We start from the raw sequence: 144,179 nt of genomic DNA on the forward strand, positions 1-144,179 counted from the left end.
ACTAACTAAATACAAAACACAGGAAATAAAGGTCAGAACGTGACACTATGCAAGACCTACAGAACATGGAAGAGTTTAATCTTCCCTCCAACATAAAGTTGATCATGTCAAAACTTCCCTACAAACTAAGGGAAAAATGGAGGTCTACGGCATGTGATATTTTAGAGAGAAGCCACCTGAGGGCCCAGTTCAGTGAGCTTGTGACGTTCATGGAAAAACAGGCCAAAATACAGCAGGATCCGTTGTACGGAGATATCCAAGATCCCCTGACCAACAAAACGTTTTTTTTTTTTAAACAAAAACAGAAGCGGACTTTAAACAGCAGTTCAAATCCAAGAATAGGGGAAGCAGCTTTGCCACTGCAATAGATGTAGTGGCAGATTGTGACTCGGAAAAACCTCTAAAAGAACAAACATTCAAAGTCAAGAAACCAGGCACCTACCCTTCTGATGCTCCCAGTATCTCATGTGTATTTTGCGCTGGGGAGCATTTCCTGGTCGACTGCCAACAGGTGAAGGCACAGCCACACGAAGCCAAGGTTGAGTTTCTGAGATCAAAAGGCCTTTGTTTTGGCTGTTTAATGAGAGGACACTTAAGCAAAGAATGTAAAAGAAGGATGACCTGTCAGAAATGTCAAAGAAAGCACCCCACTATCCTGCACATTGAAGGAAGAGGGAGATTTAGATCTCTGAAGGCAGATATGAGGGGTGTAGCAGTAAAGCGGGAGGAGACTGTCAGCAGTGCTCTTGTTTCACTGGAAGCTGGTGAAGATACCAGGGCCGGTACAGATTGTGAACTTGCGATTGTGCCAGTTCAAGTAAAGATGACAAATGGAAGCAAGTCTACGTTAACTATGCATTTCTCGATTCTGGTAGCTCAGCAACATTTTGTACAGAGAGATTCATGAGGCAGTTGCAAGCTAAAGGCAGTGAGACTGAAATTGTGCTACGCACAATGGGGCAGGAGAGTCCTACCAAGAGATTTGAGATATCTGGATTAGAGATTGGCAATGTGGAAGGTGACACATTTCTTGCATTACCAAAGGTCTACACCCAAAATAAGATCCCAGTGACAAGAGAGAATATTCCCACTCAGAAAGATCTCAAAAGGTGGCCATACCTGAAAGAGGTTCAGTTGAAGGAAATTGACGCCGACATTGAACTCCTGATTGGCGTAAATGCTCCAAAGGCAATGGAACCCTGGCAAATCATAAATGGTCAAGAACGGTCCTCTTAACAATTGTACCATGGCAGAAGAATCTGGGCATCCTACGGTGATGGCCAATCATATCTCAATGGCCGACCTGGGGATTCTGCTTGTAAATCAGTACAACCATGACTTCCCTGAAAGAGGGTATGAAGAGAAAAGTGAGATGTCAGCTGAGGATCGTAGGTTTATGTAGATCGTATCAAGCTCCATAACCCTCAAAGACCATCACTACTACTTACCGTTGCCCTTTCCCAAAAACGATGTAGTCCTGCCAAACAATCGTGACATGGCAAAGCAGCGGGCTCTAAATGTTATCAGGAAGTTCAAGAAGGACAAAGGTTACGCTGCAGAGTACAAAAGCTTCATGGAAGAGATGAAAAGGTTACGCCGAGAAGGTACCACAAGAACAGCTCCTCAGAGAGAAAGGCAAGGTATGGTACCTACCACTTGAAAATAATGGTACCTACCACACTATGGCGTTCACCATAAGCGCAAAGGAACGATACGAGTAGTGTTTGACTGTTCATCATCCTATAAAGGGACATCTCTTAACAGTGAACTCCTTCAAGGCCCTGACCTGGCAAACACGCTTATAGGAGTCTTGCTAAAATTTCGGCAAGAGCACATTGCCATGATGGCAGACATCGAAGGAATGTTTCATCAAGTACGTGTCCATGAAGATTACTTAGACTTCCTGGGATTCCTATGGTGGCCGGACGGTGATACTAACAAAAGATTGGAGGAGTACAACAGAATGACGGTTCATCTTCTCGGTGCTATATCCTCTCCAAGTTGTGCAAACTTTGCACTGCGAAAGACTGCAGAAGACAACTGTGAGAGGTACAATGAAGAGGTGATTCAAACAGTCAAGTCCAACTTCTATGTTGATGACTGCCTCAAGTCAGTGGCCACAGAAGAACAAGCCATACCTCTCACAAAAAACCTCAGGGATGTGTGCGCTCAGGGTAGGTTCAAATTGACCAAGTGGGTCAGCAACAGCCGCACTGTGCTGGTTTCTATCCCTGATGAACACAAAGCCAAGCAGATAAAAGAACTGGACCTGGACAGAGAAAAGCTGCCTGTTGAAAGAGCACTTGGAATCCGATGGAACATTAAAAGTGATGCATTTACCTTCACTGTCAAGAACAGACCCCTTACCAGAAGAGGTATTCTCTCAACTGTCAGCTCTATTTATGATCCATTAGGTTTCCTCGCCCCATTTGTATTACATTTTATTTTCATTTTACCTTTATTTTACTAGGCAAGTCAGTTAAGAACAAATTCTTATTTTCAAAGCAAATTTAAAAGCAAATTCTTCAAGTGCTCTGCAAGCTAAAGTGTGGATGGGATGAAGTCATCCCTGAAGAACACTCTATTTCATGGCAGAGATGGCTCTCAGAGCTGGACCAGCTCTCCATATTCCAGATAGACAGGTGTATGATGCCTGAGAACTTTGGTCAAGTCAAGACGGCACAGCTGCATCACTTCGGTGATGCAAGTGAACAAGGTTATGGCACGGCAAGCTAACTTAGGTTAACAAATGGTATGGAAAAGGTTCACATTGCATTCATACTGGGGAAATCAAGGGTGACTCCACTCAAGCAGATGACAATCCCCAGACTGGAATTTGCTGCAGCAACATTGGCAGTGCGAGTGGACAGGATGTTAAGGTTGAAGCTCCAGATTGAACTTGAGGAGTCAACTTTTTGGACGGACAGCCAGTCTGTGCTAAAGTATATTCGCAATGATACCAAGAAATTCCATACCTTTGTGGCTAATAGGGTTGCTATGATCCGTGACCTATCGAAAGCAAAACAGTGGAGGTATTTGAACTCCAAACACAACCCAGCCAATGATGCCTCAAGAGGATTACATTTTGAAATGTTCCTGAACTCAAAGAGATGGCGCAAAGGACCAGAATTCCTGGAGAAACCAGAAACTCAATGGCCGAAAGTCCCCGAGGAGCTTAGCTCCATCCCTCCGGATGATCCAGAGGTGAGAAAAGACGTAATCGTCACTTGTACACAGTACAAGTGTAGAAGACAAGAGTCCAACCAGCAAACTGATTGAGTACTATTCAACATGGAACAGCTTGAAGAAAGTAGTTGCCTGGATGCTGAAACTGAAGAAACGTCTTCTACAGTTAAGCCAGAAAAGGAAAATTCTCTCTCAAACTGATCGAAGATCAGATCAGAGTCTGACAAACTCACTGAAGGAACAAATTGACAAGTTTGTCTGTGGATGACCTAGATGAAGCAGAAAAGGTCATCATCCGATTTGAACAACGACAGTAATTTAAACAAGAAATAGTTGTGAAAGGAAAACAATGTGCCAAGAGAAGCGGCTCAATCTGTAAGCTTGAACCAATTGTTGACAATGGCATTCTGAGAGTAGGAGGAAGGTTAAACAATGCTACTTAATATGTTTACATACCCTACATTATTTATCTCATATATATACGTATATACTGTACTCTATATCATCTACTGCATCTTTATGTAATACATGTATAACTAGCCACTTTAACTTCTTCGATATAGGGGGCGCTCTTTTAATTTTTGGATAAAAAAACGTTCCCGTTTTAAACAAGATATTTTGTCACAAAAAGATGCTCGAATATGCATATAAGCTTTGGAAAGAAAACACTCTGACGTTTCCAAAACTGCAAAGATATTATCTGTGAGTGCCACAGAACTGATGCTACAGGCGAAACCAAGATGAAATTTCAAACAGGAAATGCCCCAAATGCGCTGTGTTCCAATGTCTCCTCATATGGCTGTGAATGCGCAAGGAATGAGCCTACACTTTCTGTCGTTTTCCCAAGGTGTCAAATCAAATCAAATTTTATTTGTCACATACACATGTTAATGTTAGCAGATGTTAATGCGAGTGTAGCGAAATGCTTGTGCTTCTAGTTCCGACAATGCAGTGATAACCAACAAGTAATCTAACTAACAATTCCAAAACTACTGTCTTATACACAGTGTAAGGGGATAAAGAATATGTACATAAGGATATATGAATGAGTGATGGTACAGAGCAGCATACAGTAGATGGTATCGAGTACAGTATATACATATGAGATGAGTATGTAGACAAAGTAAACAAAGTGGCATAGTTAAAGTGGCTAGTGATACATGTATTACATAAGGATGCAGTCGATGATGTAGAGTACAGTATATACGTATGCATATGAGATGAATAATGTACGGTAAGTAACATTATATAAGGTAGCATTGTTTAAAGTGGCTAGTGATATATTTACATCATTTCCCATCAATCCCATTATTAAAGTGGCTGGAGTTGGGTCAGTGTCAATGACAGTGTGTTGGCAGCAGCCACTCAATGTTAGTGGTGGCTGTTTAACAGTCTGATGGCCTTGAGATAGAAGCTGTTTTTCAGTCTCTCAGTCCCAGCTTTAATGCACCTGTACTGACCTCGCCTTCTGGATGATAGCGGGGTGAACAGGCAGTGGTTCGGGTGGTTGATGTCCTTGATGATCTTTATGGCCTTCCTGTAACATCGGGTGGTGTAGGTGTCCTGGAGGGCAGGTAGTTTGCCCCCGGTGATGCGTTGTGCAGACCTCACTACCCTCTGGAGAGCCTTACGGTTGAGGGCAGAGCAGTTGCCGTACCAGGCGGTGATACAGCCCGCCAGGATGCTCTCGATTGTGCATCTGTAGAAGTTTGTTAGTGCTTTTGGTGACAAGCCAAATTTCTTAAGCCTCCTGAGGTTGAAGAGGCGCTGCTGCGCCTTCTTCACGACGCTGTCAGTGTAAGTGGACCAATTCAGTTTGTCTGAATTGTTTGATCTCACCTCTGGATCATCCGGAGGGATGGAGTGTGTCTATGCCGAGGAACTTAAAACTTGCTACCCTCTCCACTACTGTTCCATCGATGTGGATAGGGGGGTGTTCCCTCTGCTGTTTCCTGAAGTCCACAATCATCTCCTTAGTTTTGTTGACGTTGAGTGTGAGGTTATTTTCCTGACACCACACTCCGAGGGCCCTCACCTCCTCCCTGTAGGCCGTCTCGTCGTTGTTGGTAATCAAGCCTACCACTGTTGTGTCGTCCGCAAACTTGATGATTGAGTTGGAGGCGTGCGTGGCCACGCAGTCATGGGTGAACAAGGGAGTACAGGAGAGGGCTCAGAACGCACCCTTGTGGGACCCCCGTGTTGAGAATCAGCGGGGAGGAGATGTTGTTGCCTACCCTCACCACCTGGGGGCGGCCCGTCAGGAAGTCCAGTACCCAGTTGCACAGGGCGGGGTCGAGACCCAGGGTCTCGAGCTTGATGACGAGCTTGGAGGGTACTATGGTGTTGAATGCCGAGCTGTAGTCGATGAACAGCATTCTCACATAGGTATTCCTCTTGTCCAGGTGGGTTAGGGCAGTGTGCAGTGTGGTTGAGATTGCATCGTCTGTGGACCTATTTGGGCGGTAAGCAAATTGGAGTGGGTCTAGGGTGTCAGGTAGGGTGAAGGTGATATGGTCCTTGACTAGTCTCTCAAAGCACTTCATGATGACGGAAGTGAGTGCTACGGGGCGGTAGTCGTTTAGCTCAGTTACCTTAGCTTTCTTGGGAACAGGAACAATGGTGGCCCTCTTGAAGCATGTGGGAACAGCAGACTGGAATAGGGATTGATTGAATATGTCCGTAAACACACCGGCCAGCTGGTCTGCGCATGCTCTGAGCTCTGGGCCTGCAGCCTTGCGAGGGTTAACACGTTTAAATGTCTTACTCACCTCGGCTGCAGTGAAGGAGAGACCGTATGTTTTCGTTGCAGGCCGTGTCAGTGGCACTGTATTGTCCTCAAAGCGGGCAAAAAAGTTATTTAGTCTGCCTGTGAGCAAGACATCCTGGTCCATGACTGGGCTGGGTTTCTTCTTGTAGTCCGTGATTGACTGTAGACCCTGCCACATGCCTCTTGTGTCTGAGCCATTGAATTGAGATTCCACTTTGTCTCTGTACTGACGCTTAGCTTGTTTAATAGCCTTGCGGAGGGAATAGCTGCATTGTTTATATTCGGACATGTTACCAGACACCTTGCCCTGATTAAAAGCAGTGGTTCGCGCTTTCAGTTTCACGCGAATGCTGCCATCAATCCACGGTTTCTGGTTAGGGAATGTTTTTATCGTTGCTATGGGAACGACATCTTCGACGCACGTTCTAATGAACTCGCACACCGAATCAGCGTATTCGTCAATATTTTTATCTGACGCAATACGAAACATGTCCCAGTCCACGTGATGGAAGCAGTCTTGGAGTGTGGAGTCAGCTTGGTCGGACCAGCGTTGGACAGACCTCAGCGTGGGAGCCTCTTGTTTTAGCTTCTGCCTGTAGGCAGGGATCAGCAAAATGGAGTCGTGGTCAGCTTTTCCGAAAGGGGGGCGGGGCAGGGCCTTATATGCGTCGCGGAAGTTAGAGTAACAATGATCCAAGGTTTTACCACCCCTGGTTGCGCAATCGATATGCTGATAAAATTTAGGGAGTCTTGTTTTCAGATTAGCTTTGTTAAAATCCCCAGCTACAATGAATGCAGCCTCCGGATAAATGGTTTCCAGTTTGCAAAGAGTTAAATAAAGTTTGTTCAGAGCCATCGATGTGTCTGCTTGGGGGGGGGGATATATACGGCTGTGATTATAATCGAAGAGAATTCTCTTGGAAGATAATGCGGTCTACATTTGATTGTGAGGAATTCTAAATCAGGTGAACAGAAGGATTTGAGTTCCTGTATGTTTCCTTCATCACACCATGTCTCGTTAGTCATGAAGCATACGCCCCCGCCACTCCTCTTACCAGAAAGATGTTTGTTTCTGTTGGCGCGATGCGTGGAGAAACCCGTTGGCTGCACCGCATCGGTGTCTGCAGCATTGTGACGTATTTGTAGGCATATCATTGGAAGATTGACCATAAGAGACTACATTTACCAGGTGCTCGCTTCGTGTCCTCCGTTGCAATTATTGCGTAATCTCCAGCTGCGTGCATTTTTCCATTTGCTTCAGAGGAGAAACCCAACTGCCACGAATGACTTATCATCGAATAGATATGTGAAAAACACCTTGAGGATTGATTCTAAACAACGTTTCTGTCGATATTATGGAGTTAATTTGGAAAAAAGTTTGGCGTTATAATGACTGAATTTTCGGGGTGTTTTCTTAGCCAAACGTGATGAACAAAACGGAGCAATTTCTCCTACACAAATAATATTTTTGGAAAAACTGAACATTTGCTATCTAACTGAGAGTCTCCTCATTGAAAACATCTGAAGTTCTTCAAAGGTAAATGATTTTATTTGAATGCTTTTCTTGTTTTTGTGAAAATGTTGCCTGCTGAATGCTAGGCTTAATGCTATGCTAGCTATCAATACTCTTACACAAATGCTTGTGTAGCTATGGATGAAAAGCATATTTTGAAAATCTGAGATGACAGTGTTGTTAACAAAAGGCTAAGCTTGTGAGCCAATATATTTCTTTCATTTCATTTGCGATTTTCATGAATAGTTAACGTTGCGTTATGCTAATGAGATTGAGGCTATGATTACGCTCCCGGATACGGGATTGCTCGACGCAAGAAGTTAAACTTTGCCACTTTGTTTACATACTCATCTCATATGTATATACTGTACTCGATACCATCTACTGCATCTTGCCTATGCCGCTCTGTACCATCACTCATTCAAATCAAATAAAATAAAATGTATTTATATAGCCCTTCGTACATCAGGTGATATCTGAAAGTGCTGTACAGAAACCCAGCCTAAAACCCCAAACAGCAAGCAATGCAGGTGTAGAAGCACGGTGGCTAGGAAAAACTCCCTAGAAAGGCCAAAACCTAGGAAGAAACCTAGAGAGGAACCAGGCTATGTGGGGTGGCCAGTCCTCTTCTGGCTGTGCCGGGTGGAGATTATAACAGAACATGGCCAAGATGTTCAAATGTTCATAAATGACCAGCATGGTCCAATAATAATAAGGCAGAACAGTTGAAACTGGAGCAGCAGCACGGCCAGGTGGACTGGGACAGCAAGGAGTCATCATGTCAGGTAGTCCTGGGGCATGGTCCTAGGGCTCAGGTCCTCCGAGAGAGAGAAAGAAAGAGAGAAGGAGAGAATTAGAGAACGCACACTTAGATTCACACAGGACACCGAATAGGACAGGAGAAGTACTCCAGATATAACAAACTGACCCTAGTCCCCTGACACATAAACTACTGCAGCATAAATACTGGAGGCTGAGACAGGAGGGGTCAGGAGACACTGTGGCCCCATCCGAGGTCACTCCCGGAGAGGGCCAAACAGGAAGGACATAACCCCACCCACTTTGCCAAAGCACAGCACGAGCCTTTCCGTTCACCTTCCCACTCCTGGCCCAGACTACACTCAATCATATGACCCACTGAAGAGATAGGGGTAGGCAGACCGTTCCATAAAAATGGAGCTCTATAGGAGAAAGCCCTGCCTCCAGCTGTTTGCTTAGAAATTCTAGGGACAATTAGGAGGCCTGCGTCTTGTGACCATAGCGTACGTGTAGGTATGTACGGCAGGACCAAATCAGAGAGATAGGTAGGAGCAAGCCCATGTAATGCTTTGTAGGTTAGCAGTAAAACCTTGAAATCAGCCATTGCTTTGACAGGAAGCCAGTGTAGAGAGGCTAGCACTCGAGTAATATGATCAAATTTTTTGGTTCTCGTCAGGATTCTAGCAGCCGTATTTAGCACTAACTGAAGTTTATTTAGTGCTTTATCCGGGTAGCCGGAAAGTAGAGCATTGCAGTAGTCTAACCTAGAAGTGACAAAAGCATGGATTAATTTTTCTGCATCATTTTTGGACAGAAAGTTTCTGATTTTTGCAATATTACGTAGATGGAAAAAAGCTGTCCTCGAAATGGACTTGATATGTTCTTCAAAAGAGAGATCAGGGTCCAGAGTAACGCCGAGGTCCTTCACAGTTTTATTTGAGACGACTGTACAACCATTAAGATGAATTGTCAGATTCAACAGAAGATCTCTTTGTTTCTTGGGACCTAACATAACATTATGTTTTCGAATAACATCCCCAAGAGGTAAAATGTATAGTGAAAACAATAGTCGTCCTAAAACAGAACCTTGAGGAACACCGAAATTTACAGTTGATTTGTCAGAGGACAAACCATTCACAGAGACAAACTGATATCTTTCCGACAGATAAGATCTAAACCAGGCCAGAACATGTCCGTGTAGACCAAATTGGGTTTCCAATCTCTCCAAAAGAATGTGGTGATCGATGGTATCAAAAGCAGCACTAAGGTCTAGGAGCACGAGGACAGATGCAGAGCCCCGGTCCGATGCCATTAAAATGTCATTTACCACCTTCACAAGTGCCGTCTCAGTGCTATGATGGGGTCTAAAACCAGACTGAAGCATTTCGTATACATTGTTTGTCTTCAGGAAGGCAGTGAGTTGCTGCACAACAGCCTTTTCTAAAATGTTTGAGAGGAATGGAAGATTCGATATAGGCCGATAGTTTTTTATATTTTCTGGGTCAAGGTTTGGCTTTTTCAAGAGAGGCTTTATTACTGCCACTTTTAGTGAGTTTGGTACACATCCAGTGAATAGAGAGCCGTTTATTATGTTCAACATAGGAGGGCCAAGCACAGGAAGCAGCTCTTTCAGTAGTTTAGTTGGAATAGGGTCCAGTATGCAGCTTGAAGGTTTAGAGGCCATGATTATTTTCATCATTGTGTCAAGAGATATAGTACTAAAACACTTGAGCGTCTCTCTTGATCCTAGGTCCTGGCAGAGTTGTGCAGACTCAGGACAACTGAGGTTTGGAGGAATACGCAGGTTTAAAGAGGAGTCCGTAATTTGTTTCTAATAATCATAATCTTTTCCTCAAAGAAGTTCATGAATTTATCACTGCTAAAGTGAAAGACATCCTCTCTTGGGTAATGCTGCTTTTTAGTTAGCTTTGCGACAGTATCAAAAAGGAATTTCGGATTGTTCTTATTTTCCTCAATTAAGTTAGAAAAATAGGATGATCGAGCAGCAGTAAGGGCTCTTCTGTACTGCACGGTACCGTCTTTCCAAGCTAGTCGGAAGACTTCTAGTTTGGTGTGGCGCCATTTCCGTTCCAATTTTCTGGAAGCTTGCTTCAGAGCTCGGGTATTTTCTGTGTACCAGGGAGCTAGTTTCTTATGAGAAATGTTTTTAGTTTTTAGGGGTGGAACTGCATCTAGGGTATTGCGCAAGGTTAAATCGAGATCCTCAGTTAGGTGGTTAACTGATTTTTGTCCTCTGGCGTCCTTGGGTAGGCAGAGGGAGTCTGGAAGGGCATCAAGGAAACTTTGAGTTGTCTGTGAATTTATAGCACGACTTTTGATGGTCCTTGGTTGGGGTCTGAGCAGATTATTTGTTGCAATTGCAAACGTAATAAAATGGTGGTCCGATAGTCCAGGATTATGAGGAAAAACATTAAGATCCACAACATTTATTCCATGGGACAAAACTAGGTCCAGGGTTTGACTGTGACAGTGAGTGGGTCCAGAGACATGTTGGACAAAACCCACTGAGTCGATGATGGCTCCGAAAGCCTTTTGGAGTGGGTCTGTGGACTTTTCCATGTGAATATCAAAGTCACCAAAGATTAGAATATTATCTGCTATGACTACAAGGTCCGATAGGAATTCAGGGAACTCAGTGAGAAACGCTGTATATGGCCCAGGAGGCCTGTAAAACAGTAGCTATAAAAAGTGATTGAGTAGGCTGCATAGATTTCATGACTAGAAGCTCAAAAGACGAAAACGTCTTTTTTTTTTTGTAAATTGAAATTTGCTATCGTAAATGTTAGCAACACCTCTGCCTTTGTGGGATGCGGTCACTAGTGTAGCCAGGAGGTGAGGCCTCATTTAACACAGTAAATTCATCAGGCTTAAGCCATGTTTCAGTCAGGCCAATCACATCAAGATTATGATCAGTGATTAGTTCATTGACTATAATTGCCTTTGAAGTAAGGGATCTAACATTAAGTAGCCCTATTTTGAGATGTGAGGTATCATGATCTCTTTCAGTAATGACAGGAATGGAGGTGGTCTTTATCCTAGTGAGATTGCTAAGGCGAACACCGCCATGTTTAGTTTTGCCCAACCTAGGTCGAGGCACAGACACGGTCTCAATGGTGATAGCTGAGCTGACTACACTGACTGTGCTAGTGGCAGACTCCACTATGCTGGCAGGCTGGCTAACAGCCTGCTGCCTGGCCTGCACCCTATTTCATTGTGGAGCTAGAGGAGTTAGAGCCCTGTCTATGTTGGTAGATAAGATGATGCCTGTAGCATTAGTTCTGGGGCACTCACAGATAATATCTTTGCAGTTTTGGAAACGTCAGAGTTTTTTCTTTCCAAAGCTGTCAATTACATGCATAGTCGAGCATCTTTTCGTGACAAAATATCTTGTTTAAAACAGGAACGTTTTTTATCCAAAACTGAAATACCGCCCCCAGAGTTCCAAGAGGTTTAAGCACAAAAAAACAGGAAGGTACTACTTGAACTTGTCCAAGAAAAAAACCTTGTTTTGCAACGGTGGGCCTGAATAAACATGATCCTGGCAAATCAGGAACAGGACAACTGGGTCCAAATACTCTAAAGCTTAACATTTTCTTTGTAGAGAGACCGCATAGGAAAAACCTACAGTATGGCTAGTTGGGCTTTCACTGCCAATTTCCTTTCAGAGCAATCATTAACAAGAGGAAACCATTCAACAGTAGTTTGGCGTAGTCCAGAGACATACCAATGTCAGGCAGTACAGCGTCCACAACGGCAGAGTAAGAGAAAAGAGGGTACTCTGGAAAGATGACCAGGCCATAGATCAGTTGAAGAGTGAAGGTTGTGACACCTTGTTCCGCCCTTCTTTCTAGTGAAGTTAAAAGCATTGGTCAATTGATAGCATTGTTGTAACAGAACCTTATTCAACATCAACTGACAACTAAGTACATATGGGGACTATTTACATTTACATTTACATTTACATTTAAGTCATTTAGCAGACGCTCTTATCCAGAGCGACTTACAAATTGGTGCATTCACCTTATGACATCCAGTGGAACAGCCACTTTACAATAGTGCATCTAAATCTTTTAAGGGGGGTGAGAAGGATTACTTTATCCTATCCTAGGTATTCCTTAAAGAGGTGGGGTTTCAGGTGTCTCCGGAAGATGGTGATTGACTCCGCTGTCCTGGCGTCGTGAGGGAGTGTGTTCCACCATTGGGGAGCCAGAGCAGCGAACAGTTTTGACTGGGCTGAGCGGGAACTGTACTTCCTCAGTGGTAGGGAGGCGAGCAGGCCAGAGGTGGATGAACGCAGTGCCCTTGTTTGGGTGTAGGGCCTGATCAGAGCCTGGAGGTACTGAGGTGCCGTTCCCCTCACAGCTCCGTAGGCAAGCACCATGGTCTTGTAGCGGATGCGAGCTTCAACTGGAAGCCAGTGGAGAGAGCGGAGGAGCGGGGTGACGTGAGAGAACTTGGGAAGGTTGAACACCAGACGGGCTGCGGCGTTCTGGATGAGTTGTAGGGGTTTAATGGCACAGGCAGGGAGCCCAGCCAACAGCGAGTTGCAGTAATCCAGACGGGAGATGACAAGTGCCTGGATTAGGACCTGCGCCGCCTCCTGTGTGAGGCAGGGTCGTACTCTGCGGATGTTGTAGAGCATGAACCTACAGGAACGGGCCACCGCCTTGATGTTAGTTGAGAACGACAGGGTGTTGTCCAGGATCACGCCAAGGTTCTTAGCGCTCTGGGAGGAGGACACAATGGAGTTGTCAACCGTGATGGCGAGATCATGGAACGGGCAGTCCTTCCCGGGAGGAAGAGCAGCTCCGTCTTGCCGAGGTTCAGCTTGAGGTGGTGATCCGTCATCCACACTGATATGTCTGCCAGACATGCAGAGATGCGATTCGCCACCTGGTCATCAGAAGGGGGAAAGGAGAAGATTAATTGTGTGTCGTCTGCATAGCAATGATAGGAGAGACCATGTGAGGTTATGACAGAGCCAAGTGACTTGGTGTATAGCGAGAATAGGAGAGGGCCTAGAACAGAGCCCTGGGGGACACCAGTGGTGAGAGCGCGTGGTGAGGAGACAGATTCTCGCCACGCCACCTGGTAGGAGCGACCTGTCAGGTAGGACGCAATCCAAGCGTGGGCCGCGCCGGAGATGCCCAACTCGGAGAGGGTGGAGAGGAGGATCTGATGGTTCACAGTATCGAAGGCAGCCGATAGGTCTAGAAGGATGAGAGCAGAGGAGAGAGAGTTAGCTTTAGCAGTGCGGAGCGCCTCCGTGATACAGAGAAGAGCAGTCTCAGTTGAATGACTAGTCTTGAAACCTGACTGATTTGGATCAAGAAGGTCATTCTGAGAGAGATAGCGGGAGAGCTGGCCAAGGACGGCACGTTCAAGAGTTTTGGAGAGAAAAGAAAGAAGGGATACTGGTCTGTAGTTGTTGACATCGGAGGGATCGAGTGTAGGTTTTTTCAGAAGGGGTGCAACTCTCGCTCTCTTGAAGACGGAAGGGACGTAGCCAGCGGTCAGGGATGAGTTGATGAGCGAGGTGAGGTAAGGGAGAAGGTCTCCGGAAATGGTCTGGAGAAGAGAGGAGGGGATAGGGTCGAGCGGGCAGGTTGTTGGGCGATGATGAGGATCCCGGTGCCACCACCCCGCTGACCAGAAGCTCTCGGGGTGTGCGAGAACACGTGGGCGGACGAAGAGAGAGCAGTAGGAGTAGCAGTGTTATCTGTGGTGATACATGTTTCCGTCAGTGCCAAGAAGTCGAGGGACTGGAGGGAGGCATAGGCTGAGATGAACTCTGCCTTGTTGGCCACAGATCGGCAGTTCCAGAGGCTACCGGAGACCTGGAACTCCACATGGGTCGTGCGCGCTGGGACCACCAGATTAGGGTGGCCGCGGCCACGCGGTGTGGAGCGTTTGTATGGTCTGTGCAGAGAGGAGATAACAGGGATAGACAGACACATAGTTGACAGGCTACAGAAGAGGCTACGCTAATGCAAGGAGATTGGAATGACAAGTGGACTACACGTCTCGAATGTTCAGAAAGTTAAGCTTACGTAGCAAGAATCTTATTGACTAAAATTATTAAAATGATACAGTACTGCTGAAGTAGGCTAGCTGGCAGTGGCTGCGTTGTTGACTTTGTAGGCTAGCTGGCAGTGGCTGCGTTGTTGACTCTACACTAATCAAGTCGTTCCGTTGAGTGTAATAGTTTCTACAGTGCTGCTATTCGGGGCTAGCTGGCTAGCTAGCAGTGTTGATTACGTTACGTTACGTTAAAAGAACGACAATAGCTGGCTAGCTAACCTAGAAAATCGCTCTAGACTACACAATTATCTTTGATACACAGACGGCTATGTAGCTAGCTATGTAGCTAGCCACGATCAAACAAATCAAACCGTTGTGCTGTAATGAAATGAAATGAAAATGTGATACTACCTGTGGAGCGAAGCGGAATGCGACCGGGTTGTTGAGTGCGGAAGTTCTATTCAGTAGACGTTGGCTAGCTGTTGGCTAGCTAGCAGTGTCTCCTAAGTTAAGGACGACAAATAGCTGGCTATCTAACCTCGGTAAACTATGACTATTAAAACAAACTATATACACTGCTCAAAAAAATAAAGGGAACACTAAAATAACACATCCTCGATATGAATGAATGAAATATTCTTATTAAATACTTTTCTTTACATAGTTGAATGTGCTGACAAAAACATCACACAAAAATTATCAATAGAAATCAAATGTATCAACCCATGGAGGTCTGGATTTGAAGTCACTCAAAATTAAAGTGGAAAACCACACTACAGGCTGATCCAACGTTGATGTAATGTCCTTAAAACAAGTCAAAATGAGGCTCAGTAGTGTGTGTGGCCTCCAGGTGCCTGTATGACCTCACTACAATGCCTGGGCATGCTCCTGATGAGGTGGCGGATGGTCTCCTGAGGGATCTCCTCCCAGGCTAAAGCATCCGCCAACTCCTGGACAGTCTGTTGTGCAACGTGGCGTTGGTGGATGGAGCGAGACATGATGTCCCAGATGTGCTCAGATCTGGGGAACGGGCGGGCCAGTCCATAGCATCAATGCCTTCCTCTTCCAGCCACATGAGGTCTATCATTGCATATGGTCTCACAAGGGGTCTGAGGATCTCATCTCGGTACCTAATGGCAGTCAGGCTACCTCTGGCGAGCACATGGAGGGCTGTGCGGCCCCCCCAAAGAAATGCCACCCCACACCATGACTGACCCACCGCCAAACCGGTCATGCTGGAGGATGTTGCAGGCAGCAGAACGTTCTCCACGGCGTCTCCAGACTGTCACGTCTGTCACATATCTGCTCAGTGTGAACCTGCTTTCATCTGTGAAGAGCACAGGGTGCCAGTGTCGAATTTGCCAATCTTGGTGTTCTCTGGCAAATTCCAAACAAGCACAACCCCCACCTGTGGACATCAGGCCCTCATACCACCTTCATGGAGTCTGTTTCTGACCGTTTGAGCAGACACATGCACATTTGTGGCCTGCTGTAGGTCATTTTGCAGGGCTCTGGCAGTGCTCCTCCTGCTGCTCCTTGCACAAAGGCAGAGGTAGCGGTCCTGCTGCTGGGTTTTTGCCCTCCTATGGCCTGCTCCACGTTTCCTGATGTACTGGCCTGTCTCCTGGTAGCGCCTCCATGCTCTGGACACTGCGCTGACACAGCAAACCTTCTTGCCACAGCTTGCATTGATGTGCCATCCTGGATGAGCTGCACTACCTGAGCCACTTGTGTGGGTTGTAGACTCCGTCTCATGCTACCAATATAGTGAAAGCACCGCCAGCATTCAAAAGTGACCAAAACATCAGCCAGGAAGCATAGGAACTGAGAAGTGGTCTGTAGTCACCACCTGCAGAACCACTCCTTTATTGGGGGTGTCTTGCTAATTGCCTATAATTTCCACCTGTTGTCTATCCCATTTGCACAACAGCATGTGGAATTTATTTTTCAATCAGTGTTGCTTCCTAAGTGGACAGTTTGATTTCACAGAAGTGTGATTGACTTGGAGTTACATTGTGTTGTTTAAGTGTTCCCTTTATTTTTTTGAGCAGTGTACTTAAAGTAATGTTGCCCTCATTCCTCTAAATCAAGCACTATTGGCAAGTGAATGCATACAACTGCCAAAATAATGGAAACACTTGAGTAAATGAGGGATACAAACTACATTTGTGCCATTATTTATATTTTGTTGGTGGCCCACTTATTAGGGCATGTACAAATCACTGCGTGTGGCTTTGCATTTAACAGAAACACACCTCTTTAAAGACCACCGAGTCTGAGAAGGGCACCTCCATCCTGAAGGTCTTCAAGGTGTTGTCCAGGGATCTCTGCTCCTGAACATTGAAGCCTCTGGCGTTGCACTCTGCAACAGTTAGCACCATGGTGGGAAAGGTGATGTTCAGCAGCTCCACATCAAGGTTGAAGGTCCCCAACTCAAGCACAAACACTGCCTGCTCAGGAACTGTGTCTAAGGGTGTGTCTGTTCAATGGCAAACAAAGGAAAACATTGTGCAATGCGATACAATGGAAGTTGAAAATTGACATTTGTTATTGGATATGTCCGGGTATTGCCTCCCCGTTTCAGTACATTTTCTTCTGTTTTGTGCCTAATGAACAACCCAGGCATCCCGAATTACCATAGGCACTATTTAACTAAACCAGACTCACAGTTGCGAACTTGTGGAGGCCTGGCCATCGGAGGTGTTGTGATAGGGAAGAGGACTTTGTAGCTGGTGTCCTCGTGTGCGACCTCCTCGATCCACAGAAACTCAAGCATGGACTCAATGGTGTAAGTGACAAAGTACTGGTCATCCTGAATATGGCTCTGTAAGGGAGACGAATGATGCAGTCAGGCTGTAATACACAATTGGAGTGCAAAAACAGGTCAATGTTCCGTATAAGCCAGAAAGTTAAATACAATTATTCTACCGCTTGTCCTTTAGCCGCTCGTAATTTAAGACAAAATATCCAAAGGAAAGTATTGTTTACCAGACTTTAGACTGCTGGTAGGTATATGGTTGTCAACTTGCATTTCTGGCGGTGTGCATTTTCAAAACAACTGACACGCAAAAGTAACCACTTGCACAATATGTAAACAGCAGCCGAGTGTTGCTTGCATTCAGTTGACAGTGGAAAAGCTACCGGCTCCCTAAAATGTCAGGTAAACAATACTTTAGTGTGGATATTTGGTCTCAAATTTCAAGCGGCTAAAGGACAAACTGCAAAGACAAGCTGTAGAGTATGTTTAAGTGTCATTTTATGCAACATTCACACAATCCATTGTATATTAGCCTGATTAAGCAGATAATTGATCAATAAGAAACATTTTACACAAGACAACGTTCTAGGAGTTTACCCATGAGAGATGGCAAAGGGTTACTGCAAAGCACTGACAACTGCTGCAGTAAAAAAAGGCTCTACAAATAAGACATAGAAATTAAACAGGAACATTTTACTCATCCAACGCTGACCTTGAAATAGCCGCCAACCGCCCCCCGGAATTTCAACAATAATATGAGCCTCTATGAATAAAACCGAGTAGTTTCTGGCAGCCATTTCCTCAGTGTCCAGCCTCTTCGCGTCAATTCCCTTCAAATGGTGAAAGCATCAGAGGAGAAAAGTGGGTCTATGTGCTTGGGCATGTACCAGGTGATCACTTCTGGAGTAAAGGCCACTGCCTCTGCAGAGAAACAAGAAGCCAAGTGCACATCATAACAGAACATTTTGCAACTGAAAACAAATGTACCATTATTTGGAAAAAGTTCACCCCAAAACATTTCCCAACTGAACACTACATAACACAAATGAAAGTCTTGTCTAGAGCCAATTAAGAACTGGGTTTAAAGGATCTTAAATTATTTCACACTCAACCTGGTGTTGGACAAACAGCCGTGGCATCTATTCGAGTAACCAGCCACTTCTGCTCAAAGAAGGTTGAGGTTGAGAGCACCCGCATCAGAACCCCAGCTACCTGTTCAGGGGGCAACCACACCAGGGCTGTGTTCAGTAGGGCAAACCGTATTAACAATATGTTGCAGAGTTCAGGTAGGGCCACCATTTCCAAATGTTTGCTCTACTGAACATGACCCAGTTCATGGAGGAAGTGGAGAAAGTCAGCTTACATTCTGGAGGTATGTCTCCTCTGCATTATGAGGGCTTCTTAACACCAGCCGTGTGGGAGTGTTGGCTATTGCATAGCCCTTTCTTTGGACCTCATCCAAATTCATGACCTTGCTAGGACTAAAGACGATTGCTGTCATTTTGTATCCTGAAGCAACAGCCTGTCTCAGGAAATCGAAATATGAATTAAACAAAACTGTCAACAAACGCACATTTTGTTTAGCGCCATCCTGTCATGTTGTAGTGAAATTACAGAAACTGAAATATGGCTACCTCAGCTCCTCTCCGGAAGTTGGCGCTCCTTGCTTTCGGGCCCCCAGTGGGCTGTTCGGGGATGGTTTGGATGTCTGGAAGTCAATTTTATAGATAACTTTGACACCTTCTGGAAACAGAAGATACTCTACAGGAATTACAGAGTCCATCCAAATCATCTTGGCTCCTGGAGCTCCTGGAGCTACAATAATCTTTTAGCCAGTACACTGGGTAGCGTTGGAGTCAACATGGGCCAGCATCCCTGTGGAATGCTTTCTACTCCTTGTTGAGTCCATGCTCTGACAAATTGAGGCTGTTCTGAGGGCAAAAGGGTGTGCAACATAATATTAGGAAGGTGTTTTGTACACTCAAGAGTACATTCTATAGGCCCTATTGAGTATTCCCTACAATGCTTTTACTGCGGCACCTAGAATAGTTTAAGCTCTACAAGCCTATATGTATTTCATATACAGTTATTTGCATTGGGGGCATGTATTTGACCTTGGAACATGTTTTAAAACCCACATTTAATGCAAATGTTACGTAAATACGAACAAATATGAATTATTGTTAATGTTTCATATATCATGAAGTTATTGACACTTTGTACTATTACGTGGGGGACTTTTATTGTGAAATTCTTTCTAACGTCCGTGACCCGGAAATATATTTATTTGACTGTTGCTCATCCAAAAAAACGTAGGTTGCTAGCTTAACCGCCTTGTTTACAATTAATCAATCGCTGTAACGAGTTTGCGGTGTGTCTTTGGAAACGTACAGAGTTCTCCTTCTTCATCCCATTTCAGGGAAAAGAACATGAGCAAAGATTCACAAATGAGGGCAGCAATAAATCAGAAATTAATTGAAATGGGGGAACGGGATCGGTAAGCAAAACACATTCACATGCGTGTATAGTGTAACGCTACTGATGGAATGTGAAACAAAACCAGCTGGTTGAAAGCTAACAGGCAGATAAAAACAGCACATACGGACATGTTATTCTTGTACATTTGATTTGACCGTGATTGATTGCTTGACCACAGGTTGAAAGAACTGCTCAGGGCGAAGCTGGTAGAATGTGGGTGGAAGGATCAGTTGAAAGCACACTGCAAAGGTATTTCTGTCTTCCTGCCTGTCAATCTGTGTATGTGGCTTGAGGCGAAGGGGGGTTAGTTGTTGTGACCTATATATAAAAATATACCTGTAGTATTTTTGTATTTTATTCCGGATCCCCATAACATACACATAACTCAGTCGGTGCAAGCATCTGAACCATTTGGCCCTTGAGACATTTCCCTGCTCTTCTTCTATGCAGATGTTATCAGAGAAAAGGGCTTGGAACACATAACAGTGGAGGACCTGGTAGCAGAAATCACACCAAATTGAAGAGGTATGCAGAACATAAATACTCACCACACCATTTCAGCTAATATGTTATTGTAGATACCTTTTTGTTCCTCCTGAGTCTCCAACTACTATGGAACTGTGACTTTGCTAACAACTATGTTATGTTATTTTTCTTGCAGCACTTGTACCAGATAGTGTGAAGAAGGAACTATTACAGAGAATCAAAACTTATTTAGCTCAACACTCTACCTTGTGAATTTTTTGTTTCCGCTGATGTTATGTTATTTTTACTTTTTTTTTTTATATTGATTTAGTTTGTTCTTATGCTATAATTTTAACAATAAAGCCATTGTTATGTTTTGTCATTAAGAGTCCAGTAACATCCTTATTGTAAATTCCATCTTGGACACTTTCAATACTAAAAGGTGAATTTTTTTGACAGAAGTAGATTTTCTTATGTCCCCTTTATTCAATGATAATTGATGCCACTTTACATAGCTTCTGTCTCTGACGTTTCAACCAAAAATACACTATAACAATAAGTCTTACTTAACTACCATCATCGCATGACTTAGTCAAACCTACCTGTGGAGATGTTTCCATAGAGGCCTCATATTACACAATACGTTTTGTTTCCTAGTGAATGAATGCATCCTCAGATGTTATGTCAAAGTACTTTGTGGTTAGGCCATTGTATCACTTGGCAGTTAGGTCATTGTAACACTGCTCATGTGAAAGAAGCCGGGTTGTTCTTTTCTATTGTGCAATGTGGGTAGATTTATTGTTTTGTCTTGACAACATCTCACGAAATACAGTAGAGTAACATAATTGCTTCCAGTCCTGTCCTGCTCTTTATGAAATACAATTCTGACTGCAGGAATGTCCACCAGAGCTGTTGCCAGATAATTGAATGTTAATTTCTCTACCATAAGCCACCAACTACGTTTTAGAGAATTTGGCAGTACGTCCAACCGGCCTCACAACCAAAGACCAGTTGTATGACTTCATGTGGACGAGAGGTTTGCTGATGTCAGAGTGCCCCATGGTAGCTTTGGGTTATATTGTATGGGCAGGGCAGGCATAAGCTACAGACAGCAAACACAATTGCATTTTATCGATGGCAATTTGAATGCACAGAGATACCATGAAGAGATTCTGAGGCGCATTGTCGTGCCATTCATCTGCTTCCATCATGTTTCAGCATGATAATGCACAGCCCCATGTCGTAAGGATCTGTACATTATTCCTGGAAGCTTAAAATGTCCCAGTTCCAGGTGACAGTCCCAGGTGACAGACATGTCACCTATTGAGCATGTTTAGGATGCTCTGGATCTACATGTAAGTTATCGTGTTCCAGTTCCCACCACAGCCATTGAAAGGCTGTGTCGCGCTACAAGATGCAAATGGTGGTCACACCAGATACTGACTGGTTTTCCTGTCTACGTCCCAACTTTTTTAAAGGTATCTGACCAATAGATGCATATCTGTATTCCCAGTCATGTGAAATCTATATATTAGGGCCTAATGCATTTATTGCAATTGACTGATTTCCTTATATGATCTGTAACTCAGTAAACAGTCAAATCTATGAAATTGTTGTATGTTGCGTTTATGTTTTTTTCAGTATAGATCAAGCAATATCTGAATTAGATAATGACGTAAACGTCCAGTCTCGAGTTTTAAAATGTACCTTACAATATTTTACCGCAAACTCATCCATTTTACTATGGTTTTATTCCTTTTCCTAATTTTCTCATTTAACTGTAAGATGTAAATATTGTGTTTTTTATTGTTCCTGGAGGCTGTTGCTGTCGTGATAACCAAAAGATACCTGTGTTGTTAGTAACTAAGTAATCTCAGCACTCAAGAACGAAAATCTCACTCCAGTAAATGTTACATAATGGAAAAAGGCCCGACTGCCTCCCAAGATCCTGGTGAACTTTTACCGCTGCACGGTCCAGAGCATTCTGACTAACTGCGCCACAGTCTGGTTTGGCTGATGGTCCATGGCCGACCGGAAGGCCCTGCAACGGGTGGTGAAAACAATCCAGCACATCACTGGTGCCCAGTTCCCTGCCATCGTAGACCTCTAGCGCAAGCGGTGTCTGTGTAGGGCGTGCGGCATCATCAGGGACGCTCAACGTTCCCACACTAGCAGGCTCAAGAACAGTTTCTTTCCAGCTAACCCTGCTGAACTCTGTGACATGGCACAAGCCATATCCACCCGCCCACCACTTAGTACTACCTCTCAGGGACCTTGCTGCATTACTCTCTTTACGGTACTACTGGACTCTGATATTGCTTTGCAAAATACATTATTCAGTTGTACATGTACATGTCTACCTCTGTAACCTCATTGCTGCTATCCCTGTATTTCAGGGATAGCATGTCTCCTTACACTTTCAATTTGCCTTCATTGCACATTTATGCATCCCACTTAATACATTTTACTTAATTGTTTCACTTGTACATTTTTTGTACCCTTTATTTGCACTTCTGGTCAGATGCTAACTGCATTTCGTTGTACCGTACATGTACTTGTTCAATGAAAATAAAGTTTCATCTAATCTAATAATGTCTGTCCGTGACAGATTACTGTGTGAGTGACCATCATGCATTGAAGGTCACACAGCTATGGCTGAACCTGTCCCACCCCACATATTCTCCTTTTGTCCCTTAACAGTTTTTAAATTATTATTTTTTCATTTCTAATTTAACCTTTATTGTAACAGGGAAGACATATTGAGAACTAGGTCTGTTTTACAAATGCGTTAGAGTACCTGCTGTCCCTTCTTTCAAGTTTGACTATTGTCCAGATATGTGGAGGTGATTAACCTCTTGTTCAAGTTGGACTATTGTCCAGATATATGGAGGTGATTAACCTCTTGGTGACCTGTCAACATGATGTGAAAGAATCCCACATACTTTTCTTCTACACATGACTGCTCACATATGAGCAGTTAAAGTTACAATCTGTAATTCCAACAGCCTGACCCTGGCACCTGGGATGGGACTGGTTGAAATGTAACCAATCAATTTTGTGGATGGAGCTATGGATGCAAGGACTAACAGTCCATGAGATTGGCATGTTTTATTTAAGTTGCGGCTTTATATAGTTAATTTTCAAACAAAAACATAAACAAAAGAGTAATACCGCTTTAAATGTAGGTTCATGATATAAGGCAGTTCTACAGCAGAAAAATAGACCTTTAAGTGCCTTGAAGATGTTTTTAGCAAACAATGCCAGTACATTTTAAAGCCATTTTAAGAAGGTTCCTTGTTTGACATGTAAGCTCTCATATTTGAATTTGAATCGATTTGTAACTATAATTCATAAAAGTTTTACTTTATGTTTATGGTATATAGAATATCAATATCTCCCTTTAATTAAATCCTTATGTGAAGAGATCATTGGAATATCTTGATAAAATATCCTGTGGCCCTCAATCCTCAAGAATACATTCATTTTTAGGGTAAAGAATGTTGTTTAAATGTTGTTTTACATTTAAACATAGCATGTGGCTATTTTTGGCAAGGCAAGTGTTTCATATTTTACAGGAACATTTGTGACTGGAAAATGGAATAAAAAGCATAATTTATAAACCACTTACAAACTATTGTCATAATCTAATATAACGTTAATACATTTTTCTGCAAACCTATATGTTTGACATGCAGAAACAAGTTAAACTTCTTTAGATTAATCAAAGAAATCATTAATGAATTAAAGGTCATAGCAATACGTTTGATTAATAAGTCATCAGAATGCTCCCTTAAGTGTAGTTATTTCCTTGAAATGATACTATTGAACTGTGCATGCAGGCAAGTAGGCATCGTGTAATTTCTAAGATATGCCTTCATATGATTTTCATATTTTAAATGATATGATGTTAAGAGGAAGATAAGACCTCTTTCCCTTCTGATAATTTTATTGTCTGACAGTTTAATGTGTGTGTGTTTGTGTCACTTGAAGTGTGTGCGTGTGTTTGTGTCACATTATTGACAGAGCACAAGCGTCCTGTTGGGGCAGGCGCTGTGAGCTCAAGAGGCTCTCTCTCTCTCTCTGTACAGAGACATATAGTGTAGCCTATCTGAACATTTTGCCCGACAGGTAATTTCTTATCTCAACCAATTTAATTTTGACTTATATTAATAAGGGTATTTGTGTGTATGCATGTGTCTGTGCAACACAAACATAGGCACAGACACATGCATACACACACACAATATGCACACGTACTGTACATGGATTTTGTATTGTATATATGTGGTAGTGGTGGAGTAGGGGCCTGAGGGCACACAGTCTGTGAATGTATTGTGATGTTTTTAAAATTTTATAAACTGGGGATCCATATTAAATACAAATGTTTTGGCACATTTTTCATTTAAAGACTAATTGCAGATTTAGCCAATTTCAATAATAGCCTATTAACTGTCTGAAATAAATTGGCTTTGAGGAGTATAACTGAATTGTCATCATACAATATAAATGCTTATGGTGTGTATGCATGCTAATTTATTATGTAAAATGTTGCAGTGGCGTCGAACAGACCAGTTGTTGCGACTTTGAACGGGCCAGTTGTAGCTTCTGAAGTTGCATTATCGGACGGACCCATTGTGGCGACGTCGGACCCATTGTGACAACGGGCCATTCCCACTGTCTCCCTTAATGGGTGATTATTCTGTCATAAATGATCGGGAGACTGGTGCAGGAATGCGTAATAGGGTTTTTCATGAAGCCCAAACTATGGTGTGCCGTGTGACAGACATATAAAAACATAGGGTAGAAACCCAAAACAAAAGTGCGTGGAGTACCTTGAATAAATAACACATGCGCACAATGATTAACACGAGACGAGGCCCGTAATCATCTGCACGAAAGCCAAAACACATAGCACAGGTACTCACACGCACCAACGGACATTGTAACAATAATTGACAGCCCAATGGAAACCAAAGGGCACATATATACAAATACTAATCAGTGGGAATAGGGGACAGGTGTGCGTAATGAAAGTTCCGGAGGAATCCGTGAAACTATAGAATATTCAATAGTCCTACAAAAGCACGCAGGCATTGCAAGGATGGAGTGTGCTAGACAGCATTGACACTTGCCGCTTGCCTTTTTTCTGTGGTGTTGCTCAAGTAAGATAACCTTCAATATTTTTTGCTATTTATATTTTCTGTTATTAAAAGATTGTTTATTATATTAAGTCCCTGACTATTCACATCTTTTCACTCACCAGACGCTCAAAACATTTACCAGTGACCCCAAGAGTTGGGAGAATAAATGGAGCTGCACAACTTACAATTGAGGGAGAAGGTAGGATGACTATTGGGGCCATGTCTCCAGCAGCTCTTTGTTTTTTCAATGGATGTAACCTTAATATGAAGACGCTCTTAGCTGGGAGGTGACATTCATAATTAGGCTAAACGTGACAATTTCTTATTTCTACAGGGTTCACCCAGGGGAACCAGTTCTGGCTCAACGCAGAGAGCCAGGACTGTCGGACACCCTAACAATTTCCTGTGATGTGGAGAGAGACTCAACTCATGGCAACCAGATCATATGCTACACCGGGCAGGCTTTTGACAGGTGTTATCAGGATTTAGATCTTAAAATGACATACTGTAGGTCTATTGGTTTCCTTACCATGGAAGCAGTCTATGAACAAGGTAAGGCAAGCAATATTGGGTGAACAATAAAGAAGTTTCTAACGAATGAAAACAAACCCTGCACTTTCGGATTCAGATAAAAAAAAATTATTTAAACCCATTCTTATGTCCTCTTACAGCAATGCCTCAAGATGTATGTGATTTATGTCAGTGTGGATGGGATGCCTATTCCCAACGACAATATCCATCGTGGCTCTAACAAGCCTTTAGCCTCCAGCCTCTATGTAAGTGACGTGGGATAACACTTAGTACAGAAGGTCATAAGCTTATGTTCTTGAAAGAGGGTTAATGGCATGTGAACCTTATAAATGAGATCTCTGGAGACGGGGATGGGGTCGAGTGGGTAGGTTGGGTAGTCACAGGACTCATCTGGAGAGAGAGGGGAGACAGAGGTCAAGGCGTAGGGTAGTTCTGTGTGAGTGAGACCAGTGGACTTAATAGGCTGAGTGAATGTGGAGCGGATGTTGTCATCCTTCTTTTTAAAATGGTTGACAAAGTCATCCTTAGAGAGGGAGTGGGAGCACTAACAGTGTGCAATAACAGTGTTTAACATGACTTTTGAATGAATACCTCATCTCTGTACATCACACAAATAATTATCTGTAAGGGAATGAACCTGGGTCTGTAGTAACGCCTCTGGCACTGTGATGCAGTGCCTTAGATCGCTACACTACTCGGGAGCCCCCCCCCCCCTAACTTTTCTGATTAAAGAAAACAATAATACGTTTTATTTCTTTTTAGACAAGACTGTAAATACTGTGATCATAATTTAGGACATTTATTCCAAAGTACTCCCACACATAATAGAGAGTTATATGTGATTGTGTAGAAATGTAAGCAAGGTTTCTTGTTGATGATTCCTGCTGTGAGGGTTTCCTCTGTAGGCTCCATCGGTAATCATTGTATGTTACCAACTGCACAAATATCATAACTGCATATTAAACAAATATTACATTTTTATTATCACACCTAAAAACACAAAATACAAAACATACATAATATACCTACATACTGTATGTATACTATACATTAATACATAATTTCAAACATTGCAAACAATTAGCTAGCCACTCTTTTATATTAACAGAAACATTGACATATACAGTAAAACGTAGGTCCTTCCAGCTCATTCAGTAGCCTTGCTCTAGGTTTGAGTCCAGGTAGTTAGCGATGTCATCATAGTCACCCTCTGAGGAGGACTGGTTGGGGTCAGGAGAGTTCAGGTGGCCCTCCTCCTCATAATCACCACTGTTCCCATCAGCCACTCCTGGGTGACAAAACATGAAAAACAGAATACAGTGTCAGAAAATAGAGTAACATCCCAAATCCCTTATTGTCAAAATAGAGAAGAGGAGAAAAGAGATAAGAGAAGAGATGAGAAGAGAGAACCGCTTGTTACCCCGGTCATGTGAATGGGTAGGATCAAGGTTCCTTGAAGGTATTGTGGGAGAAAGATGTACATACAGTGCCTTGCGAAAGTATTCGGCCCCCTTGAACTTTGCGACCTTTTGCCACATTTCAGGCTTCAAACATAAAGATATAAAACTGTATTTTTTTGTGAAGAATCAACAACAAGTGGGACACAATCATGAAGTGGAACGACATTTATTGGATATTTCAAACTTTTTTAACAAATCAAAAACTGAAAAATTGGGCGTGCAAAATTATTCAGCCCCTTTACTTTCAGTGCAGCAAACTCTCTCCAGAAGTTCAGTGAGGATCTCTGAATGATCCAATGTTGACCTAAATGACTAATGATGATAAATACAATCCACCTGTGTAATCAAGTCTCCGTATAAATGCACCTGCACTGTGATAGTCTCAGAGGTCCGTTAAAAGCGCAGAGAGCATCATGAAGAACAAGGAACACACCGGGCAGGTCCGAGATACTGTTGTGAAGAAGTTTAAAGCCGGATTTGGATACAAAAAAGATTTCCCAAGCTTTAACCAGAAGGGGACTAGGGTTCCAATTTTGGAACACCCCCCCCCCACGTTCAGCTGGAAGGTGGCGCATGGAACGCAAAAATATTCCTAAAAATATTTAACCTCCAAACATTAACCTGTTCAGGATACCACGGTTTACTGCCCCTTCTGGAGGATTTGGGTACCCATATAAAACATGATACATTTTTGTCAAAAGTTGTTAATATATGCAAATAAAAAATATTATCGAATAGAAAACACTCTAAAGCTTTTAAAACCGTTTAAATTATGTCTCTATGTATAGCAGAACTCTCAAAATCTGCATTTTCCCAAAATATCTCTTCTCATCTGAAAAGTTGGGTCACCTTTGACCTCATCGCAAACACCCTTTCCAAACAGTCACAGCACCCGGAAGAGTCTCCACGTGTTCAGCATGATCTCAGCTTTCAATGGGACTTCTCATTGTGAGAATCGCCCGCTCGCGAGAGTTTGAGCACGCGGTAAGCTCTCAGTCACTCAAAAAAACGTGTGCGCAATGGTCAAGTCCTCTTTTCCAAGATCGATTGAACAGTGCTTGTGTTTCTGTTTGTTCTCAAAATTGCTGTACACCTTTATAACATGTTAAAGCTTGATTATGAAGTTAGTTTGACAAGTTTACTCGACATATTATATATTCTTTCGAAGTTTTGGTGCGCAACCACTTCAATTTTGACTACATTTTTACCAAAATCAGGCTATTTTGAGAACCGAAAGACGCAGACTTGAAAACTGAACGCTAATTTGGTGAGTATAATCCCTTACAGGTCGTTTGATGGAAGAATAACAAAGGTAAGGGAATATTTAATGTATTCATTTTGGGTTTCTGTCGACTCCAAGATAGAGGAGTCATTATGCTACTGTGGGAGCGCCGACTCCATATTATAGTCTAGTGAACGCAAAATGTAACGTTAAAATTAAATGTAACAATGCAATTGCATTTAGAAGAAGTGTATCTTGCTATACATATGTAAAACATGCATATTTAGTCAAAGTTTATGATGTGTATTCCTTGTTAGCTGGCGTTATCTGCCGGGCTATCGTCATTTCTCAGGACATTTGGGTAGCATTTTTGAACGATGCATCATTGTAAACAGAGATTTATGGATATATATAGCATATTATTGAAAAAAATGAATGTACTGTGTAACATGTTATATTACTGTCATCTGATGAAGATTTCAAAAGGTTAGTGAAATGATATTTCTTTTAATCCTGCGTTTGTTGATTGCATATTTTTTCCTACTTGGCTATGCTAATGAGCTATGTCTGCGGTGGTGGTTTGACATAAATATGTGCTATGTTTTCGCCGTAAAACATTTTAGAAATCTGACTTGCTGGCTAGATAAACAACTTGTTTATCTTTCATTTGAGCTATTTTACTTGTTAATGTGTGGAGGTTAAATATTTTTAGGAATATTTTTGCGCATTGTGCGTTATGGTAATGAGCTTGAGCTGTAGTCACGCTACCAGCAGAGGAATAAAACTCCCGAGCTGGTTAACAATTCCAATGGCTCAAATGAAAGATAAACACCTTGTTTATCTACCCAGCAAGTCAGATTTCTAAAATGTTTTACGGCGAAAACATAGCACATATTTATGTCAAACCACCACCGAAGACACGGCTAATTTGCATAGCCAAGTTGAAAAAAATATGCAATCAACAAACGCAGGATTAAAAGAAAAATAATGCACTAACCTTTTGAAATCTTCATCAGATGACAGTAATATAACATGTTACACAGTACATTTTTTTTTTCAATAATATGCTATATATATCCATAAATCTCTGTTTACAATGATGCATCGTTCAAAAAATGCTACTCAAATGTCCTGAGAAATGACGATAGCTCCGGCAGATAACGTCAGCTAACAAGGAATACACATCATAAACTTTGACTAAATATGCATGTTCTACATATATATAGTTAGATACACTTCTTCTGAATGCAATCGCTGTGTTACATTTATTTTTAAAGTTACAGGTTTCGTTCACTAGGCTATACTATGAGTCGGCGCTCAAAAAGTAGCTTTATGGCTCCTCTATCTTGGAGTCCACATAAACCCAAATTTACCACATAAATATTCCCTTACCTTTGCTGTTCTTCCATCAGAAGACCTGGAAGGAATTATACTTACCAAAAACAGCGTTTAGTTTTGCAGTCTGTGTCTTTCGGTTCTCAAACACGACACATTTCGGTTGAAATGTAGCCAAAAGTCAAGTGGATGCGCACCAAAACGTTGAACTTACATATTATATGTCGATTAAACTTGTCAAACTAACTTCATAATCAAGCTTTAACATGTTATAAAGGTGTACAGCAATCGTGAGGATGAACAGAAATGCATGCATTGTATAATCGATCTTGGAAATAAGACAGGACCTGAGCAGAGCGCGCATAAAAGTGACCTGTTTTTTCGCGTGACCGAAAGGTTTCGGCCCACCAAAACTCTCGTGAGCGTGCGATTCTCACAATGAGAAGCCCCATTGAAAGCTGAGATCGCGCTGAAGACAGAGAGACTGTTCCCAGACCTGTAACTGCTTGGGAGGGGTGGGGGCGATGACGTCAAAGTTGGGCCAACTTTTATGATGACAAGAGAGAGTTTGGGAGAATGACTGCCCTGAGAGTTCTGCTTTACATACAGACATAATTTAAACGGTTTTAGAAGCTTTAGAGTGTTTTCTATTCAATAATATTTTTTATTTGCATATATTAGCAACTTTTGACAAAAAAAAATTATGTTTACTATGGGCACGCAATTACTCCAGCGGGGGCAGTAGACAGCCCTATCCCGAAGATCCCAAGGAGCACTGTGCAAGCGATAATATTGATAATATTGAAATGGAAGGAGTATCAGACCACTGCAAATCTACCAAGACCTGGCCGTCCCTCTAAACTTTCAGCTCATACAAGGAGAAGACTGATCAGAGATGCAGCCAAGAGGCCCATGATCACTCTGGATGAACTGCAGAGATCTACAGCTGAGGTGGGAGACTCTGTCCATAGGACAACAATCAGTCGTATATTGCACAAATCTGGCCTTTATGGAAGAGTGGCAAGAAGAAAGCCATTTCTTAAAGATATCCATAAAAAGTGTCATTTAAAGTTTGCCACAAGCCACCTGGGAGACACACCAAACATGTGGAAGAAGGTGCTCTGGTCAGATGAAACCAAAATTGAACTTTTTGGCAACAATGCAAAACGTTATGTTTGGCGTAAAAGCAACACAGCTCGTGGTCCTTCTGTAGCTCAGTTGGTAGAGCATGGCGCTTGTAACGCCAGGGTAGTGGGTTCGATCCCCGGGACCACCCATATGTAGAATGTATGCACACATGACTGTAAGTTGCTTTGGATAAAAGCGTCTGCTAAATGGCATATATTATTATTATATTATATATATATCATCACCCTGAACACACTATCCCCACTGTCAAACATGGTGGTGGCAGCATCATGGTTTGGGCCTGCTTTTCTTCAGCAGGGACAGGGAAGATGGTTAAAATTGATGGGAAGATGGATGGAGCCAAATACAGGACCATTCTGGAAGAAAACCTGATGGAGTCTGCAAAAGACCTGAGACTGGGACGGAGATTTGTCTTCCAACAAGACAATGATCCAAAACATAAAGCAAAATACAATGGAATGGTTAAAAAATAAACATATCCAGGTGTTAGAATGGCCAAGTCAAAGTCCAGACCTGAATCCAATCGAGAATCTGTGGAAAGAACTGAAAACTGCTATTCACAAATGCTCTCCATCCAACCTCACTGAGCTCGAGCTGTTTTGCAAGGAGGAATGGGAAAACATTTCAGTCTCTCGATGTGCAAAACTGATAGAGTCATACCCCAAGCGACTTACAGCTGTAATCGCAGCAAAAGGTGGCGCTACAAAGTATTAACTTAAGGGGGCTGAATAATTTTGCACGCCCAATTTTTCAGTTTTTGATTTGTTAAAAAAGTTTGAAATATCCAATAAATGTCGTTCCACTTCATGATTGTGTCCCACTTGTTGTTGATTCTTCAAAAAAAAATACAGTTTTATATCTTTATGTTTGAAGCCTGAAATGTGGCAAAAGGTCGCAAAGTTCAAGGGGGGCGAATACTTTCGCAAGGCACTGTATAGGGAGGAACATAATACTGTAACACAAGAGAAAGATACACTTAGAGTGCATTTGCCATTCTGGTAAAATGCATTGGCTATTGTATAGGACAGGAGGCCAGAGTAAGGCCATGAGAGCATAGGACAGCTGGACATACCAAGGTCAGAGGGACATACAAAGGAGGGTGTCAGCCAAATGACCAACTGATGGACTATAGACATAGGCCATATATTTGTAGGACATGAAGATGCTGAAGGAATGTCAGAAGAGACACATAGTCTACGAGTCCTAATAAGGACAGACATACCAAAGAACACACCAGGCTGAACGTAGGGGGGCCCATAGCATAAGATAGGCATGTATTATTTTTGGGACATGAAGAGGTCCTGTCACCATTATGACTTAACTGAAAGCGGATATGGGCATTAGCGAGCTGAACAAGCAGGATGCACAGATTGGGATATAATGGTGGCAGATGGACTGAGGGAAGTAACTTCATTTGCATGTGGGATGGACTCATATGTTGTATGTGTATAAATCAGAGCCAGTGCTCTGGACAAGGGTGTGTTCCGCGGACCATCTAAGCTTCTGACATGTTTGTATTAAAAGCCTATATTGAATTCACAAGTTCTTGTAAGTGTTACATTTTGTTAAGATTCTCCACGACAGTATCAGGTGGTTATTTGCATTGTGGGTAACTGGAGGTTGCCATGGATCCATTCCTTCTGGGAGAGAAAAATAAAGGTACAGCTTGAATAGAAAATTAACTAAGCAATTGAAACATTAGCACAGTGACTTGTTTCCAGTGCTGTCTGCTCCTATTGCATCCATAGGGACTGGCATTTTTCCAGGTCGGGTCCCATAAAGTTAGGAAAAAGTCAGGGACATACCTGATGTCACTAGATTCTCTACATCTTTGCCTGTGTTTTCATAGCATTCCTCGGAGGAGGTGCTGGAAGAATCAAAGGAGTCCACTGCAGCAGAAGTAAACACAAATCATCATTAGATTGTCTCATGCTTTTCACTGAATTGTTCATTCTTGAGTTCAAAAGGTGACCCTCTGGGAAGGTGACTGACGAGCAACCCTAGTTGCTAGGGGAGAAGGAAGGGGTGGGAAACATGGTTTCCAGGAGTAGGGGGGATTGTTGTTGGCTGGGAGGGTTTGGGGGAATGGGATGGGAGGTTGGGGGTATAAGCCCATTATTCATTTTTATACTGAATTTATTATTCTTTAAACTCTATGTATTTCTTACTGTTATTTTGATTTTGGTTAGCAGCCTACTTGTACATGTTTTATAAACTTAAACATTGAATGGTATAATGTACCTTTAAACCCCCTATCAAAAAATTGACATAACAAATAAAACAAATAAAAAGTGACCCTCACCACTTGGGGGCCCTAAATTGCATCCTGGATCTTGGTCAACAATGCCTCCTATGAAAACGGTATGGTTGTCTCCTGCATGTGCTACAGACGTCACATTGCTGGTGAATAACTCACATTTAAAACTTATTTGCTATCAAATGTTGTGCATTTGTGTCTGTCATGTAGGACAGGCATTGAGACCGTTATTGGAGTGCACCACTAAATATGGACTCACCTTCCTCAGATAGACTGTCCAGAGCTGTAGCCCTCATAAAAGGGTTCCTGGTATCTTGTTTGTATCGTATAGAATCTGAATTACAAGTGAGAGTTAAGATTTATTAGCTAAACAACAGTGGAGACTGCTGAGAGGATAACGGCATAAATTAATGGCTGGACCAGCGCAAATGGAATGGCATCAAACACATAGCAGACATGTATTTGATACCATTCCACTCTTTCCGCTCCAGCCATTACCACAAGCCCATCATCCCCAATGAAGGTGCCACCAACCTCCTGTGCTACACAAATATGAGTAGTGTAGTCCAAAATGATTGTGTATTTTGGAGTCTTGATTAGCCCTTCTGAAGTGCAATGCTTAGTTAAAATATGTAAGAATTAAATGTGATTTGGGAGAAAAAAATACACTGTTTACTCTGAAAGGTGGTCATATGCACAGCTGCCTCGGTGCTTAGATCACACTGCTCATAGTCTGTATCCACTGAGGTGCTGTCCACACTACTCTGGGTCCACTGATATCTGGGATTTGATGGGACTGCAAAGCAAAACAAAAGAGAAATGAAACAATGTTCACTATCTTTACAGAGAGTTACCAAAAATGTTATACAAATCAAAACAGATTTGATAATGTGTGGTAATGTGGGTCTAGATGAAGTAGTAGCTCTGTACAGAGGAAAACAGGGTCAAAGAGGCGTGTTCTAATTCACTAACCATCATTTTCTGTTGGGCTACTGGTTGTGACCTTGATGAGATTCACAGAGTCCCGGTAGTCGTTGTCATGCTCAGTTGGCGTTTGCAGGTTAGCATGTCGGTGCTGGACTAAGAGAGCTATGGACAGTAAAAACACATGCTGTAATATTAGAGTATCAGCTTCTATCCAATCCAAAATTATATATATTGGATTATATAGTTGATTCTACAGAAATTATGCAAATTGCAGTCCCACCCCTAAATAACAATTTAAAAAATGACATTTATTTACGTGTTGATATGGTCTTAATTAATTGAATACAAGGCAATAACAAACCTATTGTTAAATTAATATAGTACAAAGTCATTGTTTATAAATATATTTCTATAGAGGTCGCTGTCCTAAACCCGGACTCCTAAATGTAATGTTTAAAAATAAAAGCAATTAAGGATTTCTGTAATTTTTTAACACCATTTCAGAGCATCTTGAGTTGTTCTATTATTACATTGAAATATGCTAATCTAATTTGTAGTTGTGTGTATATATATATATATATATATATATATATATATATATATATATATATATATATATATATATAAAAACGTTTTGGGGCAGAAATGCCTTCTCGAAAATGTGAACTTTCATGTGCCTCTGTAAATACGGATAAAATTGTGAAATTATGAGCCTAGTTGGTTTAGCCCCAGAAAAAGTCAGCAGCCTTCCCGCTAGCCATGATTGGCTGAGATAATTAGTGGGCTGGACATGCCAAGAGAGGAGTTCGGACTGGTCTGCCATGTAGCGTGCTTCTGTCTATAAAATGAGCTGGTCAGTATGTGTAGGTAATCCTTTCTACCATGGCTTTTTTGAAAGATATCACATAGTAGAACTGCACAAGTGTTGCTTTCCACTTTCTGGAGGACAGAGTTTTGAAATCAGTGGACTTAGAGTTTGGATAGCTAAGAAGATGGAGAAAATTCTGGCGTTTGATCGCTTAATAAGAAAATGGAGAAAATTCTGGCGTTTGATCGCAGATATGCAGACGGAGTTGAAAACAGAACACACAAAATATCTGTCAAACTAAGGGCAAACATGTAATCAGTGACAAAGAGGGAGAAGCGCCCATCCGTGCATACAGGTAAGACAGTCTAGCTCGCTACATTTTTAGATATTACACATTTCTAATTTTGTCAGAAAGTTGTTTTCATTTCAAGTTAAAGTGTACTGTTAGGTAGCTAGCTAACGTTAGCTGGCTGGCTAGCTAGCAAACGTTACTTGTATGATCTCTGTAGTAATATTATTTGTATCTCAGAGCCATTTGCATTGCTAGTTATAGCCAATGTTAGTTAGTTAACATTGAACCTGGTTGGTTAGCTACGTGCAGATTCATGCAGGGTAGTAACGTTATGAGTTGGGATTATGATTCATTATTTAGCTAGCTAGCTACATGTCTAAGCAAAATACTCCACTATGCAAGTAACTATTTCAATAGAACATTTATGATGTCACTGCAACAACTGTTGATAGATGTAGCTGGTAAATTCGCTCTGGCTATCTACTCCGTTTTCAGAGCACTTTTGTCTGAGTGTGCCAGAGCGCAGAATAACTGATGTATTTAAGAACGCTCAACACACATTGAATATGGCCGGTGTCAGTAAAGGTTGGCAAAAGAGCGTAATTAAATTGTTCCCAGCAGCACAGTTGCAGTCACCAACGGATAACATAAAAACATCCTAACAACTCTGCTAGGGCAAGTAAAATAGTCAGAGTAAGTTGTTCTCTCATTTGTGTATGGAAGTAGATAGCAAGCTCGCCAACATTATCCAGTTAGATTGGGTGCTTGACTGCTGCTGTTAGGTCAGAACGCTCGGATCAACCCTACTCCTCAGCGAAAGAGTCCAGTGTGCACTCTGAACGCTCTGAAAGCGAAGCGCTCTGACAATGCTCTAAGTTTACGAACGCCCAGAGCACACTCCCTCACTCAATATTAAATTTACGAACACACCCGTAGTATAAACCAGCTTTTAGTCTTGAAATATTTGGTTGTTTAGTACATAGCCTCACATGTGAATCCTTAAAAAGATGGGTGGGGTTAAAGTTTAAGAGGGTGTGAACAACGCTGAATGGGTGTAGACAAAGAAGAGCTCTCCAGTAGGTACCAAAACATTCAAACGCCATTTTCTCAAAAGTGAAGTAACAAGTTAATCAACTTTCAAAGCAGAATTACTTTCCAATTGTTCCTCAACTGTAGTGTAGGATATATAATTTTCCAGCTCTGAGTCTCTACTTTTATCCAATGTAAAAACTGTTGCTACATAAGACCGAATCGAGCCAGTTGGTCACATACAGTGCCTTGCGAAAGTATTCGCCACCCGAACTTTGCGACCTTTTGCCACATTTCAGGCTTCAAACATAAAGATATAAAACTGTATTTTTTGTGAAGAATCAACAACAAGTGGGACACAATCATGAAGTGGAACGACATTTATTGGATATTTCAAACTTTTTTAACAAATCAAAAACTGAAAAATTTGGCGTGCGGACTATCTAAGATTCTGACATGTTTGTATTAAAAGCCTATATTGAATTCACAAGTATTAGTAGTATAAGTTAATACTACAAAGTATTAACTTAAGGGGGCTGAATAATTTTGCACGCCCAATTTTTCAGTTTTTGATTTGTTAGAAAAGTTTGAAATATCCAATAAATGTCGTTCCACTTCATGATTGTGTCCCACTTGTTGTTGATTCTTCACAAAAAAATACAGTTTTATATCTTTATGTTTGAAGCCTGAAATGTGGCAAAGGTTCAAGGGGGCCGAATAATTTCGCAAGGCACTGTATATCAAATATGCAATACAAACAAAGTGTGTGAGTAGTACTGTATATATGTCTATCATACATATGTTGTAAGAAATGTGCGCTAGTTTGGGAAAAATAGGATACAAATTAGATATTTTTTCCAATCCCCAATTTGCACCACTTCTGTAGAATAACCCATTTACAAAGCTATATTACAGTATGAACTGCCAGATACATGGACATATGATGCATGGAGATCACTGAATGTATGTGGCAGTTTGGGACCAACCATCTCTCCTCCTGTAGTGGCAGCAAAGCAGAACGTTTGTGACCAGAGCCATGAGCAAAAGGAAGGATAGGGAGATGCACCCCAGCAGCTCTAGGGACATGGAGAATGGGAAGCCATCATTTGAAACACTGGCTGTAGTCACTAGGCCTAGGAAGTAAACAAAATACAGGAACAAAATACAATTTTACACACATTTGATCTTGAATATATTACATTCTCAAAAGCCTGAATAGTTTTGTCAATCTTAAAATTCAGACTCAGGTTTAACTTTTTCACCTGGCCTCCTGCTTAATACTGTTGTAGTTGCTTCTGTTGTAACTGGAAGATATCGTCCATGTGATCCTGTGAGAAAAGGTACAGTAGAAAATATTTGTTTCTGCTTCAAGTATCACATGTCCTTCAGTGGTTTGTCAGAGTCAGTAAATTGTAATCACTGTATACATTAATTAAATATTTATTTAGTTCACAAATAATCTCACTTACCACTACAAATAAGTCCAGCCGCTTTAGAGTCAGCGCACAATGTTGTCTTGTTGGCATACTCCTTACACTGCCAAAGGTCTGTGTGATTTGGAAAGCATTGGTAGTACCACAGGGTACTATCATTGTGAGTGAAAGGGGGTATGAAAGCTAGAAAATGAACTGGCTCCCCACAGCCCAACATGGAACACACCATTGAGGCTTCCTCCTTCCCCCAGCAGGTATCACACACTGTCCCCCATGATCCATTACGGTGGATCTCCACTTTACCAGAACAGCGGTCCACACCTCCGGTCAGCCTCACTGCCTTCAGCTCTGTAAAGGAGGTAGAGAAAAGAGTGACCATGAAGATCTTTAGATGAATAAAGAGAAGTTGGTGCAATCTGGGTGTTAGTAGGTTTAATAATGTTTGTAGTGTGTATGAAACATCAGGGTGACAGTTACCTGAGCATACCACCCCAGCATCCTCCTTGTGCCCACAGTCATGGCTTTCATCTGACGCTGGGCACTGCCACAGGTTTTCCTCTTTGCCAGTACATTTCAGCTCATCCAGGTAGATGGGATCCTTGCCCTGAGGGAAGGCACCACCCTGCCCTGTCACACTCAAAGCATACCCACAGCCAAGCTGGGCACATACCACATCAGCGTCCCTCAAGTCCCACTCATCGTCACACACCGTGCCCCACTGCTGCCCCTCTCTCCACAGCTCTACACGTCCAGCACAGCGGTGCTCGCCTCCAGCCAGCCTCACAGCCTGATGCTCTACAACCACAGACACAAGTACTGTATATGAGTTTCAATAAACATGATTTGCTCTACTCAACCCCTAGAGTTAGGGTTAGTGTGCAACTCATGTGATTCAGCTTGAAAAACTATGTGATGTAATGCATATGGTACATTTGTAGAAAATAACAGACTGTATGATCAACAATATAAAGTATCCTATTATAATTTTAAATGTATTTTGTGAAATGAGAGCATATGATGAAATGCCTGTCTATTCAAACCGTGTCTTACCACAAACGACATCGGACACCATTGTGCAATTCATCCTCACAACATGGGAACAGTTCTGAAGATGATATTCATGGTAGGTGCAGTTTGTGAGGCAGGTACTGTTGGGTGGTGCGCTGGTCTCATTAAGACTGTAGACTCCACCACAGCCAAGTTCCATACAGATCTGATGGGCTACTTGGTCTCTGGACTCTGCAGTGAATGTGACTGAAGTCCATATCTCATCTCTAAGGATCCTGGGACTCCAGGAGCATGCATTGGATTGTTGAGTTATATAGGGCTCAGCTGTAAATGAGACATTTTAAGTGAATGAAGTCTAACTATTAAACGATATCACTAAATTAAATCGTAATGGTATAAGAGTGGGAGGGATTGAATGATTCCATATGTAGGCTGTATTTGTAACATAATGGATGGTCATACTTTATAGAGAGAAAACGTTATGGGTATTAATGTGCAGAATGCAGGAACATTTAAGATCTTGATGAGTGGGTGAAATAGTTTTACAACATAGCACTGTAATTTAGTGCCTATCAAACTCTTGGTTGGAATGCACCTGCAAAGTTCAAACACAGCAGCAAAGCCTTAACCACCTCCACATCCTGTTTGACATTCTTTTGACACTGAACAAAAACATTCATATGGAGAGCACACAATGGGGTTTAACCAAGCACAAGTGGTTTCAAACTCTGCACCAAATGCTTTATTAATGCTCTGAGAACTGGATCATTTGGGGTGGTCTGGTCATGATGCATGAGAGTGTCTGTGAATGATGGAGTAAAATGACAAAGCCAGCAGTAATGAATGGAGATATTTTTGTTATCCATTGTGAATGGAGATAAGTGTGTGTGGCTTTGTCAGAAAGTAAAAATAAATATAGCAACTCACTTTGAGTCTTATTAAGCTCTGATTGTGATGCATTTTTTCCAGTTTGAGAGGAGTCATCTGTATATGCTGAAAGAAAGTTGAAAAATGGCACATCCCTTTAGATCACAGATATAGCAATGACATGTACCATTATTTTATTGGTTAGAGTGTCAATGCTATTGTGACCTCCTTTGACCACTAGGACTTCCCACATGGAAGACTTTCAAACTAACCACTTGACCAAGCACTATCCTTTGTTGTTAATCCAGCATGTGAGATGCATGTGAAATGTGGTAAGATGACTTGAGCCATAAAGCCCTGTGGCCTAACCACCTGCTTACTGTACAAAGTAGTTAGTGGTAGTAGTTTATTATATTTTCCATGTAGGCCGTACAGTGTTTATTATTACATTAAAAGTAAAACAAAAATAAGGGTTATCCAGCTAGCAGATTTGGTTCCTTGGAAGTTGTGGGAACATGGTTTTGAGAACAAAGACATGAGTTTCATGACCGGGAAAACATTTTTTTAAACGTTCTGAGAATGGAAGTGAACATTTTGCCTGTTCTGGGAACGTTGGATTTGAGGTTTTATTCAAGTTCTGAGAACAAAAATTATAGGTCATTTGAAGGTAATTAAATAAAGTTCTAAGAACATATTTCGATAAGACTTTTAATAACACTGCTAGCTTAGTTTGGGTTAACTCCCAGCATAGATCGAAATTATTTTGCTTTGGCATTAATCATGCAAAAATTTTTTTTAATTATTGTGGCACAGCATCAATATGATTCAAACCAATTACCTATTGTTCTCTAGTCATGTAATTTAGTCCACTGTGCCACCAGGATGGAGCGAGCATGCCATGTTGTTTTTAACTCATAACAAAGCGGTTAATTTTAGTCTAAGTACTGAAATTCCCACAGAATAAACATATGGTTCTCAGAACATTATGTGTGAGCTGAGATAATTCCTTCACTGCTATTGTTATTCAAATACATAATATGTGTGCCTTTTTTGCCTTATGTAAAATGTGTAATACATAAAATCCAAAAGGTGTTTCAAATCCTTAGCTGTGGACTGGTTAGCATCTGTCTAGTACTCTTCACATGAATAAACAAATGTTATCTTCACTTATCGGGTGTGACAGAATCAAGGTTACTTTTACTGTAAATATTAAACAAGTAAATCAAAGAGAATAGATCATAAAGAAATTATTGTGTAGAGTGGCATCTATTACCTTGACAAGATTGAAGCGTTTGGAGGATTAAAATGAGTATCACCAAATGCATAGTGTATTTGTCTATTCAGACACACTATTGGAAAATAAAACAATGAAAACAGGAAAATGTAAGTTTCCCTTGATATCTAGCTCTGATCACTGCATAACCCCAAACTGTGTGAAAATGTCATCCGGAGCGCTCTTTTCTGTGCCTGTACAATGCGTGGTTTCCTCTCTTGTTCCTCTGGCATAGGCCATCAATTCACATTTCCTCTATAACACCAAATAGCTAGTGTGTGCTCACATAAGCCTACTCACAACATATGAAATATGTCAAGAAACTAAGAACACCTGATTGGGTCTGTCACTAAAAGACCAGTCCAGTCTAAGTTCATTATTAGAACATAGTCAAATATTTTAAATTCATTTTTTTTTTATTAACCTGAATTTTATTGACCCTGCCAACAGTCATAGTTGTTTGTCATCAGAAATGTAATGTGGGCGGGAAATTAATGTAGAGAATTCATGATTCAAAAACTAAATATCATGTTAGTCAACGATAGTACAGTAAGTAGCCTGTACTGTCTAAAAAGGGCTTCAGTTTCTTTTATACCCTTACCCGAGGTAGAACGAAATACAACCATCTCTAATGCCTCTAATTTATTACATTGATTGTTGAGAGGGGAAAAAAACTGAAAAAGTTGTTTTATTGATAGATACTGTGACACCCCCTAAACTCAAAACTTCCAGAATAATGTCGGGCTGAAGGCGAGGGGGGCCACATTATCACGTTTCAGGGAAGACCCAGATGCAGACAATGTCGAAGTAACAAAAGTTTATTACTAGAACAGGGGAAGGCAAAATGACAGGACAAGGGCATGCAGAGGTCAATATTCCAGATCAGCAACAGACAAACGGAGAACACAGGTATACAGTGCCTTGCAAAAGTACTCATCTCTCTTGGCATTTTTCCTATGATGTTGCATTACAACCTGTAATTGAAGTTGATTTTTATTTGGATTTCATATAATGGACAAAATAGTCCAAATTGTTGAGTTGAAGTGAAATATGTTGCTATGTTGCTGTGTCTATGGTGCTATTGTCTATATTGTAATTGTTTTTAATAACCTGCCCAGGGACTGCGGTTGAAAATTAGCTGGCTGGCTAAAACCGGCACTTTTACTGAAACGTTGATTAATGTGCACTGTCCCTGTAAAAATAAAATAAACTAAACTAAACTAAATAAAAAAGAAACTTGTTTAAAAATTTAAAAAAATAAAAAGATCTGGTGCAACCAATTACCTTTAGATGTCACATAATTAGTTAAATAAAGTCCACCTGTGTGCAATCTAAGTGTCACATGATCAGTCATATGACCTCAGTATATATACACCTGTTCTGAAAGGCCCCAAAGTCTGCAACACCACGAAGCAAGTGGCACCACCAAGCAAGTGGCAATATGAAGACCGAGGAGCTCTCCAAACAGGGACAAAGTGATGCGGAAGTACAGATCAGGGTTGGGTTATAAAAAAATAGCAGAAACTTTGAACATCCCACGGAGCACCATTAAATCCATTATTAAAAAATGTAAAGAATATGGCACCACAACAAACCTGCCAAGAGAAGGCAGCCCACCAAAACTCACAGACCAGGCAAGGAGGGCATTAATCAGAGAGGCAACAAAGAGACCAAAGATAACCCTGAAAGAGCTGCAAAGATACACAATGGAGATTGGAGTATCTGTCCATAAGCCCACTTTAAGCTGTACACTCCACACAGCTGGGATTTACGGAAGAGTGGCCAGAAAAAAAACATTGTTTTCACCAAAATGCATGTGGGAGACTCCCCAAACATTTTTTATTTTATTTCACCTTTATTTAACCAGGTAGGCTAGTTGAGAACAAGTTCCCATTTGCAACTGCGACCTGGCCAAGATAAAGCATAGCAGTAGGAACAGACAACACAGAGTTACACATGGAGTAAACAATTAACAAGTCAATAAACACAGTAGAAAAAAAAGAGAGTCTATATACATTGTGTGCAAAAGGCATGAGGAGGTAGGCGAATAATTACAATTTTGCAGATTAACACTGGAGTGATAAATGATCAGAGGGTCATGTACAGGTTGTCACGTTCTGACCTTTATTTCCTGTGTTTTGTATTTAGTTAGTATGGTCAGGGCGTGAGTTGGGTGGGCAGTCTATGTTTGTTTTTCTATGTTTTGGGTATTTCTATGTTTCGGCCTAGTATGGTTCTCAATCAGAGGCAGGTGTCATTAGTTGTCTTTGATTGAGAATCATACTTAGGTAGCCTGGGTTTCACTGTGTGTTTGTGGGTGATTGTTCCTGTCTCTGTCTTTGCACCAGATAGGACTGTTTTGAGTTTTCACATTTCACAAAACATGCAGAATAATGTCGTGGGCCACATTTTCATGTTTCAGGGAAGAGCCAGATGCAGACTATGTCAAAGTAACAAAAGTGTATTACTAGAACAGGGGGAAGGCAAAATGACAGGACAAGAGCAGACAGAGGTGAGTAATCCAGATCAGCAACAGACAAACAGAGAACACAGGTATAAATACACTTGGGTCAATGGGGAAGATGGGCAACACCTGGAAGGGGGGGGGGGCAAGCACAAAGACAGGTGAAACAGATCAGGGTGTGACAGTACCTCCCCCTCTAGGGGCGCCACTTGGTGTCCTACCTGGGCGCATACCCGGTTGGAAACAGGAGACAAAGGGCTGTGAGACATGGGTTTGTTTCTAGACACATGAAAAGTGGGATTTATACAGAGGGTACGAGGCAACAGAAGACAAACAGCAGAGGGGCTAATGATCATGGAGATAGGGAAAGTTTGCAGGACTCGGGTGGACAGTCATACCCTCTGCCCGGGATGATGCCGGGGTCCGGTGGCGGTCCACTTGTTGTTGATACCTGGGGATGGTCTTGAGAAGAGCAGACTGGGTTCTCTTCCAGGTACGACGTCAGAAGCCGACAAACATCTGGGCCAAGGGTATGCCAACCTCTTCGTCTTGCTATAGGAAGAGCGGGGGCTGATAACCCAGGGAAACCTCAACGGGCGAGAGACTCGTGGCAGAGAAAGGAAGGGAGTTGCGGGCATATTCAACCCACACTAGTTGCTGTCTCCAGGTGGTTGGGTTGGCGGAGTCCAGGCAGCGAAAAGTAATCTACAGGTCTTGGTTGGCTCGCTCAGACTGGCCGTTGGACTGGGGGTGGTACATTGAGGACAGGCTGGCTGAGAACCCAATGAGTGTGCAGAAAGCTTTTCAGAAACGGGACCAGAACTGAGGACCCCGGTCGGAGACCATGTCCACTGGGAGTCCATGGATCCGGAAGATGTGCTGGGCCGTCCCTTTGGCAGAGGGTAGCTTGGGGAGAGGAATGTAGTGGGGGGCAATGGAAAACCAGTCCACTACTGTCAGGATGGCGGTGTTGCCGTCAGACTGGGGAAGACCAGGGATGGTGAGGAACAGGCAGTGGTTGAAGGAAACCAGCCGGAGCTTGCCGGGAAGTCTTGTTCTGCACACAGATCGTGCATGCGGCAACGAATGCGGAGAAGCCAGGAACAATGGTAGGCCACCAAAAGTGTTGTCTCACAAAGGTATGCACAGTCCAGAACCGAGGAGCGGACAGCATCAGGAACAAAACATCCAGTTATTTGGGCCCTCCCTGGGGTTCAGCTGGAAATGCTGTGCCTCACAAACCTGCTTCCCTATTCCCCAGCTGATTGCTCTTACCAGGCTCGAGATGGGAAGGATGGTCTCGGGTTCTAGGGGTGTGGCCGCGTGGCTATAGCGGTGTGACAGCACATCCGGCTCAACATTGTTGGATCCTGGTCGGTATGAGAGGGAGAAGTTGAACCGGGTGAAATGCAGGGCCCCCCTAGCTTGCCTGGAGTGACGCTTGGCGGTGCTGAGGTTTTCCAGGTTCTTGTGGTCTGTCCATAAAATGAATGTATGTCCCGCCCCCTCTAGCCAGTGCCTCCCCTCCTCCAACGGCATTCTTCACCGCGAGAAGCTCATGATTCCCCACATCGTAGTTCCTCTCCATGGCGTTGACGCAGGAGAAGATGAGGCAGGGATGGAACTTGAGGTCCAGGGCAGAACACTAGGACAGGACAGCACCCACTCTGGCATCCAGGGCATCGGCCTCCACAATAAACTGGTGGGACGGGTCTGGATGAACCAAGATAGGAGCTGGGGTGAAACGGTGTTTGAGATCCAGGAACGCCCGGTCAGCAGCTGGGGACCATGTGAACGTAACCTTGGGAGAGGTGAGTGCAGACAGGGGGGAAGCCAGGGTGCTGTAACCCCGGAAAAAACGGCAATAGAAGTTGATGAATCCCAAGAAACGTTGCAGATGCACTCTGGATGTAGCCTGGGGCCAATACACCAATGCTCTCACCTTCATGGGATCCATCTGTACACTCCCTGTACACTCTCTCTCACCAACCCAGGACAGGGATGGTGGAGCAATGGAATTCGCACTTCGCACTTGTCCAGGAGGCTTTGGAGAACCTGTCGGATCTGGAGCATGTGTTCTTGGGCAGAGCGGGGGAAAACGAGGATGCCGTCGAGGTAGACGAAGACAAACCGGTTCAACATGTCGCAGAGAACATCATTCACTCGAGCCTGGAACACAGCCAAATGGCATGACCAGATAGTCGTGGTGACCACTGGTCGTGTTGAAGGCTGTCTTCCCCTCGTCCCCTTCCCATATCCACGCGGTGCCCAGCGTCATCTGGGTTATAGTTCATGATCAGCTCCTTTGTCTTGATCACATTGAGGGAGAGGTTGTTGTCCTGGAACCACGCTGCCAGGTCTCTGACCTCCTCCCTACAGGCTGTCTCATCATTGTCGGTGATCAGGCCTACACTGTTGTGTCGTCAGCACACTTAATGATGGTGCTGGAGTCATGCTTGGCCACGCAGTCATGGGTGAACTGGGACTACAGGAGGGGACTAAGCATGCACCCCTGAGGGGCCCCAGTGTTGAGAATCAACGTGGCGGATGTGTTGTTGCCTACCCTTACCACCTGGGGGCGGCCTATCAGGAAGTCTCGGATCCAGTTGCAGAGGGAGGTGTTTAGTCCCAGGGTCCTTAGCTTACTGATGAGCTTTGGGGCACTATGGTGTTGAACGCTGATCTGTAGTCAATGAACGGCAATCTCACATACGTGTTCCTTTTGTCCAGGTGGGAAAGGGCAGCTTTGAGTGCGATTGCGCTTGCGTCACCTGTGGATCTGCTGTGGCGGTATGCGAATTGGAGTGGCATTACAGTGTTGATGTGAGCCATGACCAGCCTTTCAAAGCACTTCATGTCTACCGACGAGTGGCAGTAATGTGGCAGTAATTATTTAGGCAAGTTACCTTCACATTCTTGGGCACAGGGACTATGGTAGTCTGTTTGAAACATGTAGGTGTTACAGACTCGGTCAGGGAAGTTAAAAATGTCAGTGAAGACACTTGCCAGTTGGTCCTCGCATGCTTTGAGTACATGTTCTGGTAATCTGTCTGGCCCCGCGGCTTTGTGACTGTTGACCTGTTTAAAGGTCTTTCTCACATTGGCTTCATGATCATACAGTCGTACGGAACAACTGGTGCTTTTGTAAGCTTCAGTGTTGCTTGCCTAGAAGCGAGCATATTTAGCTCGTATTTAGCTCGCTCGGTTGGCTCGCATCACTGGGCTGCTCGCAGCTGGGTTTCCCTTTGTAGTGCATAATATTTTTTAAGCCCTGCCACATTCGACGAGCGTCAGAGCAGGTGCAGCAGGATTCAATCTTAATCCTGTATTGACGCTTCGCCTGTTTGATGATTTGTCTGAGGGCATAGCGGAATTTCTTATAAGTGTCCAGCTCCTTGAAACTTGCAGCTCTAGCCTTTAGCTCGGTGCGGATGTTGCCTGTAGCTTTTGGTTGGGAAATGTACGTACTGTCACTGTGGAGACGACATCATCGATGCACTTATTGATGAAGCCGGTGACTGAGGTGGTATACTCCTCAATTCATTCCAATTTTGGTAGTATTTACTTTTTTACAGTATAATACAATCATTTTTAAAGTATTGTACTGTGTGTCATTACACAGTACCTTTTTTAATACCGTATTTATATTACAGGAAGGGTAGCTGCTGCCTTGGCAGCAGCTAATGGGATCCATAATACATACCAATACAAACACAGAAGTTGTTCTGTAAAATGTAATACAGACTTTTACTTCCCAACAAGCTGTGTGTCAAATTCATGGCAACCCCTTTACATTGTACTTCATAACTCAATTGATTCTCATGATAATGGCATATTTTCAATTAGTTAACATTTTTCTTTTGTATGTGGGCTTATTGAATTCTCAAGTTTATAAACAATAAACTATTCTACTTTAGGTGTTCACTGCTAGAGAATAAATGAAAACAAGGATGGACTATTAGCTATCAAGTCTTATAATTTGAAATGCATGTACTACTGTATTACTACTGATTTTTACAGTAACTTACAGCCAGTCAGTTGCCTGTAAGTTACTGTAAAAAAGGTAGAGTATGTTACAGTACCATATTTTACGATATCCAATACTGTTACTATCATTTTAGAACTGTGTTTTTTATGGTAACTTACAGGCTGCCTGAAAGTTACCGTAAAACAAAAATACAGTGCTTTATGGTAATTTTAACATATTAATAAATGTTTAATTTATTGAGGTGAGATGGGATTTGTACTTTACAGTAGTTTACCTTAATTGCATGGGTTTTGTGCAAGCAGGTTTTCTACTAGGTAATGTGTTCACATATTACAGCATATCAATGCTCCAGCGATTAAAAGAAAACATTTTAACAAGCAAATTTTGCAGTATTAAAACCAAAAAAACATACATAATTTGCTCATAAAGGTTCTTCTATCATTAACTACAGCCGGAAATACCTTTTGGATATTAGATCAGCAGTCACTCACCAGAAATTTTAGCAGAAATTCTACTTTCCTGACCTGGATCCTTTATTTGAACTTCCCTTGGCAGCCCTATTAATCTCGGGGGCTGGACCAAAACGCTGAAGCTGGAGAATAGATAGAAGGAGTGGGGCCCTAGTCAGACTCAGGTGGTGTGCATATACCATCCACCTCTTCCGAGTGTTTTACTCGTTATTGTTCAGTCTCTGGACAATAAAGTATACGAACTCAGGGCGTGGATTTCCTTCCAGAGACACATCAGGGACTGTTACATGCTGTTTAAAGACCGAGTCACTGGTGCTTCCTGCTTTAATTTTTGCTTGTAAGCAGGAATCAGGAGGATAGAATTGTGGTCTGATTTACCAAATGGAGGGCGAGGGAGAGCTTTGTACGCATCTCTGTGTGTGGAGCACAGGCGATCTAGAATTGTTTTCCTCTGGTTGCACATTTAACATGTTGATAGAAATTTGGTAGAACTGATTTAAGATTCTATTCATTAAAGTATCCGGCCACTAGGAGTACCGCCTCTGGGTGAGTGGTTTTCTGTTTGCTTATTTCCTTATACAGCTGACTGAGTGCGGTCTTATTGTGGTGGTAAATAAATAGCCACGAAAAGTATAGCTGAAACTCTCTAGGCAAGTAGTGTGGTCTGCAATTTATCACAATATACTCTACTTCAGGCGAGCAAAATCTAGAGACTTCCTTAGATTTTGTGCACCAGCTGTTGTTTACAAATATGCACAGACCGCCCCTCCCTCGTCTTACCGGAGTGTGCTGTCCTATCTTGTCGGTGCAGCATATATCCCGCCAGCTGAATATCCATGTCGTCATTCAGCCACGATTCCAAGAAACATAGGATATTACAGTTTTTGATGTCCCGTTGGTAGAATATTCATGATCGTACCTCGTCTAATTTATTATCCATTGATTGCACGTTGGCGAGTAGTATTGACGGTAAACGGCAGCTTTCCCACTCGCCTTTTCCGGGTCCTGACCAGGCATCCAATTCTTTGTCCTCTGTACCAGCGTTGCTTCTTCTTGCAAATAACTGGGATGTTGGCCCTGTGGGGTGTTTGGAGACTGTCCTCCTTCCTATAGAAAAAAATCTTTGTCTAATCCGAGGTGAGGGACCACTGTCCTCATACCCAGAAGCTCTTTTTTAGCATATGACATGGTTGTAGAAACATTATGTACAAAATAAGTTACAAATAACACGAAAACCCCCCACATAATAGCACAATTGGTTGTGTGCCCGCTTTGCTAAGACAACTGAACCCAAATAAATTCAGTTAGCATTTACAAGCCACCTGTTGTATGCTTTGTCATTGTCAACACACACACACACACACACACACACACACACACACACACACACACACACACACACACACACACACACACACACACACACACACACACACACACACACACACACACACACACAGCAAATGCAGGGACAGTTATTTTTCAGCAGACATTAGCTATGTCATCTTCAGTCCAGCTTAATGAGGTGGAGCTAACAAAACATTACAAAAACAAATCTGTCAACAAAATGTATTTGACTATCTGAGGTGGAATCTAGCTACAGTAACTAACGTTACCTTTTAACGGGTACCCTGATAAACTGTGTTGCAATGTTAGTTGCTGTCTGCAGATCCTGCTAGCTGGAGCTGGCACGTCCTTCGTCTTCAGGACATGGAGCCACTTCTTCAAAAGTTGTAGGTCCTGGTAGTCGACGGTAGTTTACCGAGGGATTTTTTTGGAGACGATTCATACAGCCTGGCGCTATACAGTTCATGTTTTTGAATTACTATTTGCTGTTGCCATCTTCGTTGTCCGCCCTAAACTCTCTTCGATTCACTCTCCAGGCGAAATCTCAATACCAAAGAGAATTTTCTGATTCCTGCCAGTGACACACTATGACAATTTAAAATGGCGCTGACCATAGCTCAAATAAACCTTGTCGACGATCAAAATACTAAATATAGAGATGTTTTTGTGTTAAATGCACATTTAGTATTAGTGGATTGAAATCATTTATTTGCTTCGATTTACTTCCCTAAGTGTTTCCATTCCCCTTTAAAGTAATGATGAACTGTCATTTCTCTTTGCTTATTTGAGCTGTTCTTGCCATATTATGGACTTGGTCTTTTACCAAATAAGGCTATCTTCTGTATACCACCCCTATCTTGTCACAACCCAACTGATTGGCTTAAACACATTAAGGAAAGAAATTCCACAAATTAACTTTTAACAAGGCACACCTGTTAAATGCATTCCAGGTGACTACCTCATCTACTTTTCTTGATCTACACTTGAACAGAAAATATTTAAAAGTTCAAATTAGTGCCGGTGGATGCCTTCCTCATAAACAGACTAAAGCACCTTATAGACTTTACGAACCTTGTCCTTTTAAGTGTAAATGATTTCATGAGTCAAGTCAAAACAGAGGATTCTAATCTTTTAATATGTGTTTCCTTCATGTTAGCGCTCTGACCACATATAAACTGTTTTTGATACGTTTATACTAACTGTTTGGTAATTAAGTGGATTCAGTCAGTGTGGATTCATGATGAAATTCCAATGCTTCTGTGGAATGTCAGGTAGTCTATAATTTTTTTGTTGACAGGTGTAGACAATACATTTTTTATTTTCAGATTTATTAACAGTGAAGACATATTGAAACCTAGGTTCATTTTTCAAAAATGCCCTGTATAATACAACATATTATAAAAAATATGGGACACGCAAATAAAATATCACAAATCACCCAGAAAACAGTTACATTCCTCCACAAATAAGTCCCCAGTCAATACTTTAATTGCTCGAACGACACCAGGACATCAAGATGAAATGTATTTGGAATTTTGTTTAAGTAATACGGTGCATTAAAACTAAAAACAGATTTATCTAGCTCAGTGGAGACCCTAGGAACCTCAAGAGATAACCAATCCTGTGGAACGGGTTAGGCAACTCAGGTGCCTATACTTCAACAGCAAAGTTAAATAAGAGTGAAGTTTTTGAAGTAGGGCCTTAATAAAAGAGAGTAATATAGAGATCTGTGGGTCTTTAGCGAAGTTCAGCCAACCTTTTGATACAGGATGCAGTGATGAATATCAAAACTGTCACCTCTAACTAAACTAAGGGCACTATGGTAGATAGCATCCAAAGGTTTAAGAAGCTAACTGCTTCAAAGACACAATGAAAACGTTGATGGACTGTCATACCTGTAAATGACCTAGATTATCCTAATAGTGATTAGCTTACTGTGCCCCTTTCAGTGGCTACGAGTCATTCAGGGTAGGCGGGGGCAGAGCCCCACCTGTTTTGAGCCCCACCTGTTTAACAAAATAATTCAATAAAATAAAAACATTTTGGTGCCTGTTTTGCATGTTATTTTGGCATTAATACATGTCACATATCAGTTTGCAGACAATGTAAATATATATATATATTGAGTTAATAGAGCCTCATACAAACATGGTCTTGTTTTTGCTTTCTTTGGTAAGGCAGCTCCAAAATGCAGGTGTTTCAGCCTTGATCAGTACTTTATATGGTGGTGGGGCAGCCAGTGGAAATACAGAGCATGTTGGTAATGTTCTCTAGTTGTGACGTGATTGGCTCAGTGTTCATGGAGACACAACGTCACCGCATAAACTACAGGGAGAGCTCGAAAATTTCTACTTGCACATCAGCTTCTGCACATCTATCACTCCAGTGCAAATTTGCTAAATTGTAAATGAGAACTTGTTCTCAAATAGCCTCTCTGGTTAAATAAATGTGAAATATAGATATATATTTTTAAACAATAGCATGGTATTCTTACACTGTAATAGCTACTGTAAATTGGACAGTGCAGTTAGAATCTAAGCTTTCTGCCAATATCAGATATGTGTATGTCCTGGGAAATGTTCTTGTTACTTGCAACCTCATGCAAATCGCATTAGCCTACATTAGCTCAACCGTCCCTAAGGGGAACCACCAATCCTGAGGAAGTTTTCATTATAGATTAGCAATTACACTTACTTTTGCTACATACGAATAATTAAAACCAAATACTTTTAGATTTTTACTCAAGTAGTATTTTACTGAGTGAGTTTTATGTGAGTCATTTCCTATTACGGTATGTTTACTTTTACTCAAGTATTACAATTGGGTACTTTTTACACTGCCTACGTCCTACCACACCATCTTCAGAGATAGCTGCGCACATGGAGATGTTTCCCCATATTGTCTAGGCACTTGGACGGTCAGCCATTGGCCAATGAGGTTCTGCCACAGCAATGAGTTTTGGCCAGGTTGAAGCCTGCTTCAAAGATACGCCTGTGATGGTTCACAGCTGCATCAAGCACCATCAATCTCTAAAAATATATTTAGGTTAGTTCATGGTAAGGCCTCGGTTTGCTACGTGGTCAACAACGATGGCCCAGACTTCATTAGACACAACAGTTCCCTGCCGCCTGCCTCGCTCTTTCTGATCGCCACCTCTTTGATATGGCCCATGTCCAACTATATGATGGGGCCCATGCTCACCTTATAAACAGGCCCCTTGTCCATGAGCTCTATGATTTCTTCCTCTCCCTTGCCATCTATCCTGTTCCATATTGAAAGAAATTGCAAGTGTTCACACACCCTTTTATATAGGTAACCAGTTGTGGTTACCACTATGTGAAATCAAATATCAATAACTATTAGTCATTATGTATGGTTATCATGTTAATACAGTGCATTCGGAAAGTATTCAAACCCCTTTTCCACATTTTGTTACAGCGTTATTCTGAAATCGATTAAATTGTTTTTTTCCCCCTTCGTCAGTCTACACACAATATCCCATAACGACAAAGAAAAAATAGAGTTATAGCTTACTTTCTCGTGTTTTTCTTCTTTCTCGTGTGCTTAACAAAACTTCTTCCACACCGATCTAGACAAACCATGTCTGTATGGATGGGAGCATTGTTATACTTAAACATAAAATAAAATAAAATGTATTTACATAGCCCTTCTTACTTTAGCTGATATATCAAAGTGCTGTACAGAAACCCAGCCTAAAACCCAAACAGCAAGCAATGCAGGTGTAGAAGCACAGAAAAACTCCATAGAAAGGCCAAAACCTAGGAAGAAACCTAGAGAGGAACCAGGCTATGAGGGGTGGCCAGTCCTCTTCTGGCTGTGCCGTGTGGAGATTATAATAGAACATGGCCAAGATGTTCAAATGTTTACAAATGACCAGTTCCATAGCTGCAGGCAGAACAGTTGAAACTGGAGCAGCAGCACGGCCAGGTGGACTGGGGACAGCAAGGAGTCATCATGCAAGGTAGTCCTGAGGCATGGTCCTAGGGCTCAGGTCCTCTGAGAGAGAGAAAGAAAGAGAGAAAGATCAAATTAGAGAGAGCATACTTAAATTCACACAGGACACCGGATAAGACAGGAGAAATACTCCAGATATAACAGACTGACCCTAGCCCCCACGACTCAAACTACTGCAGCATAAATAATGGAGGATCAGGAGACAGGAGGGGTCAGAAGACACTGTGGCCCCATCCGACAGGACAGGGCCAAAAAGGCAGGATATAACCCCACCCACTTTGCCAAAGCACAGCCCCCACACCACTAAAGGGATAACTTCAACCACCAACTTACCATCCTGAGACAAGGCTGTGTATAGCCCACAAAGATCTCCGCCACGGTACAACCCAAGGGGGGCACCAACCCAAACAGGAAGACCACGTCAGTGACTCAACTCACTCAAGTGACGCACCCCTCCTAGGGACGGCATGGAAGAGCACCAGTAAGCCAGTGACTCAGTAATAGGGTTAGAGGCAGAGAATCCCAGTGGAGAGAGGGCAACCAGCCAGGCAGAGACAGCAGGGGCGACTCGTTGCTCCAGTGCCTTTCCGTTCACCTTCACACTCCTTGGCCAGACTACACTCAATCATATGACCTACTGAAGAGATGAGTCTTCAGTAAAGACTTAAACTGAGTCTGCGTCTCTCACATGCGTCGGCAGACCATTTCATAAAAATGGAACTCTTTAAAAGACCAAAAATTTAGCTCGTTAAAGGGCCTTCCCCAAACTGTTCCCACAAAGTTGAAAGCACAGAATCGTCTAGAATGTCATTGTATGCTGTAGCGTTAAGACTTCCCTTCACTGGAACTAAGTGCTCTAGCCCCCACCATGAAAAACAGCACCGACATTATTCCTAATCCACCAAACTTTACAGTTGACACTATGCATTCGGGCAGGTAGCATTCTCCTTGATTTCCCAAAACACAGATTTGTCCGTAGGACTGCCAGATGGTGAAACTTGATTCATCACTCCAGCGAACGACTTCCACTGCTCCAGAGTCCAATATCGGTGAGTTTTTAACCACTTCAGCCAACACTTGACATTGCGCATGGGGAGCTTAGGCTTGTGTGCGGCTGCACATGGAAACCAGACGAACTGTGCTGACGTTGTTTCCAGAGGAAGTTTGGAACTCGGTAGTGAGTGTTACAACCGAGGACAGACAATTTATACACGCTAAGCACTTCAGCACTCCACAGTCCAATTCTGTGAGCTTGTTTGGCCTACCACTTCACAGCTGAGCTGTTGTTGCTCCTTGATGTTTCCACTACACAATAACAGTACTTACAGTTGACGGGGGCAATTCTCGCAGGGCAGAAATATGACGAACTGACTTGTTGGAATGGTGGTATCCTATGTCGGTCCCATGTTGAAAGTCACTGAGCTATTCAGTAAGGCCATTCTACTGCCAATGTTTGTCTATGGAGATTGCAAAATGTGTGTGCTCGATTTTAAACACCACAGACGGCTGCTGAGGGGAGAATGGCTCCTAATAATGGCCAGAACGACGCAAATGGAATGGCATCAAACACCTGGAAACCATGTGTTTGATGTATTTGAAACCATTCCACGGATTCCGCTCCACTCATTACCTCGAGTCTGTTCTCCCCAATTAAGGTGCTACCAACTTCCTGGTCTTTACACCTTTCAGCAACGGGTGTGGCTGAAATAGCCAAATCCACTTATATGAAGGGGTGTCCCCATACTTTTGTAGATGTATTTGTCTTTTACATTATTATAATTTATTTTGGTAAGACAATATATGCGTCCCATGACACAGTGCTAACCACATAGTGTTCAGGCACTCTATTTTAAGCTGTTTGACCACAGTAAAAGTCCAGCAACCCTTCCTATGACCCTACTGAGTCTTGTTCACCCCACTTTAGCTGAGACAGGTAATAGTCAGTCCAATACACTGTATATTGCATTAGCATGTATGGAGGGGGGCGAAATAAAAGCCAGCAACATTATGACACAGTCCCCCTGCAAAACTAAACATATTTGGTTAGTAGTAATCTCTAGTGGACAGATTAATGGTTAGTGACACTTCTGCAAGAATTTTACTTCTCGGTAACTGAGATTAGGTTAGTAGAGAACGTTCGGAGTCCTTTCCACCTCACTTTAGCACTCTACAGTTCAATATGTGTTCCATTGTTATGTTCTATGTTCTGTTGCATGGGTAAATAGTCACACACTCTGAAAGACCAAATAATTAGCATTTATTAGCAAAAGATAGTAAGACAACTGCTGGACACAGTACATAGTGTTATGGTTTCACAGGACTAGGATAAGACACAAGGCTTTAAGCCACTAGGATAAAGATAACCACTATTATTTTATTAATTTAACCTTTATTTAACTCGGTGTAAAGGAAGTGAAATAGCAAGCTAGTTAGCGGTGGTGCGCATTAAATAGCGTTTCAATCGGTGACGTCACTTGCTCTGAGACCTTGAAGTAGTAGTTCCCCTTGCTCTGCAAGGGCCCCGGCACCACCGCTAAATAGCTAGCTATTTCATATCCGTTACATAGGCAGATCAGTTAAGAACAAATTCTTATTCTCAGCCTACCTGGGAATAGTGGGTTAACTGCCTTGTTCAGGGGCAGAACTGCAGATTTGTTTTACCTTGTCAGCTCAGGGATTCAATCCAGCAACCGTTGTTACTGGCCCAACGTTCTAACCACTAGGGTTCCTTCAGTCCCACCACTAGGGCCATATAAACATCCAGGAATACATCTCAAGAAAACTGGAAAGACATTTAAACTGTGATAGGATCTGTAAGAACCGAGAAACACCTTTAAGCACAGAACCACTCATACACATAACATAGCCATTTTTCAATGTGCTCCACCTTACAATATTATTTATCTTATGTAAAGTTGTCATTCTCTTTAGTGCACTATGACTATGCAAAACTGCAAAAAAAATTGATTTCTTATCATACACAGCGTTTAAACAACAGATGTTTATTTTGAAGGCAAATCGGAAAACCGGAAGTTTTAATGTTGCTGCCATGACGCTAATAAAGACCAACGAAGCAAGCAGTGCCTACACATAAACCTTCCGGTGAAGAACACGAAAGCGCGAAGGTTCTGCCTTCGAGAGTGTTGAACCACCCATGGTTGTTTGCATTCGTTGTTTCAGTCATGATCCATTAATAATGTCTAAAACTCAACAGACACTTTTTATTTATTTATAAGTGAATTATTTTCATAATTTTTCACGTCCTGCGAGATTTCAATTTCCTATACCTCCCTATATGTCCGTCCGTAAAATATTCCGACTGATTCATACAGGAAGCACATTAAGTTGTGTGCAGTTCAGCTCCTATATATTTAATCTTAAACATATTGTCAATTTATCAATAGTTCTGAAACATGGCTGTATCGAATTATTCATTGAAGGTCAACAGACAGCTTTTGGATCCCAGCTTTGAGAGTTACAGACTGTCTCTGGAGCCCATACCAATTTACAACGTAGAGCTAGATGCTGGTGAGAAACTGCCCGCCACGTCGCATTATCCTTAGAGCATGCTAATATTGCCATTATTTTTGATTTAGCTAGAGGGCTGCTAACTTTTGAAGAAAGCTTGGCGTGAGTGAGATTTGCTATGTGAATTTCATTTCCCCTAACACAACCCATGTTTTAAATGGAATTTCCTGCAATTCTATGTATTCTTACATGGCTTAAGCCTAAAACCAGGGTGGAATAAATAAAAAAATCACAGGTCAGGAGTGTTCAGGGTGCTTTCAACATTAAATTAACACTCAAAATTGGATGACTTTGTTACTTAGCGATTTTTTGGGGGGGGATGCAATTTGCTAATAAAGTATGCTAATATTATTTCAATTGTTTTATGTGGTTTTACACTATTCAGGCAGTAATTAAATACTAAAAACGGTGGGAAGATTGGAAGCAGAGTGTCTAATCCCTGTTCTTATGCAACTCGTGTCAGGGAGTGTTACCAATACACCAAGGCTCTGCACAGGAAACATTCATGTTTAATGGCAGTGGGTAACCAAATCATAGATTGCAGTTGACTTTTCTATATACTGCTTCAAGATAAGGACACAAACATTTTGTAATTTGGGTGAAATCTCTTGAAGAAAGGTCTCTAAGAAAATCCTGCTTGCTCTTCAGGAGGGTTGGCCACCACCCCTGATCTATGTTTCCCAAGTGCCGGGTGATTGAAATGTTTTTCTTATTACAATTCATTTCTCAAAATCACCAAACCTTGAAGAAAAATCTGATGAATTTGGGTGGTTTATACCTACTAGGTGAAGATCCTTGACATCATCTTACTCTACCTAGACACAATATTATGCTTTATGAGTTGCCTAGAATGTGCACAATAGTAAAATTTCAAATTATATTTGATTCTTGGAGCATTTACGATCCAATGCTTATTTGTATGACTTGTTCATGAATGGCTGCAAAAATACATGGCCTCATAATTCATTTCCAAAGACACAAGTAGGCATATGAGATTTCTAATATGTGATTACACTGGCAAAATTGGGAAGAAGTGGAATAATAAAACACATGTGGGGAATAACAGCAGTGTTCTTCAAATCAAAATCAAATCAAATCAAATTTTATTTGTCACATACACATGGTTAGCAGATGTTAAATGCGAGTGTAGCGAAATGCTTGTGCTTCTAGTTCCGACAATGCAGTGATAACCAACAAGTAATCTAACTAACAATTCCAAAACTACTGTCTTATACACAGTGTAAGGGGATAAGGAACATGTACATAAGGATATATGAATGAGTGATGGTACAGAGCAGCATACAGTAGATGGTATCGAGTACAGTATATACATATGAGATGAGTGTGTAGACAAAGTAAACAAAGTGGCATAGTTAAAGTGGCTAGTGATACATGTGTTACATAAGGATGCAGTCGATGATGTAGAGTACAGTATATACATATGCATATGAGATGAATAATGTAGGGTAAGTAACATTATATAAGGTAGCATTGTTTAAAGTGGCTAGTGATATATTTACATAATTCCCATCAATTCCCATTATTAAAATGGCTGGAGTTGGGTCAGTGTCAATGACAGTGTGTTGGCAGCAGCCACTCAATGTTAGTGGTGGCTGTTTAACAGTCTGATGGCCTTGAGATAGAAGCTGTTTTTCAGTCTCTCGGTCCCAGCTTTGATGCACCTGTACTGACCTCGCCTTCTGGATGATAGCGGGGTGAACAGGCAGTGGTTCGGGTGGTTGATGTCCTTGATGATCTTTATGGCCTTCCTGTAACAAAAGGGCAGGTAGTTTGCCCCCGGTGATGCGTTGTGCAGTCCTCACTACCCTCTGGAGAGCCTTACGGTTGAGGGCGGAGCAGTTGCCGTACCAGGCGGTGATACAGCCCGCCAGGATGCTCTCGATTGTGCATCTGTAGAAGTTTGTGAGTGCTTTTGCTGACAAGCACAGTAATTACCCTATATGTTAGCCCATTGTTAGGAATGCACATTTTTCCACTGATCAGACTAAATATAGTAAATGGATAATAACATCCATTGATGACAAATCTGCCCCTACACATAACCAAATTATTTTCCTATTCTCCCCCATCTAGAATCAAATGTACACTTTTGGGTTCACAATCTGTTTAACAAAATTATTTTCATAGTTACAAATCAGGTCACCCTACCAAACATACTGTAGGTCTGTCTGCTGCCTTTTCATCACAAGCTAAATGCCAATCCCCAAACGAGGGGACTAATGTAAATGTGGAACAACTTTAGTACATGCTGACAAAGGGCTGCCATTCTACAATAAGGAAGGGAGTAAAAGCAACCTAATTTTGTCGACAACATTGTACGTAAAACAGCGCTACCGTGCTACTCTTTTTACAGTTTTAGAAACTCAGTGGAGAACGTTCTAGCTCGCCATTCAGTTTCACTCTAATCTTGAGGGGTGTTTCTTTACCACATGATTCCTTACATAACTAGACCAATCATAATGGTTCAATGTGCCGCCCCAAGACAGGACAATGATAAAAGTTCCGCTCGTGATGTTAAATTGCAGGCCCAGATGCTGCAATTTCAAAATGATTTGGAGCACAGTTGAAAAGTTAACTCTCTGACTATACAGTACAATGGACAAATAAAAACAGTACTTTTCAATATGAGGTATGTTGTGAGAAGAGGGTCAATTTTTTAAATGTTTTCTTTATTTAACTAGGCAAGTCAGTTAAGAACAAATTTTTATTTTCAATGACGGCTGAGGAACAGTGGGTTAACTGCCTGTTCAGGGGCAGAATGACAGCTCGGGGGTTTGAACTTGCAACCTTCCGGCTACTAGTCCAACGCTCTAACCACTAGGCTACCCTGCCGCCCCAAATGCGTGTCTCACGGCAGCTCTATAGCTGGCAATTTTTTTCCCATTGTTTGACAGTATTACAGTATTACAATAAATGCACACTAATGACATGGTCTTTGAAAATCATTTGTCAATGTTAAAGGGATAGTCCGTGATTTCGACAATGAAGCCCTTTATTTAAGAGTACTTCCCCAGAGCCACTTGTATGTATCTGAGTCCGGTTTAAAGGAAGTAGGAGGTAGTTTCGCGAGCCAATAGAGATCAATGGCGACTATAGGCTCCCACTCCGCCATGGCTCATTGGCCAAAGCCTATGGAAATCATGTTTTGTTGTTGTTGGATTAATGGCAAAAATAAGATCTGCGGTAAACAGCCTTAAGAGATTTTCGACGTTTTGTTCTGAGAATTTTCATCAGCTAGTCACTTTTAGCGAATGATGAAGCATTTATATAATAAAAGCAAGCACATAAAGCACCCAGGCTTAATAATCCATAAAGGCCATGTTAACTGATAATAATTTCACAAATGCAAAATATACACTTACTGTACACAGTTTTAACATTTTTGACAGTATTTTTTTTTTCCGTGATGACACGTTTGAGGTGTCTGTCTTCTATTCATACATAGGTGTTCAGAGTTGCAACATCATCTATGCAGAATGATTGTACCTTTTTATAGGTTATGCCATAAAAACACTAGCCTAGATAATATTCATCAATGGTATAGCATCCAGTTTTTTAAATGACATTTCACAAATTTACATTACCTCCTCTCTATAGCTGTGGCGGAGGTGAAACTGAAGGACAGTCAATACACCCTGGACCATGTGCGTGCTTTTGGCATGTACAACTACCTGCATATAGACCCCTGGTATGAGGACAGTGTTTTCTTTGTTGACTGCAAAGGGCGAGTGCTGAATCTTACGGTTACCCTGGTAAGTATCTCTCAAAATGCTTGATGGGTATCTTGTAAATTTCTTCTGAAAAATGAATGCTGCTTCACAGTGGAAATGCTTTTTTTGTTTTTATACCAAGAGCCCAACACCTCTCAGGACATTGCTTCAGTTATACCTCCATCCAACTTGAAATTGATGCCTCCATAATGCATAGCTTTTGAGAAGTATTATTAGTGGAGCAAAGTCTATCTGATACTAATATTCTGACTTGTCCACTCAATGCACTGGTAAAACAGCACATGGGTAACCCACTTAATATGTATATACTGTATTCTAGTCAAGGCCTATCCTATATAACTAGTGTTGTACATACCTTTTTATATTCCTATACTGCCCATGTCTATCTATACACACCATCATATACATACAGGGCATTCGGAAAGTATTCAGACCCCTTGACTTTTTACACATTTTGTTACGTTTTGTTCTAAAATTGATTAAATGTTTTTCGTCATTCATCTACACACAAAGCAAAAACAGTTTTTTAGAGTTGGTGCATCCCGTTTCCATTGATCATCCTTGAGATGTTTCTACAACTTGATTGGAGTCCACCTGTGGTAAATTCAATTGATTGGACATGATTTGGAAAGGCACACACCTGTCTATAAGGTCCCACAGTTGACAGTGCAGTGCATGTCAGAGCAGTAACCAAGCCATGAGGTCGAAGGAATTGTCCATAGAGCTCAGAGACAGGATTGCGTCAAGGCACAGATTTGTGGAAGGGTACCAAAAAATGTCTGCACCATTGAAGGTCCCCAAGAACACAGCCAACCTGAGCAATCAGGGGAGAAGGGCCTTGGTCAGGGAGGTGACCAAGAACCCGATGGTCCCTCTGACAGAGCTCCAAAGTTATTTTCTGTGGTGGTAGGACTTTCCAGAAGGAGAAAAATTTCTGCAGCTCTCCACCAATCAGGCCTTTATCTTCGAGCCATGAGATCGAAGGAATAGTCCGTAGAGCTCTCGAGAGCAAAGAAATTGTCCGTAGAGCTCTGATACAGGATTGTGTCGAGTCACAGATGTGGGGAAGGGTACAAAACAAATTCTGCTTCTTTGAAGATCCCCAAGAACACAGTGGCCTCCATCATTCTTAAATGGAAGACATTTGGAACCACTCTCTTATTAGAGCAGGCCCCCCGGCCAAACTGAGCAATCGGGAGAGAAGGGCCTTGGTCAGGGAGGTGACCAAGAACCTGATGGTCACTCTGACAGGTGTGGCTTTGGTACAAGTCTCTGAATGTCCTTGAGTGGCCCAGCCAGAGCCCGGACTTGAACCCTATCGAACATCTCTGGAGAGACCTGAAAATAGCTGTGCAACAACGCTCCACATCAAACCTGACAGAGTTTGAGAGGGTCTGCAGAGAAGAATGGGAGAAACTCCCCAAATACAGTATGCCAAGCTTGTAGCGTCATACCCAGAAGACTCAAAGCTGTAGTCGCTGCCAAAAGTGTTTCAACAAAGTACTGAGTTAAGGGTCTTAATACTTACATTTGCAAACAATTTTAAAAACTGTTTTTTGTTTTGTCATTGTAGGATATTGTGTGTAGATTTGATGAGGAGAAAAAACTGTTTATTACATTTTAGAATAAGGCTGTAACATAATAATGTGGAGAAAGTGGAGGTCTGAATACTTTCCAAATGCACTGTATATATTTATATTCCGGACTCTGACATTGCTCGTTGTAATATTTCTATATTTTTGAATTTCTTTGTTTTGTTAGTTATTGTTGGAGTTACACTGTTTGGAGCTAGGAACATAAGCATTTCGCTACACCTGAGATAACATCTGCTAAATATGTGTACATGACCAATACAATTTGTTTTGGGTAAATCCATTTGAATGTAACCACTTTTTGACAGTATCCCTTTTGATTCCAACAACACTTTCCATATGTTTTCCCATGGAAGAAGTGGTCAGAAAATGACTTTTTGTACCTGAATGCCAAAACATTCAGTAGATAAAGCTGCTCAAATTTGACCCATTTTGCACACCCCACCATATTTTGAGCTCCATGTCTTCATCACTGGAAAAGGGATACAGTTGAATTTTATATAATTAATAAGCTTACAAACAGGGTTGTCCTTATTTAAACTTTTTTTTTTCATAAAAAAATAATGAATCGTTTGAACCTTGAACATCAATTATCTAAAAAAGCATAAACTAATTCACATATGTTGAAGCTTAGACCCTACTTTACATCATCGGAGGTTTTTGTATTGTGCCCGCCATCGGTTGAGACACAACATGCTCTTGAAAACAGGGTGGGTCTCATTTCAGTCATAGAAATATAATTCACAGAATTGACTATCCCTTCAAACCACTGCAATTTAGTTGGTACACCATTGAAATGTAAATTGAATTGACATTTTTACTTCTAATTACTACCACAAAGATGGCTGCCGGTCCACCCACTGTCAACTTAAGTGGTCATGTCTATTCTATTATCTATATTTCTATGGTTTCCTATGGTGGATTGACAGTATACTTTAAAACAGCGATATTCCCATTCAAGTCAACATTCTCTGATGTGTGAGCCTCCAACCATATTTGTGGTACCATTTAAAAGTTAACATTTTCAATTTTATTCCCATTTTAGTACGTTTATCAGCCGAAACATGACACCCACCCTGTATTCAAGAGCATGTTGTCTCAACCGATGACGGGCAACAACACAAAAAACATCAGATGTCAAGTAGGGCTTAAGCTACAACATATGCGTTTTTAGATCATTGAAGTTTAAGCTAACAAAAAAAAAGACAATGTTTAGGAAAGGGACATTTTACCGCGAGACACTATTTCGTTTTTAACCGAGTCTTTGTACATAATTATGAGTAGTGAAAGGTGTTTCAGACGTAATTATGCATCATAGCGGTATTTTCAAATTTTTGCGTCGTGAGAGTTCACCCAAGGACGTCATTAGTTGATTGAGCCTGCTGTCTGATCTAAAAATGAACGGAGTCATGTTTTGTAGCAATTATTGTGGCCTTTTTTTTTGCCGATTGCACGATCACGCTAGCAGCGTGTAAATATGGTTGTCCTTGTTTAATAGAGCCATTGGACTTGTCTCAACGACGTTCCTATCTGCCAAGACATTGCAGGATATCTAGAGTGACACCTTTGCCCTGGCTTTGTGAAGACTGCCGCTGACAGGAGCCCTAATTCCTTGTCCAATTGTGTTTCCATCCTCCAAGGGAGGCTTTTAAAAATGGATAGTACTAGTTTCTACAAGTTCACGGGAGCTACAGTGGGGCAAAATAGTATTTGGTAAGCCACCAATTGTGCAAGTTCTCCCACTTAAAAATATGAGAGGCCTGTAATTTTCATCATAGGAACACTTCAACTATGACAGACAAAAGGAGAACACAAATCCAGATAATCACATTGTAGGGTTTTTTATGAATTTATTTTCAAATTATGGTGGAAAATAAGTATTTGGTCACCTACAAACAAGCAATATTTCTGGCTCTCACAGACCTGTAACTTCTTCTTTTAAGAAGCTCCTCTGTCCTCCACTCGTTAGCTGTATTAATGGCACCTGTTTGAACTTGTTATCAGTATAAAAGACACCTGTCCACAACCTCAAACAGTCACACTCCAAACTTCACTATGGCCAAGACCAAAGAGCTGTCAAAGGACACCAGAAACAAAATTGTAGACCTGCACCACACTGGGAAGACTGAATCTGCAATAGGTAAGCAGCTTGGTTTGAAGAAATCAACTGTGGGAGCAATTATTAGGAAATGGAAGACATACAAGACCACTGATAATCTCCCTCAATCTGGGGCTCCACGCAAGATCTCACCCTGTGGGGTCAAAATTATCACAAGAACGGTGAGCAAAAATCCCAGAACCACACGGGGGGACCTAGTGAATGACCTGCAGAGAGCTGGGACCAAAGTAACAAAGCCTACCATCAGTAACACACTACGCCACCAGAGACTCAAATCCTGCAGTGCCAGAGGTGTCCCCCTGCTTAAGCCAGTACATGTCCAGGCCCGTCTGAATTTTGCTAGAGAGCATTTGGATGATCCAGAAGAAGATTGGGAGAATGTCATATGGTCAGATGAAACCAAAATAGAACTTTTTGGTAAAAACTCAACTCGTCGTGTTTGGAGGACAAAGAATGCTGAGTTGCATCCAAAGAACACCATACCTACTGTGAAGCTTGGGGGTGGAAACATCATGCTTTGGGGCTGTTTTTCTGCAAAGGGACCAGGACGACTGATCAGTGTAAAGGAAAGAATGAATGGGGCCATGTATCGTGAGATTTTGAGTCAAAACCTCCCGTCAGCAAGGGCATTGGAGATGAAACGTGGCTGGGTCTTTCAGCATGACAATGATCCCAAACACACCGCCCGGACAACGAAGGAGTGGCTTCGTAAGAAGCATTTCAAGGTCCTGGAGTGGCCTAGCCAGTCTCCAGATCTCAACCCCATAGAAAATCTTTGGAGGGAGTTGAAAGTCCATGTTGCCCAGCAACAGCCCAAAAACATCACTGCTCTAGAAGAGATCTGCATGGAGGAATGGGCCAAAATACCAGCAACAGTGTGTGAAAACCTTGTGAAGACTTAAAGAAAACGTTTGACCTCTGTCATTGCCAACAAAGGGTATATAACAAAGTATTGAGATAAACTTTTGTTATTGACCAAATACTTATTTTCCATCATAATTTGCAAATAAATTCATAAAAAATCCTACAAGGTGATTTTCTGGATTTTTTTTCTTCTCATTTTGTCTGTCATAGTTAAAGTGTACCTATGATGAAAATTACAGGCCTCTCTCATCTTTTTAAGTGGGAGTTCTTGCACAATTGGTGGCTGACTAAAAACCTTTTTTGCCCCACTGTATTTGGCTGTCAGGAGCTAGCTAGCAATATACACTTTCTTTTCACACAATGCAGTGTTGTTCAGTCAGTACAGTATCATTTTGTGATAGATTTGGACATAACGTGGCTTGCTAGTACCACTACAAGCAAGTTGAGCCAGCTAGCTTTGTTTGCTATACCCAGAATGTATACAAAGGGAATACTTGCATTTGGTGTGGGGGGGTGCAGTGAGGTGTTCATAGTCACTTTGATACAAGGGGAGATTGTAGCCTAATGTTGTAGCTATGCATCTCATTAGTAGCAAAACTGGATAAATGTTTTGACGATGATGACGAAGAGTAAAGGAATGACTTTGGCTTCGACTCAAATCAAAGCTTATAGCTGTGTGTTCTAGCCAACGGGTGTCTGTGAGATGTGTAATATACTCCCATCGTGCTGTGACAGTAGCAATACAGACAGTACACAATGATTGCCCATGAAAGTCTAATAGCATTTGTTTTTGTAATTCTTTTACAGACAATACCGCTTGGTGGCCTACATATTATTTTTGGAGTTTGGTATATGTGGGGAGAAGTTAGGCAGCGAACACCGAATCCCAGTCCCAAAGCCACTCCTGCATTGTCTTGGCTATGTGCTTAGGGTTGTTGTCCTGTTGGAAGGTGAACCGTCGCCCTAATATGAGGTCCTGAGTGCTCTGGGGCAGGTTTTCATCAAGGATCTCTCTGTACTCTGCACTGCTCCGTTCATCTTTCCCTCCAACCTGACTCGTCTCCAGGTCCCTGCCGCTGAAAAACATCCCCACAGCATGATACTTCCACCGCCATGCTTCACCGTAGGAATGGTGCCAGGTGTCCTCCAGACATGCCGCTTGGCGTTCAGGTCAAAGAGTTCAATGAGACTATCTTGTTTCTCATCGTCAGAGTCCTTTAGGTGCCTTTTGGCAAACTCTAAACGGGCTGTCATGTGCCATTTTACTGAGGAGTGGTTTCTGTCTGGCCACTCTACCATAGCGGCCTGACCGGCCATAAAGGCCTGAAAGCTGTTGGGGAATAATCAGAATTGGTTGGTAACATAGGTCAGATGTTTTAGTGTTCATCATATGTTTGTAAGTTACTTCTCATCAGAATGTTATTTTTGTATAATACTGTGGCGGGTTTGCAGTATCTGTTCTATGTCAAGACTAAGTTGTTTGGGCCGGAGAGAGGGGAGAGGTCAAGCGTGTATCTCTTGGCTCCACAATGTCTGTGTGCCAGTCAGTGTGTCTCTGGGATCTTGTCAAGATAGGATGGATTTGATATATGCCTGTTGATATGGAGGATTGGTTTATGGTTCTGAGTTTGAGAAAATACATTGTTTAGGAGACAAAGCTGAACGATAAATTATGGCAATGCTGTCTAGCTATGTGTTTTTTTTTGCTATTAAAGGATCTCAGTTGCAATGTGGAAGGAACTCTCAGAGAATTCATTGATAGACACTGAATTGATCTGAGAGTCACAGGGTTGTGATAGAGCTCATATAATTAAAGATGGACTTTGTGATAACTAACTGACTTGTGTGTGGTTTGCTCTCATGATTTAGTAAATAGAGGAAATTTCCACGACAAAGCCAACTGACATTTACTCCTGAGGTGCTGACTTGTTGCACCCTCGACACCTACTGTGATTATTATTATTTGACCATGCTGGTCATTTATGAACATTTGAACATCTTGGCCATGTTCTGTTATAATCTCCATCTGACACAGCCAGAAGAGGACTGGCCACCCCTCATAGCCTGGATCCTCTAGGTTTCTTCCTAGGTTTTTGCCTTTCTAGGGAGTTTTTCCTAGCCACCGTGCTTCTACACCTGCTTGCTGTTTGGGGTTATAGGCTGGGTTTCTGTACAGCACTTTGATATATCAGCTGAGGGGCTATATAAATAAGTTTGATTTGTATTGGTGGAGTTCTGCAGAGATGTTGGTCCTTCTGGAAAGTTAATCTCCACAGTGGAACTGTCGAGCTCTGTCAGAGTGACCATCGGGTTCTTGGTCACCTCCCTGACCAAGGCCCTTCTTCCCGATTGCTTAGTTTGGCCGTGTGGCCAGCTCTCAAGAATCTTGGTGGTTCCAAACTTCTTCAATTTAATGATGGAGGCCACTGTGTTCCCTTCGATGCTGCAGAAATGGTTTGGTACCCTTCCCCATATCTGTTCCTCAACCCAATCCTGTCTCGGAGCTCTATGGACAATTCCTTTGACCTCGTGGCTTGGTTTTTGCTCTGACATGCACTGACAACTGTGGGTCCTTATGTAGACAGGTGTGCGCCTTTCCAAATAAATCTTGGCCAATCAATTGGATTTACCACAGGTGGACTCCAATCAAGTTGTAGAAACATCTCAATGATGATCAATGTAAACATGATGCACCTGAGCTTAATTTCGGGTCTCATAGCAAAGGGTCTGAATACTTACGATGTGCAAGAGGGTAAAACAAAAAAACTTGGGGGCCAAATAAACCCTGGCTTATACTATTTCATTCATAAACAGAATTCATAACAGAGATGAGGTTCTGTAGAAATCCTCCATTGATGACAGGAGACTGACAGGTCTTTGCATTTTGTTGACAGGACACGGCACTGGGGAAGCCCATAGAGGTCTTCCACATGCCCTCTGACCCCACTGTGTGTGAGGAACATCTCTGTGCCTCTCTTAGCTTCACCTCTGCCACCTGGGCATCTCTCTCTGACGGTGCGGGCAGACTCTACCTCCTCAGAACCAGCATGAGAAGGGAGAATTGCAGTCTGAAGTGGGAGGTAAGAAGACTTGGACATGCAATATACTCATAATCAATGTTCAGATATTTGCCAACAACATTGCATCCACTTTCCACTTTAGTTTTTTTCCCAGATTATTTTTACATCCCATTTTAATAAAGGTCAGCAGTTATATCTCGCTTGAAAAAGAGATATCAATCTCAATGTTACTTGTTTGTGTTTGTCAAATGAACCTACCATAAACCGATGGTGGAATATATTAATCCAGGCCTGTTTTATCTTGAGTCCTCTTTTATATACCATTCTGAAGATCAGGTTTAGCATGTTGATAAGCTTGAAAGAAATTTATAACCTCTACTTAATCACAAGCCCAGCAATTCCAGCCAGTTAGACATTTGGGTAAAGCGTTACATTAACTTTATCCGCATTAATAACATAGGTTACCCAGCGACAAGAAATTCACATTAAAATAACATTATACATCATAATTTATAAAAGCTTTAATGTATTTGACATGATTATTTATGGTATAAATGTACAAAAGCTGTAGCTTGTTATATGAAGCTTTACTAACGCTATGTCACATACTCAGTGGACAGTTTGTTAGGTACACCACCCCATTCATGAAAAATGATGAGCTCCTACAGTGTGAGTCACGTGGTCGTGGCTTGCTATATTTAGCAGGCATCAAGACATTATGTTACTGTTCGATGTAACGTTAGAATGGGCAAAACGAGTGACCTAAGTGACATTGAGCGTAGTATGATCGTCGGTACCATGCGCCAGTCCCAGTATCACAGAAATGCCCGGCTTCCTGGACTTTTCACGTACGACAGTAGGGTTTACCGGCAAACCAAAAACATCCATTTAGCGTCAGCCCAATGGGCGAAAACGTTACGTTGATGAGAGGTCGAAGGAGAAAGACAAGAACTGTGCAAGCAAACAGGCGGGCCACAAACCGACAAATAACGGCGCAAAATGGGATCTCGGGAACGCACAACTCGTCAGTCCTTGTCACGGGTCAGCTAATGCAGCAGACGAACACACCGGGTTCCACTCGTATCAGCTAAAAACAAGAAGTAGTGGTTCCAGTGGGCACACAATTACCAACAATTGAGGCGTGGAAAAACATTGCCTGGGCTAACGAATCCCGCTACCTGTTGCGTCATGCTGATGGCAGAGTCAAGATTTGGCGTAAGCAGCATGAGTCCATGGTGCCATCCTGCCTGGTGTCCTGGCACACATTAGATCCCTTGATACCAATTGAGCAACGTTTCCATGCCCCGATGAATTCAGGCTGTTCTGGAGGCGATGTGAGGTCCGACCCGGTACTAGATGGGTATACCTAATAAACGGGTGTACCTAATATCTTGTTCTTATAGATACTACATTTCGTACCCACTGTGCATGGATTGATCTTAAAACTTAGAACACATTTATGTCTGTGAACTAACTAGACTTTTGATTTTGTGTGTTTGTCAGCCCTTGTTCAGTGAGGAGATGGGGGAGCCCTTCACCATCCTCCACAGCATATCTCACGTCCAGGCTGGGGTCCACTCCATGGAGGTCCTGCTCCTCCGCATCCAGAAAGACCCATCATCGGACTCTGATGCAAAGGGAAGTGGCTACTCTGTTTCTTTGGAATGGATCACAGTCTCTAACACTGCAGAACAGGGTGAGTGGGGTGGGGCACTGTGTCTGCGTCCCAAATGGCACCCTATATTCCATATACTGCTCATAACACTATGGGATGACGAAACCTAACTTCTATATGGATGATGGTATAATGAAGGAGTTGGGAATAGTAACTAAGTCATTCAGGATAATTTTGTGCCTCAGTTAAATTAAACATCTTATTCATGTGCAGATGGATAACTTCATTGTTTTTTTTTTGTTTCTCAGTGAAAGAGCATAATAAGTTGATGACTAGCTAATTAGCAGATTTGTGGCATGTTTACCACCTTCATGCCCATCATTTCTATTATCAATGGCCATAATTTCTATTATCAAAGGTTGACCTACAGAAACGACATTTACTTAGGGTTTGGGAAAACGAAATGTGCGTTAATTGACTTTAATTTGCTCTGATATCTCAACTGTAGATCTGTGTCTTCCAAAATAAATGTTGCTAAGGAGAATCTTCATAAAAATTCTGTGCATTCGACCTGAAATAGTTGCAAAGAAAAAGCCATATCTCAGACTGGCCAATAAAATATTAAGATGGGCAAAAGAACACAAACACTGGACAGAGGAACTCTGTCTAGAAGGCCACAGCATCCCGGAGTCGCCTCTTCACTGTTGATATTGAGACTGGTGTTTTGTGGCTACTGTCTCTGGCTGCGTGGGGAAGAGTAATCCACTGAGACTCTGTGCCACAAAATGAGTGACAAAACATTACAAAACCTGGCCAAATAATTTCAAGTCATCAGTCTCAAGTCAAAGACGAGTCCCGAGTCTTGAGGCTCCAAGTAAAGTCGAGTCTCAAGTCATCAAATGTGAGACTCAAGCCCAAGTCATGTGACTCGAGTCCACACCTCTGAAATTGCATGTTTCTTTTGAGTCCGATAGCCTATGCATTAATTTTTGTCAATACATAATAACAAGTGTTTTCTTAATTTGTATACTAGACAAATATTTAGAGGTAATAACTTGAATAATAATAAAAACGTGTAATGGTAATAGTGAAGTTGCAGAGAAAATACATGTATTCTGTATGAGAATTAAACCTGTAAATTGCAATCAAATCAGTCTAATAATGCTTGCACATGTATTCTGTGTGTGCTGTATCGGCCATTTTCAGGTCAGGAGAAGAAGTACAAGGTAAGGAAGAGGAAGATGCTGAGGGGGAAGTCAGTGCCCCACTATGCAGCGTTGGAGCCCCAAGGGAAAGGGCTAATGGTGGCTTCGGAGAAACCTTTTGTTTTCACACATGTGGACGGGGCACTGCTGGAGCAGCCTGCGGCACAGGCCATGGAGATGGTGTCGAGCGCTGGTGGGTCAATGCTACATAGGAAATATAACATATGAAGAAACTTTTAAGTATGCCATTGTTTCCACTGCTCAGGATTGGATAGAACATTGAAAGGTGCTGTAAAAGGGTTTGTGAATGATCACAGTTTGTATTTGAGATTGGATGGACGGGCGTGCCTATGTGAAATACGTATGTGAAATAGGGAAATTAATATCATGAAATGGGTGACAGGAAACATTAGACTAAATTCATAGATTAAATTCATAGATTTAATATTCTGAATGCATTGTCATTCCAGTGTCTGAGTTTTGTGATGAAGTGGCCCTTTGGTGTTTGGAATCATGATTCAAGCATGGGGGAAACCTGGCACCATTATAATAGGCTAATAAAAACTCTTGCTAATGTTAAACGAGAACCATTTGCCATTGTTCAGGAGATTGCGTGTATCCTAATATGTTTCTTTGAGTTTTATTATATGGGCCTAAATCATTATAATATTTTCTGTTATTCCCTCTACACAACAAATATTAGGCTACCATTTATCCATCTCTCATTCAATAACCAAGCATGCTCAAAAGTAATAGACTGGTAGCCTAGACAGTACATAGTGCCTTTGGAAAGTATTCAAACCCCTTGACTTTTTCCACATTTTGTTTGGTTACAGCCTTATTCAAAAATTTTTTTTTTTTCTTCATCAATCTACACAAAAACATATTTTTTTATATATTTTTTTAGAAACGTTTCCTAATTTATAAAAAATTAGCTGAAATATCACATTTACATAAGTATTCAGACCCTTTACTCAGTACTTTGTTGAAGCACATTTTGTCAGCGATTACGGGTTCAAGTCCGGGCTCTGGCGGGGTAACTCAAGGACATTCAGAGACTTGTCCTGAAGCCAATCCTACATTCTCTTTGCTGTGTGCTTAGGGTCGTTGTCCTGTTGGAAGGTGAACCTTCGCCACAGTCTGAGGTCCTGAGCACTCGAGCAGGTTTTCATCAACAATCTCTCCCAGTACCTGCTGCTGAAAAACATCCCCACAGCATGATGCTGCCACCACCATGCCTCACCGTAGGGATGGTACCAGTGTTTCCTCAAACGTGACGCTTAACATTCAGGCCAAAGAGTTCAATCTTGGTTTCAGCAGACCTGAGAATCTTGTTTCTCATGGTCTGAGAGTCTTTAGGTGCATTTGGCAAACTCCAAGCGGGCTGTCATGCGCCTTTTTACTGAGGAGTGGCTTCCATCTGGCCACTCTACCATAAAGTACTGGTAGGTGGAGTGCTGCAGAGACCTTTCTGGAAACTTTTCCACAGAGGAACTCTGATTGCTCAGTTTAGCTGGGCGGCCTTTTATTTCTATATATATATATATATATATATATATATATAGACCGACGTGTGCCTTTCCAAATCATGTACAATCAATTGAATTTACTCCAATCAAGTTGTATAAACATCTCAAGGATGACCAATGGAAACAGGATACACCTGAGCTCAATTTTGAGTTTCATAGCAAAGGGTTTGAATACTTATGTAAATAAGATATTTCATTCTATTTTTTGGGAGGGGGAATCAATGTAATCAATTTTAGAAAAATGTGATGTATATTTGGATATATGGTTCCATTTGTAACATACACTGCCTTTTAATCAGCTATGATTCAGAGAGACTGATGTAGACTATTATGGAACTGTCAGTTTGTCAGAGGCCGACAGGACGGGTGTGGCATTGAGGTCTGTCATTGCGCATATTTTTTGTAACATTGAGCTGTTGAATCATTTTCAAATAGAGGAGGGTTTACCCAAAGGGCAATGCCTGAATGTTCCTTAAAGGGATGGGCTACAATTACAACATCTGTCTGATTCTCGGCCTGTTCCAGCTATTACCCCTCTAATAGGGTAGTCTGTGATTGCTACATACATTTCTCTAGACCCATCCCTCAGCGGTTTACCAAAATAGTGGCAGGGAGTCCGCTTTGCTGTTGCTTTGAACTGCAGATTGCCCTTTTTAATAAGAGTAATGTGTTTCTCATGCTGGTGTGGTGCGGACGGTCGCCCATTAGGCTAGTGATGATAAGAGCCTCAGAGCTCATGAGAGAATACCTCCCCAAGGAAAAAAATAACCTCAAACTGCAACATGACCTTTTATTATAGTTTTAGTTTCGGACTTGGTTTTCAGGGTAATTTGATACAGTTCATGCTTTGTATTACATGTTTCATTTATATATTCATCAGATACGAGTCTGTAGAAATCTTAATGTACTCAACATGATTGACATTTCATTTTTATTTCTCCCCCATGCCATTCAGATCCAATCTACTTCTGGCAGCAGACAATAGAGGATATAACTGTATCTGTGCGTATGCCCGAGGGCATCACCAAAGACGACGTGCTCTTCAAGCTCTCCATGGAAAATGTGAGTGTGGGGGTGCAGGGTTTTGCCCCCTTGCTGGAGGGGCAGCTGCATGCCCCTGTGGACCCCGAAGCCAGTGCCTGGATCATCAAAGACGAGAAAAGGTTAGCGGCCTTGGTCAAAAGTAGTGCACTACATGGGGAATAGGGTGCAATTTCAGATGCAGGCACACATCTGCTTTTACTCAGCCCAGAGTCATGAGTAGGATTTCCTTTAATGGTGAATTCGCTTTTGTGAAAATATCAGAGCATTACCACTATCTACAAACAAACAGGAAACTATAGTTTGACTCATATGAGAGTTAGTTTTTGTTCTCTATTTGTTAGATACCATTCAAATACAATTAGATTTTATTCGTCACATGGTTCGTAAACAAACTGTAGACTAACAGTGAAATTCCTTCTACGGGTCCTTCCCAACAATGCAGAGGAGAAAATAGAGCAATAAAGGAAAAGTTATAACATAATACACAATGAGTATAACGATAATTTGGCTATATACTGGGGGTACCAGTACAATGTCAATGTGCAAGGGGTACAAGGTAATTGAAGTCAGTATTTAGTGTGCGTTTCTAGTGTGCATTTACTGTGAACACAGGCTGTACCCGCTTTAAGTTACAGTTTTAACAGTGTAGGCTACTGTGACTAACAAATGCATTAATATTCTCATACCATTATTACAGAGAATCAGACAATTTATGCTACCCTCTGCCTGTTGTCTACTTTATTTTATTTCTACTTTATTCAAGCCTGTCTCAAAATACAACACTGTCCCTTTAAGACAAACAAAGCTCTTTACTAAAATACAACACTGTTACTTTTTCAAAGATGTCTAGAAACGCTCTTGTTGGAAGCAATCACTCCCTTATTGCTGACTGCAAATGATCTAAAACTGGGCTGATAACGCAATAATTAGCAAAGGAATTGAACAAAATGCTGCTCTCGCTTTGATCTCAAAACAAGTGCTTCTACTCAGTGAAAGCACCGCCAGCATTCAAAAGTGACCAAAACATCAGCCAGGAAGCATAGTAATATATGCCATTTAGCTGACGCTTTTATCCAAAGCGACTTACAGTCATGTGTGCATACATTCTACGTATGGGTGGTCCCGGGAATCGAACCCACTACCCTGGCGTTACAAGCGCCATGCTCTACCAACTGAGCCACAGAAGGACCACTATAGGAACTGAGAAGTGGTCTGTGGTACCACCTGCAGAACCACTCCTTTATTGGGGGTGTCTAGGTGGTACCACAGACCACTTCTCAGTTCCTATGCTTCCTGGCTGATGTTTTGGTCACTTTTGAATGCTGGCGGTGCTTTCACTCTAGTGGTAGAATGAGACGGAGTCTACAACCCACACAAGTGTCTCAGTTAGTGCAGCTCATCCAGGATGGCACATTACATTTACATTTAAGTCATTTAGCAGACGCTCTTATCCAGAGCGACTTACAAATTGGTGCATTCACCTTATGACATCCAGTGGAACAGCCACTTTACAATAGTGCATCTAAATCTTTTAGGGGGGGGGGGGTGAGAAGGATTACTTTATCCTATCCTAGGTATTCCTTAAAGAGGTGGGGTTTCAGGTGTCTCCGGAAGATGGTGATTGACTCCGCTGTCCTGGCGTCGTGAGGGAGTGTGTTCCACCATTGGGGAGCCAGAGCAGCGAACAGTTTTGACTGGGCTGAGCGGGAACTGTACTTCCTCAGTGGTAGGGAGGCGAGCAGGCCAGAGGTGGATGAACGCAGTGCCCTTGTTTGGGTGTAGGGCCTGATCAGAGCCTGGAGGTACTGAGGTGCCGTTCCCCTCACAGCTCCGTAGGCAAGCACCATGGTCTTGTAGCGGATGCGAGCTTCAACTGGAAGCCAGTGGAGAGAGCGGAGGAGTGGGGTGACGTGAGAGAACTTGGGAAGGTTGAACACCAGACGGGCTGCGGCGTTCTGGATGAGTTGTAGGGGTATAATGGCACAGGCAGGGAGCCCAGCCAACAGCGAGTTGCAGTAATCCAGACGGGAGATGACAAGTGCCTGGATTAGGACCTGCGCCGCTTCCTGTGTGAGGCAGGGTCGTACTCTGCGGATGTTGTAGAGCATGAACCTACAGGAACGGGCCACCGCCTTGATGTTAGTTGAGAACGACAGGGTGTTGTCCAGGATCACGCCAAGGCTCTTAGCGCTCTGGGAGGAGGACACAATGGAGTTGTCAACCGTGATGGCGAGATCATGGAACGGGCAGTCCTTCCCCGGGAGGAAGAGCAACCTGTCAGGTAGGACGCAATCCAAGCGTGGGCCGCCCCGGAGCCGCCCAACTCGGAGAGGGTGGAGAGGAGGATCTGATGGTTCACAGTATCGAAGGCAGCCGATAGGTCTAGAAGGATGAGAGCAGAGGAGAGAGAGTTAGCTTTAGCAGTGCGGAGCGCCTCCGTGATACAGAGAAGAGCAGTCTCAGTTGAATGACTAGTCTTGAAACCTGACTGATTTGGATCAAGAAGGTCATTCTGAGAGAGATAGCGGGAGAGCTGGCCAAGGACGGCACGTTCAAGAGTTTTGGAGAGAGAAGAAAGAAGGGATACTGGTCTGTAGTTGTTGACATCGGAGGGATCGAGTGTAGGTTTTTTCAGAAGGGGTGCAACTCTCGCTCTCTTGAAGACGGAAGGGACGTAGCCAGCGGTCAGGGATGAGTTGATGAGCGAGGTGAGGTAAGGGAGGAGGTCTCCGGAAATGGTCTGGAGAAGAGAGGAGGGGATAGGGTCGAGCGCGCAGGTTGTTGGGCGGCCGGCCGTCACAAGACGCGAGATTTCATCTGGAGAGAGAGGGGAGAAAGAGGTCAGAGCACAGGGTAGGGCAGTGTGAGCAGAACCAGCGGTGTCGTTTGACTTAGCAAACGAGGATCGGATGTCGTCGACCTTCTTTTCAAAATGGTTGACGAAGTCATCTGCAGAGAGGGGAGTAGGGGGGATTCAGGAGGGAGGAGAAGGTGGCAAAGAGCTTCCTAGGGTTAGAGGCAGATGCTTGGAATTTAGAGTGGTAGAAAGTGGCTTTAGCAGCAGAGACAGAGGAGGAAAATGTAGAGAGGAGGGAGCGAAAGGATGCCAGGTCCGCAGGGAGGCGAGTTTTCCTCCATTTCCGCTCGGCTGCCCGGAGCCCTGTTCTGTGAGCTCGCAATGAGTCGTCGAGCCACGGAGCGGGAGGGGAGGACCGAGCCGGCCTGGAAGATAGGGGACATAGAGAGTCAAAGGATGCAGAAAGGGAGGAGAGGAGGGTTGAGGAGGCAGAATCAGGAGATAGGTTGGAGAAGGTTTGAGCAGAGGGAAGAGATGATAGGATGGAAGAGGAGAGAGTAGCGGGGGAGAGAGAGCGAAGGTTGGGACGGCGCGATACCATCCGAGTAGGGGCAGTGTGGGAAGTGTTGGATGAGAGCGAGAGGGAAAAGGATACAAGGTAGTGGTCGGAGACTTGGAGGGGAGTTGCAATGAGGTTAGTGGAAGAACAGCATCTAGTAAAGATGAGGTCGAGCGTATTGCCTGCCTTGTGAGTAGGGGGAAGGTGAGAGGGTGAGGTCAAAAGAGGAAAGGAGTGGAAAGAAGGAGGCAGAGAGGAATGAGTCAAAGGTAGACGTGGGGAGGTTAAAGTCGCCCAGAACTGTGAGAGGTGAGCCGTCCTCAGGAAAGGAGCTTATCAAGACATCAAGCTCATTGATGAACTCTCCGAGGGGACCTGGAGGGCGATAAATGATAAGGATGTTAAGCTTGAAAGGGCTGGTAACTGTGACAGCATGAAATTCAAAGGAGGCGATAGACAGATGGGTAAGGGGAGAAAGAGAGAATGACCACTTGGGAGAGATGAGGATCCCGGTGCCACCACCCCGCTGACCAGAAGCTCTCGGGGTGTGCGATAACACGTGGGTGGACGAAGAGAGAGCAGTAGGAGTAGCAGTGTTATCTGTGGTGATCCATGTTTCCGTCAGTGCCAAGAAGTCGAGGGACTGGAGGGAGGCATAGGCTGAGATGAACTCTGCCTTGTTGGCCGCAGATCGGCAGTTCCAGAGGCTACCGGAGACCTGGAACTCCACGTGGGTCGTGCGCGCTGGGACCACCAGATTAGGTGGCCGCGGCCACGCGGTGTGGAGCGTTTGTATGGTCTGTGCAGAGAGGAGATAACAGGGATAGACAGACACATAGTTGACAGGCTACAGAAGAGGCTACGCTAATGCAAGGAGATTGGAATGACAAGTGGACTACACGTCTCGAATGTTCAGAAAGTTAAGCTTACGTAGCAAGAATCTTATTGACTAAAATGATTAAAATGATACAGTACTGCTGAAGTAGGCTAGCTGGCAGTGGCTGCGTTGTTGACTTTGTAGGCTAGCTGGCAGTGGCTGCGTTGTTGACACTACACTAATCAAGTCGTTCCGTTGAGTGTAATAGTTTTTCACATCAATTCCAGCTGTGGCAAGAAGGTTTGCTGTGTCTGTCAGCGTAGTGTCCAGAGCATGGAGGTGCTACCAGGAGACAGGCCAGTACATCAGGAGACCGTAGGAAGGCAACAACCCAGCAGCAGGACCGCTACCTCCGGCTTTGTGCAAGGAGGAGCACTGCCAGAGCCCTGCAAAATGACCTCTAGCAGGCCACAAATGTGCATGTGTCTCTCAAACGGTCAGAAACAGACTCCATGAGGGTGGTTTGAAGGCCCGACATCCACAGGTGGGGATTGTGCTTACAGCCCAACAACGTGCAGGACGTTTGGCATTTGGCAGAGTACACCAAGATTGGTAAATTCGCCACTGGCGCCCTGTGCTCTTCCCAGATGAAAGCAGGTTCACACTGAGCACGTGACAGACGTGACAGAGTCTGGAGACGCCGTGGAGAACGTTCTGCTGCCTGCAACATCCTCCAGCATGACCGGTTTGGCGGTGGGTCAGTCATGGTGTGGGGTGGCATTTCTTTGGGGGGGCCGCACAGCCCTCCATGTGCTCGCCAGAGGTAGCCTGACTGCCATTAGGAACCGAGATGAGATCCTCAGACCCCTTGTGAGACCATATGCTGGTGCGGTTGGCCCTGGGTTCCTCCTAATGCAAGACAATACTAGACCTCATGTGGCTGGAGTGTGTCAGCAGTTCCTGCAAGAGGAAGGCATTGATGCTGTGGACTGGCCCGCCCGTTCCCCAGACCTGAATCCAATTGAGCACATCTGGGACATCATGTCTCGCTCCATCCACCACAGACTGTCCACGAGTTGGCGGATGCTTTAGTCCAGGTCTGGGAGGAGATCCCTCAGGAGACCATCCGCCACCTCATCAGGAGCATGCCAAGGCATTGTAGGGAGGTCATACAGGCACGTGGAGGCCACACACACTACTGAGACTCATTTTAACTTGTTTTAAGGACATTACATCAAAGTTGGATCAGCCTGTAGTGTGGTTTTCCACTTTTAATTTTGAGTGTGACTCCAAATCCAGACCTCCATGGGTTGATAAATTTGATTTCCTTTGATAATTTTTGTCTAATTTTGTTGTCAGCACATTCAACTATGTAAAGAAAAAAGTATTTAATAAGAATATTTAATTCATTCAGATCTAGGATGTGTTATTTTAGTTTTCCCTTAATTTTTTTGAGCAGTGTATATATCTTTTTTAATTGTTTTATTTGAGTTAGGCTATATGATCAAACCGGTAATAGATCCATTGTTGTATTATTTGTGAAGCATAGCAGACTCAGCATACATTTCAATAATTGTATTATTATTTTACTGGGGTGATGGTGCCTGCATCTGATGCTTAGTATTAGCGTATTAGCAGCACACTGCTGGTCCACCTCTCAACATCCCTCCCTTGTCCCCTTTCCTCCACTGACACTGACCAAAAAGGGACAGCGTCTTCCAACTTATGGGGCTTCATTATTTCTGCCTCGTGCACAAATTCATGTTACTCCTATGAACAGAGAAAGTTAAATATTCCTTGATATTAAAAAAGCCCCAAGCCGCTAATAATAACAACGCACGCCTATAGATACTTTCCTACTCATTCATTACTGCTGCAGTGCTTGTTGTAGCACTAAGTGGAAATAGGAAGAACGTGCTTTTGAACGTGCATTGGAAAGTATTCAGACCCCTTGAGGTTAGGTCATAGCCTAAAATGTATTCATTAGTTTTTTTCACATCAATCTATCAATCTGCCTAGTTAAATAAAGGTTAAATAAAAAAATAAAAACACAATACCACAACGACAAAGAACAAACAAAAATTACAACTGAAATCACATTTACACAAGTATACAGAATATTTTACTCAGTACTTTGTTGAAGCACATTTGGCAGCGAGTCTTCTTGGGTATGATGCTATAACTTGGCACATCTGTATTTGGGGAGGTTCTCCCATTCTTCTCTCCCATTCTTCTCTGCAAATCCTCTCAAGCTCTGTCAGGTTGGATAGGGAGCGTTGCTGCACAGCTTTTTTCAAATCCGGGCTCTGGCTGGGCCACTCAAGGAAATTCAGAGACTTGTCCCGAAGCCACTCCTGCATTGTCTTGGCTTTGTGCTAAGTGTCGGTGTCCTGTTGGAAGGTGAACCTTCGCCCCAGAACGTGGGTCCTGAACATTCTGGAGCAAGTTTTCATCAAGGATCTCTCTGTTCTTTGCTCCGTTCATCTTTGCCTCGATCCTGACTAGTCTCCGAGTCCCTGCCGCTAAAAAACGTCCCCACAGCAAGATTCTGCCACCTCCGTGCTTCACCGTAAGGATGGTATTGGCCAGGTGATGAGCAGTGTCTGGTTTCCTCCACACGTGACGCTTGGCATTCAGGCCAAAGACTTCAATCTTAGTTTCATCAGACTGGAGAATAATGTTTCTCATGGTCTGAGGGTCCTTTAGGTGCCTTTTGGCAAACTCCGAGCGGGCTGTCGTGCCTTTTACTGAGGAGTGGCTTCTGTCTAGCCACTCTACCATAAAGGCCTTATTTGTGGAGTGCTGCAGAGATGGTTGTCGTTCTGGAAGGTTCTCCCATCTCCACAGAGGAACTCTGGAGCTCTGTCAGAGTGACCATTGGGTCCTTGGTCACCTCCCTGACCAAGGCCCTTCTCCCCCCGATTGCCCAGTTTGGCCAGCTCTAAGAAGAGTCTTGGTGGTTCCAAACTTCTTCCATTTAAGAATTATGGATGCCACTGCGTTCTTGAGGACCTTCAATGCTGCAGAAATGTTTTGGTACCCTTCCCCAGATCTGTGTCTCGACGCAATCCTGTCTTGGAGCTATACAAACAATTCCTTCAACCTCGTGGCTTGGTTTTCGCACTGACAACTGTGGGACCTTATATAGGCAGATGTGTGCCTTTCCAAATCATGTCCAATCAATTGAATCTACAACAGGTGGACTCCACAAACAAGTTGTAGAATCATCTCAAGGATGATCAATGGAAACAGGACTCACCTGAATTCAATTTCGAGTCTCATAGCAAAGGGTCTGAATACTTATGTAAATAAGTTATTTCTGGTTTTTATTTTTGATACATTTGCAGTTTTTGCTTTGTCATTATGTTGTAATGTGTGTAGATTATTGTGGATTTTATTTGATCCATTTTAGAATAAGGCTGTAAACGTAACAAAATGTGGAAAATTTGAGGGGTCTGAATACTTTCCAAATGCACTGTACATATGAAGTGGGTAAAACAGTATGTAAACATTAAGGTGTTCAATGACCATGTACATAGGGCAGCAGTCTCTAAGGTGCAGGATAGAGTACCTGGTGGTAGCAGGCTGGTAACAGTGACTGACTAGTTCAGTGCAGGTTACTGGGCGGAGGCCTGCAGTCTGATGGCCTGGAAATAGAAGCTATTTTTCAGCCTCTTGGTCCCAGATTTGATTCACCCGTACTGTCTCCTTCTTCTAGATGCTAGCGGGGTTAACAGACCGTGGCTCGGGTGGCTATGTCATTGCAGTGGTGTAAAATACTTCAGTAAAAATACCTTTTACTATTCATATTTTTGAGTACTTTTACTCCTTGTGTTGAGGATCAGTGTAGCGTAGGTGTTGTTACTTACCATTACCACCTCGGGTCGACCTGTCAGGAAGTCCAGGACCCAGTTGCACAGGGTGGGGTTCAGACCCAGGGCCCTGAGCTTACCGATGAGCTTGGAGGGCACTGTAATGTTGAAGGCTGAGCTGTATTCAATGAACAGCATTCTTGCATAGGGGTATCCCTCTTGTCCAGATGGAATAGGGTAGTGTGCAGTGCGATGGGGCAGTGTGCAGTGCGTGGATCTGTTGGGGAGCTATGCAAATTGTAGTGGGTCAGGGATGTCTGAAGTGAGTGCTAGTCATTTAGTTCACTTACCTTAGCTTTCTTGGGTACAGGAACAATGGTGGACATTTGAAGCAAGTGAGGACAACAGACTGGGTTAAGGAGAGATTGAATGTCTGTAAACACACCAGCCAGCTGTTTGGCACATGCTTTGAGGACGTGGCTTGGGATGCTGTCTGGGCTGGCAGCCTTGCAAGGCTTTTTATTTATTCATGTTATTTAACCTTTATTTAACTAGGCATGTCAGTTAAGAACTAATTATTATTTACAATGACGGCCTACGCCGGCCAAACCCGGACGAAGCTGGGCCAGTGAGCCCCTATTGGTTAACACTCTTAAATGTCTTACTCATGTCTGCCACAGAGAACAAGAGCTCACAGTCCTCCCCCTGTGATGGCTAATTTCTTTATTATCAAATGAGGAGAGACAAACTTATCACACAAGTCAGAGTTATACTTACACTAAATATTTAATCACTTATTAATAAGGGAGCAGGTCAATACAACGCACACATATAAAGTTAATCAATTGAGTGCTCTACGATAATGATGGCTGGTCGACGATTCACGCTCAGATGATTCGTTAAGAGCCCCGAAACAAAAGTACAAAGGTATTTTATAGCCAAGAATACACCCCTTTCAAACTATAGTTTTGGCAAGTCAGATAGGACATCTACTTTGTGCATGACACAAGTAATTTGTCCAACAATTGTTTACAGACAGATTATTTCACTTATAATTCACTGTATCACAATTCCAGTGGGTCAGAATATTATATACACTAAGTTGACTGTGCCTTTAAACAGCATGGAAAATTCCAGAAATGATGTCACGGCTTTAGAAGCTTCTGATAGGCTAATTGACATAATTTGAGTCAATTGGAGGTGTATCTGTGGATGTATTTCAAGGCCTACCTTCCAACTCAGTGCCTCTGCTTGACATCATGGGAAAATCTAAAGAAATCAGCCAAGACCTCAGAAGAAAAGTTGTAGACCTCCAAGTCTGGTTCATCCTTGGGAGCATTTTCCAAACGCCTGAAGGTACCACGTTCATCTGTACAAACAGTAGTACGCAAGTATAAACACCATGGGACCACGCAGCTGTTATACCACTCAGGAAGGAGATGTGTTCTGTCTCCTAGAGATGAATGTGCTTTGGTGCAAAAAGTGCAAATCCATCCCAGAACAACAGCAAATGATCTTTTGAAAATGCTGGAGGAAACGGGTACAAAAGTATCTGACCCCAAGCATATTTCCAAAGTTGTGGCAAATGGCTTAAGGACAACAAAGTCAAGGTATTGGAGTGGCCGTCATAAATCCCTGACCTCAATTCCATAGACAATTTGGGTAAACTGAAAAAGCGCATGTGTGCAAGGAGGCCTACAAACCTGACTCAGTTACACCAGCTCTGTCAGGAGGAATGGGCCAAAATTCACCCAACTTATTGTGGGAAGCTTGTGGAAGGCTACCTGAAACGTTTGACCCAATTTAAAGGGAATGCTACCAAATACTAATTGAGTGTATGTAAGCTTCTGACCCATTGGGAATGTGATGAAAGAAATAAAAGCTGAAATAAATAATTCTCTCTACTACTATTCTGACATTTCACATTCTTAAAATAAAGTGGTGATCCTAACTGACCTATGACGGGGAATGTTTACTAGGATTGAATGCCAGGAATTGTGAAAAACTGAGTTTAAATGTATGTAAACTTCCGTCTTCAACTGTACATGACGAACAACAGATGGGTCACAAGGTTAGTATAGAATGGGTCACAAGGTTAAGATTTGTTTGAAAGATACCTATAATTCATAGCAGACTGTTTCTGCTGTAAAAACAGTCATCTTTGTGTATAGACCAGAGTCTGGCCCTGGGGTCATCTCTCCCTGGTACCATATAAAACAGAAACATTAACTCATGCTCTGGAATGCTCTTTAGGTTTTACCACCCAAAAGACATCTTAAATCTCCTGTCAGTGTTATCTCCCAGAGGTCAATCCTCAGTAGAACACACACACAATATTTATGAGAATCCTCTATTCTGTTGCATAAAACAACCATTTGATGCAATAAAAGTATAACATAATCTTGCAATTTTCCACCATACCCCTCACCCAGTATAGTCTACCGCCCTGTCTGTCTCTGTGTGTGTGTGTTCCTAGCCTGGAGGTGACTCTCCAGAAGAGGAGCGAGGGGCCCATGTGGCCAGAGCTGCTGACTGGAGGAGACGGTAGAGGAGAGTTCCTGATGAGTGAGGAGCAGACGGCCTTGCTCCACGAGAGACTGACATACCTCACTACTGAGGACATGGTGAGACTCACTGACATACGCTGAGCCTGGTCTTTTAATTTTGGGCTGTGTTCATTAGTCATAAAATGGAAGAAAAAGGAGTGAAACAGGGAGTGATTTCTTTACCTGAAATGCATCTTTCCATTTTCCATTGCTCTAATGAACATGACCCTGGGTTACTGATGATGAATCCAATCCTGTGCTCTCCTCAACCCCCTCAGTCTTTATTTATCCTTTATGAACGCCTCATTTGCTGTTCATCTCTCTATTCTCCTTTTTACCTCCAGTCTTGATGTTACTTTCTGTGCCTCTATGCATCTAATCTCCCCTAAATTGACCCCCCTCCAACCCCCTCTCTGAGCCCTCACTTTTAGCCTCTTGTTGCCCCTTTCCCCTACCTTCATGTCTTCTCCTCACTCTCACCCCTCCCTCTTTAGTTTCCGAAAGCAGCTCAACTTCTCCCTCACACCACCATGTCCAGTTCTCTTGAGCTGCCTCAGTCTCAGCTTCCTATTTTTTATGATATTTTCAGTCCCAACTTGTTTAACCACTCACTGCTCATTTAGGGATTTAGTGTTCCCATCGCCATTAGCTTCTAATGAATGAATTCAATGCATCCTCTCACTGTTAACGCTACCCAATCTCTCTGCTTCCATCTCTCTTGAGTTCAGAATGCCAACCCAGACAAGGGCAAGCCCCCGTGCAACGCCCAGGAGCTGGAGGACTGCGATGGCTTCCCAGAAGACAGCTCCAACCTGACACGCTTCGATGGAGAGTCGCTCAAGCCCACTCACGTGGTGAGACCCTTATCACCACCCACCTTTACTCCACTCCCTCCTTGTTATCAGCGAGCCCCTATTGGTCACATCCACAGTGGCGCAGTAGACATGCACACCTTCTCCATTTGCGTTGTCTTGTCTTGATTTAATGAACATGGAGTTGACCACACATATCTTGGGGTTCTTTATTTGAAATGAAGAGAGCTATCCATTGGGCTCAATTAGGATGGCTAGAATGTCTCTCAGGCTGCTGTGTGAGTAGAACCAATTGAGTACACTTGGCATTGCCTCAGAGCCACCAGAAAACATGTGGTGAGACAGCATTTGCCTCAGTAATTTTATATTTGGTGCTGCGCCGCCACACCACTTTCAAAGCAGTGGCAGCGACCGGGCTATTTACTTCTCAGTGCATTTTGCGGTCCAGTTCAACATTTACCTGCTCTGTCGCGGTCTACCATGGAAAACCATTGAAGACTACACAAAGAATAGTCGTGCTCTTTGTATTTGAGCAATATGATTGGCCGTTCATTCAAATACAGCATTCTACTGCAAGTCACAACTTCTCAATCAGTACAGAAGTTGATAGCTACATTCACACAGCACCTGCAAGCTGTCCTGAGCAAAAAAGCAGCACCCATCAATCTACTCACTGATATTATTTATTTTAGGGAAAGTGATTTACAAAAGTTAAACCTTCAATAGTTTTAACATAGCAACAATATGCTGGCCACTGTTGATAGTCACTCTTTACACTTTAGCATTGGCTAGCCTACTGCAGCCAGGTCGATATCTCTTTCAGAAACGGAATTGTCTTAAAGGGGCAGTATTCTATTTTGAGAGGGGGGGATATTCTCAAAATTACATACTTTAGAAACAAAAATGAATGCAATTAAGACTATGCAATTCTTAAGAATGGAGTAATGACTTACGTTGCTAAATTATATTAAAACACATTTTGTTCGGCCAGTAGATATTTGGCCAACTTGCCCGGTCGGGTCATTAGTAAAAACTTTGGACTGTCATATCCTATAAATAGGACCCAGAGTTTTACCTGACCAGGTCATGAGATAAGGAAAAACTCCAGGCCACAGAAAAGACACGTACGAATTTTTTGGCTTAACAAGCTGCTGGTAGAATCCTGCTGTTAATGTTTTTTTTCTGGATTTATGCCAGAGCTGAGACCTATGTGGGTCTTACAGGTGTAGTCGCATCATCTGACTTCTTCCGTATTGAGCGAGGCACTGGTACTTCCTGCTTTGGTTTTCAGGAGGACAGAATTATATGCCAAATGAATTATATGCCAAATGGAGGGTGATGGAGAGCTTCTCTGTGTAGAGAAAAGGTGGTCTAGAGTTTTTTTTCCCTCTGGTTACACATGTGACATGCTGGTAGAAATGAGGTAAAACAGATTTAAGTAGGCCTCCATTAAAACCTCTTAGAGCTACCCCCCTACTTTGTGCAATTTCCGCCTGAAGACATACCCAAATCTAACAGCCTGTAGCTCAGGCACAGAACCAAGGATATGCATATTATTGGTACCATTTGAAAGACTGCACTCTGAAGTTTGTGTAAATGTGAATTGAATGTAGGAGAATATAACACAATAGATCTGGTTTAGATAAAACAATGAAAAAAAACATTTTATTTTTGTATCTTTAAAATGAACAAGATAAAATAAACATTCAGATAGGATGATGGGGAGAATTTCAGTGAAAAATATACGAGGGCAACAGTACTTGTGCAAATTTTCAGAATGATAACTTCCAAAATGAGTGTGCTACATGACATTTATCATGAAGTCACCCAGGTGTCCCACACAAGTAGCCCAAATGTACCCAAGTGGCCAAATTGGTGAAGGTATACATTTTGAAACAAATAACTATATACAAAATACCAAAATGGTATTCTAACACACCCCCCCAAAAAAATTGAGAAGAAAAAAATAAAAATAAATAAATATATATATATACATTTACAAAATAACATGGGTAACTATTTACACACTTTCAATATTTGGAAAACCCTCAGTCCTCTATCAAATCAAATCAATTTATATAGCCCCAGCCTAAAACCCCAAACAGCAAGCAATGCAGGTGTAGAAGCACGGTGGCTAGGAAAACCTCCCTAGAAAGGCAAAAACCTAGGAATAAACCTAGAGAGGAACCAGGCTGAGGGGTGGCCAGTCCTCTTCTGGCTGTGCCGGGTGGAGATCACAGTGGTTGTAGAGGGTGCAACAGGACAGCACCTCAAGAGTAAAAATGAACAGTTTAGGGTTCCATAACCGCAGGCAGAACAGTTGAAACTGGAACAGCAGCAAGGCCGGGTGGACTGGGGACAGCAAGGAGTCATCATGGCAGGTAGTCCTGAATCATGGTCCAAGGGCTCAGGTCCTCCGAGAGAAAGAAGGAGAGAAAGAAAGAGCAGACTTAAATTCACACAAGACACCGGATAAGACAGGAAAAGTACTCCAGATATAACATACTTATAAACCTAGTAAGTCCAGAACTGGCATAGCCCCCACCCACTTTGCCATATAACCCCACCAACTTTGCCAAAACTCTAGACAATATTCTGCTGCTGATGCCAGATGTTATAGCAGTCTCTTTCTGATGTAAAGCAGAGGGTCACTGAGCATGTGGTGCATGTGATGGGAGACTTCATCTTGCAAACAACACAGCAACGCCTCCATGCTGTGCCCTTTTGGCCCTTAGGCACATCCATGCCTGCACAAATATATTTGGGCAGATGAACACTTGTGGCAGGAGCAGAAGGGACAGGGCTTGGTGCAGTGTTGCTGTAGCCAGCAAGCTCCTTGATGAGCTGCTCTCTGAAGGCTTTCTGTGAGAGGAAGGGCTTTCCAGTCGGAGTCAGTGCCACTGTGAAAGAACATTTTCAGTTAGAATAGTTTCACATATGAGCCCTGTATCAACAGGTATAATAAACATATACAGTGGGGCAAAAAAGTATTTAGTCAGCCACCAGTTGTGCAAGTTCTCCCACTTAAAAAGATGAGAGAGCCCTATAATTTTCATCATAGGTACACTTCAACTATGACAGACAAAATGAGAAAAAAAATCCAGAAAATCACATTGGCAACAGCCAATTTAAAATATTACATGACATTACATTTCATAACACATTAAGTGTGGCTTCTCAGGCCTCTACTCACATATCTACAAAATCCATGTGTGTGTAGAGTGCATGTCTTTATCATGTGTATGTGCATCTGTGCCTTTGTGTGTGTCATTTCACAGTACCCGCTGTTCCATAAGGTGTATATTTATCTGTTTTTTAAAATCTGATTCTACTTTTTGCATCAGTTACCTGATGTTTTATAGAGTTCCATGTAGCCATGGCTCTATTTAATACTGTGTGCCTCCCATAGTCTTTTCTTGACTTGGGGATTGTGAAGATACCTTTGGTGGCATGTCTTGTGGGGTATGCATGGGTGTACGAGCTGTGTGCTAGTAGTTTAGGCAGACACCTCGGTGCATTCACTTACAAAAACAAGTAGTGATGAAGTCAATCTCTTCTCCACTTTTAGCCATGAGAGATTTACTTGCATATTATTGTTAGCTCTACGTGTACATTTAAGGGCCAGCAGTGCTACCCTGTTCTGAGCCAGTTGTAGTTGGACAGATTTCTCCCCATCTTAGCTACTGTCGCGTGATGACTGCTATTTATCGAATAATTACCTACTACGTAAAATGTTTACTCAATTTAAATCAATCATGTAACAATTAACTCATTAGAAATGTGGGGCACCATGGGAAAAGTTTGTTTAATGAGTTACCGTCTCCCGAATTAAATCAAGAATATATAGATATCATATCAGTCACCAATTAATAATTTCCTTATATCAGTCTCATTCTGAATTTTGTGAGGCCCTTCTCCCCTGATTGCTCAGTTTGGCTGGGCAGCAAGCTCTAGGAAGCGTCTTGGTGATTCCAAACTTCTTCCATTTAAGAATGATAGGGGTCACTGTGTTCTTGGGGACCTTAAATGCTGCAGAAATATTTTTGTACCCTTTCCCAGATCTGTCTCTCGACTTAATCCTGTCTCGAAGCTCTATGGACAATTCCTTCAACCTCGTGGCTTGGTTTTTGCTCTGGCCTGCACTGTCAACTGTGGGACCTTATATAGACAGGTGTGTGCCTTTCCAAATCATGTCCATCAATGGAATTTACCCTAGGTGGACTCCAATCAAGTTGTAAAAACTTCTCAAGGATGATCATTGGAAACAGGCTGCACTTGAATCCTTTTGTAAATAAAGAAATTCTGAACCTGTTTTCGCTTTATGGGGTATTGTGTGTTGATGAAGAAAATGTTTTATTTTATCTATTTTAGAATAAGGCTGTAAATGGAAAACAATGTGGAAAAAGTTGATGGGTCTGAATATTTTCTGAATGCACTGTATGTTGATTATGACGTTACTTTAGCAAATATGATGACAATGATGTAGGCCAATGGTTCCCAACTTTTTTCGGGTACTGTACCACAAACTGTTGCTCTGCCCAGAGTACCCCTGAAGTACCCCCTCCATGTTCATTTTACCAGTTAGCCTATGGTCTCATGGGTATTTCTAGTACTCCCTGTGGATAGGCCAAGATGCAAGAAGGAATACAACATGGCTGCTATGAAAGTGAACTGTGTTTACGTGTTATCACGGGTGTATTCATTCTGCTAATTCTTTTGAAAAAACGTTTCTGAAATGAGGGTAAACATCCCTGAATTTGTCTAATAGAAACTCTCGTTTGAAACTGTTGGACTGTTGGACTGATGATTACACCCTAGATGCTGTCATGAGTGTGTCACTGTCTGTCACCTCATATTTTTCTCTCGACCTGTGTGCACCTACATTGTAAACATTCATTCATAGACTAGGTTGTAGCAACCTTATGAATGATGGGTATAGGGAAAATGTGAGTATCATGTAGTAGCCTAAACCTATCGATGTCGAACTGGGTGATTGGAATGAGAATGACATTCATCCAATATGCTGTAATACAAATAAGGCCATACTCGTCAAAAAAAAGTCCTTCCCTCATCTTAAACGGGACCGATCACCACTGGCATAGCGTCATGTGGGCAAGTGGTGTGCTGATGTCAACGTTGTGAGCATAGTGCCACATGGTGGCTTTGGGGTTGTGATGTATGGGCAGGCATAAGCTACAGACAGTGAACACAATTTCATTTTATCGATGGAAATTTGAATGCACAGCGATACCCTGATGAGACCCCAGAGGCTCATTGACGTGCCATTCACCCCCCCACCATCACCTCATGTTTCAGCAGGCTAATGAACGCTCCTGTGTCGCAAGGATCTGTACACAATTCCCAGAAGCTGAACATGTCTGGTCTTTCATGGCCTGAATACTCACCAGACATGTCACTCATTGACAATGTTTGGCATGTACGACAGCGTGTTCCAGTTCCCGCCAATATCCAGCAGCTTCGCACAGCCATTTAAGAGGAGTAAGACAACATTCCATAGACCACAATCAACAGCCTGATCAACTCCATGTAAATGAGATGTGTTGCGATGCATGAGGCAAATGGTGGTCACACAAGATACTTACTTGTTTTCTGATCCATGCCCCCTGCCTTTGTTTTAAGGTATCTGTGACCAACATATGAATATCTGTATTCCCAGTCATGTGAAATCCATAGATTAGGGCCTAACAACACAAAAGCATGCATGAGAGCACCAGCTGTTCCGGACGACTGTGTGGTCACGCTCTCCGTAGCTTTAAACAGTTCAACATTCACAAGGCCGCAGGTACAAACGGATTACCAGGAAGTGTACTCAGAGAATGTGCGGACCAACTGGCAAGTTTCTTCACTGACATTTTCAACCTGACCGAGTCTGTAATAGCTACAGTGAGGGGGAAAACGTATTTGATCCCCTGCTGATTTTGTACGTTTGCCCACTGACAAAGAAATGATCAGTCTATAATTTTAATGGTAGGTTTATTTGAACACCCCAGGTGGTAAGGGTGGAAAACAGCACATCTGCCATGCTGATTCAATACACGGTGGCCCCTCGGGTGCGTGCTTAATCCCTTCCTGTGCTCCCTGTTTACCCACAACTGTGTGGCCAAGCATGACTCCAACACCATCATTAAGTTTGCTGACGACAACAGTGGTAGGCCTGATCACCGACAACAATAAGACAGCCTATAGGGAGGAGGTCAGAGACCTGGCAATGTGGTGCCAGGACAATATCATCTCCCTCTACGTAAGCAAGGCAAAGGAGATGATTGTGGACTACAGGAAAAGGAGGGCCGAACATGCCCGCCCCCATTCACATCAAAGGGGCTGAGCGGGTCGAGAGTTTCAAGTTCCTTGGTGTCCAAATCAGCAACAAATGATCATGGTCCAAACACACCAAGAAATTGGTGAAGAGGGCACGACAACGCCTTTTCCCCCTCAGGAGACTGAAAATATTTGGCATGGTTCCCCAGATCCTCAAAAAGTTATAATGCTGCACCATCGCGAGCATCCTGGTCGGCTGCATCACCGCCTGGTATGGCAACTGCTCGGCATCCAACCAAGCAGAGGGTAATGCTTTACTCTACTCTTACATAATTTATTATGTTTGAACGTCGTTGCAGACTTTAAATTACGGCCAAAGCTATTGTCGACAACATTCATTGTCATTCTATTTACACAAACAAGACTTCTGAAATCCCAATTGGCTGATTTGACATAGTGTGAGGGACGCAGCCACAAAAAAGAGAACTATAGCTTTGAGGATTGTTCCACGTCAGTGGAACTGTCACCAACCGCCAACTATCAATCACTTACAGGCCTGTTTATGATTCAAAGGTTAAATAGATGTCAAGTGAGCATGGAAACTGGAGGGGAGAACTGTCTACCAATAAAACTTGTTGGCAAAGAGATTCACATGTGAAACACTGGATGATCAGACCTTTCAATACAATAATAGTACAAGGTTGTGTATAAAGAGAACAACGTCATGGTATAAATTGTCTGAACATGTGCTTCAAAACGGGACTCAATCATTCTCTGGCTTTCTCTTTGTCTTTCTAAATTGATCTTTTTCTCTGATTCCATCTCTCTCTGTCACGCTCTCTTTCTTCACGCCTTCTCTCTTCTGGCCTCCGCTGTGGGAGGAATAATGAAGGCAGACTGATGCATTCAGAAAAAATGGTTGCACGCACTGGTTCCATGTCCTCTCCTGATTAGAATACTTTGATTCTCTGTCCCTATTGATTGTTTTTTCTGTCCTCCAGTTAATAGACACTTAATTTGGAATGTTGTGTATGTTTCATGGATGGTGTTAATGCAAAATTGATTAAAAGGTTTGTTTGAGGGAACTATTTTACTTTTTTTCTTTTTTTTAATCGAGTTGAGATTCACTGAGCTCTAAAAGTTATGATTGGAGGGATGAAGAGATGCCAGATGAAGAACTGCATATCTTTAGGTTACAGATTAGGGTTAGTGGAAAGTTAGTTGAAATGTCTACATCTACAAACCATCTATTTGGGACTAATAAAGTCTTACTACAGTATATCTCTTTCTCCAGGTGAACTTGGGGAGCCATCAGTACCTGTTCACGGTGGACTTGAACCCATCTGAGATGCCTAGTTTCTGCCTGCGTCATGACGTGGATGCCCTGCTGTGGCAGCCCCGCCCGGACCAGCCCAGCAACATGTGGGAACACATCGCCACCTTCAACGCCCTCGGTAGGTGTAGAAACTTTTTAGATTAGTAATTATTAGTACTGGCAGTTCTGTCAACACCTCAGACACACCTCTTACAACTCTAAATCAGGGAAACAAATGTGTTTTCAGATGGCATCTTTGTGCTAGGACATTGCCTCAGACTGAGTTTATTTAACATGTTCAAAACACTCAAAGTGTGCTGGTGGAATATTTTTTTAAATTACAGCCTGCCAGTCACGAGTGTACGTTTAGGTATTTCAATGACATGATTGTGATTGCTGGATGCCATTATTGCAATGTTCTCTTTGTGTGAAGAGGAGTGAGTGTAGATGGAGACATGTAAACTACTATAGAAATGACACAATAGTAATTAAAATCTAATCAAATTTTATTGGTCACTTTCACATATTTAGCAGATGTTATTGCGGGTGTAGTGAAATGCTTGTGTTCCTAGCTGCAGTAGTGCAGGAGTATCTAACAATTTACAACAATACACATACATCTAAAAGTAAAAGAATGGAATTAAGAAATATATAAATATTAGGAGGAGCAATGTCGGAGTGACATTGACTAAAATACAGTAGAATAGAATACAGTATATACATATGAAATGAGTAAAGAAGTATGTAAACATTATTATAGTGACCAGTGATTCCGTGTCTATGTATATAGTGCAGCAGCCTCTAAGGTGCAGGGTTGAGTAACTGGGTGGTAGCCGGCTAGTGACTATTTAGCAGTGATTGCCTTGAGATAGAAGCTCTCTTTCAGTCTCTCGGTCCCAGCTTTGATGCACCTGTACTGACCTCACCTTCTGGATGGTAGCAGGGTGAACAGGCCGTGGCTCGGGTGGTTGATGTCCTTGATTATATATTTGGCCTTCCTGTGACATCGGGTGCTGTAGGTGTCCTGGAGGGCAGGCAGTGTACCCCCGGTTATGCGTTGGGGAGACCGCACAACCCCCCCGCACAACCCCTTGGAGAGCCTTGCAATTGCAGGTGGTGCAGTTGCCGTACCAGGCTCTCAATTGTGCATCTGTAAAATTTTGTGAGGGTCTTCGGGGCCAAGCCAAATTTCTTCAGCCGCCTGAGGTTGAAGTGGCACTGTTGCGCCTTCTTCACCACAGTGTCTATGTGGTGGACCATTTCAGATTGTCAGTGATGTGTACCCCAAGGAACTTCTCCACTGCGGTCCCTTCGATGTGGATGGGGGCATGCTCCCTCTGCTGTCTCTTGAAGTTCACGATCTGCTCCTTCGTTTTGTCGACTTTGAAGGAGATGTTATTTTCCTGGCACCACTCCGCCAGGGCACTCCTCTCCTCCCTGTAGGCTGTCCTGTCATTGTTGCTAATCAGGCCTAATACTGTTATATCGTCTGTAAACTTTATGATTGAGTTGGGCGTACAGGAGGGGGCTGAGCACGCACCGTTGTGGGGCTCCAGTGTTGAGGATCAGCGAAGTGGAGGTGTTGTGTCGTACCTTCACCACCTGGGGGTGGCCCGTCAGGAAGTACAGGACCCAGTTGCACAGGGCGTGGTTCAGACCCCGGGCTACGAACTTACGTGGTTGGTTTTCCCTTTGTAATCTTGTCTGTAGACTCTGCCACATACGTCTCGTGTCTGAGCCGTTGAATTGCAACTTCACTTTCTCTGTACTGACGTTTTGCCTGTTTGATTGCCTTACACAGTGACTAACTCCACTGTTTGTATTCAACTATATTCCCAGTCACCTTTCCATGGTTAAATGCAGTGGTTTGTGCTTTTAGTTTTGCGCAAATACTGCCAACTATCCACGGTTTCTGGTTTGGGTAGGTTTTAATACTCCCAGTGGCAACAACATCCCCTATACACTTCCTGATGAACTCAGTCACCGTGTCCGTGTATACGTCAATGTTATTCTAAGAAGCTACCTGGAACATATTCCAGTCCGCGTGATCAAAACAATTTTGAAAAATGGATTCCGATTGGTCAGACCTGCATTGAATAGACCTTACGATGGGCACTTCCTGTTTGAGTTTCTGCCTATAGGAATGGAGGAGCAAAATGGAGAAGTGATCTGATTTGCCGAAGGGAGGGTGGGGGAAGGCCTTGTAGGCATCCCCGAAGGGGGAGTAACAGTGGCCAAGCTTTTTTTCAGCGTGAGCACTATAGTCAATGTGTTGATAGAGCTTAGGTATCGTGTTCTTCAAATTTGCTTTGTAAAAATTCCCAGCTATAATAAATGCGGCCTCAGGATATGTGGTTTCCAGTTTGCACCAAGTCCAGTGTAGTTCCTTGAGGGCTGTCGTGGTGGGGGGAATATACAAGGCTGTGACTATAACCGAAGGGTATTCTCTTGGGAGGTAATGCGGTCAACATTTGATTGTGAGGTTTCTAGATCAGGTTAACAAAAGGACTTGAGTTTCTGTATGTTATCACAATCATACCATGAATAGTTAATCATGAAACATACAGCACGACCTGCCTTCTTCCTGGAGAGTTCTTTATTCCTGTCTGCGCGATGTACTGAACACAGCTCTCTGTACAGACGGGGACAGTATATCTGGAGAGGGCCTTGATTCAGTGAAAATGTATGTTACAGTCCCTGATGTCACTCTGGAAGGAGATCCTTGCCCTGAGTTTGTCTACTTTATTGTCCAGAGACTGAACATTAGCGACTAATATACTCTGAAGCAGTGGATGGTGTGCACGTCTCCTGAGTTGGACTAGAAGTCCACTCCGAATACCTTTTTTCTGCCGGTGGTGTCTTGGTGCAGCCTCTGGGATAAGTTCAATTGCCCTGGGGGATCCAAAGGATCCAATTCGGGAAAGTCGTATTGCTGGTCGTAATGCTGGTTACTGCCGCTCTGATATCCAAAATTCTGGGCTAATAATGTAAGAAATAACACAAAAAAAGAAAATACTGCGAAGTTGCATAGGAGCTAGAAGCAGAGCTGCCATGTCTTTCAGGGCCATCTTGAGCTAGTTCAATGCTAATTCCTGTGTGGCTGATGTTTGTCACAACAAGCCCTGTGTTTCTCAGTGTCTTTGGAGATGAGTAGAAGGTATTCTACCAACGTGATTTTCTTCCAACTTACTAATTTTCTTTCTCATTTTTCGGATCTCCTAGGCTACGTCCAGGCGTCGAAACGTGACAAGAAATTTGCCACCTGCCCCCCAAACTTCTCCTATGCCGCTTTGGGGGAGTGTCTTCGCCGGGTGTTCATCTACCGGCAGCCGTCAAAGGTGGACACAGTCCTGTTCAACAGGATGCAGGGTCGTCAGGTGGGCCAGGTCGCTAAGCAACAGGTGGCCAGCCTGGAGTCAAACAACATTGTCCTTGGCTTCAGAGCCACCAATGAGAGACTGTTCGTCCTGACCTCTAACAACCTATTTGTTCTGAAGATCAACAATTAGATCGGGGACTACTTTTATGGCCAGTTTTACAGACACATCCGGGATGGAGAATCCCCATTGAGATAGCATTTTAGTCCAGGACTAAGCTTAATCTGTGTCCGGGAATCTGCCCCTTAGAATGTTTCCATACACACTGTCCACCCCTGAGACAGAGCTATACCATTCCACAAAGTAAAAGGAGTGTATCTAGAACCTACAGTAAGTGTGGTGGTGTAATGTCATTTGTGTTAGGGGTCTGATCTGTCAGCAATATGTCTACACTTTCAAATGTCTGTCTTCATATTTGTATGTTATTCTGTGAATATCCTACTGGTGTTGACACTGTATAGGAGACCAAATGTAGAATGATTCATGTTCTCACATTAAATTATGCCCTCAGAAGCTTTGACCAATAGAAGCAGAATGTAATGAAAATATTCCATTAAAACCAAACAACGTTATGAGTTTTGTACCTTTATACCTGGGCTGTCAAACTCAATTCCTGGAGGACCATGTGTCTGCAGATTGTTGTTATTTCCTTTCAATTTGTGTCCAATTTAAGACCTAGTCAACCAGTTTATAACTAATCAATTACCTTAATTGATCAATCAAGAACAAGGAAGGAGTGGGCCGGTGGGAAGCCTTGTGATGTCAGAAGCTGACTCCCAAATGGCACCCTATTTATTCCCTTAATAAGGCACTACTTTTGTCCAGGCCCCCGAGGCACGTATCCAGAGCCTCTGAGCACAGGAACTCACTAAAGTCCAAAATGTGTCATCATATCCACCTGTGCTTTTCTGTTTACTCCTTTCCTATTTTGACATGCCTGGGTAAGAGAAGGATAAATTGAAAAAGTATTGCTTGCGTAATGGTGATATCAATGTAGGATGTGCCCATATACACTAAGTGGACAGTTTATTAGGTACACACATGTGTACAAATGGTTCGCCTCTACAGACAGTGAGGCACATGGCTTGCTATATAAAACAGGCTTGAAGGCATTCAGTTACTGTTCGATTGAACATTAAAATGGGCAAAACGGGTGACCTAAGCAACTTTGAGGATGATATGATTGTCGGTGCCAAGTGCGCTGGTTCCAGTATGTCAGAAATGACCGTCCTCCTGGGCTTTTCACGCACAACAGTGTGTAAGGTTCACTGAGAATGATGCGGCAAATAAAACATCCAGTCAGAGGCTGTCCTGTGGGCGAAAAAGGCTTGTGATAAGAGGTCGAAGGAGAATGGCAAGATTTGTGCAAATAACTGCGCAATACAACAGTGATGTGCAGAACAGCATTAGTAAGCTTAATTAAGTTTATATCGGATGGCTTCTGTCAAACTGTCAATCATATCTTGTTATTTATAAGGGGGGCGGGACTTCCACCAAGGTTTTGAATATCACACCCTGGAGTGACTTCACACTAGGATGGAAATATCATACAACACGTGGGTGTGATATTTACATATTTATTACGGGACAATGTGGACCGTCCGGACTTTCAATGTGGCAAATGTTTGCTCGCAGAGGAGACATAGAGGTGAAGTGGCTACTCTTAGCAAACAAGTAGCAAACTTACAAACTTAAACTTTGTAAGTCGCTCTGGATAAGAGCGTCTGCTAAATGACTTAAATGTAAATGTTACACAAGCTACTGGGGAATCCACTTCCGCCTACTTTCTCGTCTACTCAGGTAGCTGAACGCCGATCTGACCTGATGATAGGAGCGTCGCTGCCGCGTCGTCTCTCCGTAACAGACCGGCTGGTGCTCTGCAGGGATCCCTCCCCGAAGGGGTCTCCCCCTTCCCTGGAAAATGGAATCCTTTTTGATGAGTTAGTGGATGTTCCGATTCATGACCCTGCCAACCAGCCAGGGAGGCACATCACTCACCATAAAAAGCAGCATTTGGCAGGATACAAACTTCAAACAGCTTCGCCGCCCTGGATACAGAGGTTCCGGTGCCTTCACCCCTGGGGGCTTCCGCGTTGGGTTCGGATGCTTCCCTGTTGCTGCTATGGTAAATTCGGTTTTGTTGGTTATGGGAGGCTCGAACCGTGTGCCAAGAGTTGCGGGCGTGCGAGATTCCGCCTCTCGCAGGTCCTCCGAAATCATCATGCCAGGCGTGAGAATGGGCAGATTTCCTCTTTCATCTCGCCGGCCGTTGTCTTAAGCAGCTCTATGGTAAGAAACGCCTTGGTTTCTGGAGCAAAAACCCTGTGCTACCCCTGGGATTGTGTACAGGATATTACTAGACTGCTCCCCACTGTTCTACGTCAGCACACGGAAATTGATCCTGTTGTAGTCCATGTGGGATTTAATGACATTAGGAATGGTAGCTCTGAATGGCTGAAACAGGACTTTGAATAACTGATTGGGTCTCTGCTGGATAACTAAAAACGTCCTTTAATTTCTGGCCCTGTGCCCTCGCTGGCCCTGTGCTCTGGCAAGCTCATCCAGTTCTATTGACTCCTGTGTCACCATGGATACTCCTGATGTTTTCAAATCTCGCAGAGGGCATGGACTGTTCCATTAAATGTGCAAAGCCTAATCTCTAAACTGGACTTTCTGGATGTTTGGGTGCATGACACTAGGCCAGACGTTCTGGTTATCTCAGAGATCTGGCTGAATAATTTGATTATGGATAAGGACGTTGCCATTTATGGTGTTGAATGTGATAGCCACCCCTCCCTCTTTTTTTAAAGTTTATTTATGTAAGACCTTCTGTATGGCATCATGCTTTCTCTTGCCCCAAAATATTTGAGCTGTTGGTTATAAGAGTGTCCATATGCCAAAATATGCATATATTAATTGCTGCAGTCTACCGCCCCCCCCCAGCCGCTTTGGCGGAAGCTGTTGGTATTATTTATGATTATTTAAACCCCTTCTGGTAACTGAACTGATTGTGTTAGATCTCAATCTTGATTGGCTTATACATGCCACAGATCAGTTTAAGAATATTTCTTTTGAGTTCAACTTGACTCTGATAATGAAACCTACTTGGATGACTGTAAAATACCTAGTAAACTCCTCCGTCCCCATAATTATTTGGCTAGTGGTGGTTTTGCAAATGATATCAGTGAACACTTGCTTGCATTACAGATACCAAATTGAAAAACTCTGACCATTGCATAATTGTGAAAATACATTTTTTTTAAAGTTCTAACCCCGATGCGTTCCTTCATGATCTACAGTACCAGTCAAAACTTTGGACACACCTACTCATTCCAGGGTTTTTCTTTGTTTTGACTATTTTCTACATTGTAGAATAATAGTGAAGCCACCAAAACTAGGAAATAACACATATGGAATAATTTAGTAAGCAAAAATATTTTAGATTCTTCAAAGTGGCCAACCTTTGCCTTGATGAAGCTTTGCACATTCTTGGCCTTCTCTCAACCAGCTTCATGAGGTAGTCACCTGTAATGCATTTCATTTAACAGGTGTGACTTGTTAACATCTTATGGCTGAGATCCCGTTACCGGGAGCGATATAACAACATACAGTGAAAGTACAGGGCGCCATATTCAAAAGAACAGAAATCTCATAATTAAAATTCGTCAAACATACATGTATTTTATATAGTTTAAGGTAGTCTTGTTGTTAATCCCACCACAGTGTCCGATTTCAAATAGGATTTACGGGGAAAGCACCACAAACGATTATGTTAGGTCACCAACAACTAAAACTAAAATACACAGCCAATTTTACCAGCCAACGAGAGAGAGAAAAAGCACAAATAGAGATAAAATTAATCACTAACCTTTGATAATCTTCATCAGATGACACTCATAGGACTTCATGTTACACAATAAATGCATGTTTTGTTTGATAAAGTTCATGCAACCACTGAGTCAGATTTTTTTTTTAAATTACGGAAAAAGAAACCCATGCAATAATCTGAGACGGTGCTCAGAAGTAAAAACACCACAGCCGCAAAGATGGCGTCAACATAAACAAGAAATTACATGATAAATATTCCCTTACCTTTGATGATCTACATATCAGAAGGCACTCCAGGAATCCCAGGTCCATAAATAAATGTTTGTTTTGTTCGAAAATGTCCGTTATTTATGTCCAAATAGCTTCTTTTGTTAGCGTGTTTGGTATACATATCCAAACGCTAATTCTGGTCAGCGTTATATCGGACAAAACTTCAAAAAGTGATATTACCGGTCGAAGAAACATTTCAAACTAAGTACAGAATCAATCATTAGGATGTTTTTAACATATAGCTTCATTAAAGTTCCAACCGGAGTACTCCTTGTCTTCGTGAGCAATGGAACGCAAGTGACTACCACGAGCAATAAACATCAGAAAATGGCTGACTGCCAGACACCTGACTGATTCTGCTATCATTCACTCCCAGAACATCATAGAAGTCTCATTATAATTTATATTGATGGTTGACATCTAGTGAAACCCCTAGGCAGTGCAACATCATTCATATCTCAAGGGGACTTCATTGGGGACTCTGGTGAATACATACAAAGCTCAGATTTCTGACTTCCTGTTTTGATTTCAACTCAGGATTTTGCCTGCCATATGAGTTCTGTTATAGACATCATTCAAACAGTTTTTGAAACTTTAGTGTTTTCTATCCAATACTACTAATAAAATGCATGTATTAGAAACTGAGACTGAGGAGCATGCCGTTTACTTTAGGCACCTTATTCATCCAAGCTACTCAATTACTGCCCCCCAGCCATAAAAAGTTACAAGTTAAATTTGTGGAATTTCTTTATTTCTAAATGCGTTTGAGCCAATCAGTTGTAGGGGTGGTATACAGAAGATAGCCCTATTTGGTTAAAGACCAAGTCCATATTATGGAAAGAACATCTCAAATAAGCAAAGAGAAACAACAGGCCATCATTACATGAAGGTCAGTAAATCCAGAACATTTCAAGAACTTTCTCAAAGAGTTCAAGTACAGTCGCAAAAACTATCAAGCGCTGTGATGAAACTGGCTCTCATGAGGACCGCCATAGGAAAGGAAGACCAAGAGTTACCTATGCTGCAGAGGATAAGTTCATTAGAGTGAACTGCACCTCAGATTGCGGCCCAAATAAATGCTTCACAGAGTTCAAGTAACAGACATCTCAACATCAACTGTTCAGAGGAGACTGCGTGAATCAGGACTTCATGGTCAAATTTCTACAAAGAAACCACTACTAAAGGACACCAATAACAAGAAGAGACTTGCTTGGGCCAAGAAACACGAGCAATGGACGTTAGACAGTTGGAAATCTGTCCTTTGGTCTGATGAGTCCAAATTTTCGATTTTTGTTTCCAACCACCGTGTCTTTGTTAGACGCAGAGTAGGTGAACGGATGATCAACGCATCTGTGGTTCCCACCATGAATCATGGAGGAGTGGTGATTTGTGCTTTGCTGGTGACACTGTTTGTGATTTTATTTTGAATTCAAGGCACACTTAACCAGCATGGCTACCACAGCATTCTGCAGCGATGTGCCATCCCATCTGGTTTGCGCTTAGTGGGACTATCATTTGTTTTTCAACAGGACAATGACCCCAAACACACCTCCAGGCTGTGTAAGGACTCCAAGGAGTGTGATGGAGTGCTGCATCAAATTACCTGGCCTCCACAATCACCCGACCCGCAGAGTGAAGGAAAAGCAGCCAACAAGTACTCAGCATATGTGGGAACTCCTTCAAGACTATTCAAGACTTCTCAAGAAGCTGGTTGGGAGAGTGCCAAGAGTGTGCAAAGCTGTCATCAAGCCAAAGGGTGGCTACTTTGAGGAATGTAAAATATATTTGGATTAGTTTCACACTTTTTTGGTTCCTACATGTTTCCATATGTGTTACTTCATAGTTTTTAAGACTTCACTATTATTCTACAATGTATACATATTTTTTGAAAAACTCTGGATTGAGGATGTGTGGAACAGGTCAGTACCTCCAGGAGTAACTGTCAGTTGGCTTTTCATATCCTAGCATTGAGGTCGAGACAGCAGAGAGGGAGAGAGAGTCGAAAACAACAGGTCCGGGGACACGGTAGCACTTCACAGTGAACAGGTCAGGTTACCATAGCCGCAGGCAGAACAGTTGAAACTGGAGCAGCAGCACAACCAGGTGGGCTGGTGGTAGAAACATTTTGTGTATGTTATTTTTTACATAATGTTTCTACCACTGAAAGTAGCTTCTAGATATCAGGACAGCTATTACTCACCCCATACTGGAGGAATACTTTTTCTTCAATGAGTCAGACAGGATTTACTTCAGACACATAACAAAACCCTCATTCCTGTAATTCGCAGGAGAAAGTGACGGAGGTATCATGGACAAAGATCTGGGTGCCTTATTAAGATCTGACGCCGAGAGGGTAATCTACCTTTACCATCGGTCCTATTAGCCAACATACAATCAATCGATAATAAAATAGACGAACTACAATCACGTATATCCAAACAACGGGACATTAAAAATGATAATATCTTATGTTTCACCGAGTCGTGGCTGATCGACGACATTAACATACAGCTGGCGGGTTTTCATCTTTTTCGGTAGGATAGAACAGGTGGCCTCTGGTAAGACGGGGTGGCAGTCTATGTATATTTGTAAACAACAGCTGGTGTACGAAATCTAAGGAAGTCTCGAGGTTTTGCTCACCTGAGGAAGAGGAAGCTATAGACCACACTATTTACCAAGAGCGTTTTCATCTGTATTTTTCAGAGCTGTCTACATTCCACCACAAACCGATGCTGGCACTAAGACCACACTCAATGAGTTGAATATGGTCATAAGTAAACCAGAAAGCGCTCCTAGTGGCCGGGGACTTTAATGCAGGAAAACTCTAACCTAATTTCTACCAACATGTTAAATGTGCAACCAGAGGGGAAAACTCTAGACCACCTTTACTCCACACACAGAGACGTGTACAAAGCTGTCCCTCGCCATCCATTTGGCAAATCTGACTATAGTTTTATCCTCCTGATTCGTGCTTGCAAACAAAAACTAAAGCAGGAAGCACCAGTGACTCGGGCAATAAGAAAGTGGTCAGATGAAGCAGATGCTAAGCTACAGGACTGTTTTGCTAGCACGGACTGGAATATGTACCGGGATTCTTCCGATTCCATCGAGGAGTACACCACATCAGTCATTGGCTTCATAAATATGTACATCAAATCAAATGTATTTATATAGCCCTTCGTACATCAGCTGATATCTCAAAGTGCTGTACAGAAACCCAGCCTAAAACCCCAAACAGCAAGCAATGCAGGTGTAGAAGCACGGTGGCTAGGAAAAACTCCCTAGAAAGGCCAAAACCTAGGAAGAAACCTAGAGAGGAACCAGGCTATGTGGGGTGGCCAGTCCTCTTCTGGCTGTGCCGGGTGGAGATTATAACAGAACATGGCCAATATGTTCAAATGTTCATAAATGACCAGCATGGTCGAATAATAACAAGGCAGAACAGTTGAAACTGGAGCAGCAGCACAGTCAGGTGGACCGGGGACAGCAAGGAGTCATCATGTCAGGTAGTCCTGGGGCACGGTCCTAGGGCTCAGGTCCTCTGAGAGAGAGAAAGAAAGAGAGAATTAGATAGAGCATATGTGGGGTGGCCAGTCCTCTTCTGGCTGTGCCGGGTGGAGATTATAACAGAACATGGCCAAGATGTTCAAATGTTCATAAATGACCAGCATGGTCGAATAATAGTAAGGCAGAACAGTTGAAACTGGAGCAGCAGCATGGCCAGATGGACTGGGGACAGCAAGGAGTCATCATGTCAGGTAGTCCTGGGGCATGGTCCTAGGGCTCAGGTCCTCCGAGAGAGAGAAATAAAGAAGGAGAGAATTAGAGAACGCACACTTAGATTCACACAGGACACCAAATAGGACAGGAGAAGTACTCCAGATATAACAAACTGACCCTAGCCCCCCGACACAAACTACTGCAGCATAAATACTGGAGGCTGAGACAGGAGGGGACAGGAGACACTGTGGCCCCATCCGAGGACATCCCCGGACAGGGCCAAACAGGAAGGATATAACCCCACCCACTTTGCCAAAGCACAGCCCCCACACCACTAGAGGGATATCTTCAACCACCAACTTACCATCCTGAGACAAGGCTGAGTATAGCCCACAAAGATCTGGGGGGGGGGGGGCAACCCAGACAGGATGACCACAACAGTGAATCAACCCACTCAGGTGACGCACCCCCTGCAGGGACGGCATGAGAGAGCCCCAGTAAGCCAGTGACTCAGCCCCTGTAATAGGGTTAGAGGCAGAGAATCCCAGTGGAAAGAGGGGAACCGGCCAGGCAGAGACAGCAAGGGCGGTTCGTTGCTCCAGAGCCTTTCCGTTCACCTTCCCACTCCTGGGCCAGACTACACTCAATCATATGACACACTGAAGAGATGAGTGTTCAGTAAAGACTTAAAGGTTGAGACCGAGTTTGCGTCTCTGACATGGGTAGGCAGACCGTTCCATAAAAATGGAGCTCTATAGGAGAAAGCCCTGCCTCCAGCTGTTTGCTTAGAAATTCTAGGGACAATTAGGAGGCCTGCATCTTGTTACCGTAGCGTACGTGTAGGTATGTACGGCAGGACCAAATCAGAGAGATAGGTAGGAGCAAGCCCACGTAATGCTTTGTAGGTTAGCAGTAAAACCTTGAAATCAGCCCTTGCTTTGACAGGAAGCCAGTGTAGAGAGGCGAGCACTGGAGTAATATGATCAAATGTTTTGGTTCTAGTCAGGATTCTAGCAGCCGTATTTAGCACTAACTGAAGTTTATTTAGTGCTTTATCCGGGTAGCCGGAAAGTAGAGCATTGCAGTAGTCTAACCTAGAAGTGACAAAAGCATGGATACATTTTTCTGCATCATTTTTGGACAGAAAGTTTCAGATTTTTGCAATATTACGTAGATGGAAAAAAGCTGTCCTCGAAATGGTCGTGATATGTTCTACAAAGGAGAGATCAGGGTCCAGAGTAACACCGAGGTCCTTTTTATTTGAGACGACTGTACAACCATTAAGATTAATTGTCAGATTCAACAGAAGATCTCTTTGTTTCTTGGGACCTAGAACAAGCATCTCTGTTTTGTCCGAGTTTAATAGTAGAAAGTTTGCAGCCATCCACTTCCTTATGTCTGAAACACATGCTTCTAGCGAGGGCAATTTTGGGGCTTCACCATGTTTCATTGAAATGTACAGCTGTGTGTCATCCGCATAGCAGTGAAAGTTAACATTATGTTTTCGAATAACATCCCCAAGAGGTAAAATGTATAGTGAAAACAATAGTGGTCCTAAAACGGAACCTTGAGGAACACCAACATTTACAGTTGATTTGTCAGAGGACAAACCATTCACAGAGACAAACTGATATCTTTCCGACAGATAAGATCTAAACCAGGCCAGAACATGTCCGTGTAGACCAATTTGGGTTTCCAATCTCTCCAAAAGAATGTGGTGATCGATGGTATCAAAAGCAGCACTAAGGTCTAGGAGCACGAGGACAGATGCAGAGCCTCGGTCCGATGCCATTAAAATGTAATTTACCACCTTCACAAGTGCCGTCTCAGTGCTATGATGGGGTCTAAAACCAGACTGAAGCATTTCGTATACATTGTTTGTCTTCAGGAAGGCAGCAACAGCCTTCTCTAAATTTTTTGAGAGGAATGGAAGATTCGATATAGGCCGATAGTTTTTTATATTTTCTGGGTCAAGGTTTGGCTTTTTCAAGAGAGGCTTTATTACTGCCACTTTTAGTGAGTGTGGTACACATCCAGTGGATAGAGAGCCATTTATTATGTTCAACATAGGAGAGCCAAGCACAGGAAGCAGCTCTTTCAGTAGTTTAGTTGGAATAGGGTCCAGTATGCAGCTTGAAGGTTTAGAGGCCATGATTATTTTCATCATTGTGTCAAGAGATATAGTACTAAAACACTTGAGCGTCTCTCTTGATCCTAGGTCCTGGCAGAGTTGTGCAGACTCAGGACAACTGAGGTTTGGAGGAATACGCAGGTTTAAAGAGGAGTCCGTAATTTGCTTTCTAATAATCATAATCTTTTCCTCAAAGAAGTTCATGAATTTATCACTACTAAAGTGAAAGTCATCCTCTCTTGGGGAATGCTGCTTTTTAGTTAGCTTTGCGACAGTATCAAAAAGGAATTTCGGATTGTTCTTATTTTCCTCAATTAAGTTAGAAAAATAGGATGATCGAGCAGCAGTAAGGCTCTTCGGTACTGCACGGTACCGTCTTTCCAAGCTAGTCGGAAGACTTCCAGTTTGGTGTGGCGCCATTTCCATTCAAATTTTCTGGAAGCTTGCTTCAGAGCTCGGGTATTTTCTGTGTACCAGGGAGCTAGTTTCTTATGAGAAATATTTTTAGTTTTTAGGGGTGCAACTGCATTTAGGGTATTGCGCAAGATTAAATCGAGATCCTCAGTTAGGTGGTTAACTGATTTTTGTCCTCTGGCGTCCTTGGGTAGGCAGATGGAGTCTGGAAGGGCATCAAGGAATCTTTGTGTTGTCTGTGAATTTATAGCACAACTTTTGATGGTCCTTGGTTGGGGTCTGAGCAGATTATTTGTTGCAATTGCAAACGTAATAAAATGGTGGTCCGATAGTCCAGGATTATGAGGAAAAACATTAAGATCCACAACATTTATTCCATGGGACAAAACTAGGTCCAGCGTATGACTGTGACAGTGAGTGGGTCCATGTTGGGAGACATGTTGGCTCCGAAAGCCTTTTGGAGTGGGTCTGTGGACTTTTCCATGTGAATATTAAAGTCACCAAAGATCAGAATATTATCTGCTATGACTACAAGGTCCGATAGGAATTCAGGGAACTCAGTGAGAAACGCTGTATATGGCCCAGGAGGCCTTGTAAACAGTAGCTATAAAAAGTGATTGAGTAGGCTGCATAGATTTCATGACTAGAAGCTCAAAAGATGAAAACGTAAATTTTTTTTTTGTAAATTGAAATTTGCTATCGTAAATGTTAGCAACACCTCCGCCTTTGCGGGATGCACGGGGGATATGGTCACTAGTGTAGCCAGGAGGTGAGGCCTCATTTAAAACAGTAAATTCATCAGGCTTAAGCCATGTTTCAGTCAGGCCAATCACATCAAGATTATGATCAGTGATTAGTTCATTGACTATAATTGCCTTTGAAGTAAGGGATCTAACATTAAGTAGCCCTATTTTGAGATGTGAAGTATCATGATCTCTTTCAGTAATGACTGGAATGGAGGTGGTCTTTATCCTAGTGAGATTGCTAAGGCGAACACCGCCATGTTTAGTTTTGCCCAACCTAGGTCGAGGCACAGACACGGTCTCAATGGTGATAGCTGAGCTGACTACACTGACTGTGCTAGTGGCAGACTCCACTATGCTGGCAGGCTGGCTAACAGCCTGCTGCCTGGCCTGCACCCTATTTCATTGTGGAGCTAGAGGAGTTAGAGCCCTGTCTATGTTGGTTGATAAGATGAGAGCTCCCCTCCAGCTAGGATGGAGTCCGTCACTCCTCAGCAGGCCAGGCTTGGTCCTGTTTGTGGGTGAGTCCCAGAAAGAGGGCCAATTATCTACAAATTCTATCTTTTGGGAGGGGCAGAAAACAGTTTTCAACCAGCGATTGAGTTGTGAGACTGCTGTAGAGCTCATATCACTCCCCCTAACTGGGAGGGGGCCAGAGACAATTACTCGATGCCGACACATCTTTCTAGCTGATATGCACGCAGAAGCTATGTTGCGCTTGGTGATCTCTGACTGTTTCATCCTAACATCGTTGGTGCCGACGTGGATAACAATATCTCTATACTCTCTGCACTCGCCAGTTTTAGCTTTAGCCAGCACCATCTTCAGATTAGCCTTAACGTCGGTAGCCCTGCCCCCTGGTAAACAGTGTATGATCGCTGGATGATTCGTTTTAAGTCTAATACTGCGGGTAATGGAGTCGCCAATGACTAGAGTTTTCAATTTGTCAGAGCTAATGGTGGGAAGCTTCAGCGTCTCAGACCCCGTAACGGGAGGAGTAGAGACCAGAGAAGACTCGGCCTCTGACTCCGACCCGCTGCTTAATGGGGAAAACCGGTTGAAAGTTTCTGTCGGCTGAATGAGCGACACCGGTTGAGCTTTCCTACAGCATTTCCTTCCAGAAACCGTGAGAAAGTTGTCCGGCTGCGGGGACTGTGCCAGGGGATTTATACTACTATCTGTACTTACTGGTGGCACAGACGCGGTTTCATCCTTTCCTACACTGAAATTACCCTTGCCTAACGATTGCGTCTGAAGCTGGGCTTGTAGCACAGCTATCCTCGCCGTAAGGCGAGTACAGCGACTACAATTAGAAGGCATCATGTTAATGTTACTACTTAGCTTCGGCTGTTGGAGGTCCTGACGAATCGTGTCCAGATAAAGCGTCCGAAGTGAAAAAGTTGAGGAAAAAACAAATAAATATATGAACGGTAATTAAAAAGTGAAAACCGTAAAGTTGTCAGGTAGCAAAATAGGTTGGCAACAAAACGCACAGCAACTCGAAAACAAGCCTGCAAGTTGTGACCGGAAATCATCGATGACGTTGTCTCCACAATGACCGTACGTACATACCCAAACCAGAAGCAATGGATTACAGGCAACATCAACACTGAGCTAAAGGGTAGAGCTGCCGCTTTCAAGGAGCGGGACTCTAATCCGGAAGCTTATAAGAAATCCTGCTACACCCATCATCGAACAGGCAAAGCGTCAATACAGGACTAAGATTGAATCATACTACACCATCTCCGATGCTCGTCAGATGTGGCAGGGCTTGCAAACTGTTACAGACTACAAAGGGAAGCACAGCTGCTAGCTGCCCAGTGACACAAGCCTATCAGATGAGCAAAATTACTTCTATGCTCACTTCGAGACAAGTAACACTGAAGCCCGCTTGAGAGCATCAGCTGTTCCAGACTACTGTGTGATCATGCTCTCCGTAGCCGATGTAAGACCATTAAACCGTTCAAGGTTCACAAGGCAGCAGGGCCAGACGGATTACTAGGACATGTACTCCGAGCATGTGTTGACCAACTGGCAAGTGTCTTCACTGACATTTTCAACTTGTCCCTGACTATGTAATCCCAACATGTTTAAAACAGACCACTGTGCACAAAACACTAAGGTGGTTCAGTGGTTTCAGTGCACAGGAGGAGGAAGATAATGACCAATGACTTTACTGGTAGGCTACTGTTTATTTTTTGTTACAAGCCGTGTTTCGTTAAAGCCTATTTATTTTTGTTACAAGCCGTGTTTAGTTTAAAGGCTATGTAAAGTTCATTTGTTTCAATGTACCGGTAGGCACCTGTGGCTTATTTATGTACAAAATACATATTTTTTAATAATTCAGTGGGTGCGGTTTATATTCGGGTGCGCTTAATAGTCCAGCAATTACGGTAGGTTTGCAGACGACACAACAGTGGTATGCCTGATCACCGACAACAACGAGACAGCCTATAGGGAGGAGGTCAGAGACCTGGCTGGGTGGTGCCAGAACAACAACAACCTATCCCTCAACGTAACCAAGACTAAGGATATGATTGTGGACTACAGGAAATGGAGGACCGAGCACTCTCCCATTCTCATCGACGGGGCTGTAGTGGAGCAGGTTGAGAGCTTCAAGTTCCTTGGTGTCCACATCACCAACAAACTAGAATGGTCCAAACACACCAAGACGAGGGCACGACAAAGCCTATTCCCCCTCAGGAAATTAAAAAGATTTGTCATGGGTCCTCACATCCTCAAAAGGTTCTATAGCTGCAACATGGTTGAATCATTGCCTGTTACGGCAACTGCTCGGCCTCCGACAGCAAGGCACTACAGAGGGAAGTGCGTACTGCCCAGTGCATCACTAAGCTGCCTGCCATCCAGGACCTCTACACCAGGCAATCTCAGAGGAAGGCCCTAAAAATTGTCAACGACCCCAGCCACCCCAGTCATAGACTATTCTCTCTACTACCACATGGCAAGCGGTACCGGAGCGCCAAGTCTAGGACCAAAAGGCTTCTGAACAGCTTTTACCCCCTAGCCATAAGACTCCTGAACAGGTAATCAAATGGCTACCCGGACTATTTGCATATTTGCATATTTGTTCCTCCCCCCAACCCCTCTTCTCTGCTGCTGCTGCTCTCTGTTTGTCAAAAATGCATAGGCACTTTAACTATACATTCATGTACCTACTACCCCCGCATATTGGCTACCTGGACTATCTGCATTGTGTCCCACCACCCACCAACCCCTCTTTTACGCTACTGCTACTCTTTATCATACATGCATAGACACTTTAACCATACCTACATGTTAATACTACCTCAATTAGCCCAACTAACCGGTGCCTGTATATAGCCCCGCTACTGTTATAGCCTCGCTACTGTATATAGCCTCGCCACTGTTATTTTTCACTGTCTTTTTACTTTTGTTTTTATTTCTCACAGTAAGGTTTTATTTGGCGCACGTGACAAACTTTGATTTGAAAAGAGAAGCATGTCACATCTGTAGCAGAGGTGTCAGTGCTGTTGTAACGATTCTCGTCCTCCTCTTCTGAGGAGGAGTAGGAAGGATCAGAGGACCAATGCGCAGCAGGGTATGTGTCCATGTTAATAGTTAATAAATCAACTGAACACTGAAAAATACAATATAACAAAGTGAAAGACAGAAACGAAAACTAAACAGTTCTGTATGGTGCAGACATAAAATAATCACCCACAAAACACAGGTGGGAAAAGGCTACCTAAGTATGATTCTCAATCAGAGACAATGATTGAGAACCATACCAGGCCAAACACAAAACCACAACATAGAAAAAAGAACAGACTACCCAACCCAACTCACGCCCTGACCAACCTAAAACAAAGACATAACAAACCAACTAAGGTCAGAACGTGACAGCTGTCTGGAGAGAAAACATCCACTCCTGCAGTAAGGAAAAGGAAAAGACGGGGCACGGAAGGCTGTGACAGAAACAGTAACTGTGGAAACTTTGGAAAGGTGAGAAATAACAGTCCACTGCGTCAAGGAAGATCATTCCTTTCTTACTGGCCTTTTTGTCCAAAATTTGCTTATTAAGCAAACTGGCTGTTGCAGTCAATGGATTCAATAGGATTAGAACGATTATTTTTCGTCCCAGGGCCCGTTATGACTTTTAACCAACTGTATACTTTGTCACTTTTAGGACAGGTGGTGTTTCATTTCATCATTCACATTTTTTTTTTAAGTCTTCACAGCGAGAAAGAACTTGTCTTCTCCCTGAAATAGGGTACCATGCAGCTTTCCTACCAGCAGTGATTCAGATGTCTATAAATGTATTGTATGGTGTCCTCATGCCGTTCTCGCTAGTGCTCTTCAGGCAGGCATGGAGCGATGTGGTTGGTTGATAAGGATGAGATCTTTGCACAAAAGGGGTAAATCTGGCACCAAGACTGTCACTAAGGACAGATGGCATGCATAGTTCACTAATACAATGAGGACAGCCAGCAGTACTACCACCCTCTTTCCTTGTCCACAACCATCCAAGCTGCAAGTGGGAGACAAACAAACTAATGTGGTGCTCAAACAAATTACTTTTCACTGGAAGACGAAATGTAAGGGCTTAGAATGTCAAAACCTCAGGATTCACTCCAGAAGTGTGTTAAATGCCATTTTGCCATGGACATTTTGGATATCATATGATGGCTCTGCTTAGCCTGGCTGACACAACTCACGTGACTCACAGTAAGAGAGAGCTGTGAGAGACTGGTCTGGACAGGAGGCCATTATTAAATGAAGTATGCACGCAGAGTTGTGCGCTTTGATTGGTTATCTCATTGGTTATCTTTTTCTTTCCTGGGGGGGTTGAGAACTCACCTGGTTTGGATTGGCCCTCGGGCTGTGTGTGGTTGTCCACCTGGGTTTTAGTGAGAAAGACACAGAGGAGAACCAATGAATAAAAAATCCCATCCCTTTCATTATCAACGCATCATGCCAACAACAACAAAATAGCTTTTCCAGACTCTGAATTCAGGGGGACTTTGAGTTAAGTGTAAACCAGATTCAGCTGGCTAGGGAGGTTAACGTCTGACCAGAATGTTAATAAACAAACCTCTACCGTCTAGGGATTCAATTGTTTGAAAAGTAATTGGAGACGGTTACATAATTATTTTCAATTTTTTTTATAATATAGACCTATAGCCATATCAGTAATGCACTATGATAATTCCAAGTTATGTGCATTGTATCCCAGGTCAGGTGTATGGCAAAGATAACCTGAATAGTCCCTCTTCTGGTATGGCCACACTCTTTTCATGACACTTCGAGAGGTAGTGAAAAAAAGTTGCTTCCTTATCGAAGTGGCATGAAAATAGTGTTCCTCATGTACAGATGCTGATTTAGCTGAGGTCAGAAAGAATGGGTCTGGCAGTGCAGCTGAACCATCTTATCTACAGGGGTAACATACCAAGTGGCACCCTATTCCCTATATAGTGCACTACTTTTGACCAGAGCCCAACACTATAAAGAGAATTCAGGAAGAAGATTTTACACTGTTATTCCCACTGAGAACAGACCAGTTGATGATAGACCAATAAGAAATAAAATGCATATAGTGTCCTGTGCAGTAAAGTGTTTGCAATTTTTTCCTATTTTTTTCCTAATCATATTCATCATCCCGCTAACTGCATTCCATAGTGCTTCTAGAATTAGCTATACAGTCTGATCTCATAATTTTGCCCATGTGCCTCTGCGATCCAAAAATAACCTGCAAAGAATATTTCGTTCGACAGTGTATGCTATGCCATGTATATCTCTTGTATACTACTAATACTACTACTAATAAAATTGAACCTATATACTTTACATGGCTTGATTCAATCATCACTTGGCGGGTGGTGTGTGGCAGCCTCAGACTTCCGCTAGCAGTGCAGATTCAGCAAAGCAGGTCATCTTCACCGAGCCTCTCGACTCACCAGCTTTTTAAACATCCCAACGCCGGATACAGACCACGGCGCTGCCTTTCGAAGGCTCTTTCAATTTTCTGAAACGGGCCGGCGGACATTCGCAAGTCAACCAGGTAGCGGTATTTATGTATAACAAGTCGTGGAGAGGTACCGCGGTTGGACCAGTGCAGTCAAGGTTGTTAACGTGAGTATAAAAATATCCACTGTTTTACCGAATGACTCATATGGTGGGGACATCTTGCCGCATCATCGATGCGGCTTAGTAGGCTATACTGTGGGCTTGTGTCATCGAAACTGTTATGACTTTTCCCATATTGTCGACAACAAGCTATCATTTGCGTTTTTGGAGCATGACTTTGATCATGCAATAGTATTAGCATCAAAAGTCAAATAGCAGGTGTACAATAATAATCCAGCATGTAATTTCGCTAATGGTACACACAGTATGAAGAAAACACAAATGCTTTTTGCATTAATGTCCTGCGACTGTTTAGGAGAAATGTAATACATTTTAGTGCTGTCTTTGAAATAGTTTAAGGAGTCATAAAGTTATGGGAAAGAGGAAGATTAAGAAAACACAAACCACTACCAATGTAAATCTGTGCAGATAGAGCCAACAGATAGTTGTGGTGCAGTAGTTCCCCTCAGAAGACAATTAGATCAGTGTGCTTCTCAAGATTTTAATAGAATAGTAGGACCGTTTCCGCGACCTCTGTTATCATACTGCATAGGTGATAAAATATGGTGCTATCCTTTCCCCTGTCAAGGACCGCTACAAACTGTGTTTACATTATCCAATTATTTGCTCTGTCATTTGAAGCATAAAGAAAATTAGAAGAGGAACAGGAGTTGTCAAAGACTATTGAGACATCCATCCACGCATACTTTCTACACTTTTTGGCCTCACTCAATGATCTGAGAGTGATTCGTGCACTGCCAAAGTTATTCCACTGGGATTCTCTGCCTCTAACCCTATTACAGTGGCTGAGTCACTGGCTTACTGGGGCTCTTTCATACCGTCCCTAGGAGGGGTGCGTCAGGGGTGGGTTGAGTCACTGATGTGATCTTCCTGTCTGGGTTGGCGCCCCCCCTTGGGTTGTGCCGTGGCGGAGATCTTTGTGGGTGGGCTATACTCGGCCTTGTCTCAGGATGGTAAGTTGGTGGTTGAAGATATCCCTCTAGTGGTGTGGGGGCTGTGCTTTGGCAAAGTGGGTGGGGTTATATCCTTCCTGTTTGGCCCTGTCCGGGGGTGTCCTTGGATGGGGCCACAGTGTCTCCTGACCCCTCCTGTCTCAGCCTCCAGTATTTATGCTGCAGTAGTTTATGTGTCGGGGGGCTAGGGTCAGTTTGTTATATCTGGAGTACTTCTCCTGTCCTATTCGGTGTCCCGTGTGAATTTAAGTGTGCTCTCTCTAATTCTCTCTTTCTCTCTTTCTTTCTCTCTCTCGGAGAACCTGAGCCCTAGGACCATGCCTCAGGACTACCTGGCATGATGACTCCTTGCTGTTCCCAGTCCACCTGGCCGTGCTGCTGCTCCAGTTTCAACTGTTCTGCCTTATTATTATTCGACCATGCTGGTCATTTATGAACATTTGAACATCTTTGCCATGTTCTGTTATAATCTCCACCCGGCACAGCCAGAAGAGGACTGGCCACCCCACATAGCCTGGTTCCTCTCTAGGTTTCTTCCTAGGTTTTGGCCTTTCTAGGGAGTTTTTCCTAGCCACCGTGCTTCTACACCTGCATTGCTTGCTGTTTGGGGTTTTAGGCTGGGTTTCTGTACAGCACTTTGAGATATCAGCTGATGTACGAAGGGCTATATAAATACATTCAATTAAAAAAAAAAAATGTTTTATTCAAATGGACCTGATTGATTTTCCGTGTTTATTTTACATCCAGAGAACTTTCAGGAGTAGCATAACCTGTAAAACTCTTCAAGGTTTTGCCTAGGAACTCAAACAGTTGCCTTCACCTTAGACATGCTTGGGTGCAATCCAGGCAGAATGCAATGCTGCTCTAAATAGAATAATGTAATTTAGGGATATGGAACTAATTTGGGGATGTCTTCCCGAGAGGGGTACTTGTAATATCTTGGTGGAAAGTGGACACGCACTGATGACTCTGACCTGGACAAACATATTAGTTGTTGATAGGGTGACAAAGTACAAGGAATGATACAGTATAAGAGCAATAGAGTCCCAGTGGAGGTGTCATAATACCCATAAAACCTAGCGGTCAAACAGGGAAATGGTTCCAATGGTTTCCCACCATTCATTTTTCCCATAGTAAATTTTAGAAACACTTAAAATAAGGGCTGTGTTTCGTGTAGGCTTTCCCTGGCGTGACGTTTTGATAACCATGTAAATCTCTATCGGACAAGGTGGCTTCATCAACATATTCAGCTCTATTTACTCTCAAATCTGATAATGCTAATTCGCATCAAAGTAGACATGCAAGGCTGTTAGTTCCTGCACATCATTTCTTGCTTGTGGCAATTTAAAACTTGCACAAGACAGTTCACATAATTGTAAATTTAAAGAAATGCAGCCAATTAATTAATTAATACATTTAGCTAACATTATATCCAGAGTCTTAACCTTTACCTCGTTTCGGCAGTCTTGTCCAGATCATCAAGGCATTTGTAGTTCTTTATGATAGCCACATTAGCAGCTAGTTAGCATTCAATTTTTAGGGAGTAAATACAGTCGAATATATTGATAAAAGTCCCCTTGTCCTAGAGAGATTTACACAGTTATCAAAATGTCATGCCAGTCCTTATTTTAAAACAGCCCTTATTTTAAGTATTTCTAAAATCCCCATATGTGCGGTGGAAAAGCGATTGGAGCCATTTCCTTGTTTGACCCCTAGGCTTTATGGTTATTATGACTCATAATGTGGTACTCTATCCCTTGTGATTTAGATTTGTAGGCAGGCCGGTGCTGTTATTTTCAGTGCACCTTCTGCTGCATTCTCAATGTATGATTCAAGAACCCGGCGTAACACGGTTGCTGCACAGGTCTCTTCGGAGATGTTCTATCGGGAACCAAGTCCAGGCTCTGGCTAGGCCACTCAAGGAAATTTAGAGACTTGACCCAAAGCCACTCCTGCGTTGTCTTGGCTTTGTGCTTAGAGTTGTTGAACTGTTGGAAGGTGAACCTTCGCCCCAGTTTGAGATCTTGAGTGCGCAGGAGCAGGTTTTCATCAAGGATCTCTCTACTTTGCTCCGCTCATCTTTCCCTCGATCCTGGCTAGTCTCCCAGTCCCTGCCTCTGAAAAACATCCCCACAGCATGATGCTGTCACCACCATGGTTCACCGTAAGAATGGTGCCAGGTTTCCTACAGACATGACGATTGGCATTCAGGCCAAAGAGTTCAATCTTGGTTTCATCAGACCAGAGAATCTTGTTTCTTATGGTCGGAGAGTCTTTAGGTGGCTTTTGGCAAACTCTTAAGTGGGCTGTCATGCGCCTTTTACTGAGGAGTGGCTTCCATCTGGCCACTCTACCATAAAGGCCTAATTGGTAGATTGCTGCAGAGATGGTTGTTCTTCTGTAAGGTTCTCCCATCTCCACATAGGAACTCTAGAGCTCTATCAGAGTGCTGCAGAAAACGTTTTGGTACCCTTCTCCAGATCTGTGCCTCGGCACAATCCTGTCTCGGAGCTCTCCGGACAATTCCTTTGATCTCATGGCTTGGTCTTTGCTCAATTTCTACTTATGTAAATAAGGTATTTGTTTTTTTATTTTAATATATTTGCAAAAATGTCTAAAAATCTGTTTACGCTTTGTCATTATGGGGTATTGTGTGTAAATTGATGAGGAAAACAAACATTGTAATCCATTTTAGATTATGGCTGTAATGTAACAAAATGTGGAAAAATCCAAGGGTCTGAATACTTTCCAAATATAGTGTATATTTCCCCTAATGTTATTAGTGTACCTCTTCTTTCTCTCTCTTGTTGCTTCATTCCTTCCTCGCGTTCAACAAAATACATTTAGTTTTCCTTATCTTCATCATTCTAATGATACCCTTGAATAATAAAGGACTAGATTTAGATGCAGAATACTTTCACTTGTCTTCCCAAAGATTGATTGAGTGGTTATGGGTCTGAATAAATAACTGCTATGTATAGCTTACCCCCATAGTGTGTTCGCTCTTCTTTCAAACTGCCCGTGAGTTCTATTGGCTGCTATATTTAACATTCAGAAAAGAGGTTAAGTTCCTCTTCGAATAGTCAATCGGTATAAGAAATGCAACAAAAAAGTAATAAGGTACAGCAAGCTATTTTAGAGCTATTCTAGTCTAGCTTTTACTACATGGGACTCCAAGAGCTAAACTTTTTTAAGGAGAGGCCAGCGGAACACAGGTGCTTGCATATTGCGCAAGAGACAGAGGCTATAAGTTATAAGGTAATTATGCATAACCCATCATTAATTAGCTAATTATTAGGCTAATACTGAATTTAATGTATTACCTGAAAGAGCTAGGCTAGGACATCAATATACAGTGGGGAGAACAAGTATTTGATACACTGCCGATTTTGCAGGTTTTCCTACTTACAAAGCATGTAGAGGTCTGCAATTTTCATCATAGCTACACTTCAACTGTGAGAGACGGAATCTAAAACAAAAATCCAGAAAATCACATTGTATGATTTTTAAGTAATTAATTTGCATTTTATTGCATGACATAAGTATTTGATACATCAGAAAAGCAGAACTTAATATTTGGTACAGAAACCTTTGCTTGCAATTACAGAGATCATACATTTCCTGTAGTTCTTGACCAGGTTTGCACACACTGCAGCAGGGATTTTGTCGCTGGGTAATACGGACTTTCAGCTCCCTCCAAATATTTTCTATTGGGTTCAGGTCTGGAGACTGGCTAGGCCACTCCAGGACCTTGAGATGCTTCTTACGGAGCCACTGCTTAGTTGCCCTGGCCGTGTGTTTTGGGTCGTTGTCATGCTGGAAGACCCAGCCACAACCCATCTTCAATGCTCTTACTGAGGGAAGGAGGTTGTTGGCCAAGATCTCGCGATACATGGCCCCATCCATCCTCCCCTCAATACGGTGCAGTCGTCCTGTCCCCTTTGCAGAAAAGCATCCCCAAAGAATGATGTTTCCACCTCCATGCTTCACAGCTGGGATGTTGCTCTTGGGGTTGTACTCATCCTTCTTCTTCCTCCAAACACGGCGAGTGGAGTTTAGGCCAAAAAGCTCTAGTTTTGTCTCATCTCCCATTCCTTCTCTGGATCATCCAGATGGTCATTGGCAAACTTTAGATGGGCCTGGACATGCGCTGGCTTGAGCGGAGGGACCTTGCGTGCGCTGCAGGATTTTAATCCATAGTAGTGTGTAATGGTTTTCTTTGAGACTGTGGTCCCAGCTCTCTTCAGGTCATTGACCAGGTCCTGCCATGTAGTTCTGGGCTCATCCCTCACCTTCCTCATGATCATTGATGCCCCACGAGGTGAGATCTTGCATGGAGCCCCAGACCGAGGGTGATTGACCGTCATCTTGAACTTCTTCCATTTTCTAATAATTGCGCTAACAGTTGTTGCCTTCTAACCAAGCTGCTTGCCTATTGCCCTGTAGCCCATCCCAGCCTTGTGCAGGTCTACAATTTTATCCCTTACACAGCTCTCTGGTCTTGGCCAATGTGGAGAGGTTGGAGTCTGTTTGATTGAGTGTGTGGACAGGTATCTTTTATACAGGTAACGAGTTCAAACAGGTGCAGTTAATACTCCACAATGAGTGGAGAACACGAGGGCTTCTTAAAGAAAAACTAACAGGTCTGTGAGAGCCGGAATTCTTACTGGTTGGTAGGTGATCAAATACTTATGTCATGCAATAAAATGAAAATTAATTACTTAAAAATCATACAGTGTGATTTTCTGGATTTTTGTTTTAGATTCCGTCTCTCACAGTTGAAGTGTACCTATGATAAAAATGACAGACCTCTACATGCTTTGTAAGTAGGAAACACTGCCGATTTTGCAGGTTATCAAATACTTGTTCTCCCCACTGTATATAGGGCTATATATCAATCTAGAACAGGATTGTCTATTTTGGATGCAATTTGTATTTATTATTGATCCCCACCTGCCCGGAAAAATTAAGGCAGTTACACAATTTTAAAAACATTACAATACATTCATTACATAATTCACATCACACTGTGTGACCTCAGGCCTATACTCCACTACCACATATCTAAAACACAAAATCCACGTGTGTGTATGTTATCATGTGTGTATGCATGTGTCTGTGCCTATGTTTGTTGCTTCACAGGCCCCACTGTTCCTTAAGGTATATTTTTATCTGTTTTTCTGAATCTAATGCTTGCATCAGTTACCTGATGTGGAATAGAGTTCCATGTAGTCATGGCTCTATGTGGTAGTGTGCACCTCCCATAGTCTGTTCTGGACTGTGATGTGGTGTATCCATTGATGTCTGAGCTGTGTGCTAGTAATGTAAACAGACAATACGGTGCTTTCAACATGTCAATACCTCTCACAAATACAAGTACTGATGATGTCAATCTCACCTCTACTTTGAGCCAGGAGAGATTGACATGCTTATTATTCTCTGTGTACATCCAAGGGGCCAGCCGTGCTGCCCTGTTCTGAGCCAATTGCAATTTTCCCAAGTCCCTCTTTGTGGGACTTGACCAGACAACTGAACAGTAGTCCAGATGAAACAAAACTAGAGCCTAGGACCTGCCTTGTTGATAGTGCTGTTGAGAAGGTAGAATAACACTTTAATATGGACGGAGAGGAGAAAAAATGCAAGGAAATAGCAGTGTCAGCTATTCAAATAACTCATCCAAAGGGCTTTGACTTCTGAAATATGGAAGAAAGATAACACAATATAATGCCCCTTCACCTTATTAATTCAGCCACATACTTAGTCAGTTCAATGTAGGGTCATGTTAATGCAGAATTCTGTGTTTTTCACGCAGTAAAAAAAAGATGAAACGCAAAATAAATATCTTGCTGCGTTTTGTAAACGCAGATCTAAAATGCTTTTTATTGTCGTTTCTGCTCAGCATCAGAATAATTTTGTGCTTCAGTTGCACTTCTAAAGTCGGATGAGAATCCAGTTCGTGATTTCTATTAGCAGACGAATCAAATGTTATTTGTCACATGCGCCGAATACAATCGGTGTCGACCTTATAGTGAAAGACTTACTTACAAGCCCTTAACCAACAATGCAGTTTTAAGAAAATCCCTAAAAAAGCAAGTGATAAGAATAACAAATAATTTAAAGAGCAGCATTAAATAACAATAGCGGGGCTATATACAGAGGGTACCGGTACAGAGTCAATGTGCGGGGGACACCGGTGTCGAGGTAATTATGTACAGTACATCTAGACAGCGCTTTGACTGTCGTGTAGTTACTTTTCTCCTGTACTTTTCTCGGTGTTGCCAGCCTCTTTCTCCTGTAAAATGCAAGATAAAATGTAAGCAAAACATTAGGAAATGTAGCTGGTTCCATTCTTTCTATGATAGGCCTGAACATTTAAAATATCATAGCCATGCATCGTTTTAACAAACAAGACCTTGCTTTTTCATTGTAAGCTCATTTACTTGTGTGGCTGCCAGCCAAATAGTGTTGCACTTCTGTTGTCATCTGAAGAAAATTAAGCTTTTTTTCTGGACTAATGTATTTTTTGTAAAGGAAAACTATAGTTGCACGTCCCTGATCACTCTTTTGAAGCAAAAAAAAACACTGCTCACTTTCAAAATAAAATGCGACCCCTGTCAATACACAATTGGACTCACCTTCTCCCTCTTTCTCCTGTTGTGATATTTACAAACACACGTGACTGGCTCAACTGTTCTGAGGAACTATGTAACTTAATAATGTAAAATAATATGATATGTGAAATTAAGAAAGTGAACTGCTTTATCTCCTGTTAGGTTCTAATTCTCAGAGTAAAACACTCAATGGACATTATGAAAGCTTAACCAAGTTTAATTCTTCCCGGAGGGTCAATATAGCTGCATTCAGACAAATTATTTTTCCCACCACCACAAGTATACAGTGCTTTGCAAAAGTATTCATCCCCCTTGGCGTTTTTCCTATTTTGTTGCATTACAACCTGCACATTTTTATTTGGATTTCATGTAATGGACGTACACAAAATAGTCCAAATTGGTGAGGTGAAATGTAAAAAATAACTTGTTAAAAAAAAATTCTAAAACCAAAAAATTGGAAAGTGATGCGTGCATATTTATTCACTCCTTTTGCTACGAAGCCCGCAAATAAGATCTGGTGCAACCAATTACCTTCAGGACTTACATAATTAGTTAGATTGCACACAGGGGAACTTTATTGAAGTGTTACATGATCTGTCACATGATCTCAGTATATATACACCTGTTCTGAAAGGCCCCAGCGTCTGCAACACCACTAAGCAAGGGGCACCACCAAGCAAGCGGCAATATGAAGACCGAGGATCTCTCCAAACAGGTCAGCGACAAAGTTGTGGAGAAGTACAGATCAGGGTTGGGTTATAAAAAAATATCGGAAATCCCACGGAGCACCATTAAATCCATTATTAAAAAATGGAATGAATATGGCACCGCAACAAACCTGCCAGGAGAGGGCAGCCCACCAAAACTCACGGACTAGGCAAGGAGGGCATTAATCAGAGAGGCAGCAAAGAGACCAAAGATAACCCTGAAGGAGCTGCAAAGCTCCACAATCGAGAATGGAGAATCTGTCCATAAACTTTACGCCGGATAATCCACAGAGCTGGGCTTTACAGAAGGGTGTCCAGAAAAAAGATATTGCTTAAAGAAAAAAATAAGCAAACACATTTGGTGTTCGCCAAAATGCATTTGGGAGACTTCCCAAACATATGGAAGAAGGACTGGTCAGATGAGACAAAAATGTTGCTTTTTGGCCATCAAGAAAAATGCTATGTCTGGCACAAACTCAACACCTCTCATCATCCCGAGAACACCATGGTGGTGGCAGCATAATGCTGTGGGAATGTTTTTAATTTGCAGAGACTGGGAAACTGGTCAGAATTGAAGGAATGATGGATGGCTCTAAATACTGTGAATTTTTTGAGGGAAACCTGTTTCAGTCTTCAAGAGATTTGAGACTGAGATGGATGTTCACCTTCCAGCAGGACAATGACCCTAAGCATACTGCTAAAGCAATACTCGTGGTTTAAGGGGAAACATTTAGATGTCTTGCAATGGCCCAGTCAAAGTTCAGACCTCAATCTAATTGATCATTTGTGGTATGAATTAAAGATGGCTGTACACCAGCGGAACCCATCCAACTTGAAGGAGCTGGAGCAGTTTTGGCCTTGAAGATTGTGCAAAAATCCCAGTGGCTAGATGTGCCAAGCTTATAGAGACATACCCCAAGAGACATGCATGCAGCCGTAATTGCTGCAAAGGTGGCTCTACAAAGTATTGACTTTGGGGGGTGAATAGTTATGCACGCTCAAGTTCTTTTTTTTGGTCTTAATTCTTGTTTGTTTCACCCCCCAAAAAATGTTCATCTTCAAATGATACAAACCCCCAAAAATCCATTTGAATTCCAAGTTGTAAAGCAACAAAATAGGAAAAAATACCAGGGGGGTGAATACTTTTGCAAGCCACTGTATATATATTCCAATTTAAGTACTCCTCCTTTTCTCCAATCCTTACATCTTTTATGGTTCAACAGGAAGATGAAGTGGTAGGGTAATACACCATTGTTTCTCCCTTAAGGGGATCTGACCTGACTTCAACCCCCTTGATGCCGAATCCAAAGATCTCCACCCATATCCCCTATAGCAATCCTGTGACTTCCTCCCTTCCACCCAACACTTTCCAACGCCATCTGGCTCCTACAGATAACCATTATCTTCTGATGTAAAAAACAGTCTTTCACTCCTCAGATACTATACTGGAACAATGGAATGTTCCAAGTTTAACCTTTCTAGCGCAGGGGTTCCGCTAGCGGAACACCTCGACAACATTCCGCGAAATTCAAAGATATTTTTTAGAAATATGTAACTTTCACACATTAACAAGTCCAATACAGCAAATGAAAGATAAACATCTTGTTAATCTACCCATCGTGTCCGATTTAAAAAAAATCTTTGAGAAGCATTTGATAGCCTTCAATATTGGCTGTACTAGATCATTTAAAACCTTTTTTTGTAAGAACATAATATGTGGGATTGATTTTAAGAAATTTTACTCAATTAATTTGCTTAATATTTTGGTGTTTCTATTCCAAGAAAAATGAAACCCTCAGGAAAATATAGCTCTGTACAACTTGACAGTCGGGAGTAGGCTACAGTATTACAGCATAACTTTTCCACACCCTAATTTTAGTCGAACCAATATCCAAACGGAGATTCAGGGAAAATAAAAAATCTAATTAAAATGTCAGGGTGACATTTCCATTCAATCCACTCTCAATCCACTCTGCCTGTCAGAGGTGGAGTTCCAGAGATCAGAGGGGTGCCTGGCATGGATTGCGACTCCATCTCGTTCTTCACTGTCTTCAAAGCGTCATTCTCCGCCTGACTCTCCGCCAATCCACCTGACTCTCCGCCAATGCCGCTTGTCTCTGGACTGGTCGCCCATATTTCTGCCCTCAGAGAATGTTTCTCTTTCTGCTGGTCTGCCTTCAATGACTCAATCTCGGTCTTCAAAGTTTGAATCTGATCCATGTGCACCTTCATCAGATGAGCAGAATGGTACCATTCTGAGCCCCCATCGATTACAATGGCCTATGATAGAAACGGTTGATCAATTAAGAATTGAGTGACTCCAACACCCAAATGCTTTCTTGGCAACCATGCGTTTTTTTTGGTGCAGCCTGTTGTCCAGCCCTTTGTCCACTGATCTCCACAGATGGTTGTAGGCATGGTTCTATGCTCTGCAAAAACACATTCACGTTTTTAGTACACAATTATTACTTTTATTTTTATTTAACCTTTATTTAACTGTCGATTTTATTGCACAGTATGCCTACACATTGATAGGCTATATACAGTTTTTTAAAGAAAATGCACTGAAACCAAAATACCTTTTTAGTTTTGGTTCTGGCTCATTTTCAAGTCCTCTGGTGATTACGGTCCTAACCTTGGAACGGGTAGCACCATAGGAAGAAGTTGGCTTGATGAAACCGATGTCCATTTTGTCTGTTCTCTTTGGTCGCAATGTCATTTTATTTTTATAAACAGCTAGTTTTTGAATGGTAACTGTGTTAAGGGCGGGGTGAGGAGTACTGAAAAGGTGTGACTTTCAGTTTACAATAGGCGTAGCCTAGTGGTTAGAGCGTTGGACTAGTAACCGGAAGGTTGCGAGTTCAAACCCCCGAGCTGACAAGGTACAAATCTGTCGTTCTGCCCCTGAACAGGCAGTTAACCCACTGTTCCCAGGCCGTCATTGAAAATAAGAATATGTTCTTAACTGACTTGCCTGGTTAAATAAAGGTAAAATAAATAAAAATAAGTATACAGCTGATTGTCCTCACTTTGATTATGCTATAGCAACATACTGTAGCACCATGACCAGGATCTCTATTAATTTAAGTGAGCAGATTAGGGATTTCAGGAGGAACGGAAAATCTAGTACAGAGTTTAACCACAATATTTGGTGTGTTATTTGTCCTGTCTTTTCTGGTGGATTAAACTCAAATTGCAACCAACTTTCTATGGCTCGTTTAAAAAACAACTATATTTTGGAGATTTTGTTTTCAAATAACCTAAAAAGAGCGAGGAAAAAAGGCCATTCTTGAACATGGACTGAGGCATTCTTATTAATTTGTAAATAAAAGGCAGTTTGTTATTTAGAATTATTTATTTCTGTTTTTAGAGAGAGAAACCAAAAGCCCACCGTCTCCTCACGGGTCTCCCGGTTGCGGCCGGCACGGTTATTGAACCAGCATCTGTAGCGATACAGTTTGCGCTGTGATGCAGTGTCTTAGGGCCTCTCGAGTGGCACAGCGCTCTATCCAGAAAGTTTTTAATGCTGAGCAATTGCCTTGCATAAAGTATCAAAATGCAACAGTCTATTGTCGTGCTAATAGTCCATAACGGGCTATTATAATACATGGTGTCCAGGTCAGGATAACCAAAACATTTCTTTATTAAAGACTATCAGAAAGAATGTTGGTACTTATTTATTTTGATCCAATGCCACGTATGAGTGAGTCACTCAGCTTTATGTAGGTGCTGAGGATATATGACTGCGCCATCAACTTGATTATTTAGTAGGCATCACTTGCTTATATTCAATAAACACATATCTTAAGAATATCATGGAATATAATTGAACATTTTATTTCTCTTAGAATAAAAACCTTAGTGTAACAACATTTTTAGTAAGTAATACTGACGAGTAGAAACAAACAATTGAGTGTATTTTTCAGTGTGTGTGCATGCAAGACAGAGGAATAGCAATTCTTACACTATTGTTCTAAATTCAATCACCTTCATCCTCATTCAGTTTTATTGAAATGTAATTTTGAAGTCGTGCACAATTATAAGTTTCTATTTGGTTTATGCTGCCCATTCATTGACAGTTAGGTCCCCCTTGCACTGGTCTGGAGCAATGAAGAAGTGACGCAGGGTACCGTACTAAACCATAAATTAACTCTAAATCCCGCAGCATAATCTCAAAACTTTTAGTTGAGCAACCACTGTAGACATATCTTATATTGGCAGAAATCTTACATTCTTGTTAATCTAACTGCAGTGTCCAATTTACACTAGTTATTACATAAACAAAGACCATGCTATTGTTGGAGGATAGTGCACAACAACAGAACACTTTTATCATGGCAACTGTTTTGATACATTCACCTGTGAAGGTAAATAATGTACTTATATTCAGTAATCTTGATCTGATTTTTCATCCTGAGGGTCCCAGAGATAAAATGTAGTGTGGTATAGTTTTGTTTGAAAAAAATAAATGTTTATATTCGAATGTAGAAACTGGGTTCTACAGTTTGACCCTACTGCTCGCTGTGTTTGGAGGAAGAAGGATGAGTACAAAAGAACTCCATCCCAACCGTGAAGCATGGAGGTGGAAACATCATTCTTTGGGGATGCTTTTCTGCAAAGGGGACAGGACGACTGCACCGTATTGAGGGGAGGGTGGATGGGGCCATGTATCGCGAGATCTTGGCCAACAACCTCCTTCCCTCAGTAAGAGCATTGAGGATGGGTCGTGGCTTGGTCTTCCAGCATGACAATGACCCGAAACACACAGCCAGGGCAACTAAGGAGTGGCTCCGTAAGAAGCATCTCAAGGTCCTGGAGTGGCCTAGCCAGTCTCCAGACCTGAACCCAATAGAAAATCTTTGGAGGGAGCTGAAATTCCGTATTGCCCAGCGACAGCCCCGAAACCTGAAGGATCTGGAGAAGGTCTGTATGGAGGAGTGGGCCAAAATCCCTGCTGCAGTGTGTGCAAACCTGGTCAAGAACTACAGGAAACATATGATCTCTGTAATTGCAAACAAAGGTTTCTGTACCAAATATTAAGTTCTGCTTTTCTGATCAAATACTTACAGTGGGGCAAAAAAGTATTTAGTCAGCCACCAATTGTGCAAGTTCTCCCACTTAAAAATATGAGAGGCCTGTAATGAGAGGCCTGTTTCATCATAGGTACACTTCAACTATGGCAGACAAAATGAGAATCCAGAAAATCACATTGTAGGATTTTTTTATTAATTTATTTGCAAATGATGGTGGAAAATAAGTATTTGGTCAATAACAAAAGTTTATCTCAATACTCTGTTATATACCCTTTGTTGGCAATGACAGAGGTCAAACGTTTTCTGTAAGTCTTCACAAGGTTTTCACACACTGTCGCTGGTATTTTGGCCCATTCCTCCATGCAGATCTCTTCTAGAGCAGTGATGTTTTGGGGCTGTTCCTGGGCAACACGGCCTTTCAACTCCCTCCAAAGATTTTCTATGGGGTTGAGATCTGGAGACTGGCTAGTCCACTCCAGGACCTTGAAATGCTTCTTACGAAGCCACTCCTTCGTTGCCCGGGCGGTGTGTTTGGGATCATTGTCATGCTGAAAGACCCAGCCACGTTTCATCTTCAATGCCCTTGCTGATGGTAGGCTTTGTTACTTTGGTCCCAGCTCTCTGCAGGTCATTCACTAGGTCCCCCCGTGTGGTTCTGGGATTTTTGCTCACCGTTATTGTGATCATCTTGACCCCACGGGGTGAGATCTTGCGTGGAGCCCCAGATCGAGGGAGATTGTCAGTGGTCTTGTATGTCTTCCATTTCCTAATTATTGTTGATTTCTTCAAACTAAGCTGCTTAACTATTGCAGATTCAGTCTTCCCAGCCTGGTGCAGGTCTACAATTTTGTTTCTGGTGTCCTTTGACAGCTCTTTGGTCTTGGCCATAGTGGAGTTTGGAGTGTGACTGTTTGAGGTTGTGGACAGGTGTCTTTTATACTGATAAAAAGTTCAAACAGGTGCCATTAATACATGTAACGAGTGGAGGACAGAGGAGCCTCTTAAAGAAGAAGTTACAGGTCTGTGAGAGCCAGATATCTTGCTTGTTTGTAGGTGACCAAATACTTATTTTCCACCATAATTTGCAAATAAATTCATAAAAAATCATACAATGTGATTTTCTGGATTTTTGTTTTAGATTCCGTCTCTCACAGTTGAAGTGTGCCTATGATAGAAATGACAGGCCTCTACATGCTTTGTAAGTAGGAAAACCTGCAAAATCGGCAGTGTATCAAATACTTGTTCTCCACACTGTATATATATTTATTATTTTTGATTATTTAATTCACTCGTTTCATTCACACCTGCACACTTTGGAGCTCGGAGGTTAAGAATTTCACTGTACAAATAGAATTTTACTGGTCACGTACACATATTTAGCAGTTGTTATTGTGGGTGTGGCAAACTGCTTATGTTCCTAGCTCCAACAGTGCAGTAATACCTGACAATGCAAAACAATGCATGGCAATTTTCTAAAATTACAAACCCAAATCTAACTGCCTGTAGCAAGAATATGTATATTCTTGATAACATTTGAAAGTTTGTGGAAATGTAAAATGAATGTAGGATAATATAACACATTAGATCTGATAAAAGATAATACAAACAAAAAAACATGCCTTTAATTTTTTTTTTTTGAAATGCAAGAGAAAGGCCACAATGTATTATTGCAGTTCAGGCACAACTTAGATTTAGGCCATTAGATGGCAGCAGTGTATGTGCAAAGTTTTAGACTGTTCTAAATAACCATTTTATTACAGTTCAAAATGTTGATTCAAGTCCCCAAAGCACCAGATGACCAGTTTTGATAGTCTTTAGCCGTACCCTCATCCTACTCCTCTTCTGTTCCTCGGGTGGTGTAGAGGTAAACCCAGGCTCTGTGTGTCCCCAGGCGCTCTCATTGTTGACTTATGTAACCGTAAAAGCCTTGGTTTCATGCATGTTAACCATATGTGAATTGATTGCCCACCATCTGATTGCTCCCCATCTACAACCCCCAAATCCATAAACATGGGCACCCTCATAGATATTATCCTGGCCAACATGCCCTCCAAATACACCTCTGCTGTTTTCAATCAGGATCTCAGAGATCACTGCCTCATTGCCTGCATCCGTTATGGGTCCGCGGTCAAATGACCACCCCTCATCACTGTCAAACGCTCCCTAAACACCTCTGCGAGCAGGCCTTTCTAATCAACCTGGCCGCGGTATCCTGGAAGGATATTGACCTCATTCCGTCAGTTGAGGATGCCTGGTTTTTCTTTGAAAGTCATTTCCTCACCATCTTAAATAAGCATTCCCCTTTCAAACATTTTTACAAATAAGAGCAGATATAGGTCTGGAGTGAACCAAGGGCTATCTGCCCTCGACCAGCAGAAAAACATCCTGTGGCGTGCTGCACTAGCATCGAATAGTCCCTGCGATATGTAACTTTCCAGGGAAGTCAGGAAAAAATACACACTGTTAGTTAGGAACGCAAAGGCTAGCTTTTTCAAACAGAAATTTGCATCCTGTAACTCTAACTCCAAAAAGTTTTGGGACACTAAAGTCCATGGAGAATAAGAGCACCTCCTCCCAGCTGCCCATTGCACTGAGGCTACGATGAATCCACAATAATTGAGAATTTCAATAAACATTTCTCTAAGGCTGGCCATGCTTTCCTCCTGACTACCCCAACCCCCACAGCTACTTGCCCAAGCCTCCCCAGCTTCTCCTTCACCCAAATCCAGATAGCAGATGTTCTGAAAGAGCTGCAAAACCTGGACCTGTACAAATCAGCAAGGCTAGACAATCTGGACCCACTCCAAATTAGCCGCCGCCATTGTTGCAACCCCTATTACTAGTCTGTTCATCCTCTCTTTCGTATCGTCCGAGATTCCTAAAGATTGGAAAGCTGCCGTGGTCATCCCCCTCTTCAAAGGTGGTAACACTCTAGACCCAAACTGTTATAGACCTATATCCATCCAGCCCTGCCTTTCTAAAGTCTTCGACAGCCAAGTTAACAAACAGATCACTGACCATTATGAATCCCACCATACCGTCTCCGCTGTGCAATCTGGTTTCCGAGCTGGTTACGGGTGCACCTCAGCCACGCTCAAGGTACTATCATTACTGCCATCGATAAAAGACAGTACTGTGCAGCTGTCTTCATCGACCTGGTCAAGGCTTTTGACTCTATCAATCACCATTTTCTTATCAGCCTTGGTTTTTCAAATGACTGCCTCGCCTGGTTTATGGACTACTTCTCAGATAGTAGATAGAGTTCAGTGTGTCAAATCGGAGGGCCTGTTGTCCGGACCTCTGGCAGTCTCTATGGGGGTTAAATTCTCGGGCCGACTCTTTTCTCCATATATATCAATTATGCGGGTGATTCCTTGATCCACCTCTATGCAGACGACACCATTCTGTGTACATCTGGCCCTTCTTTGTTAACAAACCTCCAAACGAGCTCCAATGCCATATAACACTCCTTCCGTGTGCTAGTAAAACTAAATGCAAGCTCTTCAACCGATCGCTGCCCGCACCCGCCCGCCTGACTAGCATCACTACTCTGGACGGTTCTGACTTAGAATATGTGGACAACTACAAATACATAGATGTCTGGCTAGACTGTAAACTCTCCTTCCAGACTCATATTAAGCATCTTGGGGTCGGTCCTCCTTATCCTGTAGTCCACAATAATCTCCAAATCCACTCATTTGAAGGGGTGTCCACATACTTTTAACCCCAAGCCCCCATTCTCATCGACGGGGCGGTAGTGGAGCAGGTTGAGAGCTTCAAGTTCCTTGGTGTCCACAGCACCAACAAACTAGAATGGTCCAAACACACCAAGACAGTCGTGGAGAGGGCACGACAAAGCCTATTCCCCCTCAGGAAACTGAAAGGATTGGCATGAGTCCTGAGATCCTCAAAAGGTTCTACAGCTGCAACATCGAGAGCATCTGGTTCCATCACTGCCTGGTATGGCAATTGCTCAGGCCTCTGACCTCAAGGCACTACAGAGAGTAGTGCGTATGGCCCAGTATGTCACTGGGGCTAAGCTGCCGGCCATCCACGACCTCTACACCAGGCGATGTCAGAGGAAGGCCCTAAAATTGTCAAACACCCCAGTCATAGACTTCTCTCTACTACTGCATGGCAAGCGGTACCGGAGTGCCAAGTCTAGGACATAAAGGCTTCTCATCAGTTTCTACCCCCAGGCCATAAGACTCCTGAACAGGTAATCAAATGGCTACCCTGACTATTTGCATTTGCCCCCCCCCCCACCCAACCCCTCTTTTTACACTGCTGCTACTCTCTGTTTATCATATATGCATAGTCACTTTAACTATACCTTCATGTACATACTACCTCAATTGGGCCAACCAACCAGTGCTCCCACACATTGGCTAACTGGGCTATCTGCATTGTGTCCCACCACCCACCACCCGCCAACCCCTCTTTTACACTACTGCTACTCTCTGTTCATCATACATGCATAGTCACTTTAACCATATCTGCATGTACATACTACCTGACTAACCGGTGCCTGTATATAGCCTCGCTACTTTTATAGCCTCACTAATGTTATTTTTCAGTCTTTTTACTGTTGTTTTTATTTCTTTACTTACCTATTGTTCACCTAATACATTTTTTGCACTGTTGGTTAGAGCCTGCAAGTAAGTGTTTGACTGTATGGTCTACACCTGTTGTATTCGGAGCACATGTTTATCAAATAAACTTTGATTTGATTTGATCTAGTAGAAAGGCTTCCCAGAAGAGTGGAGGCCATTATAGCAGCAAAGGGGAGACCAACTCCATATTAATGCCCATGATTTTGGAATGAGATGTTCAACAAGCAGGTGTCCACATACTTTTGTTGTACTTTTGTAGCCATGTAGTGTACAGTCAATTCATCTCAGTCGCTTGTCTATCACTCAGAAGACACTTTTTACTTTACAGTTTCTGCATTGACTAACTGGAGCCAACTCGCACATCAATGAGATGTGATGGCTGAGTTGAGCTGTGATTGGCTGGATGGGATGGGGTAGAAGGGGAGGAGGGAGGTGTATTTTCTTTCAGTTTCCCTGCTGACTGGAATTGAGAGAGCGAGAGAAAGATAGAGGGAGAGCAATAGAGATCATCAAAACACAGCAGCTAAGCAGCCCAGCCAGCTAGCAGCAGCAGCTCCACTTCAGGGACAGAGAGAGAGAAACTGGTACTATAGAGAAAAATCCTTCACCTCCTCCTTAAGCAGAGTGCTGTACCGCATTGAACTGACCTTGCAGTTCACAACCTCCCAGACGGAGCAGGAGCACTACCAAAGGGGCAAGCAACCTCAGAGCTTCATTAGGACTGGGATTGAAGGAGCAGTGGGAGAGAGAGCATGGACACTGCAAGGTCTATCCAGCATGAGATCACTTCTCTCAAAGGTACTCTCCTCTCTGTCTCCCCTCATTTCCTCACAATCCCTTGCATCTTCTGATTATGTGGAGAAAGTTTTATCAAAGGATCTGTGCAATCTAAATGGAGGAATTCTGTCTCTCTTTATGCACCCCTTTCCCCTCTCTCGCTCTGCAATTATTGAGAGTCAAGGGAGAGAATGGCTTTTGTGTTCAAGCTTGACTGGACAGTATTGGTGATGGTGTATTGGTGCTGCCCCTCATGTGTGTTTGTGTTCGCATGTGTGATGGCGTGAATGCACCGGAGTTTTGAGTGGCGGGAGCTTTCCGCTGCTGCATGCGGCAGGCTGAGTGCATCTGCGCCATGCTTGGGTCTGCAGAGAGATGCTGCATCGCCGTGGCAATGCTACAAACAGACCAACCACGACACTGCCCTTTGACTGGAGATCCAGAGCAACACTGGACAGGAAACATAAAAGCAGACGCCATTACATTGTTAAAAAAAAAGAATACAAAAATAAATGAATGTAGGGAAACGGGGTTCTTCTTGGCTTCTTCAACTCAGTTGATTATGACTTCATCCACTGCAGTGTGTCATGGAGCAGCTCACTTCTTATTGCATTTGTTTACATCCTATAGGTGTCACCACTGTACCTCCCTCCCACACGACTGCTACTTTATGATTATCTCACTGTTACTGATCATCAACCACTCTGGGATGGAAATAATACTGTTACAAGACATGTTAAGAAATGCACGATATGCCTTTTTGTAACACAGTGCTTTGTTTACCTGTGAAATATGTAGTGATAGAGTAATGATGGTATAATTATGGGATACTGACGATGTAAAACTAATTTTAATCTCTTTTTAATCTCATGATCTAAAAATGCTGATAATGATAGTGTTTTCACTCGGGTCTCGACAGACTCTATTAGGTTTGAATCAATCCAGCCCTGGTGTAACCGTGTGTGATTTGTTGCTAGCCTAGCACAGCAATCGATTGTCTGTGCAGTGCAAGAGCAGAACATTATCATGTTGAGTGGGGGTTCCAGTTACACTAATTGAACAAGTTCAGAACACAAGGCTAATGCTATCACCTGGACATGTTAGTTAGGCACAAGAAATAAGTCTGGATTTAGACTGTTTAGGCTATAGTTTCAATAAAAATGCCGAGTGCAATTTGTAAATGGCATCCACCCCAGTCTTAAGAGTGCATTATGGAGTTTGTGTCCCAGATTGAACCTTGCAGTGACTTCTCCTCCCCTCACTACTCTAGACAGGACGTTGTGCCTATTTCCTGGAGGTACTGCTATTTGGCTGGTGATTATGTGTATCAGTGTAATGCTACTACTCAGCCCATACAGTGGGGAGAACAAGTATTTGATACACTGCCAATTTTGCAGCTTTTCCTACTTACAAAGCATGTAGATGTCTAATTTTTATCATAGGTACACTTCAACTGTGAGAGACAGAATCTAAAACAAAAATCCAGAAAATCATATTGTATGATTTGTAAGTAATTCATTTGCATTTTATTGCATGACATAAGTATTTGATACATCAGAAAAGCAGAACTTAATATTTGGTACAGAAGCCTTTGTTTGCAATTACAGAGATCATACATTTCCTGTAGTTCTTGACCAGGTTTGCACACACTGCAGCAGGGATTTTGGCCACCTCTTCCATACAGACCTTCTCCAGATCCTCCAGGTTTCGGGGCTGTCGCTGGGCAATATGGAATTTCAGCTCCCTCCAAAGATTTTCTATTGGGTTCAGGTCTGGAGACTGGCTAGGCCACTCCAGGACCTTGAGATGCTTCTTACGGAGCCACTCCTTAGTTGCCCTGGCTGTGTGTTTCGGGTCGTTGTCATGCTAGAAGACCCAGCCACGACCCATCTTCAATGCTCTTACTGAGGGAAGGAGGTTGTTGGCCAAGATCTCGCGATACATGGCCCCATCCATCCTCCCCTCAATACGGTGCAGTCGTCCTGTCCCGTTTGCAGAAAATCATCCCCAAAGAATGATGTTTCCACCTCCATGCTTCACGGTTGGGATGGAGTTCTTGGTTTTGTACTCATCCTTCTTCCTCCAAACACAGCGAGTGGAGTTTAGACCAAAAAGCTCTATTTTTGTCTCATCAGACCACATGACCTTCTCCCATTCCTCCTCTGGATCATCCAGATGCTCATTGGCAAACTTCAGACGGGCCTGGACATGCGCTGACTTGAGCAGGGGGACCTTGTGTGCGCTGCAGGATTTCAATCCATGAAGGCATAGTGTTTTACTAATGTTTTTCTTTGAGACTGTGGTCCCAGCTCTCTTCAGGTTCATTCACCAGATCCTGCCGTGTAGTTTTTGGGCTGATCCCTTACCTTCCTTATGATCATTGATGCCCCACGATGTGATTGACGTCATCTTGAACTTCTTCCATTTTCTAAAAATTGTGCCAACAGTTGTTGCCTTCTCACCAAGCTGCTTGCCTATTGTCCTGTAGCCCATCCCAGCCTTGTGCAGATCTACAATTTTATCCCTGATGTCCTTACAAGTCTCTCTGGTCTTGTAAGGACAGCTCTTTGGTCTGGCCCATAGTGGAGTTTGGAGTGTGACAATTTGAGGTTGTGGACAGGTGTCTTTTATACTGATAACAAGTTCAAACAGGTGCCATTAATACAGGTAACGAGTGGAGGACAGAGGAGCCTCTTAAAGAAGAAGTTACAGGTCTGTGAGAGCCAGAAATCTAGCTTGTTTGTAGGTTACCAAATACTTATTTTCCACCATATTTTGCAAATAAATTCATTAAAAATCCTACAATGTGATTTTCTGGATTTTTTTTCTCATTTTGTCTGTCATAGTTGAAGTGTACCTATGATGAAAATTACAGGCCTCTCTCATCTTTTTAAGTTGGAGAACTTGCACAATTGGTGGCTGACTAAATACTTTTTTTGCCCCACTGTATAGTCATTGATTCTTGAAGAATATAACTTAATGTAAATGTCTCATAGGTTTAGTTCAATTGTCGTACCCCTGAATCCAAAGTATAAGCTTGTTTTCTCTAATGTTTGTAAAAAATGTAATTGCAAACACTATATCTTCAAGAAATGGTTTTGAAAACTATAATTTGATTTCATGGATGGATGAATTTTAGGGTGGTAAAAATGTTCCAGCGCCATCCCTCAAAACAAGTGGTGGGGCTGCCATTTTGTTGTTTTTCCGAATCGCAGACTGTAAAGAAAAAGGTCCCCCAAGATCCTCCATGACCTTTAACTGTAGTCTCCATTTAAAGCCCTTGTGTGAAAATTGTTTGTAATTTGAGCTTTTTTAGGCAAACTTTGCAGAAGGTCTTTTAATTCAGTTTCCGGAGGCATAGCCATTGAAATTTTGCTGGTGACAGATCTAACGCACACATTTATGGTGAGTCAAACTGAATATACATTAAAGCGGGCTGGCACGGTTGAGACCTTTTCTTGATGTAACGATTGGTTTCATGCAACCACTTTCAACACTGCCTCATTGGTTTTGGGTCTAAGTTCAGGCAAAACAGATTATTGCACTAAAAAGGGAAAGCAAGACAGTTGGCACACCTGTGCAGAGTGGAAGTTAATGTTTGAAATAGTGAATATGAACGTTTTAATGTGTCTTGGTTAACGTAACAGGTCTTCAGATTTCATAACTCCCTTAAGGAATCATGAAGATTCTCATCATCCCTAAAATCTACATTAAATCAAATGTTATCTGTCACATGCTTCTTAAACAACAATTTGTAAATTGCTATCAATTTAAGAGTGAAATGCTTACTTACGGGGCCCTTAACCTCTAGCGACGAGCAATCCCGTATCCGGGAGCGTAATCATAGCCTCAAGCACATTACCATAACGCAACTTTTCCTATTCATGAAAATTGCAAATGAAATGAAATAAATATATTCAAACACAAGCTTAGCCTTTTGTTAACAACACTGTCATCTCAGGTTTTCAAAATATGCGTTACAGCCAACGCTAGACAAGCATTTGTGTAAGTTTATCATGGCTCTGCTGGCAGCAGGCAACATTTTCACGAAAATAAGAAAAGCAACCAAATTAAATCATTTACCTTTGAAGAACTTTCACTCAGGAGACTCCCATTTAGATAGAAAATGTTCCTTTTTTCCAAAAATATTATTTTTGTAGGCGAAATAGTTCCCATTTGTTCATCATCCTCAAGGTGTTTTTAACATATATATACGATAATATATCTGTCGAGGCAGTTGGTTTCTCATAAGAAACTATTGGAAAAATGGCTACCTCAGTATTTTACGCAAGGTTTTCTCCGGTAGACACCATGCGACCACTCGCCCTATATGGTCTCTTCCAGCCATTCTCCAATGGAAATGCCTAAAAGACGTCACAATGCTGTAGACACAATATATTTGCAGTTTTGGAAACGTCAGAGTGTTTTCATTCCAAAGCTATCAATTATATGCATAGTCGAGCATCTTTTTGTGACAAAATATCTTGTTTAAAACGGGAACGTTTTTCATCCAAAAATTAAAAGAGCGCCCCCTAAATCCAACTGGTTAACAATGCAGAGAAGATGAGCTCCCAAGTGGAGCAGCGGTCTAAGGCACTGCAGCTCAGTGCAAGAGGCGTCACTACAGACCCTGGTTCGATTCCAGTAACATGAGGAATAAATACACAATGAGTAACGATAACTTGGCTATATTCAAGTGTGTATGTGTGGGTAGAGCCCAGTGTGTGTGCATAGAGTCAAAAGAGATAGTGCAAAAAAGGGTCCATGCAGATAGTCCATGTAGCTGTTAGGTTAACTATTTAGCAGTCTTATGGCTTTGGGGTAAAAGCTGTTTACGGTCCTGTTGGTTCTATACTTTCTATAATAAACAATGAGCTATGTTAGCAATAGCGATATTACTGTGCTATGTAGACATTTTATCCTGAGCTTGCAAAACGATTTGTATGTTGTGCCCATTGGTTATGAATGTTTCAAACTCTGTGTTGCGAAGTTTTGTTTTTACCGTCAGTTGCTGGTTTCAATTAGTAGCAAAAAGGACACCACCCATGAGACTTTTAGCATTTCTGCAGCCACAGGGTCTGTTTTAATGCGTTCACCTGCAAATCCGAGGCTATGATTGTGCTTCCGTTGTGGGTGTAGGAGCGAAACAACCTTTATTTCCATGCAATTAATATATATTCACATGCATTACCATTTCTCCCAACAGTGGAAGAATTGCTCTGGCGCGCTGCATGAAAAAGAGGCATCGTTCACCCGAAAGAGCAGCAGAGGCTGCTAAAACTGTCTCAAGAGTCTGAGGCGCACTGCACATTTTTTTGTTCGGTGTGGCGAAGGAGCGGTGTTTGAACTAGTGCTAAAAGCCTGTCGCACAAACATGGTTTCTCGAGGCAAGTCAAAGTTCGGTAGCTGAAGTCTACGCCCCTTTGTCGCTGATTGGTCAACACTAAGAGTGGGAACTATGGATGGGATTCTTCAATTAAGTGTTTGTTGTCATTCAACGAGAGATGACTCAGCAGGTCCAAGCACTTGAACTCGCTGGGAATGGATGTGTCCTAAATGACCCCCCGTTCCCTACATAGTTCACTACTTTGACCCTTTGGGTGCTGGTCAAAAGTAGTCCACTATATAGAGAACAGTGTGCCAAGAGGATAAGAGGCGAAAGCTTGCTCACCCTATTAAACGCTGCCCATTGGAGTTACATAATAGGTTTGATATTGATTGCTCAGTTGGTTCATTTGTAAGCATGTTTTCCAAGGAGAGTTCAATACACAGCTGCTGGCCTGAGGGTCAGCTTTTTAAGATGTTATGTAGCCTGTGCAGTTAGACTTAGATAATCCACCTAATAAGTCTTATATTGGGGATGTGTTCACATTCGTCATAGTGGGGGTAAGCATCATAGAAACCGAGGGTGCGTCCCAATTGACACCCTATTTCCTATGGGGCTTGGTCAGAAGTAGTGCACTATATAGGGAATACGGTGCCATTTCAGACACAATCTGGCTCTGACATGTCTGAGTGCCAATTAGAATGGCATCAGATTCCTCTCAGCTTTGCCCCACTCATACAGTACCTCTGTCATGCCCAGTTCAGGGTCTTGACCTACATTCTCTGAGCTTAGTGCAGCTCTCTAATTAGCCTAGGTAACAGGCTTTTTAAGATCAGAATTTGTATGTGACCAGAAACTGTGCGAGGGTACAGGAATTTAGGGTGAAGTTAACCCACTGTACTGCGGGCGCCGATTACTTGGATGTCGATTAAGTCAGCCTCCCGCACTTCTCTGATTCAGAGGGGTTGGATTAAATGCGGAAGACACATTTCAGTTATACAACTGACTAGGTATCCCCCTTTCACTTTCACTTTTTACAGGGTTGACAAATCAGTTGTTTACTAGATACAAAGGCTGTCATTATGTAATTTGCATGGACAGACCACAAACTACTGTGAAAGATGGTGAGATGCTGAATCAAGTGCATAAGGCCCAAAATGTCCAGATGAGGGAATGGGTACTTTTAATAGTGCCGACACCACTGCAGTAATGGTGTCAGCACTGGTCCACTGGTGCAAAGCCTGATCATGGAAATGCAGCGTAACCTCTTTTCTGCCTCTACGATTGCTTACTGAGGTGATGCCACACTCCATTTACAGTAAACCAATCTGTTAGCCTGCAAAAACTCTTAACCTTTGACCTTTGTTTGGCCCTGCAATGCTTTGTCTATCCCAGTGGGTCTGGTATGAAAACAAACCACCACTCCAGTGTCCAGTCTAGCCTCTATCAGTTTGAGAAAAAAAGTGGTGTAAAGTACTTAAGTAAAAATACTTTAAAGTACTACTTAAGTTGTTTTTTGGGGGTATGTGTAACAATGTGCGCTGAGAGTTGGGAAGCAAGTTCAGGGAGTGAGTGTTTTAACCTCTTGAACCTCTGTGGGCAGTATTTCATTTTTGGATGAAAAACGTTCCCGTTTTAAACAAGATATTTTGTCACGAAAATATGCTTGACTATGCATATAATTGACAGCTTCGGAAAGAAAACACCCTGACGTTTCCAAAACTGTAAAGATATTGTCTGTGAGTGCCACAGAACTAATGCTACAGGCGAAACCAAGATGAAATTTCATACAGGAAGTGAGCCAGATTTTGGAGGCGCTGTGTTCCAATGTCTCCTTATATGGCTGTGAATGCGCAAGGAATGAGCCTACACTTTCTGTCGTTTCCCCAAGGTGTTTGCAGCATTGTGACGTAATTTGTAGGCATATCATTGGAAAATTGACCATAAGAGACAACATTTACCAGGTGTCCGCTCTGTGTCCTCCGTCGAAACTATTGCGTAATCTCCAGGTGCGTGCATTTTTCCATTTTGAACAGAGGAGAAACCAAACTGCAACGAGTGATTTATCATTGAATAGATATGTGAAAAACACCTTGAGGATTGATTCTAAACAACGTTTGCCATGTTTCTGTCGATATTATGGAGTTAATTTGGAAAAAAGTTTGCGTTGTAATTTTCTGGGTTTTTTCTTAGCCAACTGTACTGCGGGCGCCGATTACTTGGATGTCGATCACGAACCAAACGGAGCGATTTCTCCTACACAAATAATCTTTTTGGAAAAACTGAACATTTGCTATCTAACTGAGAGTCTCCTCATTGAAAACATCTGAAGTTCTTCAAAGGTAAATTATTTTATTTGAATGCTTTTCTTGTTTTTGTGAAAATGTTGCCTGCTGAATGCTAGGCTTAATGCTATGCTAGCTATCAATACTCTTACACAAATGCTTGTGTAGCTATGGTTGAAAAGCATGTTTTGAAAATCTGAGATGACAGTGTTGTTAACAAAAGGCTAAGCTTGTGAGCCAATATATTTATTTCATTTCATTTGCGATTTTCATGAATAGTTAACGTTGCGTTATGGTAATGAGCTTGAGGCTATAATTACGCTCCCGCATATGGGATTGCTCGTCGCAACAGGTTAATAAATAAACACAACATAAAATGAAACAAAACAAGAAACAAGAACAACGCACAGACTTAACACTGGAACAGAAACAATAACGCCTGGGGAAGGAACCAAAGGGAGTGACATATATAGGGAAGGTAATCAGGAAAGTGATGGAGTCCAGGTGAGTCTGATGACGCGCAGGTGCGTGTAACTACGGTGACAGGTGTGTGCCATAACAAGCAGCCTAGTGGTAGAGCCCGGAGAGGGAACACACGTGACAGTACCCGCTCCCCGACTCGCGGCTCCAGAGACAGGACGCCGACCAAAATGACGATCCCGGGGATCAGGAGCAGACCAGTACTCGTTACATTTTGAATGCTTAGTAAGACAGGAAAATTGTCAAATTCCCGCACTTATCAAGATAACACTTGGGCTTCCCTTCTGCCTCAGGGCTGGTGGAGTCACTAAACACAAATGCATATTTTGTAAATAATGTCAGAGTGTTGGAGTGTGCCCCTGGATATCTGAACATTTCAAAAACAAGAAAATGGTGCCGACTGCTTTGCCTACTAAAAGGAATGTTATATGATTTATACTTTTACTTTTGATACTTAAGTATATTTTAGCAATTACATTTATTTTTGATACTTAAGTATATTTAAAACCAAATACTGCCCTTCATTGTGCACACCGGTTACCATCATTACGTGCATCAGCGCTCATTGGACTCACCTGGACTCCTTAATTTTGTTGATTGCCCCCTCTCTATCGGTCTGTTCCTCAGTTGGTTCCCTGTGTCAACATTATTGTCGTAATGTTGTTTTGCGCCAGGCTGCCCTTCATTACACACACCTGTCACCATCATTACGCGCAGCAGCGCTCATTGGACTCATCTGGACTCCTTCCCTTTGTTGTTTGCCCCGTCTATAGTTGTCTGCTCCCCCATTTGTTCCCTGTGTCTGCACTTATGTTATTTTGTCCCCTGTCCATGCTCTGTTCCTGTCCTGTTTCATGTCCATTATCTATAAAGTTTTCACCCTATACCTGCTTCCTGTCTCCAGCGTCGATCCTCACAGAATGTTGACACCAAAATTGGAAGCATCAGGGAGGCCTTGTTTTTTTGTTGGTGACGTTGGGTCCTGGTGCTGTCACCGAAGGAACCTAGGGTGCCTCAGCAAGCTCGAGAGCTTTTTCTTGCTCCGGTGGGCTCGTCAGGCGCCCACCCCACGTCATGCTTCAGCCAGCCATCAGGCTACCAAATCTCAGCGGGATCATCAGGCTCCCACGCCTCAGCCGGTTCACCTGGCTCCCACGCCTCTGTCGGTTCGTCGGGCTTCTACGCCCCAGCCAGCTTGTCCAGTGCCCATGCCTCAGCCGGCCCGCCAGGCTCACCCAGGTGGGACGCCGGGTGGAGCATCTGGGGGGAGGGTAATGTCAGGCCTGCTCCCGCTCTCCCCCTCTGGCGTTCATGTCCAGATGTTGTTCCTGTCCTGTTTCAAGTCTGTTGTCTATTAAATTGTTCTCCCTGTTCCTGCTTCCTGTCTCCAGCATTGATCGTCACAGTGTTGAGAAAATGGAGACTGGTTTAATTGATTCAGAAAACAGGTACATGATACTTAAACCCCAGTTTCAAGAGTTTTTCTGATTGAGGAAAAACTCCAGGTTGTATTTAGCCTATGCGTCCTCCTGAGACGACCCTTTGTTGTTTCCCTGAGTGTAGGTGGGAGTAGTTATAATAGATAGACAGTGTCTGGGCTCACAGTGACATTGTGTGTGTTCCAAATGGCACCCTATTCCCTATGTAGGGCACTACTTTTGACCAGGGTCCGTAGGTTCAGGTCAAAAGAAATGCACTATATAGGGAGTAGGGTGTCATTCAGGACACCAAACAATGGATATGAATCCAGAGTGCTGAGAGGGCTTACAGCCCTATAGAATGGTGTCATAAGTCTGTGGAGAATTGGGGTCATCAGGTGTCTCAGTTTCCTCTCCAGAGGTCATGGCAATGGCACCCTGTTCCCTATATAGTGTACTACTTTTGACCAGAGCCCTCTAGTTCCTTATCCAAAGTAGTGCACTATGTAGGGAATAGGGTGCCATTTGGAACACAGGGAAATAGAGGGATCGTTAATGTTGATGATGAGCATTACATCATTGTTTTGAAGAGGGGTATTTGTGACATCTGTATCAGACGCTAGCTCTGGAACTTAAAGAAACAGCTGCATTCTGTTTTTGCAGTATTCATAAATTGTTTTTTTTAAATGTGATTATTTTACCCTCACCTGTTTGAAAGTTGATTTAGTTTGACTGGTATTATCAATACCGGTATGTCAATTTAAGAAGTTTTCGGACAGGTGAAAAACCATCCTACTAGTGGCTAATAAGTTTAATGTCAAGCCCTGAGAAGTATGAAAATAAATCATACTTTTGCTCTTGCTTTGAGCCACAATCCTGTTGGCAACATTCAGCCAGTCATGGTCACACTCTCTGCTTGAACAAGCTGATTACACTCCGTACAGGTTGCGTTCCACTTATTAAAATGGTGCCGGAAGAAATGGCAGCAGTTTTAGGGGTGCCCAACCAATTATGCTATTATGTTGGTTTTTCGCCTTATTTGTAGCTTATTTTGTACGTAATGTTTCTGCAACCGTATCTTATGGTAAAAAAGAGCTGTATATCAGGACAGCGATCACTCACCTTGGATTAGACAAAGATTTTTTTCTTCAACAAGCAGGACTCACAGGACATTCTACCAACACCCGACAAGGCCAACATCCCAGTTATTTGCAATAGGAAGAGACGCAGGTACAGAGGACACAGAGTGGGATGCCTCATGAGGATCCGCAGAAGGCGAGTGGGAAAGCTGCCGTTACCGTCAATATTACTACCAACATGCAATCATTGGACAATAAATTAGACGAGGTACGATCATGAATATCCTACCAACGGGACATCAAAAGCTGTAATATCCTATGTTTCACAGAATCGTGGCTGAATGATGACATGGATATTCAGCCAGCGGGATATACACTGCACCGGCAAGATAGAGCAGCACACTCTGGTAAGACGAAGGAGGGCGGTCTGTGCATATTTGTAAACAACAGCTGGTGCACGAAATCTAAGGAAGTCTCTAGATTTTGATCGCCTGAAGTAGAGTATATTGTGATAAATTGCAGGCCACACTACTTGCCGAGAGAGTTTCAGCTATACTTTTCGTGGCTATTTATTTACCACCACAGACAGATGCTGGCACTAAGACTGCACTCAGTCAGCTCTATAAGGAAATAAGCAAACAGGAAACCACTCACCCAGAGGCGACACTCCTAGTGGCTGAAGACTTTAATGCAGGGAAACTTCAACATGTTAAATGTGCAACCAGAGGGAAACATTTCTAGATCACCTGTACTCCACACACAGAGATGCGTACAAAGCTCTCCCTCGCCCTCCATTTGGTAAATCCGACCACAACAAAATTTAAAGCAGGAAGCACCAGTGACTCGGTCTATAAAAAAAGTGGTCAGATGAAGCAGATGCTAAACTACAGGACTGTTTTGCTATCACAGACTGGAACATGTTCCCGGATTCTTCCGATGGCATTGAGGAGTACACATCAGTCACTGGCCTTATCAATAAGTGCATTGAGGACGTCGTCCCCACAGTGATTGTACGTACATACCCCAACCAGAAGCCATGGATTACAGGCAACATTCACACTGAGTTAAAGGGTAGAGCTGACGCTTTCAAGGTGTGGGACTCTAACCCAGAAGCCTATAACAAATCCTGCTATACCCTGCGATGAACCATCAAACAGGCAAATCGTCAATATAGGGCTAAGATTGAATCATACGACACCCGCTCCGACGCTCGTCTTATGTGGCAGGGCTTGCAAACTATTACAGACTACAAAGGGATGCACAGCCGGGAGCTGCCCAGTGACACGAGCCTACCAGACGAGCTAAATCACTTCTATGCTCGCTTCTAGGCAAACAACACTGAGGCATGCATGAGAGCATCAGCTGTCCCGAACGACTGTGTGGTCACGCTCTCCGTAGCCAACGTAAGACCTTTAAACAGGTCAACATTCAGAAAGCTGCGGGGCCAGAAAGATTACCAGGACGTGTGCTGACCAACTGGCAGGTGTCTTCACTGACATTTTCAACATGTCCCTGATTGAGTCTGTAATATCAACATATTTCAAGCAGACCACCATAGTCCCTGTGCCCAAGAACACGAAGGCAACCTGCCTAAATGACTATAGACCCGTAGCACTCACGTCCATAGCCATGAAGTGCTTTGAAAGCTGGTAATGGCTCACATCAACACCATTATCCCAGAAACCCTAGACCCACACAAATTTGCATACCGCCCTAACAGGTCCACAGATGATTCAATCTATTGCACTCCACACTGCCCTTTCCCACCTGGGACACCTGTGTGAGAATGCTATTCATTGATTACAGCTCAGCGTTCAACACCATAGTACCCTCAAAGCTCATCACTAAGCTAAGACGCTAAGGACACTGGGACTAAACACCTCCCTCTGCAACTGGATCCTGGACTTCCTGACAGGCCGTCCCCAGGTGGTAAGGGTAGACAACAACACATCTGCCCTGTTGATCCTCAACACGGGGGCCCCTCAGGTGTGCTTGCTTAGAACCCTCCTTTTCTCCCTGTTCACCTACGACTGTGTGGCCAAGCAGAGGTCAGAGACCTGGCAGTGTGGTGCCAGGACAACAACCTCTCCCTCAATGTGAGCAAGACAAAGGAGCTGATCGTGGACTACAGGAAAAGTA

General features: G+C 42.8%; 2 protein-coding genes and 1 pseudogene across 8 annotated transcripts; 2 read left to right on the top strand and 1 right to left on the bottom strand.

Moving 5' to 3' along the window:
• The first annotated feature begins 19,326 nt into the window (after nt 1–19,326).
• Nucleotides 19,327–20,350, top strand: LOC118378825 (transcription and mRNA export factor ENY2-like; annotated as a pseudogene).
• A 6,249-nt stretch (nt 20,351–26,599) lies between these two features.
• Nucleotides 26,600–40,907, bottom strand: LOC118378826 (T-cell differentiation antigen CD6-like). Of its 7 annotated transcripts, none has more exons than XM_035765817.2 (14): nt 40,701–40,906; nt 39,488–39,553; nt 38,603–38,884; nt 38,030–38,347; nt 37,589–37,900; nt 37,382–37,447; nt 37,106–37,252; nt 34,036–34,152; nt 33,740–33,859; nt 33,323–33,397; nt 33,109–33,189; nt 32,612–32,695; nt 32,366–32,443; nt 26,780–26,928 (listed from the first exon to the last, which is right to left on the bottom strand). In XM_035765817.2, coding segments are annotated over exons 1-14 (1,800 nt in total). In that variant the 5' UTR covers nt 40,753–40,906; the 3' UTR covers nt 26,780–26,926. The 7 variants fall into 7 exon arrangements, with proteins under 7 accessions (XP_035621708.1, XP_035621712.1, XP_035621711.1 ...); XM_035765816.2 differs by having other exon boundaries at nt 32,366–32,446; XM_035765815.2 differs by lacking the exon at nt 32,366–32,443 and having other exon boundaries at nt 26,600–26,928; nt 40,701–40,905.
• Nucleotides 40,908–56,257: 15,350 nt separating this feature from the next.
• On the top strand, nt 56,258–96,098 carry nudcd1 (NudC domain containing 1). Its single transcript, XM_035765822.1, has 10 exons — nt 56,258–56,472; nt 60,091–60,245; nt 67,694–67,879; nt 69,323–69,515; nt 70,641–70,832; nt 73,124–73,331; nt 83,674–83,821; nt 84,472–84,597; nt 92,129–92,288; nt 95,372–96,098. The coding sequence occupies exons 1-10, from the start codon at nt 56,358–56,360 to the stop codon at nt 95,656–95,658; spliced, it is 1,770 nt and encodes a 589-aa protein (XP_035621715.1). The 5' UTR covers nt 56,258–56,357; the 3' UTR covers nt 95,659–96,098.
• Nucleotides 96,099–144,179: the final 48,081 nt, after the last annotated feature.

Source organism: Oncorhynchus keta, unplaced genomic scaffold (genome assembly GCF_023373465.1).
Source record: "Oncorhynchus keta strain PuntledgeMale-10-30-2019 unplaced genomic scaffold, Oket_V2 Un_contig_2186_pilon_pilon, whole genome shotgun sequence".
NCBI lineage: Eukaryota > Metazoa > Chordata > Actinopteri > Salmoniformes > Salmonidae > Oncorhynchus > Oncorhynchus keta.

Bases quoted from the DNA above. Each gene is read 5' to 3' on its own strand.
- LOC118378826 (XM_035765815.2), bottom strand. From the start codon at position 40,752: ATGCATTTGGTGATACTCATTTTAATCCTCCAAACGCTTCAATCTTGT. The intron at 33,860-34,035 runs GTTAGTGAATTA...TTTGCTTTGCAG, and splicing joins TAGCCCAACAGAAAATGATG to TCCCATCAAATCCCAGATAT. The intron at 26,929-32,611 runs GTATGTCCCTGA...TTTGTCACCCAG, and splicing joins AGAGAATCTAGTGACATCAG to GAGTGGCTGATGGGAACAGT.
- nudcd1 (XM_035765822.1), top strand. From the start codon at position 56,358: ATGGCTGTATCGAATTATTCATTGAAGGTCAACAGACAGCTTTTGGAT. The intron at 70,833-73,123 runs GTGGGTCAATGC...CATGCCATTCAG, and splicing joins GGAGATGGTGTCGAGCGCTG to ATCCAATCTACTTCTGGCAG. The intron at 83,822-84,471 runs GTGAGACTCACT...TCTTGAGTTCAG, and splicing joins ACCTCACTACTGAGGACATG to AATGCCAACCCAGACAAGGG.